This window comes from Girardinichthys multiradiatus, chromosome 9, assembly GCF_021462225.1.
Source record: "Girardinichthys multiradiatus isolate DD_20200921_A chromosome 9, DD_fGirMul_XY1, whole genome shotgun sequence".
NCBI classification, from domain to species: Eukaryota; Metazoa; Chordata; class Actinopteri; order Cyprinodontiformes; family Goodeidae; genus Girardinichthys; species Girardinichthys multiradiatus.
The window spans coordinates 3180769-3302664 of record NC_061802.1 but is presented as its reverse complement, the minus strand read 5'-3'; the positions used below and the strand labels follow the sequence as shown (position 1 = coordinate 3302664).

General features: G+C 40.8%; 2 protein-coding genes and 4 long non-coding RNA genes across 11 annotated transcripts; 4 read left to right on the top strand and 2 right to left on the bottom strand.

Annotated features, from left to right (window-relative positions):
• The first annotated feature begins 2596 nt into the window (after window positions 1–2596).
• On the top strand, window positions 2597–8407 carry LOC124873867. Its single transcript, XR_007039649.1, has 2 exons — window positions 2597–3144; window positions 5249–8407. It is a non-coding gene; the product is annotated as an uncharacterized LOC124873867 (long non-coding RNA).
• A 5132-nt stretch (window positions 8408–13539) lies between these two features.
• Window positions 13540–17797, top strand: LOC124873868. Its single transcript, XR_007039650.1, has 2 exons — window positions 13540–13652; window positions 17279–17797. It is a non-coding gene; the product is annotated as an uncharacterized LOC124873868 (long non-coding RNA).
• Window positions 17798–19354: 1557 nt separating this feature from the next.
• orc1 (origin recognition complex, subunit 1) lies at window positions 19355–53016 on the top strand. Its single transcript, XM_047374889.1, is given in 22 exon segments — window positions 19355–19876; window positions 32273–32441; window positions 32522–32708; window positions 34913–35040; window positions 35305–35477; window positions 36264–36408; window positions 36450–36689; window positions 36762–37032; window positions 37398–37505; window positions 37774–37836; window positions 39518–39619; window positions 39941–40199; window positions 40277–40374; window positions 41007–41108; window positions 41957–41982; window positions 41985–42127; window positions 44390–44497; window positions 46375–46524; window positions 48360–48479; window positions 48570–48739; window positions 48812–48899; window positions 52682–53016. Coding segments are annotated over 20 exon segments (2787 nt in total). The 5' UTR covers window positions 19355–19876; window positions 32273–32441; window positions 32522–32613; the 3' UTR covers window positions 52880–53016.
• A 306-nt stretch (window positions 53017–53322) lies between these two features.
• LOC124873485 lies at window positions 53323–67292 on the bottom strand. Of its 4 annotated transcripts, XR_007039542.1 has the most exons (7): window positions 67225–67292; window positions 67027–67130; window positions 61531–61632; window positions 56502–56631; window positions 54299–54552; window positions 53697–54027; window positions 53323–53449 (listed from the first exon to the last, which is right to left on the bottom strand). It is a non-coding gene; the product is annotated as an uncharacterized LOC124873485 (long non-coding RNA). The 4 variants fall into 4 exon arrangements; XR_007039545.1 differs by lacking the exon at window positions 61531–61632; XR_007039544.1 differs by lacking the exon at window positions 67225–67292 and having other exon boundaries at window positions 67027–67140.
• On the top strand, window positions 67172–75684 carry LOC124873483. 3 transcript variants are annotated; one of them, XM_047374169.1, is made up of 10 exons: window positions 67172–67309; window positions 67434–67486; window positions 68662–68763; window positions 69050–69088; window positions 69396–69666; window positions 71100–71123; window positions 72726–72749; window positions 73213–73313; window positions 74680–74779; window positions 75292–75684. In XM_047374169.1, exons 1-9 carry the CDS (start codon window positions 67216–67218, stop codon window positions 74773–74775), a joined length of 804 nt encoding a protein of 267 aa, XP_047230125.1. In that variant the 5' UTR covers window positions 67172–67215; the 3' UTR covers window positions 74776–74779; window positions 75292–75684. The 3 variants fall into 3 exon arrangements, with proteins under 3 accessions (XP_047230125.1, XP_047230123.1, XP_047230124.1); XM_047374167.1 differs by having other exon boundaries at window positions 71100–71189; XM_047374168.1 differs by lacking the exon at window positions 69050–69088 and having other exon boundaries at window positions 71100–71189.
• A 40309-nt stretch (window positions 75685–115993) lies between these two features.
• Window positions 115994–117227, bottom strand: LOC124874400. Its single transcript, XR_007039792.1, has 3 exons — window positions 116693–117227; window positions 116394–116456; window positions 115994–116274 (listed from the first exon to the last, which is right to left on the bottom strand). It is a non-coding gene; the product is annotated as an uncharacterized LOC124874400 (long non-coding RNA).
• Between the last annotated feature and the right edge of the window lie 4669 nt (window positions 117228–121896).

Sequence of the window (121896 nt, the reverse complement as noted above, 5' to 3'; positions counted from 1 at the left end):
ATGCCCCAGAGGTCATCTCGTTATATCAGCCCTGAAGAATTGCTTCAAATTAACCTTCACCTACCTGATGTGTTGTATTGTGCCTTTATCCATGAACTATGTGTGGCCACGCTGACTGGGAACTTTAATAAAGCCCTTCTCGATTTATTGAACTCTGCGGCTCCTGGTTTAATGAGGAACTCATGAACAGGGTTCCTCAAGGGTCTCTGCTTGGCACACAGCTATTTTCTCTCTATCTGCTGCGTCTTGGTCTTCTGCTGCGTTATTTTAATGTGACCTTCCACTGCTATGCTGACGACCTGCAGCTATATGTGCCGTTAACCTTTGGAAATGTTGCTGACTTGTTAAAGATGGAAGCCTGTCTCTCTGTAATCGGGTTGGTTATCTAGAAATGCTTTTGGTATTTCCTTGTTTTATTTGTTTTAACCTGCACTGCTTTGTTTTATTTTCATCTTCTTGTAACTGTTCAGCACTTTCTTGAAAGCGCTTTACAAATACAGTTATTAAGTTTTAATTGGAGAACAATTATTAACCAAAGGTCTGTTCTGTGTTCACAGGTCTAAACAGGATCCTCCAAAGACTTTCTGCTGCTGCTGCTGTATTTTATCCAAGAAAAGAAATATATTTATCTGCAGATGATGGTCAACAGGACTTGACTTTTGAGTGGGTTGTCATTCCTCACTGTGAATCACAGACGTTGGACAATCAGGACAGAATTTCTTTACATCAGTCTTTTCCCTCTTGTGCTGCTTGTTTTACATGTTTAATATAATGAACTGATTTTAATTTTGCCATAAAAATAAAGATGTAGTCTGCTATGTCCAGCGGCCATTAAAAATACTAAATACGAAGACGTTTGATAATCTGGTGTCAAAGCTGTCAGAGCCGTTCCTGTTTGTGTTTCTGTTATTTGCATCCGCCTGTTTTTCATGTAGTAATTTTCACTTCAGCGTATTTAAGTTCCTGTTTTCTGTCTGTTTCCTGCCGGGTCGTCTGTTTTCATCACTGTTGTCTCCCAGATTCCTGTTTCCTCCATGTCAATAAGTGCTCTTAATAAAATGTATCCATCCACCGTGTGCCTGCCGACGTCCTGTTGCCTCTTTGGTCCTTCTCAACCGCACACCGTCAGAAAGTGTCCTATAGTTTCAGCAGAGGTGGGTACAGTTTCTAAAAACTACTCAATGTGCACTACTTCAGTACGTTGTTACGCAGGTAGAAGTAAAAAGATGTCATCCAAAACAATGACTCGAGTAAAAAAAAGTATTTAGTAAAAAGGATAATGAAGCACTGAGTACTTGAGCAGTTCTTATTAATCTGATTTAATTTGAGAGAAATGTAATCATATAGACAAAACATATGTGCTGGTTCTGGTACTTTGAATGATAACATAAAAAATGAGTCAAAATAAATCACACAATTAAAAAATAGCAACCCATGTATGTAGTGGTCCCAGGTTCGAGTCTAGAGCCCGGCGACGTTTTCCGCATGTTTTTCCCTATCTTTCCGTCCCTGTTTCCTGTTTAATTACTGTCAAAAAACTCAGGGAGCAACGAAAGCCACTAGTGCTGCAAACAAATCCTTTAAATAAATAGTAAAACCAGTACTTAAAGTAGAAACAGTAGATCAGCCACAAACAGTACTCAAGTATGAGTAGCGATACTTCAAAATAATATTACTCAAGTAGAAGTAGAAGGTATCCTGCAGTAAAACTCCTCCTAGAAGTACTTTTTTTCAAATAAATATAATAGTAAATGTAACTAGTTACTACCCACCTGTGAGTTTCAGTGGGGTGTTACCATGAGGAGGACTGATCAGAGTGGGTCACCAGAACTTAATTACTAATAAAACACTTTTTTTTTTTGCCTTAAAAGTTCGATGGTTCTTAATAAAGCAAGATCCGCCTCCTCTAAATTAGTCAAATTTAACCTAGCACACATGTCTTTGGACTGTGGGAGGAAGCCAGAGTACCCGGTGAGAACCCACGCATGTCCCTCTAAATCATATCCTCCTAATTTTAGCATCCAGGAGCGTCTTCACATGGGACACGCCTTACCTTGACTGCCAGACCTTAAACAGATACACCTCCTGCAGATCTGTCATCAGGTCTCCTCTTTGAGCCGTTTCCACAGCAACCAGCTGGCAGGTTCAGATGAGTCACCTGTACCTGCAGTCATACTGAGGAGAAAATACCAGCAAAGTTGAAGCCCTATCACTTCTGGACACTGTATTGCTGCGTTAAAAGAGGCTCTATTTAGCTCCTGGAAGCTGGGATTTAGGGACTGTTTTCATTTGTAGTTTATTTTAAAGTTTATTTTAAAGTTCAGCTGACTGTGGTAAACATAATGAACTTGAAAATGATCGGTTACATTCATCCAGTTGAAACATATTAGCCTTCATAACAGCAGGGTTTACCAGTAACAACAGGCAGTTAAACAGGAAGTGCTGCAGCTTTTCCCGCCTGCACGAAGCCAGAGCCTCACGGAAAACTATTCTACGGCGCATGCGCATTTCATTCTCTTCCTCGCCGTCTGCCTGAGAGGATCGTTTTTGAAGATCAGTCACTTCCTGGATTAAATTTTCTCCAATTCAAGAAATATTCTACGGAGTTTGTGCAACGTTTTCACTTTTAATATATTATTTCTTTGCTTTCCTGACTAACGGAGTCAGTTTGGGACGTGTTTTGGTGGAATAGTTTCTCCAAGGACGTGGAAGTCAGGACTCAGGAGGACATCGGGGAGTTTCCCACTTCGTCTCCTTTACATTGAGATTTTTTGTTATTTTGTAAAGAAAAACGTTGTTTTTACATCCAGCTCTGGGATTCTAAGTTACATTTAGAGTAATGGGTGAATTTCAGGGTGATACTTGCTGTGAACTCTCTGAATTTGTAACATCTAAAAGTTTCCAATATGGCGACGGACCTTCTGTCTTCCCTGGCCGAGCTGAGGGAGGCTGGAGGGTGGATCTACGGGACGTAACGTACCAGAAGAATTACGCATTTTTTCAGACAACGGAAGTAACAACACCGATGTACACCAGGTCATGCGTGTGTTTGGATCCAGTTTGGATCCTTCAGAGCTGCGGTTCTCCTGACGCTGGACGTTGGTGGGAGTTCGGTCTGAGCAGAACCACATCTACTATTCTAAGGTGACTGAAATCCTGTCAGATTTGTTTTTCCTGATGGATGTTTGTAATGTTGTGATTTTGTTTCTTCTGTAAAACACTTTTCGATCATCTTAAAATTTTAACCCGACGCACAGCTGGAAAACAGACTCTTAAACATTCAGTTTTATACATAATAAATGAGTGTTTCTGCTGGAGCTGGAGCAACCTCCTGTACAGCAGAAAGTTCACCCTGCGCTCAGCGACCCTGCCTGTAGCTGTGGACCCACTATGTGGGCGCAGCCTCAGCACCGATCTGAACCGAACCTGCAGCTGCAGGACGGGCCCGTGGTACCGCGGATTTTTATGAAGGAGTGAAAGTGTTTCAGCTCCAGCAGCACCATGGGAAGCTTCCCATCGGCAGCTGACTCGGTCCTCGTCGCCACGTACTTCTGGGCCGAAACCAGCTCCATATGAACAGGCTGGAGGGCTAAATCTGAGACCGAGCCGGTTCTGGAAGAAGCGAAGAGGAAACCTGGGGCTTATCTAAAACCAAGTCAGCCCACTTTGTTTTTATGTTTAGAGATGACTACGGATGCAGCAGAATAAGGTCCTAAGGTTCGTCACCGACCTTAAAGCCGAAATAGTCGTAGTAAGGATTCGACATGAACTTTTCTGTTCACCAGTCACTGTGGCGAGTGGTTTTCCAGTTACTACCCACTCAGCATTTTCACCTGCCACAGAATTTATGTTAAATGTAAATGACCCTTTTACACAATCATATCAAGACTACATAAAATGTTTACCACTTCGGGTCATTATGAAGCATTCAGCTCCGACAAGGTTCTGTGTGAAGCTCCTTTTATATGAAAATGTGCAGTGATCAGTGGTGCCAGGTCTCATGAGAGAAACAAGCCCAAAAAAAAACCCAACTGGTTAAACACCACTGTGGAAAACAGTGGGAATGTATACATTTATTATGGCATTATAAAAAGAAACAGCAAATTATTACAAACACTTTTACCATAAACATTTTGAATAACTTAAAATTTGGAATAACAACCGATCAAAAGAAAAGTGCATTTTGAATATTTAACAGCAAAATGACAACATAAAAAAAGTTTCTTTAAAGTCTGTTTAAAAGGAAAGACTTGGTGAGAATATATTTAACACAGCAGAATCAGAAGGGAGACATCTCCCATCTCAGGTCAGATCCAGTCTTTCAATGCGCTCTCTTTCTGCCACTCTGTATTAAAATCTTTCCATATTTTCACCATTTACTGCCTCTCATTCTCACGCTGTCATTCTCACCGTTAGGTTCTGGTGTGAGTGTGTTTGGGATGTGCTGAGTCCACTCTGGTGGGCGCTATAACCAGGAAACAGCGGCGTGGAAACGACAAACTATCTACCACTTGGGTTTTGCTTTATTGTAGGAGCTGGGAGATAATCAAGGGTTTTCACTCGGATAGAAAGCCAAGTCCAAACTTTTTTGCAAGCAACTTTAGAGAAGAACAAGCCACTGCTGTTAATGTCAAGCCCTGGTAGTAGTAGTTGTAGTAGTAGTAGTAATACTAACCGACTAGAAAAATGTCCTGCAGCGCTAGAGCTGCTAAATATTAACAACCCCAAAACTACCACTCTTATATCGAACTTAATTCCCCCTATAACTATTTATTTTACAACAAAAAAATCAGTAATTCAACTTTCACATACACACAGAAAATACAATTATTAACTGCACAAGCAAAACTTCATACCTTTTCCCACAAGCTCCACAAGAAAAGAGGCCGTCTAATCTCATGGGAGAGCGTTTACCCCGTAAACCAATATAATTAAACAGAGAATCAGGAAAGAGTGGCAAAAAAGGTGGGATGAAGAAAAGAAAGGAAGATGGTTTTACAGAATCAACAAGATAGTAGGAGAAGTAAGAACAGGAAGAAGGAGCAGAAAAGAGGAAAGATTAATTACAAGATTAAGACTTGGACATAAAGGACTTAATTCTACATTGTTCAAGATAAAGAAACATAATACAGGAAAATGTGATTATTGTGGAGAGGAGGAAACAATAGAACATGTAATATTGAAGTGTCAGAAATATGAACAAGAAAGAACAATTTGACATTTGACATTTTACTTTTCTTTCCAACAGAAAGTACTCATGAATCAGTGCTTCTCTGCTCTGGGGGTTTGAGAGAACAGTCAGTTGAGGCAGATGACCGCTCATCCTGAGCCTGGTTCTGGTTCTGCTGGAGGTTTCCTGTTGAAAGGGAGTTTTTCCTCTCCACTGTCGCTACATGCTCATCCAGGAGGAGTTAATGCTGCAAGTCACCGACTCCATGGGAAAGTAAATAATCAAAGAACAGGGGCCTCATGTACGAAAGAGTGCACAGAGCGCAGCTTTCATACTAAGAGTTGGTGGTAGAGAGAAATTATGAAACTTGTGGTACACAAAAGAATTTAGATGGACGTAGCCTTCATACATCCCAATTTGTGGTGAATTTTGCGCAGCTTCACGTGATGCTGGAACCCATAAATAATATGCAAAGCAGTATAAATAACCAGAAGGCACCCATCATGGGTCCAAATAACCATGGTAACAGGGGCGCTCAGAAAGGCAAGAAAGAGGAAACTTACTGGAAGTGATGGTCTGGCCCCACAGAGCCCTGATCCCAACCTCATGGAGTGTGTCTGGGATGACATGAAGAGACAGAAGGATGTGAGAAAGCCTCCATCTACAGAAGATCTGTGGTTAGTTCTCCAAGATGTTTAGAACAACCTACCAGCCGAGTTCCTTCAAAAACTGTACAAGTGGACCTAGAATTAGTTCTGTAAAGGTTTTCATGGGTCAGTTAAAACAAATAACCAGTTCATTTGTGCCTCTTTTATGCTCATCAGCAAAGACTCTTGTATGTCTGAAACAAGATGTTGAAACCTGAAGATCAACAGAAAAACCTGACTAAATGTTTGGGTTTCAATGTCGAAGTGAACCAACCTTCATAGACAATACAGAAAATATTCTGACCAAGTTAGCCACTAGATGGCGACATTGTTAACGGATTCATTTAATTTTACTGCTTTAAATCGGTTCTAGATTAACATTAATTTTTACCTCGTCTTTCCTGCTGGAACGTGTTTGATATAATCCTGTCAGTGTTTTAACACAGACAGACTTTTGGATTATGAAACATTCATTTCATTGAAATGATAGAAAAATAAAATCCAACATTTAGTTTTTTATCATTAGTTTGTTGTTCAAATAAAGAACTACAAATTAAAATCCCTTCTCTACTTAAAGCAGCCAGAAACAAACATTTATCTTCATGTCTTACCTGAAAATATTGCGTTATAGTGGTTTGGTTTTTATTTTTTGAGTTGGACAGAGACAGGTTAGTTTTAAGTCTTTTTCTCAGGTTTAGCTGAGAAAAAGACTTAAAACTTTTTCTCAGCTAAACTTTTCAAACATCAGATGTTTGAAAAACTGTCAGTGCTCCTGTATGAACATGAATGTTTATTTTTCTAATTAGATTGTTTCTAAAAATACACGATATACAGATGAATATACACTGAAAACAGAGTCAATGACATTTGTAACGCAAAACTTTGACGCAATTACTATTGAATCTAAAATACTGGCTGCTAGTTATGATTAAATGTGAAAATAAAAGATTTTTCAGGAGGGCATTTAAAATGAAGATTTATCTGCAACACTGAAAATAAAATTGAGGATGTATTTATTCATGAGAAAATAGGAAGCACATTTTAGCCCCTTGGTCTTAAAACAGAACTACAAAATAGTAATTTATCCTAAAAACACAAAAGAATCACATCACTGTTTTTGTGGTATTAAATATATATACAGATAAAAACAGTGTGAAACATTTATGCAATTAGTGCTGGAAAACATTGCATAGCAGTTTTAAATCACATCCATTACAGCATAATAGGATGGAATTATATAAAGTGGCAAATGATATATAGCTTGAAAGTGCTAGAGTAAAAGGCACAGACAGAAAAGTAATGTTTCTAAAGTTCAGCATACATTTTAACACCGTTTTTCAGGAAGACGTGTTTGTGCATGGAGTTTGCATGTTCTCCTGTACATGCGTGGGCTCTTTGCAGGCCCAGTGTGTGGCACATAGCTGGATTTAACAACACGCATACAATGTAAACAGTCTAGTAAATATATAAAACTTCAAAGTAGTAAAAGCAGCATATAGTGAATATGTTACAGCAGAAGGTTAGATACTCTATATTTCCAGAAGTATGTCTACTTTTACATGAACTTTAATGACACCCTATTCTTAATCTATGAGGTAAAATATGTTGATGGAACCCCTTCCAACCACTGTGGTAACATCTTCCTCAAGGTGTAGGAGTGTGGTCATAATCAGATGAGAAAACCACAACTCCAATTCATCTCAAAAGGTGTTCAAGAAGGTTGAGGTCAGGACTGGGCAGCCAAGTCAAGTTGTGTGACCCAATACTTTTGGCTATATAGTATCTTTGGTACAGAAGCACCAGGAGGTTCATGAGGTCAAAGGTTCTCCAGACATCCTTCAGCTCCTCCTCTGGTATTAGATCTGTGAACAAAACAGACGTTCAGATCTAAATATTCAAACAAAAATCTGATAACCGCTGCCAGCTTCACTACTGGGAATTCTAATGCTGAAACCCAGTATTCATGAGAAACAGAAGAGAATGCTGTGGAGAGGATGTGAGGGGTCAGAGGTCAGCCTCCTGTCTGCTTTGCCCATTTTCATAGTTAAATTAAATTACCTTTTAAATCTCGTACCCTGATCACTGATTTTGTGCCGGATTATTAACAAAACCTCACCTCTGGAAGTTTTCTTCTTCATTAAGTGTTCATTTAAGCATAAGTTTCTGGTTCCTGACTCAATGAACGATAAAAAGGCACATGCTGAGGTTTTAAGGTCAAATAGTTCAGTCCCTCCCAGAGTTACACCTCAGAAAGACATCCTGTAAAGGATAGAGTGAACCGAGACAGACTGGGAATTCTGGGATACGTCGTTTCTCCTTAGTAAACAGACACAGAGGTCCCCTTGCTGCTGTTACAGTTTAAAATGGCTCCAATGTTAAAGTTTCTCTTTTTCTTTCCACATATTAGGGGTTCTAAGCCTTTAAAGAAAAGAATAATCCCACCCACTCCAGTAAACCTGACTGGGATTAATGCCCAGTTAGTGTATGTATGTTTATGTCATTTGTTAAAAGCTGTTAGTATTTTTTTTTATCTTTTTGTTGTTTCAGATCAAACAAATTTACATTTTAAATATAAGCTGTTAAAATAAAATCAACCTGGTCTGTGTGAAAGTTATTCCACCTAAAACAAATAACTGCTCCAGGTGGGTTAAAAGGTGGTGGAAACAAGCAGGATTCTAACAAACTTACAGAAGCGGGCTGTTGAACCGGGTCAAGCAGGACCATTTCCACGTCGGGTCCTGGGCCAGAGGAAACGCTGTGGGGCCCATCGTCTGAAACACCAGAGAAGCAGAGATTAATGTTGCCCTGAGTTTTCAGCCCAGTTCTGATGTTGAATAGAAGAAACATTTCAATATGTTGACTTTAAATTGCTTTTATTCAGAGGAAGACCCACTGGGCCCGACTAAAACACGCCTGTGAGTTCTGATGGTTACATTTCAGCCTGATGATGAGGAGGATGAGGAGTAGAACGACGAAGAAGCCCAAAGAAATGAAGAGACCAATCCTTCCTCCTGGGTGACAGAGAAGACAGTTTTATTCTCCAACAGCAGCAAGATTTTATTTTATTATTTTAATAAAGTAAGAAATTAAAATGTGTTTTATTGTTCAAAACAAGGAAGGGAAAAGAAACTGACCAACACCTCTTGGTTTGGAGTCTCCCAGGCGGGTCGTTAGACCTGGACCTACGGTGCTGGAGCCCCGGACTTCTGGATAGAAGAAATTTAGAAGTATTAAAAAGATGCAGCCACAAAATGTTATTGGGTTTCACATTTTTATTTGAAAACAATCAGTTTTAGTTGTGTCCCATTTAATTACGTCCCGCTCCACCTAACAATGAGTTAAATGGACAAACAAATATATAATAGAATTTATTTCCACTTTAACTGAAGTTTTACTGTTTGCTCCGTGTTAAACAGACATTTTCTGTTGGGAAATCTGTGAACTCATTGATACTCACTGATGGTTTTGGGTTGAGGACAGTCTGGAAAAGAAACATAAGGATCAGTTAGAGAGAAACAGATTTCAGCCCAACATGTTCAGACTCATCCAACGCAGAACGCTTTTTTACAAAATGGAGCAAAAGGAGAAGAAGCGCAGGTATCCTGGCTGTTCCTGAGAACGATGATCACTTCCTGGTTTACAATACTAGTTGTTTGGCTGCAACTCTTCATTCATTCTCTGGTTTTTAAGTGCGATCTACAAACTTCTTACCGGTTCTGCTGAAGCTGATGTGGCCATCTGGACCCTCCATTACTAGACTCACACTGCTTGTCAGGTTGCATAAAACCACGAGGACGGTCTCTGGTCTGGCTGAGTCGTTGAGGCATACGGAGCATTTAGAGGAGTATATGGAGGAGAAAGTGCAGGGAACCAACTGTGACCCATTTGTGTGCCAGAACGCTCCCATAGTGTGATGGTCGTCGTACACGCTTCTAATGTTTTTAGCCTCTCTGGAAGACGAGCTGTAGCAGGTGTAGTTTGCCTGAAGATCAAGACGACAGCTTCGTGTTAAAGATCAGCAGAAAGTTACAAACAAGACAAACTCCCTGATTTTCTCCTGAATGAATGGAAAGTTATCAGGATGGATTATTTTTTTAAAGTGTTCATTTTGTTAACTTAAATAACTGGAAAACTTTGATCAATGGCCTTTTTTTAAACGTGCAACTACAGGTCCTTCTCAAAATATTAGCATATTGTGATAAAGTTCATTATTTTCCATAATGTCATGATGAAAATTTAACATTCATATATTTTAGATTCATTGCACACTAACTGAAATATTTCAGGTCTTTTATTGTCTTAATACGGATGATTTTGGCATACAGCTCATGAAAACCCAAAATTCCTATCTCACAAAATTAGCATATTTCATCCGATCAATAAAAGAAAAGTGTTTTTAATACAAAAAACATCAACCTTCAAATAATCATGTACAGTTATGCACTCAATACTTGGTCGGGAATCCTTTTGCAGAAATGACTGCTTCAATGCGGCGTGGCATGGAGGCAATCAGCCTGTGGCACTGCTGAGGTCTTATGGAGGCCCAGGATGCTTCGATAGCGGCCTTTAGCTCATCCAGAGTGTTGGGTCTTGAGTCTCTCAACGTTCTCTTCACAATATCCCACAGATTCTCTATGGGGTTCAGGTCAGGAGAGTTGGCAGGCCAATTGAGCACAGTGATACCATGGTCAGTAAACCATTTACCAGTGGTTTTGGCACTGTGAGCAGGTGCCAGGTCGTGCTGAAAAATGAAATCTTCATCTCCATAAAGCTTTTCAGCAGATGGAAGCATGAAGTGCTCCAAAATCTCCTGATAGCTAGCTGCATTGACCCTGCCCTTGATAAAACACAGTGGACCAACACCAGCAGCTGACACGGCACCCCAGACCATCACTGACTGTGGGTACTTGACACTGGACTTCTGGCATTTTGGCATTTCCTTCTCCCCAGTCTTCCTCCAGACTCTGGCATCTTGATTTCAGAATGACATGCAGAATTTGCTTTCATCTGAAAAAAGTACTTTGGACCACTGAGCAACAGTCCAGTGCTGCTTCTCTGTAGCCCAGGTCTGGGGAATGCGGCACCTGTAGCCCATTTCCTGCACACGCCTGTGCACGGTGGCTCTGGATGTTTCTACTCCAGACTCAGTCCACTGCTTCCGCAGGTCACCCAAGGTCTGGAATCGGCCCTTCTCCACAATCTTCCTCAGGGTCCGGTCACCTCTTCTCGTTGTGCAGCGTTTTCTGCCACACTTTTTCCTTCCCACAGACTTCCCACTGAGGTGCCTTGATACAGCACTCTGGGAACAGCCTATTTGTTCAGAAATGTCTTTCTGTGTCTTACCCTCTTGCTTGAGGGTGTCAATAGTGGCCTTCTGGACAGCAGTCAGGTCGGCAGTCTTACCCATGATTGGGGTTTTGAGTGATGAACCAGGCTGGGAGTTTTAAAGGCCTCAGGAATCTTTTGCAGGTGTTTAGAGTTAACTCGTTGATTCAGATGATTAGGTTCATAGCTCGTTTAGAGACCCTTTTAATGATATGCTAATTTTGTGAGATAGGAATTTTGGGTTTTCATGAGCTGTATGCCAAAATGATCCGTATTAAGACAATAAAAGACCTGAAATATTTCAGTTAGTGTGCAATGAATCTAAAATATATGAATGTTAAATTTTCATCATGACATTATGGAAAATAATGAACTTTATCACAATATGCTAATTTTTTGAGAAGGACCTGTAGATGCAGATGCACGTGAAACCAATTTAAAACGACAAGAAATAAAAAAAAAAACAGCCAATGAATAAAAAGACAACTGGGCTTAGCTGCAGTGGTCTTTTGATTTTTCCACATATTAGTAACTTACCTTCCCTGTGTTGAACATCGTAATCAGTATCAGGAGGACCGTAGTTGCCAGAGCTGTAATCTGCATTTTTTATGTAGCTAGAAAAGTAAAAACGTGTCAGTTATTTAGTTCTCGACAGAAGAATCCAGTTTTTACGAGTGTTTGTTTAAAATGATTTCATTTTCTATATTTCTTGATGTAAATACAGAGATGTTCATGTTGCTCACGACTCAGTCATACATCCTGTAAGCTTTTCACCACAGAAGAAAGCGAGTGAAAATAAACCCTAGTTTTTGCTCCGATGGTTGAAGAAAGTCCCTCCTTGGGTTCATTCATCGAACAATGCTGCATGCAGCTCGTTTTAACCTCGTCCTAAAATCTGAAACACTATCAAGCAGACACAGTTTATGAAACTGTTGAGGATTTACTAACGCGCACGGCACAACATGAGCGCTGAATGGTACACAAGTTGGAGAAATTGAGAAAGAACTTAGAACGCTGAAAGGTGAGAAAATGGACAGTAGAAAACGGAGTAAAATTTGGACACATTTCAAATATTTGGTCTACCAAGAGTTCAGTCTACCCACGTCTTACACATATGATGACACGGAGACTGTGCATTGTTGCAACATCTATCCCCTCAGAGAGAATCTTCTCTAAAACAGGGCAGATAATTACTAATAGAAGAAACCGGATCAGCGCCTCAAAGCTCAGGCAGTTGGTTTTTCTGAATGCCAATCTACTAAAGATTATGACTAAATATGTAAAGCTGCTGGATGCAGCTTTTTCTTTTTCTTTTGGATATTTCAATTTATATTCTGTTCATTGTAAATAGTTCAAAATGTTTTGGCTAATTTTTGAATAAAAGGAGTTTTGACTTTTGTTTTGTATTTGGTTAGGTCAATGATAATTGTATTTTTTGTCTGATTGAGATATTTGTTTTTATATTTAATATTTTATGGTATATTTATTTTATACTTTTTGTCATACTCTGCTGAAGTTTATTCTTAATTTACAAATAAAGCCACATAGATAATAAAACATTTCTTATAACGCATGTTTTTTCTATTAGTACTTCATTTTACACACTATTTGATATTATTTTTGGTCATGAATTCATGTAATAAACAAAAAAATCTGAGGAGCCACTTGGGAGCCGAGCTTCTCAAGATGGCTGTGCTCGATATAAAGTTATTATTTACCGTTTTCACCAGAGGCGGGTGTCGTGTTTTTAACCACCATCACTAAACCGATTGTACAGGCCTACAGATATGTTAAATATGATCAAATACAGCAGGGCCGAGCTCCATCTGTGGCAGTGGCAGACAGAGTAGAGCCATAGCTTGAAACTCAGCAGCCGCGTCCCCGATTTAAAGGTTCCGTCCATCCCGACCCAGCAGAATGGAAAGTTTTATACGCTTTTTTTTTTTTTTTTTCTGCTATAAGCAAATACCGGCGGTCAGCATAACGAATCGTGTTTTCATGACTTTGAAGCCAAATAAATAAAGCATTAAACGGCGAACATGCATAATATACGTATAGAGCTTAAAAGTCTAAAATAGCTCAGAATCAAATAAACAGGTGAAAAAAAACAACAGCTTAATGTTAACTTAATTTGTTCGATTGCAAACAATTATTTTAACCAACCTTATAGCGGTCAGAGGAGAGGCTTTGGAAGTTGATTGGTGTCGCACCGAAGACAGGTTTGGTTTTTTTTATAACTTCAGCTTGTTTTTATGAATTATTTGCCGTCGATTCACGTTTTGACGTAATTTAGTTTCCCCGCCCTCTGGTTCAGCGCTGCTTGAAACCAGCGCTGCTTGAAACCAGCGCGCCGTTGCAGGAGAGAGCGTGAAATATCTCTCTATCGATCACAGCTGCGTGAAGCTGACGCACCACTTGGCTGGGGGGAGGCGGTCGGCGGTGTTGTTGGTTGAACCCGGAAAAGGATTGGTTGGAGGCAGGATCTTGGCGCGAAACTTCGATCTGAAAACGTTGGTCTACTTATAACCCCACAGTGGTAGAAATTATTTACTTTTGGAAGTGGCAGTAAAAGGCATAAACTGGTATGTGACTGGTTCAGAATGGATACACAGGAGGATAATATGGACTTTGATGAATGGACGCCAGTAAGTAGAGGGAGAGGACGAGGAAGAAGGAAAGATGTTAGACAGCCAAAGGAATAAAAGAGAGTTGGAAGAAAACAGTTCTGAAGAAGAGAGAGAAGTTAGGAGGAAAATTGGAAGGGAAGAATGTAAAATAATATTAAAGATAAAAAATGAAGAAGAAAAAGAGAACCTGAGTCCTATTTCACTATCTAGAGAAATTTAAAAAAAGATAGGAGATGTTGAAATGGTGAAGGTCTTGAGAGATGGAAATATACTGGTGGTGTGTAAAACTGAAGAACAAAGAAGAAAGGCTTTACAAGTTGAAAACATTTGCAAGAAAACAGTGACAGAGAGGAAGATTATAGGAGAAGATAAAATCATTCAGGGGGTAATTTATGGCATTCCTATGGAGGAAGATATAGACAAGTTAAAAAAAAGCATTGTTGGTGCAAAGGTAAAAAATCTCAAAAGACTGACAAAAAATGTAAATGGTGAAAGAGTAGGAAGCCTGTCAATTTTAATAGATTTTGAAGAAAAGGTGTTGCCACAAAATGTTAAAATAGGATATCTGAGTTTTTCTGTGAGGCCTTTCATTCCTCCACCACTAAGATGTTTTAAATGTCAGAGATATGATCATATAGCAGCTGTCTGTAAAGGAAAACAAAGATGTCCAAAGTGTGGAGAAGATCACAGAATTGAAGATTGTGGGGAAGAAGTGCAGGAAAAATGTTGCAATTGTGGAGGGCAACATAGAGTTACATTCGGGGGATGTTGAGGTAAGGAAGAAAGCAAAAGAAATCCAACAAATTAAAATGACTAAAAACATAAGCTATGCTGAAGCAGTCAAAAATGTCCAGAGTGAAAGATCAAGGGATGAAGGTCAAATTAGGATTCAAGATTATCAACAAAGAAAAGTAGAATCAGAGGAAAATGTTACAATGTCTGTGGAAAAACTGATATTATTCATAGCTTATGTCATTAACTGCACTGAACAGGCTAAACACAAAACAGAAAAGATTAAAATAATAGTCAGAGGAGCAGAAAAGTTCTTAGGGTTTAAAGAAGGATCTTGGGAAAACATTAATAAAAAGTTGGAAACAGATGGGAGGCAAGGAGGAACCCCAGCTGATAGAAATATATGATAATATTACAGTGGAATGAAAGAAGTTTAATCGCTAATGGACAGGAATTTAAAGGGTATATAGATGGAATTGAAGAAAAACCAGAAATTATATGTATACAGGAGACGTGGTTAAAACCAAACCTAGATTTTGTGTTTAAAGGGTATAATAGTATCAGAAGGGATAGAATAGAAGGAAGTGGAGGAGGATGTGGAATATTTATAAAAGAAGGGATACAATATCAGATATTAGGAAAAGGCAAAGAGTTAGAATATATAGTAGTTGAAATTTACAATAAAAAGGAAAAATGTAAAATAATAAATTTTTATAATCCATGTAAAATATTATCATTTGAGTTGATGGATGAATTAATGGGATACTTAGAAGGAAAAGTAATCTGGTGTGGAGATTTTAATGCTAACAGCACATTATGGGGAAAATGTAATGATAAAAATGGACAAGTTATTGAAGAAATAATGGAAATAAAAAATTTGGTATGTATAAATGATGGAAAAGGAACAAGAATTAATGTAAAAACAGGTACAGAGTCTGTGATTGATTTAACAATAGTATCAAATTGTTTAGCTAATAACTGTGAGTGGGACATTGACAAAGATACAACAGTAGGTAGTGATCATTACCCCATTAAAATCATAACAGGAATATTAATAAATAACAGGAATACAGGATTATATAAAAGATGGAACTTTAATAAGGCTGATTGGGAAAAATTTAAATATTTAAGTCAAAAGAAATTGGAAGAAATAGATGAGTCAATTGATATAAATAGTTTAAATATAAATATCTGTAAAAAAATATTACAGGCTGCAGAAGAATCAATAAAAAAAGGAGGAAGAAAGAACAATAAAAAAATTGTGCCATGGTGGACAAAAGATTGTAGTGAAGTAATAAAATTAAGAAATAAAGCATTTAAAATGTTAAAAAGTAACTCAATTTATCAGAATCTAATTGAGTACAAAAGAAAGCAGGCAAAGGTAAGAAAGATCATTAAACATACAAAAAGAGAATATTGGAGAAACTTTTGTAATACCGTAGGGAGAGAAACAAAAATTGATCAAATTTGGAAAACGATTAAAAGAATGAAGGGTATTAGAAAAGAATATGGATATCCTATATTAAAAATAGATAATATAACTATAACGGAAGATAAAGAAAAAGCTGAAATATTAGCTAAAACATTTAGTAAAATTCATAGTTCAAATAATATTAGTGAAGAGGGGAAGAAAGGTAGGGAAATCACAAAGATGAAATATAAAGAATTAATGCAAAATAATGCTCTGGGAAGTGTGTGCGGGTCAGATCTTGGATCCACTCAATCGGTGATTCTGGATGTTTTGGGCTTCTTCCTGTTTACCCAACATCAGCGGAGCAGGCCCAGCTGATGGACTACTGCTGGTCATCGTTGCGTCGGGTCACGTCAGGATGTTAAACCGCCTCATCTAAACGCTCGGTCCTTATCTAACAAAGCATATTCTCTTCTGGACTTTTTTGGTCCTCATATGCTGGACCTCCATGTTTCTAACAGAGACGTTGCTACGTGCTGGAGAAGTGGCACCTTGCTGGAACGTTTCCTCCCAGATACCAGCTTCTTCAGCTCTCCTAGGCTGTCTAGGAGGGGAGATGAGGAAGCCTCTATCATTAAAGCCTGCTATAAGTGCAAACAGAGTCCAGGTGTCTTCATCTCATTTGAGTCCCAGCTCTTCATTTTGGGCTGCCCTGTGGTTTTAATTATAGGGATTTTTCACCCACCCAACTACGATGATTTCTTTTATTTCTGTATTTTCAGACTTCTTGACATGTTTTATTGCTCATGATGCCCCAGAGGTCATCTCGTTATATCAGCCCTGAAGAATTGCTTCAAATTAACCTTCACCTACCTGATGTGTTGTATTGCGCCTTTATCCATGAACTATGTGTGGCCACGCTGACTGGGAACTTTAATAAAGCCCTTCTCGATTTATTGAACTCTGCGGCTCCTGGTTTAATGAGGAACTCATGAACAGGGTTCCTCAAGGGTCTCTGCTTGGCACACAGCTATTTTCTCTCTATCTGCTGCGTCTTGGTCTTCTGCTGCGTTATTTTAATGTGACCTTCCACTGCTATGCTGACGACCTGCAGCTATATGTGCCGTTAACCTTTGGAAATGTTGCTGACTTGTTAAAGATGGAAGCCTGTCTCTCTGTAATCGGGTTGGTTATCTAGAAATGCTTTTGGTATTTCCTTGTTTTATTTGTTTTAACCTGCACTGCTTTGTTTTATTTTCATCTTCTTGTAACTGTTCAGCACTTTCTTGAAAGCGCTTTACAAATACAGTTATTAAGTTTTAATTGGAGAACAATTATTAACCAAAGGTCTGTTCTGTGTTCACAGGTCTAAACAGGATCCTCCAAAGACTTTCTGCTGCTGCTGCTGTATTTTATCCAAGAAAAGAAATATATTTATCTGCAGATGATGGTCAACAGGACTTGACTTTTGAGTGGGTTGTCATTCCTCACTGTGAATCACAGACGTTGGACAATCAGGACAGAATTTCTTTACATCAGTCTTTTCCCTCTTGTGCTGCTTGTTTTACATGTTTAATATAATGAACTGATTTTAATTTTGCCATAAAAATAAAGATGTAGTCTGCTATGTCCAGCGGCCATTAAAAATACTAAATACGAAGACGTTTGATAATCTGGTGTCAAAGCTGTCAGAGCCGTTCCTGTTTGTGTTTCTGTTATTTGCATCCGCCTGTTTTTCATGTAGTAATTTTCACTTCAGCGTATTTAAATTCCTGTTTTCTGTCTGTTTCCTGCCGGGTCGTCTGTTTTCATCACTGTTGTCTCCCAGATTCCTGTTTCCTCCATGTCAATAAGTGCTCTTAATAAAATGTATCCATCCACCGTGTGCCTGCCGACGTCCTGTTGCCTCTTTGGTCCTTCTCAACCGCACACCGTCAGAAAGTGTCCTATAGTTTCAGCAGAGGTGGGTACAGTTTCTAAAAACTACTCAATGTGCACTACTTCAGTACGTTGTTACGCAGGTAGAAGTAAAAAGATGTCATCCAAAACAATGACTCGAGTAAAAAAAAGTATTTAGTAAAAAGGATAATGAAGCACTGAGTACTTGAGCAGTTCTTATTAATCTGATTTAATTTGAGAGAAATGTAATCATATAGACAAAACATATGTGCTGGTTCTGGTACTTTGAATGATAACATAAAAATGAGTCAAAATAAATCACACAATTAAAAAATAGCAACCCATGTATGTAGTGGTCCCAGGTTCGAGTCTAGAGCCCGGCGACGTTTTCCGCATGTTTTTCCCTATCTTTCCGTCCCTGTTTCCTGTTTAATTACTGTCAAAAAAACTCAGGGAGCAACGAAAGCCACTAGTGCTGCAAACAAATCCTTTAAATAAATAGTAAAACCAGTACTTAAAGTAGAAACAGTAGAGCAGCCACAAACAGTACTCAAGTATGAGTAGCGATACTTCAAAATAATATTACTCAAGTAGAAGTAGAAGGTATCCTGCAGTAAAACTCCTCCTAGAAGTACTTTTTTTCAAATAAATATAATAGTAAATGTAACTAGTTACTACCCACCTGTGAGTTTCAGTGGGGTGTTACCATGAGGAGGACTGATCAGAGTGGGTCACCAGAACTTAATTACTAATAAAACACTTTTTTTTTTGCCTTAAAAGTTCGATGGTTCTTAATAAAGCAAGATCCGCCTCCTCTAAATTAGTCAAATTTAACCTAGCACACATGTCTTTGGACTGTGGGAGGAAGCCAGAGTACCCGGTGAGAACCCACGCATGTCCCTCTAAATCATATCCTCCTAATTTTAGCATCCAGGAGCGTCTTCACATGGGACACGCCTTACCTTGACTGCCAGACCTTAAACAGATACACCTCCTGCAGATCTGTCATCAGGTCTCCTCTTTGAGCCGTTTCCACAGCAACCAGCTGGCAGGTTCAAATGAGTCACCTGTACCTGCAGTCATACTGAGGAGAAAATACCAGCAAAGTTGAAGCCCTATCACTTCTGGACACTGTATTGCTGCGTTAAAAGAGGCTCTATTTAGCTCCTGGAAGCTGGGATTTAGGAACTGTTTTCATTTGTAGTTTATTTTAAAGTTTATTTTAAAGTTTATTTTAAAGTTCAGCTGACTGTGGTAAACATAATGAACTTGAAAATGATCGGTTACATTCATCCAGTTGAAACATATTAGCCTTCATAACAGCAGGGTTTACCAGTAACAACAGGCAGTTAAACAGGAAGTGCTGCAGCTTTTCCCGCCTGCACGAAGCCAGAGCCTCACGGAAAACTATTCTACGGCGCATGCGCATTTCATTCTCTTCCTCGCCGTCTGCCTGAGAGGATCGTTTTTGAAGATCAGTCACTTCCTGGATTAAATTTTCTCCAATTCGAGAAATATTCTACGGAGTTTGTGCAACGTTTTCACTTTTAATATATTAGTTCTTTGCTTTCCTGACTAACGGAGTCAGTTTGGGACGTGTTTTGGTGGAATAGTTTCTCCAAGGACGTGGAAGTCAGGACTCAGGAGGACATCGGGGAGTTTCCCACTTCGTCTCCTTTACATTGAGATTTTTTGTTATTTTGTAAAGAAAAACGTTGTTTTTACATCCAGCTCTGGGATTCTAAGTTACATTTAGAGTAATGGGTGAATTTCAGGGTGATACTTGCTGTGAACTCTCTGAATTTGTAACATCTAAAAGTTTCCAATATGGCGACGGACCTTCTGTCTTCCCTGGCCGAGCTGAGGGAGGCTGGAGGGTGGATCTACGGGACGTAACGTACCAGAAGAATTACGCATTTTTTCAGACAACGGAAGTAACAACACCGATGTACACCAGGTCATGCGTGTGTTTGGATCCAGTTTGGATCCTTCAGAGCTGCGGTTCTCCTGACGCTGGACGTTGGTGGGAGTTCGGTCTGAGCAGAACCACATCTACTATTCTAAGGTGACTGAAATCCTGTCAGATTTGTTTTTCCTGATGGATGTTTGTAATGTTGTGATTTTGTTTCTTCTGTAAAACACTTTTCGATCATCTTAAAATTTTAACCCGACGCACAGCTGGAAAACAGACTCTTAAACATTCAGTTTTATACATAATAAATGAGTGTTTCTGCTGGAGCTGGAGCAACCTCCTGTACAGCAGAAAGTTCACCCTGCGCTCAGCGACCCTGCCTGTAGCTGTGGACCCACTATGTGGGCGCAGCCTCAGCACCGATCTGAACCGAACCTGCAGCTGCAGGACGGGCCCGTGGTACCGCGGATTTTTATGAAGGAGTGAAAGTGTTTCAGCTCCAGCAGCCATGGGAAGCTTCCCATCGGCAGCTGACTCGGTCCTCGTCGCCACGTACTTCTGGGCCGAAACCAGCTCCATATGAACAGGCTGGAGGGCTAAATCTGAGACCGAGCCGGTTCTGGAAGAAGCGAAGAGGAAACCTGGGGCTTATCTAAAACCAAGTCAGCCCACTTTGTTTTTATGTTTAGAGATGACTACGGATGCAGCGGAATAAGGTCCTAAGGTTCGTCACCGACCTTAAAGCCGAAATAGTCGTAGTCAGGGTTCGACATGAACTTTTCTGTTCACCAGTCACTGTGGCGAGTGGTTTTCCAGTTACTACCCACTCAGCATTTTCACCTGCCACAGAATTTATGTTAAATGTAAATGACCCTTTTACACAATCATATCAAGACTACATAAAATGTTTACCACTTCGGGTCATTATGAAGCATTCAGCTCCGACAAGGTTCTGTGTGAAGCTCCTTTTATATGAAAATGTGCAGTGATCAGTGGTGCCAGGTCTCATGAGAGAAACAAGCCCAAAAAAAAGCCCAACTGGTTAAACACCACTGTGGAAAACAGTGGGAATGTATACATTTATTATGGCATTATAAAAAGAAACAGCAAATTATTACAAACACTTTTACCATAAACATTTTGAATAACTTAAAATTTGGAATAACAACCGATCAAAAGAAAAGTGCATTTTGAATATTTAACAGCAAAATGACAACATAAAAAAAGTTTCTTTAAAGTCTGTTTAAAAGGAAAGGCTTGGTGAGAATATATTTAACACAGCAGAATCAGAAGGGAGACATCTCCCATCTCAGGTCAGATCCAGTCTTTCAATGCGCTCTCTTTCTGCCACTCTGTATTAAAATCTTTCCATATTTTCACCATTTACTGCCTCTCATTCTCACGCTGTCATTCTCACCGTTAGGTTCTGGTGTGAGTGTGTTTGGGATGTGCTGAGTCCACTCTGGTGGGCGCTATAACCAGGAAACAGCGGCGTGGAAACGACAAACTATCTACCACTTGGGTTTTGCTTTATTGTAGGAGCTGGGAGATAATCAAGGGTTTTCACTCGGATAGAAAGCCAAGTCCAAACTTTTTTGCAAGCAACTTTAGAGAAGAACAAGCCACTGCTGTTAATGTCAAGCCCTGGTAGTAGTAGTTGTAGTAGTAGTAGTAATACTAACCGACTAGAAAAATGTCCTGCAGCGCTAGAGCTGCTAAATATTAACAACCCCAAAACTACCACTCTTATATCGAACTTAATTCCCCCTATAACTATTTATTTTACAACAAAAAAATCAGTAATTCAACTTTCACATACACACAGAAAATACAATTATTAACTGCACAAGCAAAACTTCATACCTTTTCCCACAAGCTCCACAAGAAAAGAGGCCGTCTAATCTCATGGGAGAGCGTTTACCCCGTAAACCAATATAATTAAACAGAGAATCAGGAAAGAGTGGCAAAAAAGGTGGGATGAAGAAAAGAAAGGAAGATGGTTTTACAGAATCAACAAGATAGTAGGAGAAGTAAGAACAGGAAGAAGGAGTAGAAAAGAGAAAAGATTAATTACAAGATTAAGACTTGGACATAAAGGACTTAATTCTACATTGTTCAAGATAAAGAAACATAATACAGGAAAATGTGATTATTGTGGAGAGGAGGAAACAATAGAACATGTAATATTGAAGTGTCAGAAATATGAACAAGAAAGAACAATTTGACATTTGACATTTTACTTTTCTTTCCAACAGAAAGTACTCATGAATCAGTGCTTCTCTGCTCTGGGGGTTTGAGAGAACAGTCAGTTGAGGCAGATGACCGCTCATCCTGAGCCTGGTTCTGGTTCTGCTGGAGGTTTCCTGTTGAAAGGGAGTTTTTCCTCTCCACTGTCGCTACATGCTCATCCAGGAGGAGTTAATGCTGCAAGTCACCGACTCCATGGGAAAGTAAATAATCAAAGAACAGGGGCCTCATGTACGAAAGAGTGCACAGAGCGCAGCTTTCATACTAAGAGTTGGTGGTAGAGAGAAATTATGAAACTTGTGGTACACAAAAGAATTTAGATGGACGTAGCCTTCATACATCCCAATTTGTGGTGAATTTTGCGCAGCTTCACGTGATGCTGGAACCCATAAATAATATGCAAAGCAGTATAAATAACCAGAAGGCACCCATCATGGGTCCAAATAACCATGGTAACAGGGGCGCTCAGAAAGGCAAGAAAGAGGAAACTTACTGGAAGTGATGGTCTGGCCCCACAGAGCCCTGATCCCAACCTCATGGAGTGTGTCTGGGATGACATGAAGAGACAGAAGGATGTGAGAAAGCCTCCATCTACAGAAGATCTGTGGTTAATTCTCCAAGATGTTTAGAACAACCTACCAGCCGAGTTCCTTCAAAAACTGTACAAGTGGACCTAGAATTAGTTCTGTAAAGGTTTTCATGGGTCAGTTAAAACAAATAACCAGTTCATTTGTGCCTCTTTTATGCTCATCAGCAAAGACTCTTGTATGTCTGAAACAAGATGTTGAAACCTGAAGATCAACAGAAAAACCTGACTAAATGTTTGGGTTTCAATGTCGAAGTGAACCAACCTTCATAGACAATACAGAAAATATTCTGACCAAGTTAGCCACTAGATGGCGACATTGTTAACGGATTCATTTAATTTTACTGCTTTAAATCGGTTCTAGATTAACATTAATTTTTACCTCGTCTTTCCTGCTGGAACGTGTTTGATATAATCCTGTCAGTGTTTTAACACAGACAGACTTTTGGATTATGAAACATTCATTTCATTGAAATGATAGAAAAATAAAATCCAACATTTAGTTTTTTATCATTAGTTTGTTGTTCAAATAAAGAACTACAAATTAAAATCCCTTCTCTACTTAAAGCAGCCAGAAACAAACATTTATCTTCATGTCTTACCTGAAAATATTGCGTTATAGTGGTTCGGTTTTTATTTTTTGAGTTGGACAGAGACAGGTTAGTTTTAAGTCTTTTTCTCAGGTTTAGCTGAGAAAAAGACTTAAAACTTTTTCTCAGCTAAACTTTTCAAACATCAGATGTTTGAAAAACTGTCAGTGCTCCTGTATGAACATGAATGTTTATTTTTCTAATTAGATTGTTTCTAAAAATACACGATATACAGATGAATATACACTGAAAACAGAGTCAATGACATTTGTAACGCAAAACTTTGACACAATTACTATTGAATCTAAAATACTGGCTGCTAGTTATGATTAAATGTGAAAATAAAAGATTTTTCAGGAGGGCATTTAAAATGAAGATTTATTTGCAACACTGAAAATAAAATTGAGGATGTATTTATTCATGAGAAAATAGGAAGCACATTTTAGCCCCTTGGTCTTAAAACAGAACTACAAAATAGTAATTTATCCTAAAAACACAAAAGAATCACATCACTGTTTTTGTGGTATTAAATATATATACAGATAAAAACAGTGTGAAACATTTATGCAATTAGTGCTGGAAAACATTGCATAGCAGTTTTAAATCACATCCATTACAGCATAATAGGATGGAATTATATAAAGTGGCAAATGATATATAGCTTGAAAGTGCTAGAGTAAAAGGCACAGACAGAAAAGTAATGTTTCTAAAGTTCAGCATACATTTTAACACCGTTTTTCAGGAAGACGTGTTTGTGCATGGAGTTTGCATGTTCTCCTGTACATGCGTGGGCTCTTTGCAGGCCCAGTGTGTGGCACATAGCTGGATTTAACAACACGCATACAATGTAAACAGTCTAGTAAATATATAAAACTTCAAAGTAGTAAAAGCAGCATATAGTGAATATGTTACAGCAGAAGGTTAGATACTCTATATTTCCAGAAGTATGTCTACTTTTACATGAACTTTAATGACACCCTATTCTTAATCTATGAGGTAAAATATGTTGATGGAACCCCTTCCAACCACTGTGGTAACATCTTCCTCAAGGTGTAGGAGTGTGGTCATAATCAGATGAGAAAACCACAACTCCAATTCATCTCAAAAGGTGTTCAAGAAGGTTGAGGTCAGGACTGGGCAGCCAAGTCAAGTTGTGTGACCCAATACTTTTGGCTATATAGTATCTTTGGTACAGAAGCACCAGGAGGTTCATGAGGTCAAAGGTTCTCCAGACATCCTTCAGCTCCTCCTCTGGTATTAGATCTGTGAACAAAACAGACGTTCAGATCTAAATATTCAAACAAAAATCTGATAACCGCTGCCAGCTTCACTACTGGGAATTCTAATGCTGAAACCCAGTATTCATGAGAAACAGAAGAGAATGCTGTGGAGAGGATGTGAGGGGTCAGAGGTCAGCCTCCTGTCTGCTTTGCCCATTTTCATAGTTAAATTAAATTACCTTTTAAATCTCGTACCCTGATCACTGATTTTGTGCCGGATTATTAACAAAACCTCACCTCTGGAAGTTTTCTTCTTCATTAAGTGTTCATTTAAGCATAAGTTTCTGGTTCCTGACTCAATGAACGATAAAAAGGCACATGCTGAGGTTTTAAGGTCAAATAGTTCAGTCCCTCCCAGAGTTACACCTCAGAAAGACATCCTGTAAAGGATAGAGTGAACCGAGACAGACTGGGAATTCTGGGATACGTCGTTTCTCCTTAGTAAACAGACACAGAGGTCCCCTTGCTGCTGTTACAGTTTAAAATGGCTCCAATGTTAAAGTTTCTCTTTTTCTTTCCACATATTAGGGGTTCTAAGCCTTTAAAGAAAAGAATAATCCCACCCACTCCAGTAAACCTGACTGGGATTAATGCCCAGTTAGTGTATGTATGTTTATGTCATTTGTTAAAAGCTGTTAGTATTTTTTTTTATCTTTTTGTTGTTTCAGATCAAACAAATTTACATTTTAAATATAAGCTGTTAAAATAAAATCAACCTGGTCTGTGTGAAAGTTATTCCACCTAAAACAAATAACTGCTCCAGGTGGGTTAAAAGGTGGTGGAAACAAGCAGGATTCTAACAAACTTACAGAAGCGGGCTGTTGAACCGGGTCAAGCAGGACCATTTCCACGTCGGGTCCTGGGCCAGAGGAAACGCTGTGGGGCCCATCGTCTGAAACACCAGAGAAGCAGAGATTAATGTTGCCCTGAGTTTTCAGCCCAGTTCTGATGTTGAATAGAAGAAACATTTCAATATGTTGACTTTAAATTGCTTTTATTCAGAGGAAGACCCACTGGGCCCGACTAAAACACGCCTGTGAGTTCTGATGGTTACATTTCAGCCTGATGATGAGGAGGATGAGGAGTAGAACGACGAAGAAGCCCAAAGAAATGAAGAGACCAATCCTTCCTCCTGGGTGACAGAGAAGACAGTTTTATTCTCCAACAGCAGCAAGATTTTATTTTATTATTTTAATAAAGTAAGAAATTAAAATGTGTTTTATTGTTCAAAACAAGGAAGGGAAAAGAAACTGACCAACACCTCTTGGTTTGGAGTCTCCCAGGCGGGTCGTTAGACCTGGACCTACGGTGCTGGAGCCCCGGACTTCTGGATAGAAGAAATTTAGAAGTATTAAAAAGATGCAGCCACAAAATGTTATTGGGTTTCACATTTTTATTTGAAAACAATCAGTTTTAGTTGTGTCCCATTTAATCACGTCCCGCTCCACCTAACAATGAGTTAAATGGACAAACAAATATATAATAGAATTTATTTCCACTTTAACTGAAGTTTTACTGTTTGCTCCGTGTTAAACAGACATTTTCTGTTGGGAAATCTGTGAACTCATTGATACTCACTGATGGTTTTGGGTTGAGGACAGTCTGGAAAAGAAACATAAGGATCAGTTAGAGAGAAACAGATTTCAGCCCAACATGTTCAGACTCATCCAACGCAGAACGCTTTTTTTACAAAATGGAGCAAAAGGAGAAGAAGCGCAGGTATCCTGGCTGTTCCTGAGAACGATGATCACTTCCTGGTTTACAATACTAGTTGTTTGGCTGCAACTCTTCATTCATTCTCTGGTTTTTAAGTGCGATCTACAAACTTCTTACCGGTTCTGCTGAAGCTGATGTGGCCATCTGGACCCTCCATTACTAGACTCACACTGCTTGTCAGGTTGCATAAAACCACGAGGACGGTCTCTGGTCTGGCTGAGTCGTTGAGGCATACGGAGCATTTAGAGGAGTATATGGAGGAGAAAGTGCAGGGAACCAACTGTGACCCATTTGTGTACCAGAACGCTCCCATAGTGTGATGGTCGTCGTACACGCTTCTAATGTTTTTAGCCTCTCTGGAAGACGAGCTGTAGCAGGTGTAGTTTGCCTGAAGATCAAGACGACAGCTTCGTGTTAAAGAGCAGCAGAAAGTTACAAACAAGACAAACTCCCTGATTTTCTCCTGAATGAATGGAAAGTTATCAGGATGGATTATTTTTTTAAAGTGTTCATTTTGTTAACTTAAATAACTGGAAAACTTTGATCAATGGCCTTTTTTTAAACGTGCAACTACAGGTCCTTCTCAAAAAATTAGCATATTGTGATAAAGTTCATTATTTTCTATAATGTAATGATGAAAATTTAACATTCATATATTTTAGATTCATTGCACACTAACTGAAATATTTCAGGTCCTTTATTTTCTTAATACGGATGATTTTGGCATACAGCTCATGAAAACCCAAAATTCCTATCTCACAAAATTAGCATATTTCATCCGACCAATAAAAGAAAAGTGTTTTTAATACAAAAAACATCAACCTTCAAATAATCATGTACAGTTATGCACTCAATACTTGGTCAGGAATCCTTTTGCAGAAATGACTGCTTCAATGCGGTGTGGCATGGAGGCAATCAGCCTGTGGCACTGCTGAGGTCTTATGGAGGCCCAGGATGCTTCGATAGCGGCCTTTAGCTCATCCAGAGTGTTGGGTCTTGAGTCTCTCAACGTTCTCTTCACAATATCCCACAGATTCTCTATGGGGTTCAGGTCAGGAGAGTTGGCAGGCCAATTGAGCACAGTGATACCATGGTCAGTAAACCATTTACCAGTGGTTTTGGCACTGTGAGCAGGTGCCAGGTCGTGCTGAAAAATGAAATCTTCATCTCCATAAAGCTTTTCAGCAGATGGAAGCATGAAGTGCTCCAAAATCTCCTGATAGCTAGCTGCATTGACCCTGCCCTTGATAAAACACAGTGGACCAACACCAGCAGCTGACACGGCACCCCAGACCATCACTGACTGTGGGTACTTGACACTGGACTTCTGGCATTTTGGCATTTCCTTCTCCCCAGTCTTCCTCCAGACTCTGGCACCTTGATTTCCGAATGATATGCAGAATTTGCTTTCATCCAAAAAAAGTACTTTGGACCACTGAGCAACAGTCCAGTGCTGCTTCTCTGTAGCCCAGGTCTGGGGAATGCGGCACCTGTAGCCCATTTCCTGCACACGCCTGTGCACGGTGGCTCTGGATATTTCTACTCCAGACTCAGTCCACTGCTTCCGCAGGTCACCCAAGGTCTGGAATCGGCCCTTCTCCACAATCTTCCTCAGGGTCCGGTCACCTCTTCTCATTGTGCAGCGTTTTCTGCCACACTTTTTCCTTCCCACAGACTTCCCACTGAGGTGCCTTGATACAGCACTCTGGGAACAGCCTATTCGTTCAGAAATGTCTTTCTGTGTCTTACCCTCTTGCTTGAGGGTGTCAATAGTGGCCTTCTGGACAGCAGTCGGGTCGGCAGTCTTACCCATGATTGGGGTTTTGAGTGATGAACCAGGCTGGGAGTTTTAAAGGCCTCAGGAATCTTTTGCAGGTGTTTAGAGTTAACTCGTTGATTCAGATGATTAGGTTCATAGCTCGTTTAGAGACCCTTTTAATGATATGCTAATTTTGTGAGATAGGAATTTTGGGTTTTCATGAGCTGTATGCCAAAATCATCCGTATTAAGACAATAAAAGACCTGAAATATTTCAGTTAGTGTGCAATGAATCTAAAATATATGAATGTTAAATTTTCATCATGACATTATGGAAAATAATGAACTTTATCACAATATGCTAATTTTTTGAGAAGGACCTGTAGATGCAGATGCACGTGAAACCAATTTAAAACGACAAGAAATTAAAAAAAAAACAGCCAATGAATAAAAAGACAACTGGGCTTAGCTGCAGTGGTCTTTTGATTTTTCCACATATTAGTAACTTACCTTCCCTGTGTTGAACATCGTAATCAGTATCAGGAGGACCGTAGTTGCCAGAGCTGTAATCTGCATTTTTTATGTAGCTAGAAAAGTAAAAACGTGTCAGTTATTTAGTTCTCGACAGAAGAATCCAGTTTTTACGAGTGTTTGTTTAAAATGATTTCATTTTCTATATTTCTTGATGTAAATACAGAGATGTTCATGTTGCTCACGACTCAGTCATACATCCTGTAAGCTTTTCACCACAGAAGAAAGCGATTGAAAATAAACCCTAGTTTTTGCTCCGATGGTTGAAGAAAGTCCCTCCTTGGGTTCATTCATCGAACAATGCTGCATGCAGCTCGTTTTAACCTCGTCCTAAAATCTGAAACACTATCAAGCAGAGGGCCGTTAGCTTAGCTTTACAGCTGGGTAAAGAAGGCTACACTCGGTTTAATTTCACTACTTCGACGTTTTGGTTGCTGGTACAAGAGACTCGGTTCACCAGAGGCGGGTGTCGTGTTTTTAACCACTGTCACTACACCGAATGTCAACACATGTTAAATACTGTATAACCAGCAACAACAAACGTTAGCTGAACAAGCTAAACGCTAGGCTAGCACGTCAACAGAGTATAGCCGCCGGACCTTTTTATACACATTTAATTGCTTGCAAACACACGACAACGCTTGTTGTCGGTACACCAGATACAGATTATCGAGTTGTTTTAATCGCCGTCACTAAACCGACTGTAAAGGCCTACAGATATGTTACATACTATAAGTACCCTCAATGAAATCCCGCAACCTGCAGCTAACATTTGCTAAAGGCTAGGCTACATGTTAGCATAGCCATAGCTGGACAAGCCGCGTCCCCGACCCAGCAGAATGGAAAGTTTTATACGCTTTTTTTTTTTTCTGCTATAAGCAAATACCGGCGGTCAGCATAACGAATTGTGTTTTCATGACTTTGAAGCCAAATAAATAAAGCATTAACCGGCGAACATGCATAATATACGTATAGAGCTTAAAAGTCTAAAATAGCTCAGAATCAAATAAACAGGTGAAAAAAAAACCAGCTTAATGTTAACTTAATTTGTTCGATTGCAAACAATTATTTTAACCAACCTTATAGCGGTCAGAGGAGAGGCTTTGGAAGTTGATTGGTGTCGCACCGAAGACAGGTTTGGTTCTCTTTATAACTTCAGCTTGTTTTTATGAACTATCTGCCGTCAATTCGCGTTTTTACGTCATTTAGTTTCCCCGCCCTCTGGTTCAGCTTATAACCAGCGCACCGTCGCAGGAGAGAGGGAGAAATATCTCCTCCTCTCACTGTTTCTCCTGCTGGTTACGAGCGCTGAACAAGAACAACCTTTTGGACCAGCACTTCCTCTCTTTCGGGTCAAAAGAAGTCTCGCTGAGATGGTTACGTTTACTAGCAGGAAATACCTCAGTACCGCCAACTGAAACAGTTGCAGCGTTTTCAAAGCTTGATGTTCCTCAATTTACGTTGAAACCCGTAAATAGTTGGAACAAAATATTACAAACATTTTTAAACATTCTCGATACTCCTGTGAAATGTCCAATAAAATATCTTAGTAAATGCTCTTCCTTTTAAGGTTATGAGCATAAATGTTAGTTGACTGATGTAACTGGTCCCCTAATTTGTAAACTGGATGGAAATGAATTTGTATAATTATTTTTTAATCCTGTCCACATGATTGGTGAGCGTTGAATATATATTTCTCTATATGAAATGTCCCCGTTTGTCTAATAAAGTGGGTTTGAAGCTGTTTTGAACTGGCGTGGTATAAAATACACTGATCCAGGATAATATACAGACTGGAGCTGGACTGGCCGGTTCTCTGGTTGGGTCTGAACCACTTGGAGCTTAATCAAATCGAGACAGAGAAGATGGCGGTGGATTCTAATAAATAAACGATTTGACTCAATTTATCACCAATGAAGCCTCTGAAAGCAAAAAACATCTAAAGTTAGGATCTGTCACGGTTGTATTTTTCAGAAAAGATTTCTGATAATAAATATTAGACTTCTGTTTTATCAGCGACCTACACTAAATACCGAGTCACATTCAACCCGGTCGTTTTCAGGACTAAATCTGGCAATACTTCTCTAAAACAACAACTCACCATTGTCGCTTCGCCATGTTGTTGGCCTCTAACTGGGAGTAGACGAGGTCGTTCAGTCCTTCTCATATCTATATATAGAAGCTCCAACATGAAGAGAAATGACTCTTCTCTCAGACATCCAGTAGAATAAAACAGAGGAAAGAACTTCTGTGTCGATCAGGTTTATTACAGGACTTGGTCGTCCGTCCACCCAGCACCGAACCCAGGCTGCAGTTCCAGGAGTCCAAAATGACGATCCGTCCTGGTGCTTTTTCTACTGGGCGTTTTACGACGGACCGCATCCACGCCTCTTTAGTCAGAAAACGTCCAACATTTAACACACCGACCGAGGTGGAGATTTAAGGGTTTCACGTAATAAACTGTCGGCTCCGCCATCTTCTGTCCTCGAAAAAACCGGATCTTCAGCTCGAAAAACCCCAAAAAGAGGCGCAAATTTCGAGCCCATGTCGCCAACATCTTCAGAGAAAAATACATCTTGGTTATTGCTAGCATTAAGTGCGCTCCTCTAGACCTTCAGAAATCCCACCAAGGATCAGGCCTCGATGTTTCCTTGTAAAAATGGCAGGCGGACGACTACCGAGCAAAGAGGCTGCAGCACACTGCGCCTCTACAGATCCGCACTGAGGAAGCAGGCTGTTGCGTCAGCGCACGAACTAGTTTAGGTCGGCGTTTGACTCCCCCCCCCACTTCCTTTAAAACTGTACATACCTTTCTTCTCTCATTCAATCAGCAATTTAATGTATGATTCATAAAGGCCACAACAACACATCCACTAGGGCTTCCAGAACAACAAAACCTTACTATTTTCCTGCATCTCAGTTCCTGCAGCTTGTTCTTCACACATCGTCTGTTTTATGAGGTGTCCAAAAACTAATATACAGTCATATCATGTTCAATAAATTAGAATATTACTGAAAAGTTCATTTATTTCACTAACTCTATTTACTAAGTAAGACACATTATATACACTATTTAGACAAAGACTGGTGTTTTAAATCTTGCATTTCTGTTAATTATGATGATTTCTTGCTTAGAACAAATGAAATCAAGACATTTAAGATGGAAATATTACATCAGACCTATGAAAAATACATTTTTAATGCAGAAATGTGAGCTTAAAGAAAAGTATGTTTAATACCTGCTTAAAGATTGTTAGTTTAGAAAGGTAATTTTAATCTGATGAACAAGCCTCATTGGAACGCATATTTTAATTTATTGAACATGACTGTATCCAAATGCTACAGCATGGGACATATGAGAACCTCCCAGGAGTTCTTGCTCTCCAGTTCCTGCGCAGTATAAAGTGTGTTGGGCCGAAATGACTTGTTCTTGTCACCTGGAGTAAAACAAATGTATCTGTTGCAAATTATATGTTATGCTTTTTACATCATATCCCACCTACATTGTACAGATTCCTTGATTTCTGTAACATAAATGTGCATCAACAGAATAAGGACAAAAGAAAACCAACAGCTGTGTAAAATCATTCATTTATATCGAATAAGATTACATTAATATAATACTCCATAGTATAACAGGTGTGTGAAACTACAAGTTCTGCCTAATGTTTTTTTATAAATTGTAGTGTGTGTGAAATAGAGAGAATGAAACTGATCCACTCATTTTACTTTTATAATATTGGCAAACATTACTCATCGATGTTAAGTATAAGCCTATGTTCACAGAATAAAAATTAAAAAACAAATACATTTCTGTCTGTTTGTCCGAATCTCATTTCAGTGTGATTCACGGACTCTGTCACTCTGGCGGAAGGATTTGGTTTCGGTGTCAGGCGGAACCAGAGTTGTTCACAGGCACTGGGCGGAACCTTCGTGCTGCTGTTAAAAAAAGGTTGAAGGTGCATTTCGGCCTCCATCCAGAGGGGGCGCTGTTTAACTGAGGAGCTGAGGTATTTTCCCGCAAACTGCTGTGTATGACTTCAACTCACTTCCCGCAACTCTCTCACAGATGTTTGGTTTTAAATAAAAGTAGAGAACCATCCTGATCAGCTCCAGCATCGAGCAGAAGGACCGTGTTTCTCGTCCAGCTCTGAGTTCCGGGTCTCCAGCAGGATAAACAGGATGAAGTATTTCACCAGACTGAGAGTTAAACGGATCTATGAATGGCGTGGAGACCCTCTGGGCTTCAACAGGAAACTCAAAACTCTGGAATATGGGTGAGAACTGATCAGGTCACTTTATGCCATCTTATCTGCCTTCTGTTCGATGTTTCCTGGTTGATATTGTCACCAGTAGATGAGAATACCATCATTTATTTCAGTTATTAAATTCTAAAAGTAAAATTTATGTAGATTAATTACATTCTAATTTCAATGATTATGGTGCACAGCAGATATACACCCAAAATCTGTTTCTTAATAAAAGTTTCGTATTTTAAATTTTAATAATAATTTGAAACAGTCCCTGACCCCCTCTAAAGGTCATTGGTCCAGAAGCAAATTGTTCAGTGTGCTGTATCCAAGTAGAATAATGGAAAGTTATGTGGAAGGATAACTTGTGAGGATTATAAAGGGAAAGTTCATGAGCTAAGTCCAGCTGAAAAATAAAATCTGCATCTCCCTAAAGCTGGTCAGCAGAGGGATGCAGGACATTCAGTAAGATCTCTGGGTAGACAGCTGCACTGACTTTGAACATTGTGAAATGGGGAGTGGTGGCCTAGTGGTTAGAGCAGGGGATTTGCGTTGTAAATGCAAGTCAGCCCACCGCCACAATTTAAAAAAATCCTAGAGGAAACCCTGCTCTAGTCCCTGACTAGTCTCTGAATGCTCCTCCGGCGCTGCACAATGGCAGCCCACTGCTCCCTAATTCACTCCCTGTTCTTATATTTTCAGAACAATGATATTGTCTAAATATATCTATTCAAAATCTTCAATAATCTTAAATAAAATTTGTTAATAGCTTTTATTTAAAACAGAAAATCAACAACTAATTCTACTGCTGCACATTAATAATTATAATTAATTACGGTTCTACCAACACTTTGAGTTTTATTTTTGACACAAAGTTTTAAGCAGAAACACAAAATAAAATCTAAATTCAGTAGCTGTTAAGTGATTTGATCAGAATATTGTCTCTTTTTTGCCATTCTGCTCTTTATTTGGTAACACAGTTACAAACTCCTTTTAAAATTGACATGTTTGTTTGGTTAATTAGTCAGGCTATCTGCTCAGGTAGCCAGCCTATAGTGAGCTGTTTATAAACAGCCTGATCTTAAGATGATCGATAAAGTCCCACTCATTTCTGCACAATGACTGTTTTTCATTACAAGAATTGATTAATTTGTATTGTGTCTGACCAGCAATGTGCAGCAACAGATGGGGGTGGGGCAGGTGTTTATACAGCTCAAAACTCTGGAATATGGGTGAGAACTGATCAGGTCACTTTTTAATCACCAGTAGATCAGAGCACGATCAAACATTGATTTATTTCCGTTATTAAATTCAAAAAGTAATTTATGTAGATTAATGACACACATTCTGCCAATTTCAATGATTATGGCGCCCAGCAGATAAACACCCCAAATTCTGTTTCTTGTTAAACGTTCATATTAACTGAGACCAGTAAATCATGATTTTTAGACAGTCACTGACTTCCTTCACAGGGAGGGTGAGCCTCTAAAGGTCATTGTTCCAGAAGCAGAATGTTCAGCATGGAGTATCCTAATATAATAATGGAAAGTTCTGTGGAAGGATAACTGCTGCCTTTCGAGGATTATGAAGGCAAATCCTGGTGGAAAATGAAATCTGCATCTCCACAAAGCTGGTTGGCATAGGGAAGCAAAATGTTCAGTAAAATCTGGTAGACAACTGCCCTAACTTTGGACATGATAAAACCCAGTGGACCAGAGCCAGCAGAGGACATGGCACCCCAAATCTTCACTGACTGTGGAAACGTCACATTGGACAATGTCTTCATTCAAACTGGCCTAAACAGAAGGAATGTGACAGTTGTTGCCCATGTCCTGGATACATCCATGTGGTGGGTCTTAATGTTCTGACTCTAGCTGCTGATCACAGTTTGTGAAGCTCCCCCAAACCCTTAAATGGGTTTTGTTTTGCATTCCTCTTAAGGCTGCAGTTATTTCTGCAGCTTGTGCATCTTTTTCTACCACATTTTTCCTTCCACTCAACTTTCCATATAATATGTCTGGATACAGCCCTGTGTCAACAGCAGCTTCTTTAGCAATGGCCTTTTGTGGCTTACCCTGCTTGTAGAGAGTGTCAGTGACTGTCAGGTCAGCCGTTTTCCCCATTTTACATTTGACCATAATGTGGACATAGCCTAATATTTGTGTATTAAAAATCTTTCTTATCTATAAAAAACTATCTTTTCATATTATTGTTTGTGTCTGTTGTTTCAGCTCATTGGCCATCAGGGTGGAGGGTCTTCCTCAGACCACCATCATCAAAACGGGTCAGCACATCCTGATCGAGGGAGACGACAACGACAACCCGTACGTTGCCAGAGTGGTCCGGCTGTCTGCAGACGGTCAGTGTCAGAGATGGACAAATGTTTCCTGTTACAGGAATGATTACGGTGGCTTACTGGGGACATATTTGTAGATAATGGAACTATCAATACATTGAAGTGTTTCGGGTATATGAAAACAGCTGATTCTGGGTCAGTTTTGGGTTTGTTAGGAAGACTAAAAACATCCCGTTTTTACACAAGATTAAAGGCTGAAATGATTAAAAGCTCGTTGATGATGAGTTCTATCAGAACAAAGTGACCCGAGACCTGCTGCTGTTCCAGAGAGCGGGAAGCAGAAGAAGGCCGTGGTTCAGTGGTTCGTTCGGGTTTCTGAAGTGCCTCCGAGCAAACTGAAGCTGCTGGGCAGAGATCCTCACCCGCAGGAGATCTTCTTCTACGAGGGACGCAACTGTGATGACGAGGTGGACGCCAAGTCCATCCTGAGACCCGTGCAGGTGAGGTCTCCTCCAAGATTTATGTTTTTCCTCCATTTAAATGTTCCGTTTCTCCCAAATCACTTAAAGTCCCCAAACTTTGCAGTTTTTTAGTCTTTTATTCTGAATTAGCAAAACTCAACTAAACATGGGCGGTTAATATGAGAAATGAGAGGAGCAAAGAAAGGACAGAAACATTTAAAAAAGAAAATAAAGGTGGAAGACGGTTTTACAAAGATAAAGTTTGCTTTGAGGAAATTCATCTTTTCCACTAAAAACAAACTTTCTTCAAGAGTTTCTTTGTTTTGCTCAAATATTTCTAACAGTTTTGCCTCTGGAAATAAAAAAAATGTTAAAAAAGGAAGCTCACATGAAAACACGAAGCTTGAGAATAGTTTTTCTAATTATTCTTCTGTAAATAGGATATTTACCAAATACATTGTTTGCATTGTTGTTGTTTTTAAAGACTGAAGAAATACGCGTTTAAAAATGTTTATAGACGTAAAAAAGTCACAAAATGATTTGTCTTTATTTGATCTATTTCTATTTTAAATTCTCATTATTATTATTATGCCGTTTTTGTAATATTGTGTGATTTTTACGTGGGAAGCGTTGCTATTTATTTTAATTCTGCTGATCATATTCAACATTTGCTGAAATAATTTTTATTACCTCAGATTTTCGTTACATCTCTTCAGCAATGATTCAGTCTTTGCGAAGGAGCTACGTGGACGTTGCTCAGTTCCTCCTCGGTGAGGGTGTTGCATTGACCTATTGACCCTTGAAGCCCCTCCCCTTTCTCTGCAGGTGAAACACCTGGACACCGCTGCTCCGTTCCCCGACTCTGAAGACAAGGAAACTCTCTACGTGAAGCTCTCCTGGGACACGAGGACCTTCAGGGATGTGGATTCATCTCTGGTGGAGTCCGTGCCTCCATCGTCCTCCTAACCCCTCCCTCCCTCCGTCTCCCCCACGCTCCCCCCCCTGCAGCCACCCCTGCCTCCAGGGGTCTGGGGCGGCGTGCCCTGCCGGCCCCGGACCCCGCCATCTTGCACAGGGCGGCGTTGGGCGACGTCCGATACAGCAGAGCCTCGGCGAGCGCCAGTAAGGCCACCGCTGAGGCGGAGTCGCTTCATTCTGTGACCAAACTGTCGGCTTCAAAATGCCTCAGCGACAAGAGGAGGAACGCCACTGAGAGGACGCCGGGTCTTCGCAAGAAGCTGCAGCTCTGCAGTGAGTCCTCTTCATTTGTTTTCATCAAACAGGAAGTAAAAACAGACAATCACCCGAACTTTGTCCCCTCAGGTCCGGACGAGTCAGAGGTGTTCAGAGAGGATGTCCTGAACCGGCTGCTGGAGGAGGAGCTGGAGTCAGCCGGGATGCAGTCTCAGAGACTGGCCTCCTCCCCCCCTCGGTCCCCAATTCTCACACAGAGCATCACCCCTCTAAAGAGGACCAACAGGAACCTCAGCTCTGAGCAAAGCATCCACCTGAAACCATCCACCATCAGCCGCCGCAACCAGTCCGTGAGCGAGGCGGACAGTCCTCCATCCTCGGCCGGGGACGACTCCAGCAGGTCAGAGAGCACGTTGTGGACCTGCAGAACCACATTTAACACAAATCAGACCTTTTAAAGCCAAATCTTTTTTCATTTGAAGTGACCTCCAGTTAAATGCTGGTTTAAGCTTCTGTTGGGACGGACGGGTGATTTAAAAACAGCAGTTATGCAGCTTAATAATCCAGTAAAGATCTAGAAGAAGCAGCCAAACCTGTGGTGATGTCATCAAGGTCAAATGAGAAGAAACGGTCGCCATAGTAACATAGAAGCTCAGTTTAGATTTGGTTTTATTCTGGGTTTGGGGTGTTTTAAAGATGTTCTAGTTTAAAGCAAACTGGTGTAAAACCAGCATGGAATCACGAGACAAACTGGTGCCTCTCCAGTCCTCAGCCCAGTGAGGAGCTGGAGGCGCCTCTGCTGAACGGAGCAGCTGAAACTCTCAGGAGAAGAAGAGCCACTCCGGGGGGAAACTACGCCACCAGGAGGGAGATGTGAGTCGGACACTGAACGCCTCGCTGGGTTGTGTTTATTTCACCTGGTGATGGTGGGAAACTTCAGCACTGGAGTAGAGGACTTCAGTTTGTTGTGGTTGGGATGTTCATGCTGAGGCTGCTGGGAGTTTGAGTCCTGAGTCACGCTGATGTGGGTTTTCTGTCTGTGTTTGTGGTTCTGGACAGGAGACTGAATCATCCTTATAATCTGAAGCTGTTCTGAGTTTTTAACATAAATGATCTGATGTTTAATCCTGTTTTCCACCAGAACCACCACTCCTTCCAGAAGAAAGAAAGCAGAGCTTGTGAAGGAACCAGCTCTGGCTGTTCTGTGAGTACAAACATTAGTGGCTTTTATTTCACTCTGCAAACAGCCAATCTATGGGAAGAAAATGAATATTCGTCTTTGTGAAACCTTCAGACCCTCCAGAGTCAGTGGTCCGCTGCTCTCTTATCTTCCACTCAGCAGGATTTAGGTCTGGGGACTGAGATGGCCACAGGAGACTCTTGATGAACCATTTTTATTCTGATTTGGTTGTAGTGGAATTTTATTATCAAAGTGGGAGAGAAATGTACTCATATAAAGAGCAAAACCGGGCTTTGTCTTTATAAGTTTTATTCAAAGGCATTCAGCTTTTGAACGACTGTCACTGAGCAAATCAGTGAAGCAGAGCCCCAATCAACATTTACACACAGTATTTATACCAAACATGACGGTGTTATCTCAACTTAAAAGCGTCTGTGTTTTATGGCCGTAGACTGTCCTCGTGTCAGAGGTAACGAAGTTATCCAGGAACAGACCATCGGCTCTTCCATAATCCAAAGAGATCTCAAACTATTTAGAAGCACAGCAACAGTTTTCTCTTAAATGAACCTGATGCTGAACACGGTCCTGTTTTTGGACCGTCATCCTGTTCACAGACAGTGACGACCCATTTTTAGTTGTCTGGTGGAGCCCACCACATTTTTATTTAGTAAGTCCAGATATTTCAAAGTTTTCATGATGCCATGTACTCTAACAAGGTTCACGGGACATTTGGAAGAGAAACGGGCCCACAGCATCACACATCCTCCACTGTACCACAGATTTAGCCGTTGTTCCTCATCAGACCCACCTGGATGGTGTGTTTGTTTGTGATGGTAGGAATTGCATGCGTCCTGAGCTCCAGGTTAGCATGTAGATGGTCTCCAATGGTTGCTATGGAGACCTGGTGACTCTAAAATGTCCCTCTTTGCAGCTCTAAAAGTTCATTTTTCTGCTTCTGGATGTTTTTAGATGTAATTTTGTTTTGTATAAAATGAGAAAATCGAATCTAAAAATAAACTCGTGTTTTATTGCAGCAGCATAATTTCACACTGAAACTCCAATCCCTACATTAAGGTTCAGGTTTTAGTTTAATTTGTCTTTATAGGATTAATTTAACAAATAACATTTTCAAAGAAATAAATGGAAACGGTAAAAGTCTCAATTTAATCCAATGATGATCCAGTTTTGTTCTGCTCTGCTTTTAATAGGATAAGATGCTGATCTTTAAAGTGTTGTCCTGCAGATTGCATCAGGTCTTCACTTTGGTTCAGTGGCTAACAGTGTAGAGCAACATCTCTATTTTTGCAGGAATAAACCTGCAGCAGAATCAGAACCAGGCTCAGTAATGGCAGTATTTGCTAAATGGAGCGATGACTTCAGGTGTATTTTCTGTTAACTCAGAATTACATTTCATTTTCAGAGTCAACGTTCCCCCCCCAACACACACACACACACATTTCTGTAATGAAAATACTTTGGGTCTGATGCAATATTCTAAGAAACTGTATTTAAGATTCTGTAGACCAGAATCTTCAAAATTAATAGAAATAAATGCTTAGAATTAAGCCATTTCTATTGGAATAAGTGGAATAAATCCATTTCTGGTTCTGTTAATCTATTGAGATGCATCAGTGATAGATTTCCCCCTGGTTCTGGTTGCTTTATAAAAGTTGCGACTCATCGGGTGTATCTGTTCCTCCTTCAGAGCCGAGGAGGAGAACAAAAACTCGCTGCCGGCCACCGGCACTCCCAGGAGCTCCAAGAGGAAGTCGGCTCTGATGGTGTCGTCTCGAATCAAGAAGCAACTGTGAGTGCAGACACCGTCCAGAACTTGAACCTTCCACCTCGGTCCTTCATTAGTCTGTCTGTAATCAGCAGAACCACAATTCTGCTGATTACAGATTATTTTCTTAGATGAACCAGACCAAACCCTTTTCCACCATTTGAATGAAATGAAACCAGATGTTTGGTTTGTCCAGTTTTGTTCTGCTGGTTTTTCCATCCTCAGAGATGGAGTTTCTGCTGGTTAATCTTTACTCCACCAACACAGGAATGAAGAACCTGATTGGACCTTTCAACACATGAAGCTTCATGTTAGCGTTTTTGTTTCTGATGTTTTTCCATCCAGGATTCTTCTAGATGTTCAGGAGGACCTGAACTCTGATGACGATGATGAGTTCATTCCATCCAAGAAGGAGCTGCAGAGCAGCAGCAAGGAGGAGGAGGAGGAAGATGCTGAGGAAGAGGAGGAGAATGGGCCAGATAGTGATGATGAGGTGGTGGCGAAGAAGAGCCGCCGCTCTTCGTCCTCAGCGGAGTCTCGTACTCCTCGCTTGAAGCAGAAAACCTGCTCCTCAGCCCGAACGCCGAGGAAGACTCCGAGGAAGGTGAGAGTCGCCATGGAGACGACGGCTGAAATAAGTTTCAATGAAACGTTCTCACCTCCTCCGTTCTGTCTCTGCAGACCACGCCGCGGACCCCCCGCCACGCCACGCCCAGCATCCCCAGACGGTCACAGCCAGCGCGACGGCCCACCAACGTTCTGGAAGAGGCCAGAACCAGGTGAGAACCAGAACCGCAGGTTGCAGAGCTCATACTGTGATGTTAGGTTCCCATCAGAACCAGTCCTTCAAACAAAATCTGGAAACTGGAGGAAAGTGTTGGAGGAACTGGAGTCACGTGTTCTTCAGGTAAAACCGCTCCGATGCTCCATGGGCCGATTTTCTGCACCGGTTTCCAGCAGAAATCCTGTAAGTCAACAGTTCTGCATCTGGGTCCAGGTGAGAAGGTTCAAACCGCTCCGTCCACAACTGAAACCCGTCGAGCTGATCCTAAACTAAACATCTCTGTGGTACGCTTGGCTTTTAGCCTTCAGGTCCAATGGAAAGTTTGAGATTTCTGTAAACAAGATCAAGATTCAAGAAAAGAGTCTAAAAACCAGCAGGTTGCTCTGGTTTGAGTCTAGAAACCTGCAGATAAATGACGTTTTAATAAAACACTTCCTGTGCAGGTTCTCTCTGGGTACTCCACCTGTTTGGTTAATTGTTTTCGCTAAATGGCCTTTCGCCATGAAGGCACCAGCTTCTTTCCAACAGATCATTTAACCCAGGCATCCATTGGATGGGACTAATCATCAAACTTTATTTATTGAGCTCATCTCCTACACGCTGTAACATCTCCATGTTCCTCATCAGGCTGCACGTGTCCTCGGTGCCGGAGTCTCTGCCCTGCAGGGAGCAGGAGTTTCAGGACATCTACAGCTTCGTGGAGAGCAAGATCATGGACGGCACCGGAGGGTGAGGATGATCCCGACTCAGACATGCAGCTGATAGAGCCTGAAAAGTTCAGTTCAATCCTTAAGTGTCATAATAAATTACATTTTCTTCAGCGCATTCATGCACTGCATAGCCAGTGAGTTCCAAAATGGACCCTTCTCCAAGTCCCATTAACACCGACTGTAAAATTAGCACAATATACACAATAATATACAATAAATCATTCGGTGGAGGAACAAATGAACTGATACTGCAGCAGTTATTTGAGGGATGTTTTGATTTATGCAGTCTGGTTTGCAGCTAGTAGTAGTGAGGTATGGTGAGCCAGGTGGCATCTGTCAGGCGGGCATTCTCCTTAGATGGTGGGTGGTGTTGATGGTCCTGATCTCTGGATGAGTGCCGTTTGGAGTGCTTGCTGATCAGCCTTAGTGCAGCTGGAGAAGCAGAAGTTCAAACAACTGATGACCATAAGCTGCTTTGGGATGTGGGCGAACCTCATCTTCCTCAGGTAGTACAGGCGTTGCTGTGCTTTCCCCGCAGCTGAGGAAGGTTTAATGTTCTGAGACTGGTCCTCCTCTGATACGGTTCCTCCCAGGTATTTAAAGGTAGACACTTGTCTCCACCACCTCACTGCCAATGAAGGGTGGAGAGCGGTTTCTAGATTTCTTCTAGATGTTCAGAACCAGCTGAACTTCGTTTTCCTTGACAGTTTGTCTCCGTTTGCTGTTGCAACTAAAAGTTTTTATTTGGACTTTGGACTAGTTTCAAAGTTCTGCCTTTTCCTCTGCAGTGTTGCCCACTGTCACTAGGGGGAGCTCTAGCCGTGTCTTTCAAGCTGATGAGTAACCCTTTACCTGTTGCTGTCTCAGGTGCATGTACATCTCCGGCGTGCCTGGACGGGGAATACGGCCACGGTCCATGAGGTGATGCGCTGCCTGCAGCACGCCGCCGATGTGGACGAGATCCCGGCGTTCCGGTTCATCGAGATCAACGGGATGAAGATGACGGACCCTCATCAGGCGTATGTTCAGGTCCTGCAGGTGAGTGGATGCAGCAGGTTAATAAACTAACTAGTTCACTAACCTGTTTAACTACCGGTTTAAAATAGACCTGCTTTTATGTTAGTTTTCTGTGGTTTTTACCTGCAACTATTTGGGAAGCAAAGGATCCAAATTTCAGAAACTTTGTTTTGTTTCATTTTTTTTTGTCTTCATGGGATCTCAGGTTCTTTAGGCTCGGCCCAGTAAAAAGCCCCGTCTCTTTCAGCTTCTTAGATTAAATCCCAGGCTCTTCCAACCTTTGATTGTTTTCCGAATTTTGAAAATTTGGGGAGAAAAAATTAAGTCGTTTTTTCTTTTCCAAACTTCCAGAATCTAAAAGATGAAAACATAAACACTGAACAATAAAGTGTTGTTTACATTGTTCTGTATGTATTTGCTGCATCAGATTTTCAGCTCCGTCATTGACCAGAAATAACTGCACCCTCATTCAGATGTTCAACGAGCCATTTCACCGCCTTATTGGCCTCTAGACGTTCCTGCAGAGGAACATCAGCAGGATCCCTTCATTCAAATGAAACGACTTCGTCTGACGGGGTTCAGTCTTGGGCTCCCAGATCGATCCACAGCTTTTATTATTGATGTGGTTTAATGATCTGATGTGTTTTATGTAACAAGGTTGAGCTGCGCAATATATCGTCATGGCAACATCAGTGTGCGCTAAACTGCCGTCACTAAGGATGGTTATTTGGTAGGAAGCATATTTCTTACATGCATTAACACTCAGCATGCTGGTTGTCTACAGGGCTGTGAAAAGTATTTCCACCCTTACAGAGTTGAATGTTTCAGATTTAATAAAACACCCTTAATTTATATTGTTTAAGGTGATCTAGATTTAGACCCAGACTTTGGCTAGGCCACTCCAAAACTTAATATTGTTTTTTTTTTTTTTGCAGTCATTCAGAGGTTGCCCTGCTACTGTGTTTTGGATCATTGTCCTGCTGCAGAACCAAAGTGGGATTGGGCTTTAGGTTCTGTTCTGGTCGCTGGACGTACTGCTGCAGGATTTTTTGCTAGAGAGCAAACTTCGTGGTGCAGCGCTGGTGGTGTAGGGGTTAAGCGCGACCATGTGCAGAGGCTATGGCCCTCGATGCGACTGTCCCGGGTACAGCCCCAACCATCATGCTGCCACCACTGTGTTTGACTGTTAGTGGGACGTTCTGTTTCTGAAACGCTGATCGTTTTACACCAGATGTAACGGGACACACTCCTTGAGGTCTTCAGGATCATCAAGATGTTTTTGGGATAACTGTGAGATGGGCCTTTGTGTCCTTATGGTCAGCAGTGGTTCTGGACTTGGAACTCTCCCTTGGAGGCCATCTTATCCCAGTCGCTTTCTGACTGTTGAATCATGACCTCTGACCTTAACTGAGGCAGTGAGGCCTGCAGAGCTTTAGATGTTGTTTTGGGTTCCTCTGTGACCTCCTGGATGAGACGTCGATGTTCTGTTGGAGTGTTCTGGTTGACCGGTCTCACCTGGGAAGGTTCCCCACTGCTGCAGGTTTTCTCCAGTCGTCTCTTACTGTGGTTCGCTGGCGACCAAAACTCATAGAAATATCTTTGCTTACAGACTGATAGACGTCAGTTTATTTTTCTTCTGTTTTTGAATTTATTTTTTAGATGGTGTGATGCTCTTGGAGATCTTTCAGCCATCAGAGAGGTTCTGTTTAAATAATTTACTATATCTGCAGGTCCGGTAATAACCAGGCATGAGTTTGGCTTTCTAAAAAATATGGTTTATTGACAATTAATTGAAAGGATCAGGTTGGTTTGGGTAGCTTAATGAATGGAAACATTGTTAATAATGTTATTTTTATCCTGTATTAAAACTTGTTTAATAATCTGAAACATGGAATTCGGCCAAAAAAACAAAAACTGAAGGTAATTTTCCTGAAACTTGTGAGGATGATTTTGATTAACTGGCGATCTGGTACCAGTGGGTTGAGTGATACGGGCCTGGGTAGAGTCTGGAGCTGCAGCCTGGCCAGTGGGAACAAAGGGTGCCAAACTGTTGCAACAAATCGGGTCAGACCGCCACCACTGGTTCTGTTTGGGGAAAGAAAGCAGTTTTAGTTGATTTGTCAGACTACGTTACTGTTTACTGTGGAAAAAATATCTTTCTGCAAAAACATCATTTTAGTCATTAGTTCTCTGAATACATAACATCTCTTCTTTAAACTGTTTAAATGTGCTGATGATGGCTGGATGTAAAGTTCTGCCTCCTGTTGGTGGTTCTGTCTGCAGGAGCTGACGGGTCAGAAGGCCACGGCCAACCACGCTGCGGCGCTGCTGGAGAAAAGGTTCAGCAATCCGGCGCCGAGGAAGGAGACGACCGTGCTGCTGGTGGACGAAGTAAGAAGGCGCCGTTGGCATTTAATACTCAGAAGAACCACTGTTTACCGAACACGTGATGATGGACCTGATGCTGAGACTAATGCAGCTGTTTTATTTCTGTGATTAAAACTAACCTTGAACTTTAGGTTCTGGGTTGAAGCTCAGCAGCTGGAACCTCCAAATATGGTCCAACAACGGGTTTAAACAAAACGTGATAGAGTTTAATAACATCACAGCTCTGAGTCTAACCTCGGTCGTCTGATTTATTTTCCAGAACTTGAGCACGTTTCCTGTTACCATCTTGAGTTAATAGAAAGCCCCTGAGATTTGTTGGCTTGAGGTTCCTGTTCCAGTAACACCGAGGCTGAGCAGTGTGGTTTCCGGGAGTTTCAAAGTTGGCTGCATTTAATTCATGTTGAGTCAGAACTGATGTTTTAGCAGTAAAACAAAGAAAGCCGGTCCTGTGATCCGTACCTGGGTCAGAGTAGATGTTTCAATCTGGCAGCCTGAGCAGAAAGGTTCCAGAAAACGGATCAAATACAAAACATCAGCAAAACCTCCTCATGACTGTAAAGCACGGTGGTGGAGGGTTGATGATTTGGACTCCGCCAACAGCACACTAGCACCTCGCTGTCCGTGGGTCAACCATGACCTCTGAATACCAAACTAATTTAGAAAATGTATGTTTCTATGAGTCAGTTGACCCAAAACTATTCACACCCCTGACAGATTTAGGTTGGAATAAATCTTCACCATCTTGTTTCTTCTGAGTGGAAGTAATAGGAATGCTTTGGAGCGACCCGGCCAGAGTCCCGACTTGAATCTGATAGAGAACCTGTGGATGGAGCTAAAAATTAGGGTGATGGAAAGGAGGTCTTCCAACTTGAGATGGACCGATATGAAAATTTGAGCCAATGTTTATGTCCGATACTAATGTTGCTGTTATGGCCGATAACTGACGATGACCAAACAGATACCACATGACCACCTCCTCCTCCAGTAACACATAAACGGCAACAAGATGAAAATAAACATCGGCCCAGTTTTACTTATGGGACAGATTTGTTAAAAATCGGCCGATACCGATGTAATGCAGATCAGTGGTGCATCCCTACTTCCAACCTCAAAGCGGAAACGTGCAGAAAGCATCTCAGCTGTTAGCAGACGAGTTTGATTGATGTAACTCCAATAAAAACTTCTCCATCGATCATTGAGGATGGTATAAATAAATAAACGTAACAACTTTTTCCATAAATTATACTTTGTTTTATTATCTTTTGAGAGACTCCAGGGGTATGATTAATTTGGTTCTTCTCTCTAGATGGTGGAGTGTGTTTTGTTAGTTTTATAGTTCTAAACAGGTATTTTACTCATTGACTTTCCCTGTAGTTTGATCTGAATTGGATTGTCCTCTGGACCTCTGTGGTTCTGTTCGGCTCTGAATCTCTTTGGGTGAAACTAGTTCTGGACACCTACACTGATGCTACAAGTTTCACATGTCCAAACTGGCAGCCGATTGCATCAAACTATTTAAACATAACCCAAATAATTCAACAAAAAAGCCACGTTTAATGAACACGGCCGTCCCAGAACTATTCGACCCGTTCATGACCAACATCTCTGGTGCTCAGTGGACCACCTGCTGCAGACTTGATTCACAGCTAGTCACCACCTTCTGGATGAATACAAATGCATGCCACACTTTTCAGATTTTTAGTTGTATAAAAATACTTTTTAAAGCCACTGAATGTTAACCTGGAAGCTCCTAAATGTTTGTTGGATTAAAACGTTTTCCAGACATCTTATTAAAATCAGCTGTGGGCTCAATCTGCAGCCTGATTGGCTGGTTCATTTCCACAACATGCACAGCGTCCTCAGATTGTTTGTCTCTGCAGTTGGACCTGCTGTGGACCAGGAAGCAGAACGTGATGTACCACCTGTTCGACTGGCCGACGCGCCGCCACGCCCGCCTGGTGGTGCTGACCGTCGCCAACACCATGGACCTTTCGGAGAGGATCATGATCAACAGAGTGACCAGCAGGCTGGTGAGGATATATGAGTCTCTATTGAGGGCCATACCAGACCAGGGGGTGGGCAGAACTGTTAGCATGAATGTTCCTCCACAGGCAGCCGTCCGTGCTCCGTCTCAGACCCGCTTTTACTATGATCCGTTAACAAAAATCCAAAAATGTATCAAACCTGCACTGATTTATGTACAAAATGTTTGAGGCATCAGGACTTTAAAAAACCTGAAGGGTTAAATCAACGTAAAGAAAACCAAACATCAGAAACCTTGTGTGGAAAAAAACTGCATCTAATAGGATTTATGAAGGAAAGTAGCTGCAAGTTGCTGCTGATAAACGAGTTTAGGCAGTTAATGCGATGCCAAGACGGAAAGACATCTGCAATCAGCTTAGAAAGGTAAGTCTTGCTGGCCGTCGATCTGAGAACCGCCGTCAGACCATTCCTAAACTATCCATCGTTTCACAGAGAGGAACATTATTCACAAATAGAAGTTGGCTGCTAATCTTCCCAGGAATGGACGTCCCAGAAAATTCACCCCAACGTCAGAGCGTGAAGTGCACAGACAAATGAGGGGAAAAAACCCAGGAGCTCCATCTCAGGCTCTGCCGGCTTCAGTTAGCAGGTTAAATGTTAAAGTTCATGACGGGACCTTCAGGAGAAACACTCTACTGTATGGAGTAGGAATGTATGAAAACCTGTGAGATCCCAGAACTTAAATGTTACTACCTGGAATGTTTCCTGAAACTTCCAGGTTGGTTCCAGGCGACGGTAGCCTGGTTTCTGGGAGAGTGTAGGTTGTATTATTCAATGCTACAGAATTAGGCAGGATCGACTTAGGTTTGCAAAGTAAATTCTGAACGAAGTCCAGGACGTCTGGAGCAAATGAGACCAAAGTAGAGATGTTTGGCTTTAATGCAGCCAAACACAGCAGATCAGCACTTCATACTAACTCGTTAGGCACAGTGGTGGCAGGGTGATGATGTGGGCTTGCTGTGCAGCCCAGGACCTGGGTGCCTTGCAGGAACTGCTTTGTACCAGAAGTTTGTGTTCATTTCTAATGTTTTTCCTAAACTATTTTAGTTTGGTGTTTCTCTCTGGAAAGCTGCACAGAAGTCCTTTCATCTGATGGTGGACTCATGCATGTCTTCATGTTCTTAGCTTTAAAAATCTTGAACTGGTTTAGGAAGTCAGTCAGTCATTTTCTACCGCTTATTCCATAGTGGGTCGCGGGGGAGCTGGTGCGTATCTCCAGCAGTCTATGGGCGAGAGGCGGCGTACACCCTGAACAGGTCATCAGTCCATCACAGGGCAACACACAAACAACCAAACACACACTCATTCATACACCTAAGGTCAATGTAGAGAGACCAATTAACCTAACAGGCATGTCTTTGGACTGTGGGAGGAAGCCGGAGTACCCGGTGAGAACCCACGCATGCACGGGGAGAACATGCAAACTCCATGCAGAAAGACCCCCGGCACGGTGGTGCAGTTGGTAGCACTGTTGCCTTGCAGCAAGAAGGTCCTGGTTTAGGAAGTGACGAATAAAATCCCGTTCACCACTCGACTAAGCTTTCAATCAGCAAACCCTGGTATGAGGAAGTACAAGAGGTTTGTTTGGACTAGGACGTCAGATCTGGTTGTGACATTTTTTTTTTGTTTTCAGTTCAGCTTAAACTTTAAACTCAAACCTTTTGTTACTGAATTATTTTGTCATCTTTGGATTTATGTTTAAAATGTTTTCTTTAAATTAACTTTTTGATCAACTCTAAAAACTAAAATATGAGCCGTTTTTTCACTGGGTTTTTGTATAAAAGCAAAGCGTTTACCGTCTGACTGGTCCGGATTGTCCCAGGGTCTGACCCGGATGTCCTTCCAGCCGTACACCTTCAATCAGCTGCAGCAGATCATCACGTCTCGCCTGAACAAGGTGAAGGCCTTCGAGGTGGACGCTCTGCAGCTGGTTTCCAGGAAGGTAAGAGCTCCACCCCCTCCACACCTGTTTCTGTTCCCCTCCTGCTGTCAGAACCGGATCACCCAGCGTTCCTCTGCTCTCCTCCGGTAGGTGGCAGCTCTGTCGGGCGACGCTCGCCGGTGTTTGGACATCTGTCGGAGAGCGACGGAGATCTGCGAGCACTCGGCCACCGACCCGTCCAACGCGGGATTGGTGGAGACGAGCCACGTGATGGAGGCGCTGAACGAGATGTTCTCCTCGCCGTACATCACCGGCATCAAGTGAGCTTCTCACCGTCCTGATTGGTTGGAGGAGTTTGTGGGAGCAGATCACGGACCGACGTGTGTTTTCAGGTGCGCCTCGACGCAGGAGCAGCTCTTCCTGCGAGCCGTCATCGCGGAGTTCCGGAGGCTGGGATTGGAGGAGGCCAGCTTCCAACAGGTGAGGTGGGAAACCGGTGGGGAGGAATCCGTGCAGAAGTCTTAAACCAGTTAAGCTTCATGCATTTAAAGGGGACATATCATGCTTTTAAATCCTTCCTTTTCCTATTTAAATCAATCAGATGTGGTCTGTATAAAGTGGTTATTTTAGCTCCTCAGGTGTTTATTTTACCCATTTTTTAAGCTTCCTATTTGACCTCGTTTTGCTGCAGTCTCTTTAAATGCAGATGAGGCTCTTCACGCCCGTTCCCCTTCCAGGCTGGAGCCTGCTACTCCACCTTGTAATCTGTTATGCCATTACTAATGTTACTGACACTATTTTTACACAAACTACATGTAAAATACCTTTTTAAAATTTTAATGCTACCACAAATCGAATGAACACAACTTTTAAACAAAGACCCCAACATACGCTGCTCAAAAAAATAAAGGGAACCCTTAAACAACACAATATAACTCCAAGTAAATCAAACTTCTGTGAAATCAAACTGTCCACTTAGGAAGCAACACTGATTAACAATCAATTTCTCATGATGTTGTTCAAATGGAAAAGACAACAGGGGGAAATCTTTGGTGATTATCAAGACACTCAATAAAGGAGTGGTTCTGCAGGTGTGGACCACAGACCACTTCTCAGTACCGATGCTTTCTGGCTGATGTTTTGGTCACTTTTGAATGTTGGTGGTGCTTTCACACTCGTGGTAGCATGAGACGGACTCTACAACCTACACAGGTGGCTCAGGTAGTGCAGCTCATCCAGGATGGCACATCAATGCCAGCTGTGGCAAGAAGGTTTGCTGTGTCTGTCAGCGTAGTGTCCAGAACCTGGAGGCGATCCTCAGACCCCTTGTGAGACCATATGCTGGTCCGGTTGGTCCTGGGTTCCTCCTAATACAGGACAATGCTAGACCTCATGTGGCTGGAGTGTGTCAGCAGTTCCTGCAAGATGAAGACATTGAAGCTATGGACTGGCCCGCCCGTTCCCCAGACCTGAATCAGATTGAGCACATCTGGGACATCATGTCTCGCTCCATCCACCAACGTCACGTTGCACCACAGACTGTCCAGGAGTTGGTGGATGCTTTAGTTCAGGTCTGGGAGGAGATCCCTCAGGAGACCATCCACCGTCTCATCAGGAGCATGCCCAGGTGTTGTAGGGAGGTCATACAGACACGTGGAGGTCACACACAATACTGAGCCTCATTTTGACTTGTTTTAAGGACATTACATCAAAGTTGGATCAGCCTGTAGGGTGTTTTTCTACTTTAATTTTGTGTCTGACTCCAAATCCAGGCCTCCATTGGTTAATAAATTTGATTTCCATTGATGACAGCGTTAACATTAGCAGGAGGCACAAAGCTGTGCTATCAAAACAACAGCCAGTAAGTTCTATCAACACCTCAACAATCAACCTCGCTGTCATTTTACCGTTATCTGCAGCTTACCTCTTTGTTCCATCGCTTCATACTGGCCGAGGTTGCTGAAACACTCTTCCCTGAAGTTCTTCGCGCAAACGAAGAGGACTTTCCCCACTGATGTCAGCGCGTTTCCAGGAAAGATTTTATTTAACCAGGCACTCCGAAGAGGTTCTGTTCCTGGGGGACGGTGTTGGGACTGGTGTGGGTTAATAAACCCGACAATAGAACATTTAGATGTTTCTGCTTGCTGCTTCGGCGTCCTTCAACTTGAACTGAGTGGTTAGCCGGAAGTCCATGGCCATCTTTACAGGTTCCACAAGAAATACTCTGACGTTATAGAGAACGAAATGTAATAGAAAATGGAAAAATCTCACCAGACTGACCAAATATGACCCAAAAAGCATCTAAATATATCATGATGGGATCTGGAGTGACTAAATTCAAATTTTCTAGACTTTCAGAGAATCCCGATACACAAAAATGTGTTTAAGAGCTAAAAAAAGTGGATTTTGCATGATATGTCCCCTTTTAAAGGAAAAATTTAAACTTCTTATCTCTTAACAACCAGAACTTGCTTTGCTTCCTGAAAATGTCTTAAACTAGAATCCAGAAATTTAAGTCAACCAGGTTCTGAGCGTGTTTACAAGCTCATTACTTATTGAACAAAGGTGAGGCAAAAAAGTAAATGTATTCCTACCCAAACACAAAGTTTTATGTATTTTAATGGGATGTTTATGATAGACCAACTGAAATCAAAAACCTCCATCCGTCCATCTCCAAGATCGGGTCGCAGGGAGAAATTCAGACCTCCTTCGTTCTCCAGGTCATTCTGGAGGAACTTTGGGTTCCCAGACAAGACGGAAAATATTTCTAGGTCTTCCCGGGTGGGAATGCCAGGTGAAGCGGTCCGGGTGGAGTCCAACACACACCAGGAAGATTGAGTTCTTGCTTTGATTGTTCAGCAGCAGCCCCACAAGATGCGTCGGGCGACGCGGCAGAAAACTTTCTCTCGATCCAAAAAACGTGTACTGGACCACACTCTTTGGACCCCTCTCAGCAGTTCTGTGAGAGTAAAGATCTGGTCCACTGTTGTATGACCAGAACAAAAGAACTGCTCCTCTTGAATCCAAGGTTCTCCGACCAGTCTGAGCCTTCTTTCCTGCACTCAAGAATAATTTCTTAGGGAGGCTGAGAAGTAAGTGATCCCTTTAAAAGATGGAACACCCTCTCTGGTCCTTGTCTTTAGTATTTGGATCTTCACCCTGGTTTCCCCTCCGCTGAAGAGGCGGGTCAGTCACGACAGCCTTCAGAATCTTGGGTCAACTCTCGTCCACGTGTGGTACGAAGGGTAGCCATGCTTTTTAACAACCTGTCATTGTAATAATTCACCTAATGAGTCCTCAGGTTCTGCCTCCTGCCTGTTTTACCTTTTTAGTTGTTGAACGGTTTGCTGTAACTTCCTTAAGTCCAGCCGAAGGTCCTTCTCCATAGCCTCTCCAAACAGCCTCACCAGCTGTTTCAGAAGTCCAACAAAGCCCACCTTCGTTATATTCCATCACTGCTGGTGTCCATCAGTGGTTTCCTCCCTGAAGGGCAGCAGTGACCCTCAGGCCCTCCTGGAAGCTGCATCTGCAGTGAAGGTCCTGAATAGCTGAGAGAACCCACAAACATGGGAACAAAGTCCATGCAGAAAAGCTGGGATTTAAACTGAGATCTTCTTGCTGCAGAAACCATGACTGGTAGAAAAAATAAATATCTAAATGTGCCAAGGCTATGAATAATTTTAGGCCTAACTGAAGCCACAGATTTTTACCAGGAGGTATTTTTTTTACTAAGTTTGAAGGACGTCTTAACTCTGCAAAATAAAAATGCTGCCTTTCTATCAGAACCTTTCTAGATGGGTTTAAATGTTGGATCAGATGCTGATGGAGTTATCCTTTATGTTCCTTTTCCCATTCATGATCTCCAAGGCAGGCCCACACCATAACACAGCCTCCACCGTGTTTTCCAGCTGCACCCGTTACACATTATGTGGAGCAAAGCAGCCAAAGTCCAGCAGTTCTTTAGAAAGCCCAGAGAACTCCTGATCAAGACCTCTTTAAAGAACACAGGAAAATCCAGCTGCAGAAAGAAATGAGGGATAAATCTGGACTTTTTGCACAGAACTAAACTCGTGATTCTAAGAACCGCAGCTTATTCTATCCTCAGTGGGTCGATGCAGCTCAGAACACCCATTGTTTGGGTTTACTGGTCTGTATTTTAACTAAACATGGAGTTTCATCTGATCACACACGAATGCAGCTGTATGGGTCAGTCCTACCTGATCAGGTGTTTTTTTGACTTTGCCCTGCGTCTGGTCTGTCAGGTGTTTGTGCAGCACCAGGCTCTGTGTCGGGTGGAGGGTCTGCAGCCGGTCAGCGTGTCGGAGGGCCTGGCCGTGTGTCATCGTCTGGGGGCATGCAGGCTGCTGCTGCTGGAGCCCAGCCGCCTGGGAGTCCTGCAGAGGGTCCGGCTCAACATGAGTCAGGACGACATGCTCTTCGCCCTGAAGGCTGCCTTATGAGGAGGAGGCTTGTTTCACTGACTGAGAACTTTAATACAGAATCTGGTTTCTTTGTTTTAGATGTGTTGTGGGAGACTCTGTGACGTCCCTGGTTTTATCAAAGTTTGCTTCTATCAACGTTCTTTAACATTTTGTTTTTCTTGTCCTAAATATGCAATAAAACCTTTATAGAAAATGACTGACTTTGCTTTCCTTCAACAAAGAGCTGTTGTTGTGACCTTGTCTGAAACGTTAAATTAAGCCTCTTATCATGGTTTTTGAGCAGGTAAAGATTTTCACCTTCATCTGTTTTCGTCACCGTTAAATTTCAAACATTTAGCTGAAAGAAGATGTTTTCTCCTCTGAAACCTTTTAAACGTGTTCAGATGCACTAGATGTTGGAGGATTTTGACCTTTCTGTATCAGATATCAGACCAAAAAATGAAGCATTTGCAGCCATTCAGTAGGGTGATTTTTAAAATGTTTTATTACATTTTATTAAAAATATTTGCAGTAATATTTGATGCGCAGCAGGAGTCTAGAGGTGATGTTCACAGCTTCATCTCTGAGGAGGCATCTGGATTATTGGCTCTGAAAACAGAAGGTCAGCTGCTTTAATGGCGACACAAAACTGAAAATCCTGCTGATCTGACTAATTGGAGCAAAAAAATGTATGAAATAAATGGAAACAATGCATGTCTCTAACTGCTGGGAACAAAGGTCCGGATGATGCATCAGAACCACATGTTCATTCTGACTGAACATACATGCTGGTGGAGGAGGAGGGCACTGAGAAGCTGTGAAATAAACCAGGATTATCCTTCATTACAACACAAACCTGCATCTCTGGAAGGTTGCTCTCTCTTTGCATCTCTGCAATCCTGCATAGATGTCCTTCCAGTAAACCACAGCAGCGATGATGATGGTGAAGAAGGGAATGATGAGCAGCCATAAAAGAGGCGGTGGTGAGAGGTGGTGTGGAGGTGAGTCTGTCAGAAAACACGTGAAGATGTTTTTTCCAGAGCTTTTTGTGTTCAGGTGAATGTTTGTCATGTGGAGCTGCGTCAACACGATCATCTGATCTTTAGATATAAATAAAAACGATCCAAATATGTTTTAGCCTGATTTGTTGCCGGGAAACTCACCTGGTTTCATGAAGAAGGGGCACTCTGCAAGAAAGCAGATTAATAATGTGGGTTTAAAAGTAGGAAAGATTTGGATTAAAACATCTTTAAAGACAGGTTGTAGTGAAATTTAGTTCAGATGCTTCTGTGATGACCCTCTGATCCATCACCAATACACCTACAAAGAGCTGAAGACCAGAAATCTGTGGCCCTCGGTTCTGGTATTTTCCTAAGCGAGTCGTCAGAGTTCTGCTGGGTCATAAAATATCCAAACGATCAAATAAAGAAGTAAAACCTCAGTCTGTCAGGCTCTCACCGCTCTCTTTGATTCGGATTTGTTTGCCGTCTCCCTCCATGGTCAGTGCAGAGGTCACGTTGTTGCAAACAGCATAAACCGTCTTCTGTAAGCAGACCAAACATCTGGAGGGAGGAGGAGGAGAGATGGAGGAGCAGTTAGGAGTTCCACCAGTGCTGTCCCACAGGGCACCTGCAGCTGCTTCAGAAAGGTACAGCTGATCCACCTGTTTGGGGGTTGGACCAGCTGATTCAAGGCACTTCAGATGATCCATCCTGAAACACAAACATCTGAGTCTGATCCAGCAATCTGCAAACAGTCAAAACTCCTCCTGGTGCCTTCAGGGTCTGTGGTTACTTTGAGTCACAGTTTTATTTATCATTTAGATTTTCTAACGGGCTGTGTTGATGCCGTACGAGCAGGCCCTCTGAACACCTCAGCAGAACCACAGGCTGATCTCCTCCACGCCACGCTGCACTGATGCAGTAATTAATGCTAAAGGAGCCCAGACCAGGTATTGAGAGCATAGATATTAACATACTTTTCAGGAGTCTAGCATTTCTGTTTGTTTGTGCAACAAACTGAATTTTGGGTTTTCATTGTTTGTAAGCCATAATCATCACAATAGCAAGAAATAAATGCTTCAAATATCTGTATGATTAATCTATACAACAATAATTTCTCTTTCTGAAACTTTTTCAAAACATATTTTTAGCTGTCCTTATGAACTCATAAACCTCCTTTTTGGGTGACTTTGTGAATTAAAACATCCGTTTAATTTAATACCTGAGTTTCTGTATAATACTAATAATCATCGATGTTTCAGAATACTAAGAAATGAATTGATAATCTTTTAGCTCACTAACAGACGCCGGAACGGACATGCGCAGTGCTACCGGCTCCCAGGTTGTTTAGGTGTGGCACGTGAAGCAGGCGGTCATGGCCCCGCCCCCCACCTTGTCAGAGTTTGAAACGCACCAACATTTGATCTAAACCCTACAGACGTCCTACCATAACCACCCACGACCTGTTCACGGCCCACGCACCGCCGTCATTAGAATGAATGTCATTCTCACCGATATCCCGCATTTTAGCCGAAGTCTGAGACTAAACTCGGGCTTCCAGCGGCCAGGCTCCGAGCTCCACACACATCCGCCCCCAATAAGACATCTCCGCATCAGCAGCCGCCCAACCATCGCCGCCAGCGGGACACTTTATGAGACGGGAATCCTCGGAGCTAGAAGGATAACTCTGACTGAAACAGACCCGGTGGAGACGACGTGAAGACCGCGATCAGAAGACGGTTCACTCCCCTTATTGGCTGCCACTGTAGCTTTGCTTTGAAACGTGTGGTTCCTCCACCAGCGGTGTCCAGCAGGACTCGAAACCATACTGGGTTGGTCGGGAGAGCTGCCTGTCATCAAAGATAACCAATCCTTAGTTGTCGTGACGTCACGATGATGCTAAAGGACAACCTCTCTTTAAGTTATTCAGTGTTTTTCTAATTCATCCCAGAGGAGGTAGAATCTCTGCAAAACTGAAGAATAACTTGTTTCTATTCCACAAAGTGTTTTAGTCCGCAGGCCGTTTCCAACAGGTGAGGCGACAGGTGTCGCGCAAAGGTAGTTCAGGTGTATCCTCTGCGTCGGGAGCGCGCATTCATCAGTCAACTCCGCCTCATTTCCAACTAATTAGATGGAGAAATAGAGTAGTTTTACTTTTGTTAAATAAATAAAAGAAGCGTGTCGTTACATTATCGTTCAGTTAGTGGTTAAAACTGATTGTTATCACGTGGTATTGTACGGGCGGTCATGGCCCTGCCCCCCACCTTGTCAGAGTTTGAAACGCACCAACATTTGATCTAAACCCTACAGACGTCCTACCATAACCACTCACGACCTGTTCACGGCCCACGCACCGCCGTCATTAGAATGAATGTCATTCTCACCGATATCCCGCATTTTAGCCGCAGTCTGAGACTAAACTCGGGCTTCCAGCGGCCAGGCTCCGAGCTCCACACCTCTCCCAGCCCCGATGGGACCGCAGAGCATCACCGCCGGCGGGACACTTTTTAATAGGACGGGAATCCTCGGAGCTAGAAGGAAACTTTCACTGAAACAGACCCGGTGGAGGCGGCATGAAGACGGTCTCCCTGTTGAGATGTTCTCGCCTGATTGTGATAATAGACGGCAGGTCATAAATGATCAGAAGGAGGTTCACTCACCTTCTCGCTGTGACTCGGGTAGTGGTTTGAAGCCGTGTGGTTCCTCCGGCGCCCTGCAGCAAGGCTCTAAACCCCACCTCCAGACTGGGTTGGTCGGCAGAGCTGCCTGTCATTAAAGACGACCAATGAACTGTCGGAAACAGCAAAAAGGTGTCGCTAATTTATTCCGTTTATTCGTATTGGAAATAACTGTAGAACCTGATCTGTGTTTGGACTGTTCTGATCCTGTGAAGCTTCCTGAGTTATCAGAAATATTAGCTTCATCCAAACCTTCAACTTGTATGTTAGACCCAATCCCAACCAAATTATTTAAGGAAATGTTCCCTCTGATTACCAGCCCCATTTTAGATATGATTAATCTATCTTTAGTAAATGGATCAGAACCACAGGCTTTTAAGTTAGCTGTAATTAAACCTTTACTTAAGAAACCTTCGCTTGATCGAGATGATTTAATAAATTTCAGACCTATATCCAATCTTCCATTCTTATCTAAAATTCTTGAGAAAATAGTTTCTAATCAAATGTGTGAACATTTATACAGCAATGACCTGTTTGAAGAGTTTCAGTCAGGTTTCAGAGCTCATCATAGCACTGAAACAGCTCTGCTGAAAGTCACTAATGATATTCTCCTAGCCTCAGATAATGGACTTGTGTCTGTTCTGGTTCTGTTAGATCTCAGTGCTGCATTTGATCCAGTCGACCATAATATTCTCTTAAAAAGACTGGAATATGCTGTAGGGATCAGGGGAACAGCGCTAGGCTGGTTTAAATCTTATTTGTCTGACAGATTCCAGTTTGTTCATGTAAATGATAAATCATCTTTAAACTCCAGGGTTAATTGTGGAGTACCACAGGGTTCAGTACTTGGGCCAATTCTCTTTACTATATATATGCTTCCAATAGGTCAAATTATCAGGCAGCGTAGGATAAATTTTCACTGTTACGCTGATGATACTCAGCTTTACTTATCCATAAATCCTGATGAACCCAACCAGTTAGATAGACTACAAGCATGTCTTGAAGATATAAAAACTTGGATGACTTTAAATGTTTTGCTTCTAAATTCAGACAAGACAGAAGTTGTCGTCTTTGGACCGGAGTCTTTAAAAAAGAAACTGCTTAGTCAATCACTTAACCTGGATGGCATTAAATTGACCTCCGGTAATAAAGTAAAAAACCTTGGTGTTATTTTTGACCAGGACATGTCATTTAAATCCCATATTAAACAGGTTTCTAGGATTTCCTTCTTTCATCTCCGGAACATTGCCAAAATTAGAAATATCCTGTCCAGGAGTGATGCTGAAAAACTAGTCCATGTATTTGTTACTTCAAGTTATGGTTGAGGTGCAGAAACAAAAACAACCCGACCAGGGCGGGCGGTGGGGGCCTTGGTAGGGGGGCCAAAAACAAAAACAGAGTTCAGGCGGGCGACCAGGACTTGACAAAACATGAACAAGACGACAAAACAAAAGCATGACCAGGAAAATAACAGAAGCATGATTCAAAATCTAAGAAGAATAATAACAAAAGAACGAGTCAAAACCGTAACTGTGAAAAACATAAGAAGAAACCCGAAACCAAATACCAAACAACCCTACATCATGACAGACAGAGAGAGGTATCCCAATCCTTGTGGTTTTTAGTATAACAATGACCATCAGTGGGACCCTTTGTGTGGTTCCTTGAGACGACATTGTTGTAAATAAGCGCCGTTTAACTAAATAATCTGAACTGAAACTTTCTCTGTAGTTATGCTGCTATAGGCTTAGGTTGCTGGAGGACATAATGACCACTTTCACCCTCTTTGCTACATTCTCACACTAATTTTGCATTATTTGGTGTTATTTCAGCTTTTAACTTTGTTCTCTCTATTCTCTTCCTAGAAGCTACACCTGGCCTGACTCTGTGTCTACCTGTGACACCTTTCTGGAGAGGGGCATCGTCCGAGCTTCTGCTGGCAACAACTTATTGCTCACCCTCTACAGATGATCCACATAGCCCTGTCTTTTAGTGTTTAACCCTTTCTCTCTCCTAGACATGGCTACTGACTGAGCTTCTACTGTGACTAACTCTATGTTCTCTCTTTCAGACTCTAACCTTGAAAACTGGCTCAGAGTTTATCTGTTCTTTCTTTCTAGATGAAACGACTAAAGGAGCTACATCCATAAACATTTACTTTTCCTTCTCATAGAAAGTACTCCTGGATCAGTGCTTCTTTGTTCTCTTTGTGTCTCTGCTCTGTTCTCTCAAACCCCCAGTCGGTCGTGGCAGATGGCCGCTCACACTGAGCCTGGTTCTGGTTCTGCTGGAGGTTTCTTCCAGTTAAAAGGGAGTTTTTCCTCTCCACTGTCGCTACATGCATGCTCAGTATGAAGGATTGCTGCAAAGTCAACACCAGTGACTGTCCACTGTCTCTACATGCTCATCCAGGAGGAGTGAATGCTGCAAGTCACTGACTGGATGCAATCTGCTGGGTTTCCTTAGATAGAAAAACTTTTTATCCAATTTGAATAAATAACTGAATCTGACTGCTCTGTTCAATGGTTAAGATTAATTGGAATGTATGAACCTGACTGTTGTGAAGAACCTTGAGACAACATGTGTTGTGAATTCGTTCTATATAAATAAACTGAATTTAATTGAATAAACTGAATTTCACCCCAGAGGAAGTAGAATCTCTGCAAAAATGAAGAACAACTTGTTTCTAGGGTGGACTTTGTCCTGGTACATTTCTTCTTTATTAATCAAACTCTTTATTTGTCTTTTCATAGTTTATTCAGGCAACTTTGATGAAACAGCAACTTAACAAATAATGTAGTATTGCTCCAAACCCGACATATGAGCAGTGTTTGTAATGATTCCTGCTCAGGATTTATTTTTTATGTCCACTGGAGATGGAAAGTGAACGGTTCTGAATAAAAAATGTGATCCAAAATAAACTCAAAGTTAGATAAGCTTTTTGTTTTATTTCAGGGCTGCACTTTGTCCTGAAATACTTGTCCCCTACCCATAACTCCACGGGCCCAATGTCTCCAACTTTACGATATTAGTAGTATTAATATTCCTGAGAAGAGTAAATCAGTGCATGATAAAACAAAATCCCATATCCTCCATAAAGAGAGTTTAAAAAATTGGTTCTAGACCCTTAGACACACCAGAACTGACTTACTAGAAGAAGAAGGGTAAATATAGAGAAGGACATTTTTGGGGCATACAAACCCTCGATAAACTGTTCTGCTGAATTATAGAGTAACAGATAATTAGGCAGTTTATACAAGAGAGCTGACTGCTGTTCCGGCTCCAGGTTGTTTAAAGCGGTGTTTTTCAACATTTATGGAGCCAAGGCAACTTTTTGACATATTTGAGCTTTTCTGTTGATGGAAACCGATATTTCTTATAATTTTTAATCCTCTAAGCAAATCCTACGTTTATCAAGAAGAGTTTGAAATGGGAGGAAGGGGACGCGAGAGCAAAGAAAGAGATAAGAGCAAAAATCAGCATAAAATGTCCAAACAATGCTTAACTAGGACTGAATTATTTGATTGGATGTTCAGCAGTTCTGATTCAGATGGCAATAATTACCCTCTGGTGACGAGAAATGTTTCCGGAGGCGAATTGTAATATATGATATTACTAATATGGTTATTAAATAAATTTGGCCATTTAAACGAGGTTAATTATTTAGTATGTACTTTACCCAGTACTGATCAGGTTCCTTCTGTGTCCCTCTTGAGAAATCTCTGTTTTTAAATCATTTAAATGGTTCTTATTTATAATAGCAGCGCTTGCCTGATGTGCCTTTTTTCATATAATTTAGTTTTTTACAAATTTCTATGAACATATTTCTATATTTCTATTTATTACATATTTCTTATTTACATATTCTACCAAAGTTTTTGTTTTTTCTAATATTTTGATGCTTGTGAGGTCAAACAGCATCATCTGGGCCTTGTTGGAGTTTTGTTTGTTATTATTTTAAAGATTTGACTTTCACTGTTAATGTTAAAGAAATTTAAAGATTTACAAACCGTCAACTGAGCCTTCTGTTAAGGTAAAAAAAAGCCAACTTTTCCAGAGGTTTTAATTTTTTTACATTTAGAGGAATTAGCTCACATATGGGATAACTTTCCACTCCTTACACAAATATATAAAATTTATGTTCCTTACATATGTTTCATATTCTAATCGTCGAGGTTTAGGTCATTTGAATGCATCAGATTAATTCATTATGAATAAATGTAATTATTAATCACAATGATCGCTAAATTAACTACTATGAATTTCAGGAAAATGTTTATCTAAAACAAAGGCAAAGTTGTTTAAACTTCTTGGCAAATTTTCATTTTTGAAAGCATTTTACAGTCTGTAAATATTTATGTAATTTTGTACTATATTGTTTGAAATTGTGTTCAATTTTTTTCATGGTTATTTATTATTGTTTCTATTATTTACCCTTCCTAATGTTACCTTACCAGAGGTTCACCCTGTCCTGCTGCTGACACTATTTAATGTCCCTCTAAGGGGATGATAAAGTCGATCTTATCTCCATATTAATAATTGTATGATTGTTATAGAGGTTTATGTACTCATTTATGGATCCCTGCGCAGTCGAGCCGGCAGCGTTTTATTCATTCACTCCTCACTACCCGTAACATTTCCTCACGTTAGGAGCTCTCCTTTTCTTTGTGAATAACTTTCATCTAAAATTCTTAAAAAATAACCCAAATCTCTAAGATTTTTCTTAGAATGACGTCACTGGGAGCTACTTTTAGGATTCTCTGGGAATTCGGGTCCAGATGTTAGCTCGTCCAGCGTAGTAAGGTAATCAGGCCTTCTTGTCTTTGTCCTTGCTCCTATCTGAGTCTGTTTTCCCTCCCACCAGGGTCCGGTCCATGTTCGTGTTTGGTTTCCCTCATGGTGATCCACTGCTCACTGCTGTTAATCCATCATTGCTCCTCGGATCTCCTGGAAACAGGCGCTCACCTCCCACCTGCTGCACCCTGCGAGGCCGACCGCTCCATTTGCTCACCTCCTCCCAGAAGCTCTCATCCTCCATCGACAGATCATGTTCCTCATCACCTTCTGCTCCAATATTACCTTCTCACCTCCTCGCCTTAGAGCCCAGTCTGACCTAGAGGAAGCCAGGAGACCAACATCATCTCAGATCACTGTCAGTAAATCTGTCAAACTCTTCCGAGTCTGCATAAAAATGGCTAAATCCAAATGGAAGGAAATTTGTCATGTAATTAAAATGCATAAATCCAAAAAATTGGGCCCTTTATTGAGTGCGCAGCTCAACAAACATCGGACCTCGTGGAGCAGCAAGGCTTTATGCTCAACATGTCGCAGAAACTAGTTCTAAAGTTTGGCAAACAGGTCCTCAAGATGCAGAAAACAAGTTATGACAATAACATGTTTTAATAACTTCACTCTAAGGAAGCATTTGGTGTTCCATTGATTGACCACATTTCTTACAAGCTACCCTGGACTGAACACAGGTCTCTATCTGCATAACTGGATATAAAATGCAGTTAAAATGTTTTAAAAAGTTAAAATGCTAATCTATACTCGTTTATATTTACCCACCTTCAAGTGGATCTACGACTGCAACTCTGTGTTGAAATGTGACCGGGAACTGCGCCAGTAAAATGGATGTGGTGACACCTGCGGAGATTTTATTGTCGCTCTTCACCTTCCTACATATCTGGGCCGATAATAAATCTGCTCAATCAGGAGGAGCAAATGAAGGCGTGGCTGTTGGAAGATCAGAAATTAGAGCTCTGTGATGCAGAGGCTCGAGAGGGTTGCCAGATCCGCGGGTTCTGCCGGGGAACAAGTAACCTGGCGGGTTCTTGTGCATTTTAATTTGGTCTTCTCAAGTGCTCATTCAAACCACCTTAAAAGTCGGACTTTAAAAATCGAGGGGGCTTTGGGGGCTTAAGCCTGCAATGTTTTTTCAAAAGCTGCGGATCTTTAGTTAAAACAAGTTGGCGTGTCAGCCCCTTTGTGTGTAAGGCTCTAGTCCCTATAAACTGCGAGCTGACACAGCCTGACAGGACATCGGTGCACAGCCCGACCCGCAGGCAACATCTCCCATCGGCTCATTCATTCACGGTGGGAGGCAGAGCAGAGAAGTAAGAGATCAAACAATCTAACGTGAGTTTTATTACGTATTTGACCAGATGAGCATTAGTTTGTGAAAAAAGTGCAGTGATGGGCTAAACCTGATAAATATCCTTACCACTGAAAGCACAAAAAGAGTCATTTTTACCGCCTCTGATTTTCAAATGCTTGTATCTCTGTTTAAATAAAACCCCTGTTTCTCTCACTTCTTCCACTTTTCTAAAATGGATGCAGACTGTTTTTTGTTTTGTTTTCCTTAGTTTGTAGATATAGATGTTTTAAATAAAAAGGTTAGAACAACTTAACTGCAACCTTGGATCACTGACACTGTTGCAAGGGGAGTAAAAAATATTCCCTTTGGTGGTTTTACAGGTCCTTCTCAAAAAATTATCATATTGTGATAAAGTTCATTATTTTCCATAATGTCATGATGAAAATTGAACATTCATATATTTTAGATTCATTGCACACTAACTGAAATATTTCAGGTCTTTTATTGTCTTAATACGGATGATTTTGGCATACAGCTCATGAAAACCCAAAATTCCTATCTCACAAAATTAGCATATTTCATCCGACCAATAAAAGAAAAGTGTTTTTAATACAAAAAACGTCAACCTTCAAATAATCATGTACAGTTATGCACTCAATACTTGGTCGGGAATCCTTTGGCAGAAATGACTGCTTCAATGCGGCGTGGCATGGAGGCAATCAGCCTGTGGCACTGCTGAGGTCTTATGGAGGCCCAGGATGCTTCGATAGCGGCCTTTAGCTCATCCAGAGTGTTGGGTCTTGAGTCTCTCAACGTTCTCTTCACAATATCCCACAGATTCTCTATGGGGTTCAGGTCAGGAGAGTTGGCAGGCCAATTGAGCACAGTGATACCATGGTCAGTAAACCATTTACCAGTGGTTTTGGCACTGTGAGCAGGTGCCAGGTCGTGCTGAAAAATGAAATCTTCATCTCCATAAAGCTTTTCAGCAGATGGAAGCATGAAGTGCTCCAAAATCTCCTGATAGCTAGCTGCATTGACCCTGCCCTTGATAAAACACAGTGGACCAACACCAGCAGCTGACACGGCATCCCAGACCATCACTGACTGTGGGTACTTGACACTGGACTTCTGGTATTTTGGCATTTCCTTCTCCCCAGTCTTCCTCCAGACTCTGGCACCTTGATTTCCGAATGACATGCAGAATTTGCTTTCATCCGAAAAAAGTACTTTGGACCACTGAGCAACAGTCCAGTGCTGCTTCTCTGTAGTCCAGGTCAGGCGCTTCTGCCGCTGTTTCTGGTTCAAAAGTGGCTTGACCTGGGGAATGCGGCACCTGTAGCCCATTTCCTGCACACGCCTGTGCACGGTGGCTCTGGATGTTTCTACTCCAGACTCAGTCCACTGCTTCCGCAGGTCCCCCAAGGTCTGGATTCGGCCCTTCTCCACAATCTTCCTCAGGGTCCGGTCACCTCTTCTCGTTGTGCAGCGTTTTCTGCCACACTTTTTCCTTCCCACAGACTTCCCACTGAGGTGCCTTGATACAGCACTCTGGGAACAGCCTATTCGTTCAGAAATGTCTTTCTGTGTCTTACCCTCTTGCTTGAGGGTGTCAATAGTGGCCTTCTGGACAGCAGTCAGGTCGGCAGTCTTACCCATGATTGGGGTTTTGAGTGATGAACCAGGCTGGGAGTTTTAAAGGCCTCAGGAATCTTTTGCAGGTGTTTAGAGTTAACTCGTTGATTCAGATGATTAGGTTCATAGCTCGTTTAGAGACCCTTTTAATGATATGCTAATTTTGTGAGATAGGAATTTTGGGTTTTCATGAGCTGTATGCCAAAATCATCCGTATTAAGACAATAAAAGACCTGAAATATATCAGTTAGTGTGCAATGAATCTAAAATATATGAATGTTAAATTTTCATCATGACATTATGGAAAATAATGAACTTTATCACAATATGCTAATATTTTGAGAAGGACCTGTATGTCGGGGTTCTGGTCGTGTGGTCGTTTTTTGTTCCTGCCTGCTATTGTCTGTGTAACCTTTAGTAGGCGCTGGTGACCGTGGTGTGAGGTGACAGATGTTCTCCATCCCTGATGATTACTCCCTGGATTATTTAAGCAGGAAGCGGCCAGCATCTCACTGCTTGAGTGTTAGCCAACCGTGGTATAACTCAAGCAAAGTATCCTTGTTGAAAACCTAAGTCCTCGCTTCGTTCTCGTCTAACCTGTTTCCTCTTTAACAATGTTATGCTGGAGACGACCTGGTTTTTACCCAGACTCACCTCCGACTGATTGTTCCTGTTCCTACCTCACTTCCCGGATTACAGAAGATATTTGAGGGTTTCCAACCTGCAACCAAGCCGTGATCTACCGAACATATTCATCAGCTGGCCGCTTCCAAACTTCAACCATCAAGGACAACTAGAGCGAACCCTGTCCACCCTCCACCACGCCCGACAATCTACTCAGATTCTGCAGAACTGGATGCTGTCCTCCTGGATCAAGTCACTAGAGGCAAACCTCACTTGCCCTCATCAACCTCAGCCGCTTCCAGTTTCCCCACATACTCTCCTCCTGTCGGTTCACTTCCCCAATCTAGTAAGATACAGTTTCAGTCAGTATTTGTTCTTCAAAGTAAACCGTTAATCACATTCTGCTTTTCTCTCACTCAGTTGACGAGTTTCCAGCCAGTACAGACCAAACATCTACGTTCCTCTAATAAACCTGTTAAACTTTTCTGATTCTCCTGAGTGTTCTCTGCATGTGGGTCAAATCGGTGTCTAAAACGATGACATTTTAGGGATATTGGAATGTATGTTAAAGCTATTATAATTAATTCCAGTATTGCTTCATTTAGAAATTTATAGTTTTTTTTCTGTTATTTGACAACCATGGACATCAGGTCCTTTTTCAAAAGACAAGCGAACAGCTCAGGTGAGAGAACAACTAGAGACAATTTCACGTTACCATACATAATAACATTAGATAATAATTTGCTCTGGTCGATGTATGAATGTAGCACAGACGGGTAGAGACAAAAACAGACCAGAATGAGGAGGACACACAGATGGAATAAGAACCTGGTAAGAAATGGTGAAGACGAGACCTGCCTGTGGCCTGTTTCTGGAAGCTGGACTAAACATTTTGTTTGGTTGCTGACAATATACAGAACACTTCAGAAATGACTTTAGCTTCAATAACCCTGCATTAGATCATTAGCAGTGGATCAATTGGGTGCAGTTACAGAATCTCAAAGGGTGATGGACTGGTGAGCTGTCCAAGGTGTTCCTGCCTTTTGCCTAATAAATGCTGGGATAGGCTCCTGCCAGGGGCGGAGATAGAAATGAAAATCCCCACCAGGTGAAACCCAGATGATTGACATGTCACAGCACCAGATCAGTCCTGGCAGTACTTGGTGCTATGCAGAGGTGGAAAGAGTGCAAAAAACAAAAAATCAATTAAAGTGCAGTACCTTGGTTACTAAATTTACTCATACACAGGTAAAGTTACCAGTGCAAAGTGTTACTCAAATAAAAGTAAAAATTACCAAACAACATGTAACTTTCCTTTTTTTGTAAGCAGAAAAAAATCCTTCTGCTTGATTTTATAAAGGAAAAGAGGAGATATTGCTAGTTCACCACACCTGGTTTCTCCAGGTATTCTACATATGACATTACACATTTTTAGGAGGTATTATGTGTAGCTGTTGTCTTTAGGGTTCTCTGTAGCTGATTATTTATCCCATTTCCCTAACAATATTGAGTTGTCAATAATGATTAAATCATCCTCCTATGTATCTTAATACATAGGAGGCATACAGGATCCAATTCTGTACTTTGAGTAAGATGGGTGACACCAAGACTGAATCGTAACATTAGTGGTTGTCCATTTCATCATTCAAATGAGAACATATATACTCTTGGTATATACTATCACGATTATTAAAGAACATCTGGTTAAACTTTAAGATATGTAAAGGCAAATATTGAATTCATTTTGTGACCACACCAACAGATTAAATGATTTCTTACTTTTTTAGTGTACCAAATCAACCTCTTAATAATAAAATATTTTGTGGGCTAAGCCCCTGATTAGACGACATCAGAGACTGAGACTGAAAGAAGGAAGTTCTTGTAGAATTGCTGAATGGATGAACGTATCTCATGTGTGATTCTGACCAACTTGTTTTTCTACACTGATTAACTGTAGCCCAATAACCTGGATTCGTTTGGGTTTGGCTTCCTGCAGCGCATCTGTCAATCCTCTTGACGTCCCATGTGTGCTTTTCTTTCAGATCTGGCAACCAATCTTGCGCCTGACAGCAGGAACTGTTTGTCAGGCAGCTTCATCATAAAGTTCAGAAACTAACCTTCAGATCTGGACATTTTTTCTCTGTTATTTACCAGAAGATGGAGCTTCTCTCTTTCACGACCTTCACTAATCTCCGCCGGTTCTGTTCTGGATCGTTCGGGGCGTTTTGGATCGGATTGTTGACCTTGGACTTTTTCTGTAAACCCAGCAGACACAAAGTTGAAGCGATATTTCCTGATCGGGACAGTTCTGGGGGTGGAGTCATGGAAAAATAAATTCCCATGCAGGACCTGCAAAGCCCTGGTAGGCCTCCAGCCTCCGTGGCCACCAGCCGGACCCAGCTCTTGTTCCGGTCCTTGAAGAAAATAACATCAGGTGAGTTATTGTTTTAGTTGTACTTAGCTACAGCTGCTGTAAAATTGTGTTTTTATTGGAATTTCATGCGCTTGTTCTCCTCAAATGGATAATGAAACGACTTGCCTTTTCTTTTCACTCCCAGGCGGGATGAATCGTTGCAGAGTCAGGGTTACATGTGAGGCTGGCTTAAATACGGTAAATAAACTTCTCCATGCGCCAAAACTGCACAAATCATTTTTATTTATTATCATTGTTAACCATTTCTGTTTATATTCATATTTTTACGCGCTGTTTTTCATTCATTTAATTCGTTCCCATGTTTCAATGGTTGCGGCCTACTGACGTTACCATTAAAGCAAAAACACATGACTAATTACGTTTTAAAATCCGGGCTTTTGTTTTAGATAACAACAGCATTCTTATCTAAAACACTTGTACTAAAACTCTCCGCGGATATTTGGGAGTTCAAGTGAAAACTGTCTGGATATTTTTAAGAAAGTGTCTAGAAATGATATTTGTTGTTAAATAGCGCTTTGTTAATTTGAAGTTACAGAGGTCCCAACACGACATTAGTTTCTGTTCAATGTCAAATTTATTTCTGTAGCTCATTTAAAAACAAAATTTGAACAAAGTAAATAGAAAATAGCAAAAAGAATAAAACTGTTAAAAAAATGAAAAGAAAAACAGAGTTAAAATTTCCAAAAACTATAGCGTCAATAAATGAAAGGCCAGAGAATAGAGACGAGTTTTTAATTGAAATGATTCGTTGCTCTGAGCTGTGCGACAATAGCTGCAGGATCTGCAGAGCCTCGGAGCCGCCATTAACAGAGAGCTGGAAGAAATGGTTCTGATGCAACAACAAATGAAGGAAATGTAAAATAATCCCTTATTGTGCATCGAATCCCTCATCTTAATCTGAGTTTTATAGTTTTATTACAAGCTAAAATGTATCATACGCGACAGAAAAAGCAACCTGGAGTCATTTCCAGGCTCATTATGGGATGCATCTGTCTGTAGGTGAGGACGGCAGGCCTCAGGTCGCCGGCAGACATAAATGATGATTTCAGGTAACATGTTAACTGTGGATTATATTATGATAAATGGATTTTCCTAAATTTACTCGGATTACAGACGCTGATTGTATGAACAAGCTCCACGCAGCTGAACCATTAGACTAGGAATATTATACAGAAAATGCATCCTTAACCGACAGAACACAATAAAATATTTATACTAAATATTATCGTGCCACATGAAGTTTTTCCCTTTAAAAATAACCTGACGTTTTGTTGAGTTTCTGACATTTCCTGTCTTTTCAGTAATTAGATGAAGGAGCTCCTTCTTTAACTGCAACTATCTTTGTTCTGCAGACATCAGACATGTTCTTTCAGCTTTTCCTGCAAACATGTGTTGCTGCGATGGTTTTCAGTCTGGTTCCAGTCACAGCCGACACCCAGAGGCTGCTGGACAGAGTGAGTAGAAACCTAATGACCTTCTAAAATCATGCAGCTGTCCTTAAAGACATTCAGAGTTGTCTGTTTTTTTTAGATGATCCATACAGTCACATATATTCTGGTGTTTTGCTGCCGTAGTTTAGTGAATACATTTTATTTAAGCGTTATGCATTTTTACGTATCATTAGGACATTTATTTTGAAAATGCTCAGATAGGAACTAATGTATGTTGATTCCGCTGGTGCGCAAAAAAGTGATGCAATTTAAGTTAGAAAGGGCTAAAATCTTTAAATTATTGTTTTAGGTCCTCATTTCTACCTCCAAGCATGGGTCAGCCAGCGAGGTATGTTTATGTTATATATAATTTCATATCTTTATTTCTATTTGTCTATCTCATTGAAGTTTATGTTGTGTTTTAGTTCGACGGTGACATAATATTGTGATCAAGATGGTGTTGCAATCATACCAACTTCGAGACTGTACAATTCACATTAAAGCCAAATTCATGTCATCAGTAAAAATAACTCTTTATTGACTTAACGACAAGGTGGAAGTGATACTGGTGGATGACACCAGGAAGGAAGGATCAGTATGAAATGATTCCATCTTTCTCACCAACAGGAACTCTGTCATCTCCTTTGTTTTTGCAGACAAATCTGACCTGCTTCAAGTCCTCAGATCCTGCTGCTGTGGACGCCACGCAGCTCCACGGTGATCATAACGACAAGGGAGATCTGTGGAGGAAAGATCCAGCCACCTCTGCTCCTCTTCCTCCGTGCTCTTCCTCCTCCTTCTCCCCCACTCCCTCCCAGTGTGCGGTCTGTCTTCTCGGGGAGGTCTACATCCTCTGTGATAACCTGCCGGCTGGAGCAGCTTTGTACCTGGAGCGTCCTGGATCACCTTTCAGCACCAAGCGGAGCGGTAAGAAGCTGGGCCGGCTGTGATCAGCTGTCTACAGAGAGTCCCGCCTCCCATCCCCCGGCCCTCCAGTTAACACCCAATCACCGTTTAGTATGCAAATGAGCTCAGACGTCACCTAGCTTCCGGTGTCAGAGCACACGAGAGGATAAGATGAAGCCGTAAAACTTTGGTGCAAACTTTCAGTGGTGTTCTCCATCACACAAGCCTCCGCCTTGCTTCTCCCTCCTCCTCCTATTGGTCAATCCGTGATTTTACCCCCGGATCAGATTCCCAATCCTTTCTGGAGATTTATTTGTATTTTCCTCCTTCAGCACGATGCTGTCTCTCAGCATCAAGTCTGAGCTCAATGAAGTAAAGGCCGCACCTCAGTTTAAATTAGATTAACTCTGAACAGCATTTGGGGCATTTACAATTGACCAATAAAATTTCACAGTGATAGTTGATGAACTAATGACCATCACTGATTGATGATGTCATGTTCGATAGATTCCCTATTTCAAATTACTGTTGACCCATGCATGCATAGAACCGGCCCTGCTAAATACAGGTGTGAACGCACTAGAGATGCATGGAGGACGGTCTTCCTCAGAGCAGTCTGGTACACCTGTGTCCAGGAGGACCCACTGGAGGACCACCCAGTAACATCAGAGATACCTGGACAGCTCCCCATTCGCCGTCAGCTCATTTAAAACGACCCCTGCTGTGTATTAAAGTTTAACTTGTTTGAATCATCCGCAATTTAAAACCAAGTTGGGTTTTCATTGAGCAACAGCCTTTCAGGATGTTGACTGAATGTTTAGATAATTATTTTTGAGCTTTCCAACCCACAGTACTATGCTCTGTAGTACTCTGTGGTACTTTGCAGAGTAATCAGGTAACCGTGGAACAAAAATAAGCATATTTGCACTATTCTAATCATTTCCAGCAGTCACTGGGCAGGAGGGCAGGGTCCACTCTGGACAGGTCTCCAGTCCATTACAGGGCAACACAGAGACACAGGACAGACAACCATGCAGACACACGCTCACACATAAGGCCAGTTTAGTGACCTAACAGTCATGTTTCTGCTTTGTGGGAGGAAGTTGGAGTACCTGGAGAGAACCCACGCATGCATGCGAAGAACATGCAAACTCCATGCACAGGTTTGCATGTTCTCTTTGGATTTGAACCAAGGTCCTTCTTGCTGCAAGGCAACAGTGCTACAAACTGCTCCACTGTGCAGCCTACTATCCTAACCTGTCTTTAAATATTTTTATATTGGCTACACATGTGTACATATGTGTTTTTTGTTTATTATTATTAGGTTTAATATCTCTAAGTTTATATAGTTATATTTAATGTCTACACACTGCGAGTGTTTGAAACCGAAGTCAAATTCATTGTTTGTGTACAGGGTCCTGACTAGTAAAGCTGATTCTGATTCTGTGTTCTAGGTTGTCCCATCCTGCGCACTGCCGGTGAGTCTCTTTCAGCTGAAATCATGGCAGGAAGACAGAAGTCCTGCCTAGCCGACACTTTACCTGGTATTTAGATGCAGATCTTTGCTTCTAGTTGGAGCATTATCCGTTGGAGCAGATTTAATTACCAAATTATGTACTCTGACACAAAAAAATATAAAGTTATGCGCAAATTCTGGTATTCTAAAGAATACAATGAAAAATTAATTAAATAAACAGCTAATACAAAACTAATTCAGGTATAAGAAACACATTTACAAATATTTATTTTCACAACGTAAAGCTTTGGAAAACAATACTAAGAGCAGATAATATATAGAATAATAAATAGACTGAATTGATAAAGAGCTTTTCCAGTCATACACCGATCAGCCAATCAGTAGGCAACCTAGGGTTAAATGCCTTGCCCAGGTGCAAACTGACACAAGGCAAATGGAACTGAACACACAACTTTCAGACAACAAGATGATTCCTCTATCAAATGGGCCACAGCCACCCCCAAGAGCAGAACTGAGTACTCCTAGTGATAATATCTACCATTTACTGTATGTTTTGACTTCCAAATGGAAAATAACAGTAGAGCAATGAAACGTTTGTACAAACACCGTGTCTTACTCTGACATAAACTGTGTAATTATGGGTTAGAAGTACCTGGAGGTGGGTAGACAGTGTCCTCCCCCAGGCTGTTGCTCTGATGAATCAGAACAACACCATGCATTGAACGGATCTCACATTATATTCTATTGTAAAGTCAATTGTGTGTATATGTACATTTAAATAGGTATTTTTCATTTTTTCATTATTAAAAAAAAAATAAGAAATCTTCACTGAAAGCAAAGTGTTTGTTGCACAAACCTGGCAATAAAGTTGATTCACCCTGGTTCTAAAGTCCCTACACTGGCTCCCTGTAGCTCAGAGAATAGACTTCTGTTAGTCTATAAATCACTGAATGGCTTAGCACCAAAATACATTACAGACTTGTTGTCAGTGTATCAACCACCCAGACCTCTCAGGTCATCTCGCTCAAATCTACTCTGCAGAACCAGAACCAGAACTAAACATGGAGAAGCAGCTTTTAGTTCTTATGCTCCACTAATCTGGAATAAACTCCCAGAAAACTGTAAAAGCGCAGAAACCCTGAATTGCTTTAAATCAAGATTAAAAACGTATTTGTTTAGAGTGGCCTTTGACTGGGCCATCTAGGCATGATTAGTTGCGTTTTCAGTCCAATTTTCCTTTCATTTTTTTGTCCATCATTCTATTCTCTTTATTTTATTTTACTTTTTTAAATTACCTCTGTTTGATTTTATCATTTGATTTGTTTTTCTGTGTCTGTATCTGTGTTCATTTTCTTTGTGATTGTATGTACAGCGCTTTGAGTGTCTCGTTGCTGAAAAGCGCTATATAAATAAATTTACCTTACTTACCTTACCTTTCTGAGAAACTGGACTCAAATACACGAGTAGTGTTACTTAAAAGTAGTAAGAAAGTTTGGTGCGGTGAAAATACTCCCAGGAGTTACACAACTAAATGTAAATGAGTAAATGTAATTAGTAATCTGCCTCTGTTGATATCTGATATCTAGTCTGTTTTCTTTTACAGATGAACCCAAACTGCCCCCTGGTGGTGAGTTTCAGTCACTTTTCTTCACAGTAAAAACAGCAGCTGTGTCCCAGACTTACCTTAAAGCATTAAATGTCTATAAAGTCCAATAAAACCAAATTTTTCCCTGGAGTTGCTCTCGGTTTTGCCTTCAGTAACTTGCGTTTTTCGTCACCGACTGTTTGTCCTCTGTGTGTCTTAATATGTGCTGCATATTCTCGCTCACCTCTGTCAGTCATTTCTTCTGCCCACATCTGATGGACGCTAAATAAGGCAAAAACTCATGTTTAACCCAGATTATCTGCAGCTGAATGATCCGGTTTTATCTGCAACCTGAAACAGACATTTCTTTGACCCAGTTTCACCTCCTGCCATCATTCTGACTCTTAGCCCTCAGTTCTGTCGTGGGTTATTTCTGCTCAGCTCCTGAATTGTCTCAGACTTGTATTCAGTCTGTCTCTGAGGTTCTGCTCTCTCCTCTCCACAGATGCGAACAGAAGATATCGTTTTGCTGCTATTCCCACCCTGATCTTCGGGGTCGTCATCGTCACTGGGATGGTTCTGCGTAGATGTTGTGAATCACAGAAGGTGGGTCTTTCTGTTGCCCTCAGTGAGACCTTGAGCAGAATATTATGTCCTTATTCTCAATCAGGTACGAGAGACAGCGGCAGAACAGTACATTGCAAAGTGCAAGACTTCCTCTCCTCCACCTCTTATAGTGAGCTGTCAGTCAGCTGTGTATGATAGCCAAAGAGAAGAGACACATCGGAGCGTTTCTCCTCAAAGTCCGTTGGGTGCTGGTCCTTCACCATTTCATACTTTACCACTTTGGGTTGTTTTCACCCTGAGAAAGTTTAGTATGAAAATAAATCGTCAGTAGTGGGTCGTTTAGAACCAACCATGAGTCCATTCATGTCTCACTGAATTTATTTCAACAACTAATAGCTTAGTCATGATTTGTAACCCACTAGTTCTCTACTGTAAGGAGATGTGGTTTTATGACTCCATCAGTTCTGCAAGCAGAAGGTCGATCAGAGTATTTTTGGTCAAACCTAAAAAGAATCGACTGAATCAAAATGGACCATAACCACAGTAATTAGAAAAAGTGTGATGTGATAAGGTGGAGGACACAGATATTTATTCCCTCCTCATTCCTTATTTTATTGTCTGCTTTTCAATAGTTTTGCATTTGACCATGGTCATTGTCACTATTGGTAGCATGAGGTGATCCCTGGACAGTACAGAGGTTGCACTGGGCGTCCATCTCCACCAGGATGGCACATCAATACGTACCATTACCAGAAAGGCTGGTGTGTCTCCCAGCACAGTGTCCAGAATGTGGAGGAGATTCCAGGAGACAGGCAGTTACTCTAGGAGGGCTTGACAGGAGGCATATCCATGGAGGAACACACGGACCTGTACAGGATAAACGATGGCCTGTTGTTAGACCCTTCTCTGGTGCAGTGGGTCCTGGGTTCCTCTGGTGCATGATAATACCCGGCCTCATGTGGCAGAGTACACAATTGTACACATATTACTAAAGCAAGCAGAATAAGGCAGTCTTAAAAAACTGATAAACATGATGAAACAGTGTAAACTGCCCCTGACGTGTGGAACTGATCCGTTTAATTGTTGTTCAACATTTAGTTCTGCAAAAACAAGCAGCTCTGAGCTCTCAGGTCTGTCCAGAGGATGCTGACGGTTTTATTCAGAGCACTCAGAACCCATGTTGACACCAACCAGGTTCTGTTGAGTGCACTGCTCCATATACCTGAGGTTCTTCTGATCTTCATCATCTGACCTGCAGAAAAATCTGAAAACCAACTTGGCCTCCAACAGCTGCAGGATCAGAGCTGATTCTCCACTTCCATCTCACTAGTTCCTCCTCCTGCAGCAGTTTTATTCCCAAACTGGCTGAATTCAAGTTGGACTCTCAGACTTTCTGTGGTTGCAGGATGGTTCTACTGGGACCACCGAATCCTCAGATGATCTGGAGACTGTTTCTGTGAACCTGCCTGGGATTGATAACGGACAGCCAAATGGAGTGTGACCAGGTGAGTTCTGATAGTTTTTAGAAACTGTTTTCACATTTTAACCCAGCAGAACCCCAACAGAGTCTCTCAGCAGTGGTGAATCCTCATACATGGTCTTTGTGATGTCCAGTCTTTGACTTCAGATTCATGTGCTCACATCATACAGACAGAATAAATATGTAAACTTTAGAATAAATAAGATAAAAAGGAACGATATGGAAATGTGTGTATGTACACATATTTTAAGGCAGGTTATAATAGTGCAGATAAGCCGATTTAGTCCCACAGCTACCCTGGCTGTCAGGTGTTCATCAGAGACGGTTTCTTCTGGGAGAAGAAACCGTCTCTGTAGCGCTGACCTGACGGTAAAAGTCTAAACAGTTTGTGTCCAGGATGTGTGGGGTTGGCAAAGATGTTAGCTACCCATTTCCTGACCCTAGACCTGTATACGTCATGGATTAACGGAAGGTCAGCCCTAAAGATCCTCTCTGCCGACCTGATAGTTTCTTACATTCTGGACCTGTCTTGTTTAGTGGATGAGCCGAGCCACTCAGTGATGGAGGAAGACAGGACAGACTGAATTATGGCAGAGTAGAAGATGACCAGCAGCTCCTGGGGAAGGTTGGACTTCTTGAGTTGCCTCAGGAAGTACAGTCTCTGGACCTTCTTCCAAACGTTATCTTTGTCTGAGGACGAGCTCAGGTCCTGAGGAAGGGTGGTTTCTAGGAACCGAAAGTGATCCACAGTTGACACAGTGTTGTTGATGTTGGTGAGGGGAGGGGGTGTGGGGCTGTTCTCCAGAAGTCCACCATCTTAAGAAGACTTAGTCAGTACCTGGTACCAAACATGGGTCTGTCCTCTGTTATGTTCTGTTGGCGAACTCCTAGAACTGCTTATTATTTGAATAAACCTCCTTTATTGTCTGACTTCTGATTGAATAATTTTCTCGTTAATAATGACCCCAACATCTGATGTGTTCATAGGACTGAAACCTGAATTTATCTTATTGTTAGGTTTTACAAACTCTAGTTATCTATTGTTTCCTTTTTATCTTTGGCTTTTCATATGTAGCGAACCATTTATTATTTTTAACACTAGCCTAGGCTTACTCATGACCCCTGTCCCTGGTTAGTTCAAGCAAAGGTTAAATGCTTACAGAATTAATAGAATATAAAATTCCTACAGATTTTTTGCAAACCAGAGTTTTTCACACAGTTGTGGCCAAAGGTTTTCAACAAACTTTACTGCTTTAATTTTCATGGTGGCTTTTGTAATGAAGGCTGATTAATAAATTAAATTAGAAAAAGCAGTGGATTTTAGTCCCTCTGCCCACAAAACAACTTGCAGCATCGTCTGGATCGTTGAGCAGCTGCTCCCTCTAGGTTCACGAACAGAAGGAAAGGTTTGGATTAAAACATCCTGCAACATCAACATTTACTGCTGAGGAGCAGAATGTGACAATGGTCATCCAGCATGACTTAGCAATGTGTCTTACTGCAGAAATTACAGGGGTTGGACAATGAAACTGAAACACCTGTCATTTTAGTGTGGGAGGTTTCATGGCTAAACTGGACCAGCCTGGTAGCCAGTCTTCATTGATTGCACATTGCACCAGTAAGAGCAGAGTGTGAAGGTTCAATTAGCAGGGTAAGAGCACAGTTTTGCTCAAAATATTGAAATGTACACAACATTATGGGTGACATACCAGAGTTCAAAAGAGGACAAATTGTTGGTGCATGTCTTGCTGGCGCATCTGTGACCAAGACAGCAAGTCTTTGTGATGTATCAAGAGCCACGGTATCCAGGGTAATGTCAGCATACCACCAAGAAGGATGAACCACATCCAACAGGATTAACTGTGGACGCAAGAGGAAGCTGTCTGAAAGGGATGTTTGGGTGCTAACCCGGATTGTATCCAAAAAACATAAAACCACGGCTGCCCAAATCATGGCAGAATTAAATGTGCACCTCAACTCTCCTGTTTCCACCAGAACTGTCCGTCAGGAGCTCCACAGGGTCAATATACACGGCCGGGCTGCTATAGCCAAACCTTTGGTCACTCATGCCAATGCCAAACGTCGGTTTCAATGGTGCAAGGAGCGCAAATCTTGGGCTGTGGACAATGTGAAACACGTATTGTTCTCTGATGAGTCCACCTTTACTGTTTTCCCCACATCCGGGAGAGTTACGGTGTGGAGAAGCACCAAAGAAGCGTACCACCCAGACTGTTGCATGCCCAGAGTGAAGCATGGGGGTGGATCAGTGATGGTTTGGGCTGCCATATCATGGCATTCCCTTGGCCCAATACTTGTGCCAGATGGGCGCGTCACTGCCAAGGACTACCGAACCATTCTTGAGGACCATGTGCATCCAATGGTTCAAACATTGTATCCTGAAGGCGGTGCCGTGTATCAGGATGACAATGCACCAATACACACAGCAAGACTGGTGAAAGATTGGTTTGATGAACATGAAAGTGAAGTTGAACATCTCCCATGGCCTGCACAGTCACCAGATCTAAATATTATTGAGCCACTTTGGGGTGTTTTGGAGGAGCGAGTCAGGAAACGTTTTCCTCCACCAGTATCACATAGTGACCTGGCCACTATCCTGCAAGAAGAATGGCTTAAAATCCCTCTGACCACTGTGCAGGACTTGTATATGTTATTCCCAAGACGAATTGACGCTATATTGGCTGCAAAAGGAGGCCCTACACCATACTAATAAATTATTGTGGTCTAAAACCAGGTGTTTCACTTTCATTGTCCAACCCCTGTAGGTCTAAGAGGGTCAGAATGATCCCATTTCTGCTTCATGTCCAAGAAAACCTCTTGGATCTCAGTCCCACTGAAAACCATTCAATAGCTTGCATGACCTTGGTGCTTTAATAAAAAAACATTAGAAAATTTATTTAGATTTTCATAAAATCATATGAGAGAAACATCTCCAAGCTCGGAAGCCATAAAGTTGCTGAACAACCAGATTTCTGCTCATCTCAAACCTTTTTGGGTCGTAAAGTTGCCTAATGTGTGAGCGTTAGTGAGTGCAATTGGGTGAATGTGGCTTTAGTGTAAAGTGCTTTGAGCGGTCTGTAAGACTGGAAAAGCGCTATATAAGCTCAGTCCATTTACCATTTAGATGGGATGCTTAATTGAAGGGCATGCTTTTAATTAATTTGAAATGTGACTGGCCGTGGCAAAACCAGGAACAAGTCTACCTGGGGTTGTTTTGAGTTATTTACAGATCCTGAAAGAGTGGAGTCTAAGCTTTCCAATGATCATCTGAATGTCTGCACTCACCAGACGACTTTTCTGAGAAATCCTCCCTGAAAGATTCATTGTTTACTCTGCCTGAAAGCAGGGCGGTGACAAAAGCTGCTAATTTGAATAACGTTTAATAGCCCAACCCCCCCCCACTGTCAACAGAAGCTCCAGCTGACTGCAACAGACTTCTGTCACTGAACTCATAGTATTTTCTTTGTAAAGATAATTTACAGCACTGCATTACAATTTATGTCTGCAAATTGCATCATGACTGCAACCTAATGTCTGCATCCTGGTGATTGGTTTGCTTTAATCTTGTTTTTAGATAAGTCTCACTTAAAGTTCCAGACTATTAAATGTTCTGCCTCAGGTTGAGTTTGAAATCCTATCTCACAGCAATTAGCAAAATATCAGGTTAATATGGATGTGTTGTTGTTAATATGTAATATGAAATGTCCAAAGATTATTGTAGCATGCAGAAATATTGTTTATCAGTCTTCATTTTATGTGTGCAGGTATGAATAGAGCTATGGGCCAATAGTTTACACCTTTTGAATACATGTTAATCTAGAAGAGGCTGGTGCTGCAGCTACTTAATCTGTACCCATCAAATTTTATGTCTGCAAACCTCTTGACTTTAATGGACCCATGAAGAGAAATGGGCAATAACTTGACTTTGATCATGTCACAAATGTGATTTTTATTTACAACTCTATACACATTACAAATTGCCTTCTTCCAGTCCGACCAGCTGTGGGATGTTGAGGCGACTTTCAGGAGAGCTGTTTTCCACTACCTGTACACAGAAGGACCATAATAGAAATAAGCATATTAGTTTTCATGCATATGACTGACTTTCAATCAGATGGAATAGACTTACTTTGGCGATATCTGCCAATGTGCTGATCCTGGTCCTCTTGTATGCTTGTTTGATAAGCCCAAAGCCACAGTCCGGGGCAAATTTGGTGTGGCCAGCAAGTGGATGTTTAGTGTGGAGTGAAGCTTGTGTCCAACCCTCCAGGTGCCATACCACAGCATAAAATAGTTTTTGTTTTGTCACAATGAAGACCCACATCAGTTTCTCCAACTCCAAAATGAGTGAAGAAGTTGTGAATTTCCTGATTGCCTTCATCAATCAGGAAATTCACCTGTTTCTGCAGGCTGTCACAAGAGGGTCTTTAGGGTTCCCAACAAACTGGCGCTAGTGCTTGTTCTTACTTTGCCTTTTTTCTTTGTTTCCACTGATGCAAGCTCGATTTTTGTCAGTTAAACCAGTTATTTGTTAGAAAAAACGTTGAGCTTGGCCAGAGGAAAGAACCGTTTTCTTCAGGAGCTGGGCATGGATTCATGGAGGCGAACAATTAAAACATCATGACTGCTTTGTTTAAAACCCAGAGTTGGTTTCATTTTTGATCTAAATATGACTAAATAAGTCAGAACACAGAGCTTCAACTAATAAAACGTCAGGTTTTCCTTAGAATAACATGAGCTCACTGTCTCTGATAATTCTGCTTTTTACTGTGATGTCACCCATTACAGAGGTTAAATAGGTCCAAGTGCTGCACAGAGCTGGGCTCACTGGTGCTACTTTCCCCTGAATCCATTAACCAACTTACTGTTGGTCCCTTCCATCGGCTGGTGTTAATACATCCTATAAAGCTGTTTTATACGCAGAGCAAGTGCTGTATAAAGTTTGACTGCTGTATTTTCTTATAAATTCAGTACCATTCTACAATAAAATCATTTTTACAAAAAAACTTTGCTGCAGGTTTTTTTATGCACCTTTTAAGAAAGATGAAGTTGCAGAAAAGGAAATAGAATAAATGTCAGTATAAACCCATGATCTACAAACCTGATATAACCACAGACAACTTCTTCAGTAATGGAGAAACTGGTTCATATTGCCAATATAATAATAAAAACTATATATGTTTACCTTTTTGTGAAGGAATGAAAGAAAAAAGCTCATTGTTCACATGTTTTGATATAAAAAAAACTATACGTTGTAGCTTTTATCTGTTTTCTACTGTTGCTTTCAAAATTCCGAAGTTAATAATTGGTAAAAACCCTCTTTCTCATAACAATCTGTACTTTAACATTTGGAGATCTGGTTAATTGCTAACTGATTTGTTCCCAGGTCTGGGCTGCACAGTGGTGCAGTTGGTAGCATGGTTCTGCCTGTGCATGCATAGGTCCAAAAACATGACTGTTGGGCTTATTGGTCTCTCTGAAAGCTCTCCCTTAAAGATGGGTGTGTGCATGGTTGTCTGTCCTGTGATGGACTGCGTGACCTGTCCAGTGTGAACCCTGTCTCTCGCCCGCTGAAGATCCCCCGCAACCCAGCAAGGAAAAATGGAAAATGGATAGAAGGGTATTCCCAGGTGTTTGCTCATGAAATCTAAATAAATCTTACTTTAGCTCCTAAAAGCTTGATTAGCTGCTAATTGTGCTTCTGAAAACTTCACGATCCAAAGGTGTTGATTAAAGTTTTTTGCATTCAGATGTTTCAGGTGATTGTTTTAATTGTGTAAAAATTAGCTCTAAAATGCATTTCTTTGTTTAAAATGTGACTTTAAATTACTTAAAATAAAGCATGAGTCAGCTGAGCCCTGCCATTACTCTCCGTGTCTGTAAATATGACAGCAGCATGGTGTGAGGTTTAAAAATAGACTGTAAATTATTTCAGAGAAACACCTTTGATTTTGTTTCACTTGTGTTTTGCTGAAGCACCACCAGTATTTAGCAACAAGAAGATTCCAAGCAGGAAGAAACAGCCGTACATAAAACAAATAAAAATGAAACAAACTGTTTACAAAGAGGCACTTTGCAAAATAAATAGCTCACATTCATATCCAATAAATGTCATAATACACGACCTTCAACTGGATTCTGATTTTTTTCTGTTTCTTTTTATATTTAGATCTGTTTTCATGGTACCCTTGTGTTCATCATAGTTCTAGTTTTTCTGTCATTAGTCAAGCTCCAGCAGCTCCAGAGTTTTAGTAGTTGTTGTAAATGAATCATGCAGTTGTAAAGCAACAACTCTGGCCAGATGCAGGTTGGTAAAAAAGTTTATTGAACAAAACCATTTAAACTTTTCCTATTCATGGATCCAAAAACAACTTAAGGAACAATGGGAGGAATTATTCAACTGTATAAATCTGAAGCTGCACATCATCTATTATTAGAGACTAAAAATAGCTTGGAAGCAAAAGGTTTTTTTAAAGCTTTTTAGTAAAGCCCATTATTTTAAAAAGTTTCAACTTTGCACTGACACTTCTTCATTACTAATTATCGGTATTTGTGGAACTGCCACTTATTTCTAGATTTTACCGTTCATTATAACTGTAAAAATAATCACAATCCCGAGTAAAATGGGACCATTTACTAAAACTCCGGGAAATATCTAAACTGTGGAGCTAAATTGGGGCCATAAAGTTTGTTCATTACAAAAAAAATGTGAACTTGAAAAATAAAAGTTTGTTCAATAAACTTTTTTACCAACCTGCATCTGGCCAGAGTTGTTGCTTTACAACTGCATGATTCATTTACAACAACTACTAAAAACTGATTAACAAACTTATTTTATCATTATGAGGTAAATGCATCAGAAATCTACAGCACAAACAGAGACAAAATGGTTTTTTTTAGTACAATAAATATTAAAATTAAAACAACACATATCAGCCTGGGAATGTGGACTAAACTGAGCAGAAGTTAATAAATCTACTAAAAGACAAGTGAAGCCTCATCTTTAACCAGACGCCTGCAGGTTTCCACTAAGAATAACCCATCTTTAGTTCAAACAAAGATCTATAAAACCAGACTGCATTTCTATGTTCCAACAATACAGGGCTTTTCAAACTTCACAGTCAAAGGTCTACAACTTATTTCTACTTAAGGTCAAAGGTTAAGAACACTTTACGCTTTCGTTCTTTTGTTTTGTGCCCCCATGAAAAAACACTGGCACCACCCTGGTCAAATCGGTCTAGAACCGCCACACTTTTTCACACCACTGTAACTCTGGAGCTGCTGGAGCTTGACTAATGACAGAAAAACTAGAACTATGAAATGAATTGTGATCGGTGATCACTTAAATGTTTGATGAAATTAAATCGAAGGAAAACAACAGTAGAACTCCGGCTAAGTTTAATAGTGGAAGTTAGAACATTTCCACACGCATAATGCGAAGGGAAGTCAAGGAATTGAGACTGAACAGCTGTGTAGCCTTAAGAAAACCATTCATCAGTGAGGCTAACCGGAAGGAAGGCTTCAGGAAGACACCTTCTTCTTCTTCTTCTTCTGTGTTGTTTTTTGGCAGTTGGCAAATAACTTGAAGATGTGCATTACCGCCACCGACTGGTATGGAGTGTGGTTCTTCATGGTTTTAAATCTTATTTACTATTACAACAATCAAATTCTATTTATTAATTTAATGCTTTTGAAAAATCTAATTATAATTTGAATATATTTACTACCTAAACTTCTTTGCAAAGTATCTCTCAAAATAAAATTTTCTTTAATACCTACAAATTATCTCCTTAAAATTGTTCTTTCTTGTTCATATTTCTGACACTTCAATATTACATGTTCTATTGTTTCCTCCTCTCCACAATAATCACATTTTCCTGTATTATGTTTCTTTATCTTGAACAATGTAGAATTAAGTCCTGTATGTCCAAGTCTTAATCTTGTAATTAATCTTTCCTCTTTTCTGCTCCTTCTTCCAGTTCTTACTTCTCCTACTATCTTGTTGATTCTGTAAAACCATCTTCCTTTCTTTTCTTCATCCCACCTTTTTTGCCACTCTTTCCTGATTCTCTGTTTAATTATATTTCTTGCCTCTGACCTACTAATATTTATTATAAAGCTAATGTTTTGTGTTGCCTTCTTTGCCATCCTGTCTGCCTTCTCATTCCCTCCAACTCCTACATGTGCTGGTACCCATAAAAACACTAATATTAATCCCATTCTTTGTATTCTAAATAAAGTAAGTTTTATTTCCAACAAAATGTCTGGTCTACCCTCTGAATGATTATGTTTTAAACTTAATAATGCTGAACTTGAGTCTGAACAAATGATTGTTTTTAATGGTTTTATATCCTCCACCCACTGCACTGCTAACAATATGGCTAATAATTCTCCTGAATATACTGATAATCCATCTGTAATTCTCCTTCCTACTTTTATTTTAAATTCTGGTATTACAAATGCTACTCCTCTTTTTTCCGGAAGACACCCGTGGGCACACCCGCTGTAACTGACACTTCCATAAATAGCAGCTACAGCCATCCACGGAAGCTTCTGGCTCCACTTCTCCTCCGCAGGTAGAAGCCTCACCTGGAGTAATTGATCCGAGCATCCAGAGGAATCAGTCTGCAGGAAGGTAACTGACAGCCTCGGATTGAACGTTTTCTTTCTCTCGCGTTGGGTCCTGGTTTTAGTTTTTTGATCGCTGGTGGATCCGACATAAACTCCAAGTTAAGACCTTTCACTAAACTTCTTCTAAATAAATGCGAAAGCAAACAATGTTTTTAGACAAGAATGTAGCTGTGTAAAACTGATACATCTGTTCGGTTTACCAAGATATCGCTTATATGGAAAAGTGGTTGACATGTTCGGACATGTCCGCTTACAGACATAACGAGTAGCATACATATAGTTAATATCTGACAACGTTTGCTGAACTGACAACACCGGTGTTCTGTCCACTCAGCATACATCGTCAGATCGACAATAGTGTTATCAGCTGTATGGCATCCTGATTTAAACATTTACCTGTCAGACCAGCATACAGTTACTGTTATCAGCTGTATGGCATCCTGATTTAAACATTTACCTGTCAGACCAGCATACAGTTACTGTTATCAGCTGTATGGCATCCTGATTTATACATTTACTTGTCAGACCAGCATACAGTTACTGTTATCAGCTGTATAGCATCCTGATTTAAACATTTACCTGTCAGACCAGCATACAGTTAGTGTTATCAGCTGTATAGCATCCTGATTTAAACATTTACTTGTCAGACCAGCATACAGTTACTGTTATCAGCTGTATGGCATCCTGATTTATACATTTACTTGTCAGACCAGCATACAGTTACTGTTATCAGCTGTATAGCATCCTGATTTAAACATTTACCTGTCAGACCAGCATACAGTTACTGTTATCAGCTGTATGGCATCCTGATTTAAACATTTACCTGTCAGACCAGCATACAGTTACTGTTATCAGCTGTATAGCATCCTGATTTAAACATTTACTTGTCAGACCAGCATACAGTTACTGTTATCAGCTGTATGGCATCCTGATTTATACATTTACTTGTCAGACCAGCATACAGTTACTGTTATCAGCTGTATAGCATCCTGATTTAAACATTTACCTGTCAGACCAGCATACAGTTACTGTTATCAGCTGTATAGCATCCTGATTTAAACATTTACTTGTCAGACCAGCATACAGTTACTGTTATCAGCTGTATGGCATCCTGATTTATACATTTACCTGTCAGACCAGCATACAGTTAGTGTTATCAGCTGTATGGCATCCTGATTTAAACATTTACCTGTCAGACCAGCATACACTTAGTGTTATCAGCTGTATGGCATCCTGATTTAAACATTTACCTGTCAGACCAGCATACAGTTACTGTTATCAGCTGTATGGCATCCTGATTTAAACATTTACCTGTCAGACCAGCATACACTTAGTGTTATCAGCTGTATGGCATCCTGATTTAAACATTTACCTGTCAGACCAGCATACAGTTAGTGTTATCAGCTGTATGGCATCCTGATTTAAACATTTACCTGTCAGACCAGCATACAGTTAGTGTTATCAGCTGTATGGCATCCTGATTTAAACATTTACCTGTCAGACCAGCATACAGTTAGTGTTATCAGCTGTATGGCATCCTGATTTAAACATTTACCTGTCAGACCAGCATACAGTTACTGTTATCAGCTGTATGGCATCCTGATTTAAACATTTACCTGTCAGACCAGCATACAGTTAGTGTTATCAGCTGTATGGCATCCTGATTTAAACATTTAACTGTCAGACCAGCATACAGTTACTGTTATCAGCTGTATAGCATCCTGATTTAAACATTTACTTGTCAGACCAGCATACAGTTACTGTTATCAGCTGTATGGCATCCTGATTTAAACATTTAACTGTCAGACCAGCATACAGTTAGTGTTATCAGCCGCATGGCCGTATGTATCCAAAGGTAGCCTAGTTCTGAAAGTGCTGACCCGACTCTCAGTGATACTAAACAAGATGGCCTATTTAAATTTTTTAGTTTAGTGCGGATATCCATGCAGATTTTGGACCTGCCGTGAAAATGTGCGGTAGCCACGCAAACCTTTTCAGTGGACAATAATAAACTACAGAGAACTAAAACCCACCTAAATACACTGAAATATGACTCCATTCATTTTTATTTAATTCATGGAGCATCAAACCTGATGTTTTGTCATGAGTTTGAGCTCTTATTGGTTAAACACGAGCGATGAAACTGAATCACATTTAGCTTCATAGAATAACGTAACACACCTCAGAACAACCTCAGTTGGACAAAAACTGGGAAACGTCCTCTGTTTTTGTCACCTGTTGATGGAAATGCGCATCGATCTGTGCCCTGAGGAGCATAAAATGCACCTGAATCATCTAAGAGACACTTTAATTTTCACTGAGAATTAAACGAGCCAATCAGAGAGAAAACCCCTACAGACCAACCTTTGCTTTGAGTTTGTTTTCAGAATGACTAAAATGTTTGATCATTGTTTCAATTTATGACTGAAACTGTTAATCTAATGGAGTAGGTTTAATGGAGAGGAACTTCAAACTGACATCCCTAAAGTAAAGTTTTTTATAATAAATATATAATTAGGTTATATTAATTAAAAACTTGTAAAAGTACTTAAAACTAGCCATGTGTTTAATTTGTAGCTATCTAAAAACCAGCAGCTCTCATTGGGGACAAACATCAAGCTGCAAGTGAGCAGTTTTCAAATAAATGTATTGAGATATCTAATATTCTAAAAAATAAATACAGAAACAATTCCTAATCTCATGTGAAGTAAAATGTGGCTGCAGTAAAGCTGGACAGTGTTGGTATGATGGAGTTTTACTGCTGGGTTGTAGAGACTAACCGAGCCTTTAAACGTTCTGTTTCAGGATGAACTCCACATGCTTCACTTCATCTAACCCTGCTGCAGTTAACGCCAGAATTGTGTACGACTTCAACTCCGACCATGAGAGTCTGTGGGAGAAACCAGATCTGCAGGCGTCCCTTCCTCTCTGCAGTTCCTCAGCTCCTTCCTCTGCCGACTCTGCATGTCTGGTCTGCAGAGAGCAGAAGGTCTTCACTGTGTGCCGCTCCCTGCCTGATGGAGTGAAGGTGGTGATGGAGGCCATGGGAAACAACATGGAGATCACAGAGAGCGGTAACAACACATCTAGCCAGCCTCTCTTCATTTAAATATTAACTTGGAAAAAAGTTGAAATGATCATAATCACCTCTATTAGTCATTTCACGTTCCAGAGATGATTGTCCTTGGAGAGTAGAGAGCTGCCACTGTGCAGCACCCAGGGAGCATTCTGGGGCTAAAGGTGTCATATTGTTTTTAACGGATTTGACCCACATGCAGAAAGCAATCCAGGAGACAGAGTTTTACGGTAAAGTGTTTATTTACAGAGCTGTGAAGTGAGCAGGGAAACTGGAACCGGGATACCAACTGTAAAAATAAACAGGATGGAAAACTAATGAATAATAATATAATAGATCTAAAATAGAACGTCTCTGAAGGAAACTGTTTTCTCCAGATGTGATTATTTCTGAGAATAATATGTCAGCTTTACTCTGAGCCATGCTTAGGATGAAGGCGTGGCATTCATGGGCTCAGGTTGTTTTCTGGGTGTTTGAGAATTTTAACTGTAAGAACAAAAACACAAAGTCATCCAGGCCCTGTTTACACGACAGCGTTTTCACCAGAAAGTATCAGTCAGGGTTCCTTTCACCTGCATGGTGAAATTAGGGTTAAACCAGCATATTTTGGGGTCTCTAGACTGCTCCAGACGTGTGAAACAGGGTTAAACAGACAAAAACAGTAGGTGGCAACAAGCACTGAACACCAGGTCAAATAAAAAATAAAACTAAAACAAAGATCCTGAGGGAACCCACTCAAGGAGCCTAAACTGACAGAAACAGGAGTACAAACTTAAATTGAATCAGTCAAAGTTTGTTAAAAAAGAAGTTGAAACCATAGCTTCATAGCAGGTCTACATAAACGTCTTGTTGTTTTCCTCGTTATTCAGACATTATGTTGATTGTCTGCTGAATGAAATTACTTTGCATCATATTTTAAATGTTTTATAGACAACAGACAGAAGCAGATGCATATAACGGACCGGTCTAAGCCAGAATCTGGATGCAGCCCAGTGGCCCACATGGTTTCATTAAACCTTCATTTCGCAAGCAGCAAAGAGGAAGTTCTGTTCATTGATGTCTAAGCCTGCCGTTTAATATAAAACATTTCTGACTCAACCTTCAACTTCAAAAGGGAAGTGAAACCGAAAGAAATAGTTCAATATGAATATAGTTTTTTTGTAAAAGTATTTATTTTTCATTGACTGACCTAAAAAAAAGACTGAATCGGTCATAAGGAATACACATGCAGACCTGTGGTGAATTGTTTCATTTGTAGAGAGCTGGCATTTAATTCCAAATTTTAATATTTATTTTTAAGCCATAAAACGCCTCCCCATATTATCTGTCCTCGAACAAATCAACCAGCTTAGAAGAACCAAGGTAGAAACATCTTGGAGATAGTTGGTCTGCTGCTCCCAGGATGAGGACTAACCTCCCACCCAGTTTAGAGCCTGTGGCTGGCTATATAATCTAGATGAAGTGGCCCTGACTACTTGTTCATTTAGCTCAGTGTGGTGCAGCTGATGGTCTTCAGTGATGATGATCATGGTCAGGCTCAGATGGAGCCCAGAGAAGCACATTACCTGCTTACTGTCAGCGAACTTCAGCATCTCAGGGATTAACATCATCAGAGTCCATCACATCTGCCAAATATATCATTAAAATGCAGGGTTGTGAAGGTTTGGCCCTGGAAATGTTACAAACTACCAAATGTTTGAATCCTGGCAGTCGTTCGTAACTGGAATATTTCTCACTGGGTGATGATGACTGTTGAGAAAGGTTGTACAGCTGCACTAGAAACAGATCTGTCTGTGGGCATAAACATGTAGAGAGGAGGAATGGTGAGGTTAACAGAAGAAGGATGCTGAGGCTGAAACTGCCAGGCAGGAGGCCTGGAGGAAGACCAAGGAGGAGATTAATGGATGGAGTGAAAGAGGAGATGAAGGTAGTGGCTGTGAGAGAAGAAGATGGAGTTGAATGGAGACAGATGACTCACTGTGGCGACCCCTGAAAGGAAAAAACTGGCCGAAATAAATTAAATAACCTTAAAGAAAATAAATTAAATTCAGAATTTTTATTTTTAATTACTTTTATGTTACTTTAATTATTTCACTTTAAACAGAAGCTGTTGATCCATGAGAGCAGAAGACTTTCTCATGTAACATCTGAGTTTCTGTGACCGGTTAGATGTTGGAAAAAGTCACCTTTTACACATAAAAGTCAGTTTCACCCATAATATTTATTATTTTTCTACTTAACTGTGTCTGTGTTTCTTTACAGGCTGCCCACGGCTGCTCTCTGATGGAGATCTCCTCTCTGATGGTAAGCTCTAGCTGTGGAAGAGACCTTCCCACCAACACCTCCAAGGTTTATTACAGTCTGCTCCTTCGCTGCTGTCGGTCCCTGAACAGTTTACGCTCTCTCTCTGACAGGTGGTCCATCATGGCAGCTGCTTGGCGCCATCGCTGGCATCCTCCTCTTCCTCCTCATCTTGATCTGCCTGCTTTGCTACAGATGGAGGAAGAAACGTTGCCAAAGACCAGAACATCAGAGGTGAGTGAAGCTGAAGTTGGAGCGGTTCTGATTTCATTAAAAAACTTGGACTTCTGGACACAGATGTTCTGGAAGAGCTGGCAGGTGTTTCAGTACTGATCTCCAGCCTCTAGCAGTGAGCGGCGCTGCAATGGGTCCTGATGTGAGGCTCTGGGGACACAAGATGTCTGGGTGACCCGACTTAATAGATTTAAAAATGATTTTAGGATATTTTTAAATGATGAAAAGTACAACCAGAGGGAGCTGGGGGCCATGGTGCCGCCAAAATAAATAAGATAAAACCATTTCTAACTCAAGGTAGTTGAAACTAATTTAATCCTCTCTATAATAACCTGCAGTAACCATCTAAACAGAGTAGCAGCCCTAGCACCACTGGTACCTGGCCCTGCCTCCTGGTTAACAGTTGAGGTATCTGGGCTACTGACAGAAATAAGACCAAGGAGAACATTTAACGATGAGTCGACTCCTGGAATCCATCATTATGTTGAACAGGGAGCTGCTTTTGTTTGGGTTCATCTGTGTTAAAAAAGGATTCTTGCTTTTGTTTTATTCAGGGAGGAAAATGGGACCGGAGGTGAAAACGGAGAAGTTCTCCTGGCTGTAGAAGCAGAAAGTCCCGTCTGAAGAGAAGAAGGTGAAGAACAACCAACATCATCGTTTGTCTGTTCTTCGGGGAATAAGAGCTGATAAAAGTGGAATCATCTTTAGCTGGAAGCTAACCTCCGTAGCTGTGGGGGGGGGGGGGGGGCTAGCTACGGAGGTTAACTGGAAGCTAACCCTTTATTCACAGAGCTTTCTTCAAACTTCGTCGTCGCCCGAACAACTTCTCCTCACCACGGTTCAAACTAGTTTAGGTTTGGGCAGAGAGAAGTGATTTAGGATGAAATGATCTAAACGTTTTTCATTTTATGAAGTTTGGTTTTGTTTGTGAAACTCAGCTATCTTAGTGCTAGCAGAATATCTGCCGCAGGTGCTCAGGTTTTGTTCTTTGTATGTTTTTAAAGTTAAGACAAACTTTATTTATTTTAACACAGAAGATCGGCCATAACGCGCCGTCCACGTTTATGCATTTTAACCCTTTTATTGATGGTATTTTAAAGGTGTGTGTTTGATTCTGGTGCTAAGCTATCAGCCTCTTTTGTTAGCTTAACTGCTAACCGGTGAGAACACGTGCTTGCTGCTAAATAGTATTTAACAGAAAGGTTGTTAGTTTTCAATCCAGTAAATAATAGTTCCCTAAACATTATTTTACTAAACTTGATAACTAAGTGAACACCATTAAGCCCCATTTCTCCAGAAAGATTTGGCTCTTTTCCAAAATATTTCCTTAAATATTTTACCACTTCCTTAATAATATTCCTTTAAATATTATTTTAATAAATAATGGCAGCTAATTAGACACAGTTGAGAATTAGTCATCCAGAAGGTTGGTTTTATTCAGCAGATCATTCTTAAAACATTATTTTATTAAAATAATATTTTATCTGATCTTGCATTGTGAATGGTTGTCTAAGTTAGTTCCAAGACTAATTTAACTTCACTTCCAGATTCTTCAAGATAATCCTTGGTTCTCAAACATAAACATTGCATGGTAATGTTGCATCACTGTTTTGGTCATAATTATCAATCATCTTTAATCAACTTGTTTATATTGTATATAGTCCATTAATCTTCTTTATTCTTTAATTCTGCTTGGTAGTTTAGTTGGATTGTTTTAGCATAGTAAAGAGTTTGTTGATTGAAATATGTTTGACTCTGAGTTGACTTATTTTTGTTAATAAATTCTTGTATTTTAAGAAATTGTGTGAATTCATTCCATATATGTGCAGAGTTTATGCTGTTCAATAATGTCAGAGCTCGTCTCACATCTTTCTATTCTGTCCTAATACCATCGCCCTACTGGGCTGGTATTCACAGGACAACCCTTAACAGACCCAAATATTATTTGATAAAATATTAAGGTATTAATATTAAATAATATATTCAGATTCATAGTCACAACAATGGATTAACCCTCATGTTTCTTAGTATCCTCACAATTTAGTGCTGGTTTCTCTGAGCTCAAACAGTTTATTAATTCATAGAACAAATCAATGGGTTGATGTGTCATAATGTTCTTCAGTTGGTTAAAAACAAACTGAAATAATTATTTTTGGACCAAAGGAGCAGCGATCAGTAGTCAGCGCAACGCTTCAGTTACTACAGGTAGAAACCACTGATCAGGCCTGAAATCTGGGTGTAGTGATGGACTCAGACTCAAACAGCTCACTGTTAAAGTTTTTTGTCACTGCGATGTACTTTTTCATCATGTAAAACACTTTGAATAGTCTTGTTGCTGAAACGTGTTCTATAAATAAACCCGCCTTGCCAAAGGGTTGAAGATATTAGGTTTTTATTCATCAGAATGAGCCACTGGTGGCGCTGTTGTATTGGTCTGCATGTTTTTAACTTCGCAAACTGATTAAATCATTAATGTTTTACCCTGGAAAACAATTTGTGATAGAATGTTTGCCATATGCCCCACAGTGTCATATGTTAATAAACTGTCGGTATGTAATTCACACGTTTACAGCGTGAGTGAAGGAGCTTCATGCATCAAAGACAGGAGGTTTGATGCTTCAGTGTTTTCAAGTTTCTTTTAATCTGTTGACGTAGAGCTATAGATGTAGAGCTGCTTTCATGTGGTAAAAAATAAATGGTGTACGGTCGATTTTTCGGCTCCTTTCTGGATCATGATTCTCATTTCTCCAGATTCTGCTTTCTTGTTCAGGAAACTCCTCGGACCTCAGCTCCTGAGTCAGAACCCTTGGGTTAACTTATTGAGGTTCTAACCAGCTTCAGAGTACCACTAAATATCAACTGTAGAGTTGGGTTTAGTTAAGCCAGATCTACTAAAGAAACTCAGGGTTTGTTGAAACTGCTATGAGGAACCTGATCCGTTTTTCCTCCATGTCCGGGTGTTCCTAAACTCAGTGTTATACTGGTGTGTTTATTATTCTGTTTGGTGTTTTTGGCATTCATGCAATAAAAAGAAGACTGTAAATTAATGTAAAATAAAATGCTGTTATTGTTTACACACACATATTCTTTACAGTGCAGTTCAGGGGTTTTATGTGGGAACATGGTTGGTCTTGTGATGGAAATTCTTGCAGTAAGCATTCCACAATGTATGACCTTTGGTTTACCTCACTCCCCTGAACCTCTGTGTTATTGGAGAAAGCTGTAAAAGTCATTATCAGAAGTTTAATGGTTAAGGCCATTTTTTAGGGTGATGCCTTTGGGAGAGTAGATGGTTGTTCCTAGGTAACCTAGTCACCTTTGAACCCGAGAAGGTTCTAGGGTCGTAAAACACAGACTCTTTGCAGTTGAGATAACACTGTCATGTTCTGGTATAAATACTGTGTGTAAATGTTGATCGGGGCTCTGTTTCACTGACTAACCTCAGTTTCAGGGTCTTCAAACGCTGAATGCCTTTGAATAAAACTGATAAAGACAAAGTCTGGATTTTCTCTTGTTCTGAGTCAACTTCTACCCACTTTGATAAGAAACTTCCACAACAATTTTAGTGTCACGAACAGGATCTAACGTGCCAGAGGAGACCGCAGGATGGGACACGGACGCCTAGCCAGCCTGGAGACGTTGTCCTCAGTCCACTTCCATTTTACGGAGGGGAGTTTTGGTGCCTGCCTGCGGCTTCTGGCCGATTGGATCCAAACTATTTGACTTCAAATATATCTGGGTGAGAAGTTGCTCTGTATGATATAATGTATATTATTATTTTTATTACACATTAACCATCATCTCCTAACTAATTAATTAGGTTCCAGAGTTGCGAGAGGGAGGACATCAGCTGAGGGCCCGGTTACCCTGTTAAGGAATGACAGGGAGGTTCTCATTGGTAACAATAAGATAAAGCAGAACACAGGGTTTTGCGGGTGGTTTTTAGCAATTTTCTACACCTCATAAAGGAGAAAAGGCAGACGTGCCGCTGAACAGGTAAAAAAAAATGGTTCCGGAACCTTGAGGCATCAGGGTGTCTCCTTCTTCATACTCTGGTTTATAAAATAATGAAAGGAAAAAGTGCGGATAATTGTGTTAAATGTGCTTTAATTTGGAAGATAAGTTTGGTTTTTCACAGCGTGGAAGTTTGAGTGTAAATAAGTTAAATAGTTTAAAAAGTTTCAAGTAAAACAGTTGATGAAAAAATAAAAAAACATAAGAAAAAGATTAAAAAGCACAGAGTGCATCAATTAAGGGGTTAAAGAGTTCAAACTTTCCTGAAGGAAGTTTCGGTTGTCTTAAATATTGCAATCAGTCGGAAAAGAAGGTAAAAGTGAAAAGAGACATTAGAGAGTCGAAAAGAAAGTTGATTTAGAAAGGAGTATAGTTCATGTTGTGGAAGGAAGTGACAGGCAGGGGGACAACTGACTGACTGACTGATAACATGTATTTGTACAAAATCTGAACCAATATTAAACTTTTTCTTCTGTCTCTCTCACACACAAATACACACATATATGGGATTTGAGTTCAACATCTGCGTTTTTGAGTCTGGATTTTAGAAACCTGCCCTTCTCCATGGCTACTCCGCCAGAGACGCTTCTCCAGCACGGCCTGAAAGAGAGAGATCTGCCTTCCTGTCTGCCTGCTTGTTGAAAATCACAGTGTGACTTTCTACAAGAAACGAAACTCAGAAGAAGTCTGGACCCACTGAGATGGACAACGATCCATGCTGTTTGCAAGAGCCAGAAGAGTGATACACTGGATTTATATTGAAAGCATCTTATGCGGGCAGAAGAGAAACCGGAGCAAAGTTTCTTCTTTCTCCCTCCTGAAGAAGTTAAAGTGGACAAAGAATGATTGAATGTCTCACCAACAGACCTGGGAAGGTCCTGGTTGTTTTTTGGACTGATAGAGGACTGTGTGCCATGACAGTCTGACTCTGGAGTGATTTAGAAACTGATGGAGGTAACAAACACACACACATTTGCATAAATCTTTTCCTATTTTCTGCAATGAAGAACGCTTATTAACCGCTGCTCATGTGACGCTTGCTTGACGTTGACAGATATAGCGGGTTAAAATATTATTTTAGGGTTAGAAAAGTATCTTTAAAAGGGTGATAACTTAACTCATTTGATACTTTCCAGTTAATTATTTTAGAGAAACAAGTTCTCTTTCGTCGTGGAATATTCAGGGTCAATTATTCTAGTTATTAAAAGTTATTAAAAGCAGAGGAAGTTACAACATCTCCAAAACTCAGCAGTAACCAAGTGTTTCTATGTTATTCTCAGGACAGATCTCATGAAGGAGCATTTTTAAAACCCAGCGCATGTTTAAAACCTGATGGGTTTCTCCTTCAGATATTATTTTCTGTTGTCAGATTTTGTATCCCATAAATCTAATGGTTAGAGACCTCATTAAAACAGGCTTAGTTCTACTGCAGATGGTCTTCATACAGTTTCTGACACAGTATTTACAGTTTGGTGCAGTTTTTGTCCACAAGTGCTAACTGACGCTTATGGAAAGTACAAATTCATTGTTTTTCACAGCAGCTGCTGGGAAGAGGTTATATTAGATTTTTTCTTCCCTCTTCTGATTCATGCAGCGTGTTGATTTATACTGTACCTTATATCAGGTCCTGACAAAAACTATGAAAGGTTTGGTTCTGCAGGTTCTTTTTTCTCCCTTTGGAGAAGGAAAGGACACCTGATCAGTTCTGTGTTGCATAGAAATATTAAAACACTTGTTGTTTTCTAAGATATCACCAGCTAAAACTTTTAAAACTTTTGAGAGTAATTGGTTTTGTGAAACACATTTTCCTTGGTAAAACAAACATTTAAAATGAGTATGAAAAATTGGGTTATTTAGAAAGAATCTGATTGGACAGTGGTACCACACAAAAATTAAACTAATCTCATGTTTCCTAAAAGACTCTGCATGAAAAGGCCTTCAGAACCGTGGAGTTATTTTCCACCACAGCAACACGTTTTTTAAGGATGCTTTTTCTTTATTTTAAAACAGATCTGGGTTTTGTTCTTGGTTTTTTTTTAACATAATGTTTGTCTGAAGTTTCTTATGAACTGGGTTCGAAGCAAATATGATCTGAGGTAAATTAGGAGCTGTGAACTAATAATTTTAAATCTGATTATTGTCCAAGCAGAAATAATATATTTAGCCAATCCTTCAATCTCTGCAGAAAGTTAACACCATTGTTCAATGCAGTAGTACTCAACTTGTGGTTCCTGGACTCCTGAAGCCCGTAAGCCATAGATTTTGGGTCCATAAAATTATAATATTTAATTAAAGGTAGGCTGATTACTTATTAAAATAGATCTAAGCCAATGATGAGTTTCAGTCATTTGGTGGCTTTGAAATGCAATAATACTCAAAATTTCTACTCTGGGGACACAGATTGGGGTTGAAGAGTTTAGTTTTGGAACCAAGGTTAGGATTTTTATAACAGAATAAAGACAAGTAAAATCCTTCATTTTAGGAAAAGAAAAGAAATAAAGGCCCTCTTAACAGTAAGAGGATGGTCGGCTCAAACTCCAGTCTCCTTGTTTGATTTCTTAGGGTTTAAAGATTAAAGGAATACATGGAATACAAAGGTACACAAGGTGATTTCAGATTACTAAGAGATAAAATATTGGAACGTTTATCACCATTTGGATTATTAAAGAGGGGTTCTAGTAATAAGTTTCTCCCCAACTCTCAACATTTAAATAGCCGAATTAAAGAAAATGAGAAAAAGTCCAGTTTGGAGACAAGCTTCTTATCTTAATTTCTGATTAAGTCAAACACTGCAGTTTTGTTTAGTTTGGGTATAACATAAAAATGTCAACGCTGACTTTTCTAATTTCCCCTCGGGGATCAATAAAGTATCTTTGAATTTGAATTGAATTAAATTAAAAATGCTTCTTTGCATTTAACTTGAAATTCTGCAATGCAGCTGCGATCAAATTGAGCCAAACAAAAAGAGAATTATAACAATAACTCTCAGGATTGTAGTTATTATTATTATAGAGTTACAGTACAAAGAATTAGCAAAAGGTTTCAGCATCAGTAAATTTGGATTCATATAAGAGAAAACTGTTGCTGTGCTTCTAAATACTTTGAGATTTTTTGGACTATGTGCACTGATTTAAAAAAAAAGGATCCTGAAGATTATCATAACAACATTGATCAATTATAGCATTAAAAGATATGGTTGAGAAAACATATTCTGAAAAGAAATTGTTAAAAATTTCTTTGAATTCTTGAAACTTCAAATTTGGCCATTTGTTTGTCTTTGATGTTTTGTTTTTGTTTTGTTGGAATGAATGTTTGTTTATATGTTGCATGAAACAATAATCCATGTTTAGAATAATGTTTCTAAATCCCAGATTGATTAAAACTTTAAGTTTTCAGGAGAGTTAAGAAGCAGCTTGTTTCTCAGGTAGGTGCATGTTAATAGCTTTGCAGTTTAAGGATCACTAAGATGGGTTGGGATGAAGAAACTGTGGGTCCGCCCATAGGCTGTCAATCAGAGGTTAGTTCTGCCTGACTCCGCCCACCTACCAGGTTGGTTCATGCCTTTGTTGTCATGGTAACGCTCAGCACCTCCCTTCCTGAGTTTTAACATTGTTTAAGAGACAATATAATCAAAATGCTTGTAGTGATTGTTGCCTTAAAAACATGTTTTTTTTTGTATAATGATTAAGGATGTAGCATGACTTTTAGATTTATGTGTTTTACTATTAAAAGGTTAATGAAATAGTTTAAACTAGTTTGAAGAATTAGTTTTGCATACAGAATCATTGGTAATTTATTAGATTGAAAGTTTCCCTGGTACCATTAAACTAGCTGACAGTTCAAGATATGCAAGAGTAAGGAATATATTTTTGATAAAGAATCAGAGTCATGCCTTTATACTTGGTGGGAATTATTTATTTGATTCAATTTGTAGGGTTTATTCATCCAAATTACATTAGATGTCCATTAATCTAAAACTCATCTTCATACAAGACAAATCAGGATGATGTGTGATTAATTTCTAAGTGAGACATTGATGACGTGAATAATTAAAGTTTGTGTTTAGTTGTTAATGGAACTGAATTGCAGTTAAAAACATCTGGAATTTCTTTATGTTGCTTTCGTTAAATTCATAGTGACACATAGTTATGTCAGAATTCATTTCTTTGGTTCTAGGTTATGTGATCTTGGTTACTAAAACATTTTTGTACAAACTTTTTGCTGGATTGTCGCATGGGTTGGACCCTGCGCCAGAAGAGGGGAATGTCAGAATAAAGCAACATGGGGTCTAAAAGTTGTAGCACTCATGGGAAAAAGGGTAGCTCATACCTCCAGTGAGGACTTAGAAACAATGCGAGAGAAACGTTGTACTTTGTTTATATAAATGGTGCATAGCTCCCTAAGACCACATTATGATAACCTCTCTGAAATTATGGTGTTGATTCTTTTGTGAAATTTTATATCTCCACAGATTAGACCATTTTTGAAATTATTTTTGGGTATTCTGAAACTATGGAAATAATGACCTATAATCAGACCGTCCTCAAACATCATGTCACATTTTTGATATTCAGAATATTTAGCTGATGGTCACTGCTAGTATATCAGGTGAAGTCAGAAGATCAATTCTTTGGATTTTGTTGGATGTTTTGATGAAGTTCATGTAGTTAAGCACTTAGGTTTGAGAATGGGACTTTGAATTGAAAATTAGCCAAGTGTTGTGAAGGCTCTACCTATTGTTCTCACTTATATGAGATTGAGACAAAGGACACAGGCTAATCTCAGTCCTTTTGAAGTGCTGTGTGGCAGGTCTCCTAATTTGGACACGGGGATATTGCCAAGATCATTTTCTTCCACATCTTTGTGTGAAGATAGGATGTTGTTTTACTGTCAAAACCTGTCCACTGTGTTTTCTCAAGTTTCACAGATGGTGAAGGCTGCATTACCAGAAACAGCCACTTCCACCCTCCAGTCCTTTATTCCTGGCGACTGGATTCTGGTCAGAGAATCTAGGAGAAAACACAGGAAGTCCAGGCGCTGGAATGGCCCATATCAGATCCTACTAGACACCCAGGAAAGCTGCAGGAAAGCTCCAGCTCCTCCAGCTTCATCTGGCTTCCAGGACACAAGTCATCTTCCAACTGGATCATCCACGGCTGAAAGGTGTGAGGACAGCGGACCACCACAAGACAAAGAACTGTAAGCTGATCACTGGTGAGTGATTGAAGAGGTGGTTGAAGAACACTGTTCTTAAAAGGGCAAAATAATCTCTTGGGCAGTGCAACGTTATTTCAGAATCTACTTAAGGCCATCGCATTGCCTGAAAGTTAGAAATCATAAGGTCATTTGCCTCACTGCACAAACACACCACAGTGAGAGATTCTTTCCTCCCACTTTTATGTTTATTGCTTGATGTCTATCATTATGGTATTATTATAAATTTGAATGTGTTCATTTCCACCGTTGTTTAGTTGGACTATGGAAGCCTAACTTCCAGCAGGTTAGAGTTCCTGTTTCTAAACATATTTCTAGAGGAGCTTCCTACGACCGCCCACCTGTACCAGACTGGTAACAGGCAGCTTGAAGCCACTCAGGAGAGGAAGCAGGATTTTTTGTTTTTTAAGTTGTGTTTATAATTTGTTAATTTTCCTTTAGTTGTGATTATCTTGTAATCAGAAGAAGGGAGTGTGATGGAAATTCTTGCAGTAAGCATTCCACAGTGTATGACCTTTGGGTTACCTCACTCCAGTGAACATCTGTGTTAGAGGAGGAAGCTGTAAAAGCTATTATCAGAAGTTTAATGGTTAAGGCCCATTTGTTAGGGTGATGCCTCGGGAAGAGCAGATGGCTGTTCCTAGGTAACCTAGTCACCTCTGAACCCGAGAAGGGTCTAGGGTCGTAAAACACAGACTCTTTGAAGTTGTGATAACACAGTCATGTTCTGGTATAAATACTGTGTGTAAATGTTGATCAGGGCTCTGTTTCACTGACTAACCTCAGTGTCAGAGTCTTCAAACGCTGAATGCCTTTGAATAAAACTTATAAAGACAAAGTCCGGATTTTCTCTTGTTCTGAGTCAACTTCTACCCACTTTGATAAGAAACTTCCACAACAGTCTTTAATGGATACATTCTCCTACATTTGACTGAGCTAAAAAAACTCACACCCTCCTGAAGTTTTGGCGACCCATCAGATTTTTTAAATTAAATGTAACTGTGGCATTTTTAAAAATTCAGATTTTAAGCTGATCAGAGTGTTGAACCTGTATTAAAAACCTACGACTTTCACCAAAGTTATAAATGTTATGTATGGTGGTGAATCTGTGATGCTGTGGGCCGGCTTCTGTCGTAATTTCTGATGGGGATGGACCCAAATGTAGGAAGGAGGATGGCAGTTGAATGTATCGAACCTAACCCAGTTTATCCTGGGGGGAATTGGGCTGGACCACACTGGGTCTGTAAACCACTATATTGACAAAGATGTGATGAAACTGGTTTTTTTGGACAATGAGTCTCACTGAACATTGAGTTGTATCACCATCTTTTGGACACTAAGGAGATATGAACACAAAAAGAGTCAAAGAACACAGCAGAGTGCTGCTCAGCAACCAAAATAAGATTTTAGCAAAGACAAGTTGCTGTGAGAACATCTCCAGTCAGCTTCAGGAACTCTTCACCTGCAGATGATCCAGCAGTGATGAAGCAGATCCACACATGGAGAGCTCTGTCTCCTCAGTTCCAGGAGAGGAACCTGGCCTGGGTCCCTACCTGAGATCTTCAAGGAGATCAGGACCATGTCGTGTGTTCCAGTTTCATACAGCTTGTAGTTTTATTGCTTTTCAGTCAAATTAGCAACGTTTCTGCGCCCCTTTTAGGTGCAGAGTAATTGAAATGCACGTCCTGCATTTTACAGAGAACTTACATCACACTGACTGGACGTTTCTCTCATTCTCCTTCCTGTTCTGGTTGAAGAAACATCTGCAGGTCCTGCTGCTGCTGCTGGTCTGAAACCACAGAGAGGTCTGGCTTTAATACAGCTGGAGAGGAGGAGGTCTGGATCAGTTTAACTGCAGAGGAGTTCAGATGTTGATCAGACCCTGCTGTCGCTCCTCACTCAGCAGAACCTGAAGAATACTGAGCAATAACTCGACCACTGTGTCCAGATCATCCTCCACAGTAACTATAATAAAAGCTGGAGACTCCAGAGTGTTGGAGTGATGATCTTTATTCTAAGAAATGTTTTGTTATGAGCAGCTCAATAAATGCTCAGAGATCTGATCTCCCAAAGAATCGACCAACATCACATGAAGGTCTGATGGTATCAGGTTCAACTGAGGGATGAAGATGTGTGAGAACATGTTGCTGAACAGAAGCTACAACAAGCTGAGTGAGAACATTTAATCTGAGTTGGACACCTTCTGACAGCATTTCCATAAAACTCCAAGGATGAGGATGACACATATGATAACTGAGATGATTGCAGGTAGATGGCTTCTCAGAGGAGGCTCAGCACAACCTGTAACAGAGACCAGACCAGAGATAGTTTAACAGAAGATCTCCAGATGATTTCTGTCCCTGCAGAACATCACTAACTGCTGTTCTAGACGTGGAAAAAGGAGCAGAAGAAGGAACAATAACACTAGTTTGGATCATTCTGACACCCCAACAGGTTGGCAGCAGGACTATCAGGGTCCTGGTTGGGCCCCTCACTGTTAGTGGCCCCCAGGGAACCACAGATGTTCCCTTGTTGCCTAACCTTCCAGGGATAACAGATTCTCAGCTGAGTGTGGAGCTTCTCACCAGTCTGATTGTAGTTGATGGAGCCTTCTGGACCCTCCATGAAAATCTTCACGTCAGCCGTCAGGTTGCGACAGACCACCTTGACCAACTGGTCCAGGCAGACGGAGCACTGGGAATCGTCGGACACGTTGGAGCAGGGAGGCAGGGGGATCGTCGGATCATTTCTGTTCCAGAAATGTCCGAAGTCGTCGTTCTCATCGTACAGCTTGATGACAGTCAGAGCTGCAGGATCTTCTGACGTAATGCAGGTCAGATTCATCTGCAGAGAGAGAGGAGCACAGGCTGTCTGATGATGGTCTGCACAGAGTCAGGGGTCAACCTCTACATTACATAGACGGAGTCAGGGGTCAACCGCTACATTACATAGACGGAGTCAGGGGTCAACCGCTACATTACATAGACGGAGTCAGGGGTCAACCGCTACATTACATAGACGGAGTCAGGGGTCAACCTCTACATTACATAGACGGAGTCAGGGGTCAACCGCTACATTACATAGACGGAGTCAGGGGTCAACCTCTACATTACATAGACGGAGTCAGGGGTCAACCTCTACATTACATAGACGGAGTCAGGGGTCAACCTCTACATTACATAGACGGAGTCAGGGGTCAACCTCTACATTACATAGACGGAGTCAGGGGTCAACCTCTACATTACATAGACGGAGTCAGGGGTCAACCGCTACATTACATAGACGGAGTCAGGGGTCAACCTCTACATTACATAGACGGAGTCAGGGGTCAACCGCTACATTACATAGACGGAGTCAGGGGTCAACCTCTACATTACATAGACGGAGTCAGGGGTCAACCGCTACATTACATAGACGGAGTCAGGGGTCAACCTCTACATTACATAGACGGAGTCAGGGGTCAACCTCTACATTACATAGACGGAGTCAGGGGTCAACCGCTACATTACATAGACGGAGTCAGGGGTCAACCTCTACATTACATAGACGGAGTCAGGGGTCAACCGCTACATTACATAGACGGAGTCAGGGGTCAACCTCTACATTACATAGACGGAGTCAGGGGTCAACCTCTACATTACATAGACGGAGTCAGGGGTCAACCTCTACATTACATAGACGGAGTCAGGGGTCAACCTCTACATTACACAGACGGAGTCAGGGGTCAACCTCTACATTACATAGACGGAGTCAGGGGTCAACCTCTACATTACATAGACGGAGTCAGGGGTCAACCTCTACATTACACAGACGGAGTCAGGGGTCAACCGCTACATTACATAGACGGAGTCAGGGGTCAACCTCTACATTACATAGACGGAGTCAGGGGTCAACCTCTACATTACATAGACGGAGTCAGGGGTCAACCTCTACATTACATAGACGGAGTCAGGGGTCAACCTCTACATTACATAGACGGAGTCAGGGGTCAACCTCTACATTACACAGACGGAGTCAGGGGTCAACCGCTACATTACATAGACGGAGTCAGGGGTCAACCTCTACATTACACAGACGGAGTCAGGGGTCAACCTCTACATTACACAGACGGAGTCAGGGGTCAACCGCTACATTACATAGACGGAGTCAGGGGTCAACCTCTACATTACATAGACGGAGTCAGGGGTCAACCTCTACATTACATAGACGGAGTCAGGGGTCAACCGCTACATTACACAGACGGAGTCAGGGGTCAACCTCTACATTACATAGACGGAGTCAGGGGTCAACCGCTACATTACATAGACGGAGTCAGGGGTCAACCTCTACATTACACAGACGGAGTCAGGGGTCAACCTCTACATTACATAGACGGAGTCAGGGGTCAACCGCTACATTACACAGACGGAGTCAGGGGTCAACCGCTACATTACATAGACGGAGTCAGGGGTCAACCTCTACATTACATAGACGGAGTCAGGGGTCAACCGCTACATTACATAGACGGAGTCAGGGGTCAACCGCTACATTACATAGACGGAGTCAGGGGTCAACCGCTACATTACATAGACGGAGTCAGGGGTCAACCTCTACATTACATAGACGGAGTCAGGGGTCAACCGCTACATTACATAGACGGAGTCAGGGGTCAACCGCTACATTACATAGACGGAGTCAGGGGTCAACCTCTACATTACATAGACGGAGTCAGGGGTCAACCTCTACATTACATAGACGGAGTCAGGGGTCAACCTCTACATTACATAGACGGAGTCAGGTGTCAACCGCTACATTACATAGACGGAGTCAGGGGTCAACCGCTACATTACATAGACGGAGTCAGGGGTCAACCGCTACATTACATAGACGGAGTCAGGGGTCAACCTCTACATTACATAGACGGAGTCAGGGGTCAACCGCTACATTACATAGATGGAGTCAGGGGTCAACCGCTACATTACATAGACGGAGTCAGGGGTCAACCGCTACATTACATAGACGGAGTCAGGGGTCAACCGCTACATTACATAGACGGAGTCAGGTGTCAACCGCTACATTACATAGACGGAGTCAGGGGTCAACCGCTACATTACATAGACGGAGTCAGGGGTCAACCTCTACATTACATAGACGGAGTCAGGGGTCAACCGCTACATTACATAGATGGAGTCAGGGGTCAACCGCTACATTACATAGACGGAGTCAGGGGTCAACCTCTACATTACATAGACGGAGTCAGGGGTCAACCTCTACATTACATAGACGGAGTCAGGGGTCAACCGCTACATTACATAGACGGAGTCAGGGGTCAACCGCTACATTACATAGACGGAGTCAGGGGTCAACCTCTACATTACATAGACGGAGTCAGGGGTCAACCGCTACATTACATAGACGGAGTCAGGGGTCAACCTCTACATTACATAGACGGAGTCAGGGGTCAACCTCTACATTACATAGACGGAGTCAGGGGTCAACCGCTACATTACATAGACGGAGTCAGGGGTCAACCGCTACATTACATAGACGGAGTCAGGGGTCAACCGCTACATTACATAGACGGAGTCAGGGGTCAACCGCTACATTACATAGACGGAGTCAGGGGTCAACCGCTACATTACATAGACGGAGTCAGGGGTCAACCGCTACATTACATAGACGGAGTCAGGGGTCAACCGCTACATTACATAGACGGAGTCAGGGGTCAACCGCTACATTACATAGACGGAGTCAGGGGTCAACCTCTACATTACATAGACGGAGTCAGGGGTCAACCGCTACATTACATAGACGGAGTCAGGGGTCAACCGCTACATTACATAGACGGAGTCAGGGGTCAACCGCTACATTACATAGACGGAGTCAGGGGTCAACCGCTACATTACAAAGACGGAGTCAGGGGTCAACCTCTACATTACATAGACGGAGTCAGGGGTCAACCTCTACATTACATAGACGGAGTCAGGGGTCAACCTCTACATTACATAGATGGAGTCAGGGGTCAACCTCTACATTACATAGACGGAGTCAGGGGTCAACCTCTACATTACATAGACGGAGTCAGGGGTCAACCTCTACATTACATAGACGGAGTCAGGGGTCAACCTCTACATTACATAGACGGAGTCAGGGGTCAACCGCTACATTACATAGACGGAGTCAGGGGTCAACCTCTACATTACATAGACGGAGTCAGGGGTCAACCTCTACATTACATAGACGGAGTCAGGGGTCAACCTCTACATTACATAGACGGAGTCAGGGGTCAACCTCTACATTACATAGACGGAGTCAGGGGTCAACCTCTACATTACATAGACGGAGTCAGGGGTCAACCGCTACATTACATAGACGGAGTCAGGGGTCAACCTCTACATTACATAGATGGAGTCAGGGGTCAACCTCTACATTACATAGACGGAGTCAGGGGTCAACCTCTACATTACATAGACGGAGTCAGGGGTCAACCTCTACATTACATAGACGGAGTCAGGGGTCAACCTCTACATTACATAGACGGAGTCAGGGGTCAACCTCTACATTACATAGACGGAGTCAGGGGTCAACCTCTACATTACATAGACGGAGTCAGGGGTCAACCTCTACATTACATAGACGGAGTCAGGGGTCAACCTCTACATTACATAGACGGAGTCAGGGGTCAACCTCTACATTACATAGACGGAGTCAGGGGTCAACCGCTACATTACACAGACGGAGTCAGGGGTCAACCGCTACATTACATAGACGGAGTCACCGCAGGTGAAAATGCTGAGTGGGTAGTAACTGGAAAACCACTCGCCACAGTGACTGGTGAACAGAAAAGTTCATGTCGAATCCTTACTACGACTATTTCGGCTTTAAGGTCGGTGACGAACCTTAGGACCTTATTCCGCTGCATCCGTAGTCATCTCTAAACATAAAAACAAAGTGGGCTGACTTGGTTTTAGATAAGCCCCAGGTTTCCTCTTCGCTTCTTCCAGAACCGGCTCGGTCTCAGATTTAGCCCTCCAGCCTGTTCATATGGAGCTGGTTTCGGCCCAGAAGTACGTGGCGACGAGGACCGAGTCAGCTGCCGATGGGAAGCTTCCCATGGTGCTGCTGGAGCTGAAACACTTTCACTCCTTCATAAAAATCCGCGGTACCACGGGCCCGTCCTGCAGCTGCAGGTTCGGTTCAGATCGGTGCTGAGGCTGCGCCCACATAGTGGGTCCACAGCTACAGGCAGGGTCGCTGAGCGCAGGGTGAACTTTCTGCTGTACAGGAGGTTGCTCCAGCTCCAGCAGAAACACTCATTTATTATGTATAAAACTGAATGTTTAAGAGTCTGTTTTCCAGCTGTGCGTCGGGTTAAAATTTTAAGATGATCGAAAAGTGTTTTACAGAAGAAACAAAATCACAACATTACAAACCTCCATCAGGAAAAACAAATCTGACAGGATTTCAGTCACCTTAGAATAGTAGATGTGGTTCTGCTCAGACCGAACTCCCACCAACGTCCAGCGTCAGGAGAACCGCAGCTCTGAAGGATCCAAACTGGATCCAAACACACGCATGACCTGGTGTACATCGGTGTTGTTACTTCCGTTGTCTGAAAAAATGCGTAATTCTTCTGGTACGTTACGTCCCGTAGATCCACCCTCCAGCCTCCCTCAGCTCGGCCAGGGAAGACAGAAGGTCCGTCGCCATATTGGAAACTTTTAGATGTTACAAATTCAGAGAGTTCACAGCAAGTATCACCCTGAAATTCACCCATTACTCTAAATGTAACTTAGAATCCCAGAGCTGGATGTAAAAACAACGTTTTTCTTTACAAAATAACAAAAAATCTCAATGTAAAGGAGACGAAGTGGGAAACTCCCCGATGTCCTCCTGAGTCCTGACTTCCACGTCCTTGGAGAAACTATTCCACCAAAACACGTCCCAAACTGACTCCGTTAGTCAGGAAAGCAAAGAAATAATATATTAAAAGTGAAAACGTTGCACAAACTCCGTAGAATATTTCTCGAATTGGAGAAAATTTAATCCAGGAAGTGACTGATCTTCAAAAACGATCCTCTCAGGCAGACGGCGAGGAAGAGAATGAAATGCGCATGCGCCGTAGAATAGTTTTTCGTGAGGCTCTGGCTTCGTGCAGGCGGGAAAAGCTGCAGCACTTCCTGTTTAACTGCCTGTTGTTACTGGTAAACCCTGCTGTTATGAAGGCTAATATGTTTCAACTGGATGAATGTAACCGATCATTTTCAAGTTCATTATGTTTACCACAGTCAGCTGAACTTTAAAATAAACTTTAAAATAAACTTTAAAATAAACTACAAATGAAAACAGTTCCTAAATCCCAGCTTCCAGGAGCTAAATAGAGCCTCTTTTAACGCAGCAATACAGTGTCCAGAAGTGATAGGGCTTCAACTTTGCTGGTATTTTCTCCTCAGTATGACTGCAGGTACAGGTGACTCATTTGAACCTGCCAGCTGGTTGCTGTGGAAACGGCTCAAAGAGGAGACCTGATGACAGATCTGCAGGAGGTGTATCTGTTTAAGGTCTGGCAGTCAAGGTAAGGCGTGTCCCATGTGAAGACGCTCCTGGATGCTAAAATTAGGAGGATATGATTTAGAGGGACATGCGTGGGTTCTCACCGGGTACTCTGGCTTCCTCCCACAGTCCAAAGACATGTGTGCTAGGTTAAATTTGACTAATTTAGAGGAGGCGGATCTTGCTTTATTAAGAACCATCGAACTTTTAAGGCAAAAAAAAAAAGTGTTTTATTAGTAATTAAGTTCTGGTGACCCACTCTGATCAGTCCTCCTCATGGTAACACCCCACTGAAACTCACAGGTGGGTAGTAACTAGTTACATTTACTATTATATTTATTTGAAAAAAAGTACTTCTAGGAGGAGTTTTACTGCAGGATACCTTCTACTTCTACTTGAGTAATATTATTTTGAAGTATCGCTACTCATACTTGAGTACTGTTTGTGGCTGATCTACTGTTTCTACTTTAAGTACTGGTTTTACTATTTATTTAAAGGATTTGTTTGCAGCACTAGTGGCTTTCGTTGCTCCCTGAGTTTTTTGACAGTAATTAAACAGGAAACAGGGACGGAAAGATAGGGAAAAACATGCGGAAAACGTCGCCGGGCTCTAGACTCGAACCTGGGACCACTACATACATGGGTTGCTATTTTTTAATTGTGTGATTTATTTTGACTCATTTTTTATGTTATCATTCAAAGTACCAGAACCAGCACATATGTTTTGTCTATATGATTACATTTCTCTCAAATTAAATCAGATTAATAAGAACTGCTCAAGTACTCAGTGCTTCATTATCCTTTTTACTAAATACTTTTTTTTACTCGAGTCATTGTTTTGGATGACATCTTTTTACTTCTACCTGCGTAACAACGTACTGAAGTAGTGCACATTGAGTAGTTTTTAGAAACTGTACCCACCTCTGCTGAAACTATAGGACACTTTCTGACGGTGTGCGGTTGAGAAGGACCAAAGAGGCAACAGGACGTCGGCAGGCACACGGTGGATGGATACATTTTATTAAGAGCACTTATTGACATGGAGGAAACAGGAATCTGGGAGACAACAGTGATGAAAACAGACGACCCGGCAGGAAACAGACAGAAAACAGGAACTTAAATACGCTGAAGTGAAAATTACTACATGAAAAACAGGCGGATGCAAATAACAGAAACACAAACAGGAACGGCTCTGACAGCTTTGACACCAGATTATCAAACGTCTTCGTATTTAGTATTTTTAATGGCCGCTGGACAAAGCATACTACATCTTTATTTTTATGGCAAAATTAAAATCAGTTCATTATATTAAACATGTAAAACAAGCAGCACAAGAGGGAAAAGACTGATGTAAAGAAATTCTGTCCTGATTGTCCAACGTCTGTGATTCACAGTAAGGAATGACAACCCACTCAAAAGTCAAGTCCTGTTGACCATCATCTGCAGATAAATATATTTCTTTTCTTGGATAAAATACAGCAGCAGCAGCAGAAAGTCTTTGGAGGATCCTGTTTAGACCTGTGAACACAGAACAGACCTTTGGTTAATAATTGTTCTCCAATTAAAACTTAATAACTGTATTTGTAAAGCGCTTTCAAGAAAGTGCTGAACAGTTACAAGAAGATGAAAATAAAACAAAGCAGTGCAGGTTAAAACAAATAAAACAAGGAAATACCAAAAGCATTTCTAGATAACCAACCCGATTACAGAGAGACAGGCTTCCATCTTTAACAAGTCAGCAACATTTCCAAAGGTTAACGGCACATATAGCTGCAGGTCGTCAGCATAGCAGTGGAAGGTCACATTAAAATAACGCAGCAGAAGACCAAGACGCAGCAGATAGAGAGAAAATAGCTGTGTGCCAAGCAGAGACCCTTGAGGAACCCTGTTCATGAGTTCCTCATTAAACCAGGAGCCGCAGAGTTCAATAAATCGAGAAGGGCTTTATTAAAGTTCCCAGTCAGCGTAGCCACACATAGTTCATGGATAAAGGCGCAATACAACACATCAGGTAGGTGAAGGTTAATTTGAAGCAATTCTTCAGGGCTGATATAACGAGATGACCTCTGGGGCATCATGAGCAATAAAACATGTCAAGAAGTCTGAAAATACAGAAATAAAAGAAATCATCGTAGTTGGGTGGGTGAAAAATCCCTATAATTAAAACCACAGGGCAGCCCAAAATGAAGAGCTGGGACTCAAATGAGATGAAGACACCTGGACTCTGTTTGCACTTATAGCAGGCTTTAATGATAGAGGCTTCCTCATCTCCCCTCCTAGACAGCCTAGGAGAGCTGAAGAAGCTGGTATCTGGGAGGAAACGTTCCAGCAAGGTGCCACTTCTCCAGCACGTAGCAACGTCTCTGTTAGAAACATGGAGGTCCAGCATATGAGGACCAAAAAAGTCCAGAAGAGAATATGCTTTGTTAGATAAGGACCGAGCGTTTAGATGAGGCGGTTTAACATCCTGACGTGACCCGACGCAACGATGACCAGCAGTAGTCCATCAGCTGGGCCTGCTCCGCTGATGTTGGGTAAACAGGAAGAAGCCCAAAACATCCAGAATCACCGATTGAGTGGATCCAAGATCTGACCCGCACACGCTTCCCAGAGCAAGTACCGCGCCTACGACCGCTCTTCCAGCACTTCCGTTTGGAGGGATCCCAAGCTGGATCACGCCAAAGCAGTTCCTCTGGTACCAACGCCAGCAGCGCTGGGAGTTCTCCGGATCGCTGTCTGACGCAGGGGAGCATCAGCAGAGAGTCACGGATACCAAGAAGCATCTGTCGCTCATACACCAACAGGGAGCGAGCTTCAGGATAAACGAAACGTGTTTTCCTGCAGGAGCTTCAACTTTTACAGAGAACTTACATCATACTGAGTGGACGATCCGTTTCCTGTGTTCTCCTTCCTGTTCTGGTTGAAGAAACATCTGAAGGTCCTGCTGCTGCTGGCCTGAAACCACAGAGAGGTCCAGCTTTAATACAGCTGGAGTGTGCTGGAGAGGCGGAGGTTTGGATCAGTTTAAACTGCAATGGGACTGCAGAAGAGACCCTGCTGTCACTCCTCAACAGAACCTGAAGAATACTGAGCCATAAATCTACCACTGGGTCCAGATCATCCTCCATAACCACTAAAATAAAAGCTGATGACTCCAGTGTTGGAGGGATGAGCATCATCATGGAGATCCAACTTTATTCTAAGAAATAAGTTTAGTTATCAACAGCTCAATAAATGCTCAGAGATCTGATCTCCCAAAGAATCAACCAACTTCAAACTGTGAGGAAGAAACATCACAAGAAGGTCTGATTAGATCAGGTTCAACTGAGGGATGAGGATGTGTGAGAACCTGTTGCTGAGCAGAACCTACAACAAGCTGAGTGAGAACATTTAATCTGAGACGGGTACCTTCTGACGGCATTTCCATAAAACTCCGAGGATGAGGATGAGCCATATGATAACTGAGATGATCGCAGGTAGACGGCTCCTCGGGTGAGCGAGCATCGGTGATGGAGGCTCAGCACCGCCTGTAACAGAGACCGGATCAGAGTTAGTTTAACAGAAGATCTCCAGATGATTTCTGTCCCTGCAGAACATCAGAAACCAACAGCATGGAGTTCTAGACGTGATTTATCCAAGTGGTGCTCAATGCAGAACCAACGTCAACCCCAACCCCCTGTCAACAGGCAGGTTAGGTGGGGGTTCTGCAGTGAGACCCCTCTGGATTTATCCACATGTGGACCACAGTCCATTCAATCTGAACCTTTTGATTTAGTAAAAAAAACAATAAACTCTTCCTGTTCATCTGGAGCAGTTTTCTCATCACTTACTGAATTCTGCAGAACTGCTCTGATGGTCAAAGAGGCTGCAGTTCACTGGGAAAGATGGAAAAAGTGTCAGGAAATATTCGGCTGAGCAGGAAAGAGACAGAAACATGCTGTGTTAAAAACCATCTCTCACCTCTGCAGTCGACAATCCGCTTAAACTGAAAAACAAGGAAACAAAGACATAAAATTACAGCTTCAGTTTGTTTCCAGTTTCCTTTGTTCGTTGAAGTTTGTTCAGAGTTCTTACCACCAAGCAGTCCGTCTCGTGTCTCAGGTGATGCTGGCAGATCTTCAGGTCGATGTGCTCGTCTGTCAGATTCTCTACGAGGGTTTCGTTGAAGAAAGAGTCCCGGGCGATCACAATGTGCTGCAATATCAAGTTGGGAGATCATCTGATCATTGATAAATTCATGAATCTGAACACCAGAAATTCTAATTTGCCCTTAAAAAAATATTTTGTTCACTTTGTTCTTTAGTTTTTATTTTGAGTCCATTTGAACTACATTTATTAAATTCAACAACTCATGTTTTCTGTCTCATTCTGATCATTGTGTCTCCTTGTCTTTTCACTGGATATTTGAAGAAGTTTCATTTGACATGTTTTAGTTAAATTATAGTTTAGTTCATTTTATTTGAACAGAATTGATAAACCATTACATCGTGGTCCTCCCAGTATGTGTCGCAGTCAGGTAAACTGGTCGGCTGGGACAGCTGGTATCTGAAGGAACCGTTTGGAAGTCGGGTGATGCTGCAGTTCAGGGGAGGAAGATCTGCAGCTGCTTCAGGAAACATCAGCAGAGACTCTAAACCTGAAACATGAACAAAGAGAACAGATTCAAAGTGTTTGTCAAGTTAATCCAACAAATCTGACAGGTCTGAATGTTTTACTATCTTCATGCAACTGGAGTGCACTCTACAACAAATCAAGCGCACCCATCCCTGTCATTGCTCTATCTCAGCAGGCAAATCTATAAGGTAATCCTGTTCACCTGTGCTCAGTTTGAATTCTATTCAGAGAAAGAACTTCAGCTGAAAGCTTCTCCAAAGACATCACTGGTAGGAACTGGACAATATTATTTGAAGTACATAATACATATTTAATTTGAAAAACTAAAACTGTACTGAAATTTGCTGATTGTTTGTGGTTGGATACATATTAGTATGCACGCTTTGCAACATAGTTTATTTACCTTTTTCATTCACTGTTAAGTTAAAAGTCAATTATTAAAAGCATTAATTAAGAAACTAGTTGAATATGAAAAGTCAAAGTGAACATTGTTGTTTCTGATGTTTAATGTTTATCTCATGTTTGTAGGTTATCAACCTACTTATGTCCTATGAATGTTGCACTGCTGTTAAGATCCATCTAGAAAGAAAGGATGAATAAACAAATGTGACTGAGTTGAGTTGTTCCTGCATCTCTTTGGAGGAAGCAAAAGCCTTTTCAAGTTTGGGAAAATGCTGAAGTAACTTCAGATGGTGAAAAAACTTGACAGTGTTTTTATTTAAAGTTGACCAGTTTACATTGCAGCTCTGTAACCAACACTGTTTCCCTTCTGCTTCCTCTTCGCGCTTCTCCAATAAAACACAAACTTCTCCGCAGTGGTGGCTCAGAGGACAGTCAGCTCAGGCAGAAGAAGAAGCTTTCAGAGGCATTCATTTAAAGAAGAGCAGAGATCTAAGCAGTTCATTAGGAAATTATTGGATTAATATGAATTTATTTATTGTAAACTATTTATCACATCTTTCCAATCCTATGCTATCCACATTACTCACTGTAAATAGCACATTTAGGAAAACACAAGTCATGTCAACGTGTTGCTACACTGATGGATATATAGTGCTGATAAGAAAAAAGTATTTACCCCCTTACAGTTTTCTTTTAAATGTTCCAGATCATCATTTTTTTATATTAGACCTAGAGAACTTGGGTGAAAACAAAAAGCAGTTTTCAAACCATGATGTCATTTACTAAGGGAAACAAGGTCCAAACCGACCTGGCCCCACATGGGAAAGTAAGTACTTTCTAAATCTAATGACTATTTGTTTGACCCCTGGCAGCAACAGCTGACCTCGGCTGTTTCTAATACTTTGGAGGGATACTGGTCCACTCTGCTTCACACAGTTGTTTTAATTCAACCATGAAAGGTTGTCCAGCATGAACAGCCTGTTTATTACCATACCACATGGTCTCAATAGGATTTAAGCCCACACTTTGACTAGGCCACTAACAAAACCTTGATTTTGTTTCTTTTGAGCCAGATTTAAAGCCTGGTTGAAAAACCTGAAAGACATTATGACCATCTAAAAGGGTTTTAACCTAAGAAAGGAGGAGTTTCTATAAGATTTTAGAAATAAAAGGCAGCTTGGAGATGAGCGACTTCAAGGGAGAAGCCGATGACTTGATGTGGCCGACTCCATCATTTAGCATGGGCAGAGTTACTGGTTGAAGTTTATAAAACCCTCCTGGACAACAACCGCTGATGTGAAAGAAAGGAGCAAAGATCTGAATGATGGATAATCAGGCTTCGACCCTTGATTTGTGAAGAGACAACTGCTACAGCAACGTCTGCGTCCCTTTTTCCAAAGTTAGGTTAACTGACAAGCGAGCACGATCTGCTCAAACGGACGTTTTGCGTTTGACTGTAGCTTGAAAGCTTTTAGGATGAGAGCTGCAGCCCGAAATCAGACTTCCAGCATCGGATCAAATAGGAAAACCTCACCGCTGAATCTGCGGAGCGTGAACATCCAACATCTAACCTAAAACTAATTTCACTGTGGTTTTTAACCGTCCTTATTATATTTAGGAGGGCAGTAAATGACTAAGTTTCACCAGCCGTCCACCACATCCACAGTGGCGACCATCTCCGCCGGCCGGATAGAGCAGGCATCCGGAAGAGATAAGTCGGTATTCCTCATAAATTCGGAGATAAAGTTTTTTTGCCCACCGTAATAAAAAGCACCAAAATTTGTGATTTTTTTGTTTAATATCTAGAAGAGCGTGGCGATTACACACCGACAGAGACTCAATGTTAAACACAAAGTATAAAAACAGAGAGCGACCTGAACCACACACACTGGTCCCATATTGTTTGAGGAGTTTAACTCGGCTACTTACATGGTGTGAGCTGAGAATATTAAACAGATGTTTAACAGGCTGCAATTAAACTCACCAATCATGCTGATCAAACAGAGGATCATTCTGGGATTCATGCTGCCACCAGTCAGTTGTGTTTGCTACTACACGTAGAATACACAGGTATTTATATACAAGATACAAGTGGGAGGGGATATACCACAGGTAGAATGGGGTGGAAACACCCTTCATAGCAGACATCAGTAGAGTACAGATCCTTCTCAAAATATTAGCATATTGTGATAAAGTTCATTATTTTCCATAATGTCATGATGAAAATTGAACATTCATATATTTTAGATTCATTGCACACTAACTGAAATATTTCAGGTCTTTTATTGTCTTAATACGGATGATTTTGGCATACAGCTCATGAAAACCCAAAATTCCTATCTCACAAAATTAGCATATTTCATCCGACCAATAAAAGAAAAGGGTTTTTAATACAAAAAACGTCAACCTTCAAATAATCATGTACAGTTATGCACTCAATACTTGGTCGGGAATCCTTTGGCAGAAATGACTGCTTCAATGCGGCGTGGCATGGAGGCAATCAGCCTGTGGCACTGCTGAGGTCTTATGGAAGCCCAGGATGCTTCAATAGCGGCCTTTAGCTCATCCAGAGTGTTGGGTCTTGAGTCTCTCAACGTTCTTTTCACAATATCCCACAGATTCTCTATGGGGTTCAGGTCAGGAGAGTTGGCAGGCCAATTGAGCACAGTGATACCATGGTCAGTAAACCATTTACCAGTGGTTTTGGCACTGTGAGCAGGTGCCAGGTCGTGCTGAAAAATGAAATCTTCATCTCCATAAAGCTTTTCAGCAGATGGAAGCATGAAGTGCTCCAAAATCTCCTGATAGCTAGCTGCATTGACCCTGCCCTTGATAAAACACAGTGGACCAACACCAGCAGCTGACACGACACCCCAGACCATCACTGACTGTGGGTACTTGACACTGGACTTCTGGCATTTCCTTCTCCCCAGTCTTCCTCCAGATTCTGGCACCTTGATTTCCGAATGACATGTAGAATTTGCTTTCATCCGAAAAAAGTACTTTGGACCACTGATCAACAGTCCAGTGCTGCTTCTCTGTAGCCCAGGTCAGGCGCTTCTTCCGCTGTTTCTGGTTCAAAAGTGGCTTGACCTGGGGAATGCGGCACCTGTAGCCCATTTCCTGCACACGCCTGTGCACGGTGGCTCTGGATGTTTCTACTCCAGACTCAGTCCACTGCTTCCGCAGGTCCCCCAAGGTCTGGAATTGGCCCTTCTCCACAATCTTCCTCAGGGTCCGGTCACCTCTTCCCGTTGTGCAGCGTTTTCTGCCACACTTTTTCCTTCCCACAGACTTCCCACTGAGGTGCCTTGATACAGCACTCTGGGAACAGCCTATTTGTTCAGAAATGTCTTTCTGTGTCTTACCCTCTTGCTTGAGGGTGTCAATAGTGGCCTTCTGGACAGCAGTCAGGTCGGCAGTCTTACCCATGATTGGGGTTTTGAGTGATGAACCAGGCTGGGAGTTTTAAAGGCCTCAGGAATCTATTGCAGGTGTTTAGAGTTAACTCGTTGATTCAGATGATTAGGTTCATAGCTCGTTTAGAGACCCTTTTAATGATATGTTAATTTTGTGAGATAGGAATTTTGGGTTTTCATGAGCTGTATGCCAAAATCATCCGTATTAAGACAATAAAAGACCTGAAATATTTCAGTTAGTGTGCAATGAATCTAAAATATATGAATGTTAAATTTTCATCATGACATAATGGAAAATAATTAACTTTATCACAATATGCTAATATTTTGAGAAGGACCTGTACAGCTACATGTGTATAAGGCGTTGTCCAAAAAATGCCCCTCAGTAGTTTGCTTTGACGCAACTGGCTCAGTTGTGAGAAGACTGGTGAGACCAAATGGTACATCTGGCCACATCTTCTTATATCAAGGCGTTCTGACAGGGGACAACTGCTCAGTCCCAGTTGTGCAAATGCTGTCAGAGAGACACGACATTAATGCAACATGGCTGACAGAATGGCTTCGTACAGGTGCTGCTATACCAAAGGAAGCCGTGAGTGACTTTTCTCTGGCTATTCTTGGTGCTCTGGTGAAGGTCTTCACTCCTTACCCCGATCTGAAGACATACATTAACGAATGTTTCCGTTTGCTACTTGGGAACCAGTCTGCAAAACTTCCTCCTTGTTTTATCAGGGTTGATGTGTCACACTGCATAAAGATGATCTGTCAGTGGGACTGCCTGAAAAACAAGTCACACCGTGTCAAAGATTTCTTTGTCAGGGCAATAGCAAAGCTTCTTCAATCACAGTGCTTGGACCATGCAAAACAGCTAATACATGCCATCACTGTTGTGGCCCTCAGTGAGGCAGAGGGTGATGATAGTTCTGGAGTCCCTCTCGAATCAGAGATGTGCAAAAAATATCTAAAAACCCAGATCACAGAAGACTCCATCATCATTCCAGCTGAAGATCCAAATGAAATGCATCAAGTGGATTCTTTTGACGAGATCCAGACTGACCTACGCGGCTGGGTATCAAACATATGCGAGGAGAGCAGGTCACTCGCTGCAGCCAATGGGGATAGGGATAATATCCATTTCCTCCCTGATATTGTTCCACACATAATAAGACTAGCAAGTTACTTACCACTTTGGACAGGAGTAATGGTCCCCCTCTTCAAAAGCACCAGTCTCACAGCGAGCTCAGCCACTGTTGAAGCAGAATTCAAAAATGTAAAGCATGGCCTTTTTAAACACGAGAATTTACCCATTCGAGTTGATCGTTTTATTTCTCGTCATCTTTCCTTTATAGAAGGAAATATGCGGATTTGTTCTGCAAAAGCGAAAAATGATAAGGAAACATCTGGATTAGCAAAAGTTTCCGAAACAAACTCTGTATCCATGACTACCCACAGTGCTGAAGCCAAGACAAGAATGGATTCTCACCAATCTGTAGAATCCGATGAAACCACAAACATTCCTCCAACAGATGAAGACGTGGTTGAAAACTGGAGGGGACTAATTATTCCACCCAAAAAAAGGAAGAGAACTTCTTATCTCACTTCCTGCACTGAATGGCTCCATGCAGATCCATCGTTTGGGGCAAAAAGAGTGAAAGTGGGACTATTAAAAAATGGAAACCTGCATCAACCGATTAGAGTTGGGAAATCAACAATCTCTGTTCTGAACACATGTGCATTTGATGCGTTTTGTCAGTGCTTATGCTGTGCTTTCTGTGACAGCTCAGCATTTCAAAATGTTGTCAGGAACAACAGTGACAACCCCATCTTGCTGCTGGTAAAAGCCATTGCAACAGATGGTGTGACCCCAAAGATCTATTCACAGAGGGCAGAGCTGCTTAGTGCAATGTTTGAAAAAATCCAGTTGAGGTCTGGTGCCCATCAAATCGATGCCCAGTGCAATATCTCCACGGTCATTGGAAAAACAATGAGAAATATATCCAGCGTTTACATCTCAAAACACTGCTTTTCACAGTTATGCTAGCTAAACAAAGGAACAACAAGGGAAGTTCCATTTGTTTCTGCTGACATTTCTGTGCTGATGGACTCTGGCATGGAAGTGTTTATTCTTCTGTGAAAGTATAATGTAGATTACATTTTCAAACAGTAACTTGGTTATGCGTGATTTCAGAAGTCATGGTTATCTCTCTCAATTAATTAGAATAGAAAACCTATATTGTTCCACAATAGGAACATTTGAGTGTGTCAGCAACAAACCATAAGGCAATGAAAGTACACAGGTTCATATTTATCTAAAAAAGTAGAAAACTTATCCAAACTAAAAGCTATAAGAAACAAAGTGCAAAAAACAATCACAAAAAGGCTGAAAGGGATTTACAATAAAAGAGGAAAAATACAATACTGTGCAGTTATCAGTAAGGTATAGGTTATATATATTAAATTAGGCGTGCAGAACAATCAGGTGACAGTGGTGACAGCATTTATGTAAACACTTGATCAGATAAAAACTTCAATATTGGCATGAAAGTAGAAAACCTATTGTTTGTTGGAAGCAGTGATGGTTAGTCTATAAAGTCTAACAGCAGCTCTGATCTGCAAAAAAGTACTTTTATCCACTTAAGGTAAAGCTTCACTTAGGCTAAAGTACCTCTCCATGTCTTTACTAGCTTCATGTATGGGATGGGAAATACTGTCCAACTATGAATATTATTGGTCATGTGTCCTCCTCATGCCCTGAATAAAGTGCAAAACAATATAACAAGGCATACATTTTACAACATCGGATAAAAACACAATTTAACTTGCATGATGAAAGAAAAACACGAAATTAATAACTGCTTGCTTGGTGGTGATGATGTTCAGCGCAGGCCATAGACGTCATCGATTTAAGTCGTCAGTGATCGCCTGAAAGAAAATCATATAGCTTGTACATAAAACAGCATTAAAAAGGTAAACCACTCCGGTTCAATTTGGAGCAAAATGGGGGGATGGTGACGTCTGGATGACCTACAAAAATATATTCTTTAATATCTCATAAACCAAAACAGCACAAACGAAGCACTAACCATTCCGTCTATTTGCTGGAATTTTTCAAGTGGTGCGTCTTCTTCTTCTTCTTCTGTGTTATTTTTTGGCAGTTGGCAAATAACTTGAAGATGTGCATTACCGCCACCGACTGGTATGGAGTGTGGTTCTTCATGGTTTTAAATCTTATTTACTATTACAACAATCAAATTCTATTTATTAATTTAGTGCTTTTGAAAAATCTAATTATAATTTGAATATGTTTGCTACCTAAACTTCTTTGCAAAGTATCTCTCAATATAAAATTTTCTTTAATACCTACAAATTCTCTCCTTAAAATTGTTCTTTCTTGTTCATATTTCTGACACTTCAATATTACATGTTCTATTGTTTCCTCCTCTCCACAATGATCACATTTTCCTGTATTATGTTTCTTTATCTTGAACAATGTAGAATTAAGTCCTGTATGTCCTATTCTTAATCTTGTAATTAATCTTTCCTCTTTTCTGCTCCTTCTTCCTGTTCTTACTTCTCCTACTATCTTGTTGATTCTGTAAAACCATCTTCCTTTCTTTTCTTCATCCCACCTTTTTTGCCACTCTTTCCTGATTCTCTGTTTAATTATATTTCTTGCCTCTGACCTACTAATATTTATTATAAAGCTAATGTTGTTTTGTGTTGCCTTCTTTGCCATCCTGTCCGCCTTCTCATTCCCTCCAACTCCTACATGTGCTGGTACCCATAAAAACACTAATATTAATCCCATTCTATGTATTCTAAATAAAGTAAGTTTTATTTCCAACAAAATGTCTGGTCTACCCTCTGAATGATTATGTTTTAAACTTAATAATGCTGAACTTGAATCTGAACAAATGATTGTTTTTAATGGTTTTATATCCTCCACCCACTGCACTGCTAACAATATGGCTAATAATTCTCCTGAATATACTGATAATCCATCTGTAATTCTTTTTCCTACTTTTATTTTAAATTCTGGTATTACAAATGCTACTCCTATTTTTTCATCTGTTTTTGATGCGTCTGTGTAAATCTGGACATAATGATAGAAATTGTTTATGTATTCTTGTATTATACTTGAATCTAATCTACATTTCGTATCCTTTTTCTTTTCCATCAATGCCATATCCATCACTGCTTCTGGTAACAGCCACGGTGGCACTACTGGCAAAGGCAACATTAAACTTATTTCTTTTTCATATATTTGAAATTTTTCTGCTATATTATTGATAATCCAACCAAAACTCTTAACTTGTTTTTTTTCTTTTTCCCAGCATGGTTTTAAAATATCATGTGTGGGATGATCCGGATTATTGCTTTGTAAGTTTATCCAGTAATTTATTGCTAACTGTTTCCTTCGTAGATCTAATGGCATCTCTCCCATCTCTACCTGAAGTGCTGCTATTGGACTGGTTCTGATTGCTCCTGTACAAATTCTTAAAGCTTGATGTTGTATATTGTCTAATTTTATAAGATGAGTGTTTGCTGCTGATCCATAAATTATACTTCCATAATCAATATTTGATCTAATTAATCCTGTATAAATTCTTTTTAATGATGTTCGATCTGCTCCCCAATCAATACCAGCCATACATCTCATAATGTTTAATATTCTTTTGCATTTATCTATGATTTTTTCTATATGTACTTTCTATATAATTTTTTCATCAAACCATATACCTAAAAATTTTATATTTTTTACTTGTTCTAAAACTTGATTGTATAATTTTAGTTTTATATTTTCTCTTTTCCTTTTCTGTGTAAACACCATTAGTTTTGTTTTTTCCACTGAGAACTTAAATCCCCATTGATTTGCCCATTGTTCTAATCTACTAATCTCATCCTGTATTTTCTTTTCAATAAATTTGATATTACGACACCTTTTCCATATAGCTCCATCATCTGCAAATAGTGAGCAACCGACGTCCTTACCAATATTTTTAAATACATCATTTATCATTATAGAAAACAATAACGGACTTATAATACTTCCTTGAGGAGTACCATTATCTATTATATATTTATCTGACAATTCTTGACCAATTCTTACTTGTATTGTTCTATTTGATAAAAAATCTTTAATCCAGTTAAACATTTTTCCAGTAATACCCATTTTATTTAATTTAATTAATAATCCTTCAACCCACATCATGTCATATGCTTTTTCTATATCAAAAAATACAGCTACTACATTTTCTTTGTTTATTTGTGCTCTCCTAATTTCATATTCTAAACATAATGCAGAGTCATTTGTGCTTCTCCCTTTTCTAAACCCATTTTGATTTCTAGATATATATCCATTAATATTTAAATAATATGTTAATCTATTATTAATCATTTTTTCCATTATTTTACAAATATTTGATGTTAATGCGATTGGTCTATAATTTTCTGGTTTTGTGTTATCTTTTCCTGGTTTAGCTATTGGAATAATTATTGCTTCCTTCCAGCTCTGTGGCAGCTCTCCCTCCTCCCAGACTTTATTGTATAATTCTAATATTTTGTCTTTTGCTTTGTCATTAAGATGTTCTATCATCGTATAGTAAATTTGATCTTTTCCAGGTGATGTATTTTTTGTTTTCCTGGTTACAAAGTTCAATTCTCCTTGTGTAAATGGTTCATTTATTAATTTATTTGTATCTACATTATTTTGCATTAATTCTTTATATTTCATCTTTGTGATTTCCCTACCTTTCTTTCCTTCTTCACTAATATTATTTGAACTATGAATTTTACTAAATGTTTTAGCTAATATTTCTGCTTTTTCTTTATCTTCCGTTATAGTTATATTATCTATTTTTAATATAGGATATCCATATTCTTTTCTAATACCCTTCATTCTTTTAATCGTTTTCCAAATTTGATCAATTTTTGTTTCTCTCCCTACGGTATTACAAAAGTTTCTCCAATATTCTCTTTTTGTATGTTTAATGATCTTTCTTACCTTTGCCTGCTTTCTTTTGTACTCAATTAAATTCTGATAAATTGAGTTACTTTTTAACATTTTAAATGCTTTATTTCTTAATTTTATTACTTCACTACATTCTTTTGTCCACCATGGCACAATTTTTTTATCGTTCTTTCTTCCTCCTTTTTTTATTGATTCTTCTGCAGCCTGTAATATTTTTTTACAGATATTTATATTTAAACTATTTATATCAATTGACTCATCTATTTCTTCCAATTTCTTTTGACTTAAATATTTAAATTTTTCCCAATCAGCCTTATTAAAGTTCCATCTTTTATATAATCCTGTATTCCTGTTATTTATTAATATTCCTGTTATGATTTTAATGGGGTAATGATCACTACCTACTGTTGTATCTTTGTCAATGTCCCACTCAGTTATTAGCTAAACAATTTGATACTATTGTTAAATCAATCACAGACTCTGTACCTGTTTTTACATTAATTCTTGTTCCTTTTCCATCATTTATACATACCAAATTTTTTATTTCCATTATTTCTTCAATAACTTGTCCATTTTTATCATTACATTTTCCCCATAATGTGCTGTTAGCATTAAAATCTCCACACCAGATTACTTTTCCTTCTAAGTATCCCATTAATTCATCCATCAACTCAAATGATAATATTTTACATGGATTATAAAAATGTATTATTTTA

Excerpts from the sequence above, each read along its gene's own strand:
- LOC124873483 (XM_047374167.1), top strand. The coding sequence starts at position 67,216 with ATGCAGGACCTGCAAAGCCCTGGTAGGCCTCCAGCCTCCGTGGCCACC. Across the intron at positions 67,487-68,661 it reads GTGAGGCTGGCTTAAATACG|ACATCAGACATGTTCTTTCA; the intron begins GTAAATAAACTT and ends TTTGTTCTGCAG. Across the intron at positions 69,089-69,395 it reads AGCATGGGTCAGCCAGCGAG|ACAAATCTGACCTGCTTCAA; the intron begins GTATGTTTATGT and ends TTGTTTTTGCAG.